General features: G+C 40.6%; 6 protein-coding genes across 7 annotated transcripts; 1 reads left to right on the top strand and 5 right to left on the bottom strand.

Moving 5' to 3' along the window:
• Positions 1 to 12,350: 12,350 nt before the first annotated feature.
• On the bottom strand, positions 12,351 to 23,846 carry rbm6 (RNA binding motif protein 6). Of its 2 annotated transcripts, none has more exons than XM_071517948.1 (23): positions 23,776 to 23,846; positions 23,027 to 23,095; positions 21,229 to 22,765; positions 21,014 to 21,103; positions 20,819 to 20,888; positions 19,790 to 19,863; positions 17,632 to 17,706; positions 17,199 to 17,490; positions 16,888 to 17,045; positions 16,678 to 16,778; positions 16,525 to 16,594; positions 16,343 to 16,421; positions 16,166 to 16,224; positions 15,958 to 16,078; positions 15,634 to 15,731; positions 14,796 to 15,173; positions 14,538 to 14,687; positions 14,329 to 14,394; positions 13,856 to 14,080; positions 13,682 to 13,756; positions 13,496 to 13,590; positions 13,324 to 13,369; positions 12,351 to 13,222 (listed from the first exon to the last, which is right to left on the bottom strand). In XM_071517948.1, the coding sequence occupies exons 2-23, from the start codon at positions 23,071 to 23,073 to the stop codon at positions 13,130 to 13,132; spliced, it is 3,999 nt and encodes a 1,332-aa protein (XP_071374049.1). In that variant the 5' UTR covers positions 23,074 to 23,095; positions 23,776 to 23,846; the 3' UTR covers positions 12,351 to 13,129. The 2 variants fall into 2 exon arrangements, with proteins under 2 accessions (XP_071374049.1, XP_071374052.1); XM_071517951.1 differs by having other exon boundaries at positions 16,525 to 16,588.
• Positions 23,847 to 26,020: 2,174 nt separating this feature from the next.
• On the bottom strand, positions 26,021 to 30,289 carry camkva (CaM kinase-like vesicle-associated a). Its single transcript, XM_071517956.1, has 10 exons — positions 30,195 to 30,289; positions 29,964 to 30,095; positions 28,903 to 28,977; positions 28,591 to 28,729; positions 28,316 to 28,436; positions 28,101 to 28,176; positions 27,812 to 27,948; positions 27,596 to 27,674; positions 27,374 to 27,461; positions 26,021 to 26,335 (listed from the first exon to the last, which is right to left on the bottom strand). Exons 1-10 carry the CDS (start codon positions 30,287 to 30,289, stop codon positions 26,021 to 26,023), a joined length of 1,257 nt encoding a protein of 418 aa, XP_071374057.1.
• A 35,583-nt stretch (positions 30,290 to 65,872) lies between these two features.
• On the bottom strand, positions 65,873 to 80,218 carry mst1ra (macrophage stimulating 1 receptor a). Its single transcript, XM_071517931.1, has 21 exons — positions 80,164 to 80,218; positions 77,946 to 79,222; positions 75,546 to 75,722; positions 74,950 to 75,069; positions 74,639 to 74,809; positions 74,346 to 74,512; positions 73,442 to 73,577; positions 73,151 to 73,287; positions 72,823 to 73,002; positions 72,568 to 72,667; positions 72,040 to 72,267; positions 71,713 to 71,859; positions 71,390 to 71,552; positions 71,173 to 71,262; positions 70,021 to 70,227; positions 69,749 to 69,829; positions 69,470 to 69,651; positions 69,234 to 69,343; positions 68,764 to 68,929; positions 68,542 to 68,678; positions 65,873 to 68,254 (listed from the first exon to the last, which is right to left on the bottom strand). Exons 2-21 carry the CDS (start codon positions 79,137 to 79,139, stop codon positions 68,020 to 68,022), a joined length of 4,128 nt encoding a protein of 1,375 aa, XP_071374032.1. The 5' UTR covers positions 79,140 to 79,222; positions 80,164 to 80,218; the 3' UTR covers positions 65,873 to 68,019.
• Positions 80,219 to 83,727: 3,509 nt separating this feature from the next.
• On the top strand, positions 83,728 to 120,222 carry uba7 (ubiquitin-like modifier activating enzyme 7). The gene is made up of 24 exons (XM_071517930.1): positions 83,728 to 83,926; positions 84,011 to 84,179; positions 85,557 to 85,691; positions 85,910 to 86,016; positions 86,114 to 86,204; positions 86,408 to 86,534; positions 86,779 to 86,876; positions 86,977 to 87,126; positions 87,450 to 87,614; positions 87,797 to 87,913; positions 88,027 to 88,107; positions 88,654 to 88,809; positions 89,640 to 89,805; positions 90,389 to 90,585; positions 90,877 to 90,941; positions 92,712 to 92,922; positions 95,227 to 95,301; positions 97,017 to 97,218; positions 97,320 to 97,411; positions 99,355 to 99,447; positions 100,015 to 100,206; positions 116,802 to 116,903; positions 117,559 to 117,650; positions 118,865 to 120,222. The coding sequence occupies exons 1-24, from the start codon at positions 83,880 to 83,882 to the stop codon at positions 118,995 to 118,997; spliced, it is 3,063 nt and encodes a 1,020-aa protein (XP_071374031.1). The 5' UTR covers positions 83,728 to 83,879; the 3' UTR covers positions 118,998 to 120,222.
• Positions 120,223 to 120,409: 187 nt separating this feature from the next.
• LOC139642900 (PAK4-inhibitor inka2-like) lies at positions 120,410 to 123,777 on the bottom strand. Its single transcript, XM_071517954.1, has 3 exons — positions 123,654 to 123,777; positions 123,470 to 123,523; positions 120,410 to 121,808 (listed from the first exon to the last, which is right to left on the bottom strand). The coding sequence occupies exons 2-3, from the start codon at positions 123,470 to 123,472 to the stop codon at positions 120,879 to 120,881; spliced, it is 933 nt and encodes a 310-aa protein (XP_071374055.1). The 5' UTR covers positions 123,473 to 123,523; positions 123,654 to 123,777; the 3' UTR covers positions 120,410 to 120,878.
• A 1,279-nt stretch (positions 123,778 to 125,056) lies between these two features.
• On the bottom strand, positions 125,057 to 140,671 carry LOC139642906 (guanine nucleotide-binding protein G(i) subunit alpha-2). The gene is made up of 8 exons (XM_071517959.1): positions 140,622 to 140,671; positions 138,722 to 138,863; positions 133,320 to 133,480; positions 130,727 to 130,855; positions 128,730 to 128,859; positions 128,058 to 128,211; positions 127,410 to 127,602; positions 125,057 to 126,737 (listed from the first exon to the last, which is right to left on the bottom strand). Exons 1-7 carry the CDS (start codon positions 140,624 to 140,626, stop codon positions 127,412 to 127,414), a joined length of 912 nt encoding a protein of 303 aa, XP_071374060.1. The 5' UTR covers positions 140,627 to 140,671; the 3' UTR covers positions 125,057 to 126,737; positions 127,410 to 127,411.
• Between the last annotated feature and the right edge of the window lie 3,508 nt (positions 140,672 to 144,179).

The following is a 144,179-nucleotide window of genomic DNA, read 5'->3' as shown; positions in this document are numbered from 1 at the left end:
CCTATGATCATAGATTAGAACCAGTTTAATATATTGGAGAGGAGGCAGAGCCTATGCTGCCGCAACGAAGAACCTCAGTCATCAGGCACACACTAACATGCAATTACTAAGTTTGGATAAAACCTATGATTTATCTACACATGGATAGGCCTCTCTTGCCCATAATTGCTTTTAACTCTTGGAGCTATAATGGTCTCTTAACATTTAGAGAAAAGTACATAGTGGACAATTTTTAACAGTTACATCAGTCCCATCAGTATTACAGTCCCTTGTTACATAATAACATAATTGTTTCTTTAAAAGGAAGGTTTAGGTTTCTTACACTTACTGATGATGTTTCGGCTTTATCCACAGAGGTAACTGTGATACCTGTGGTTTGGAGAAACAAATCACATAGTTTTTTGTGGCCAGCTAAACAATACTATTTTGTTGAGATTGGGTATGACAAAGTATAACTTCTGTAATCAACTTGTGGTAACTCTCTTTATTCATTGTTACCGCATTGCCCTAACCACACTTTCCTGTAAGTCTTACCAGGAGAATTCACGAAACCTAAAATGAAACTGCTTATTGCAGTAGTTTCATTCATGCAGTATATCCTATGAAGAGGATTATTTGTATCTCCTTTAAATACAGAGAAAATAGTGCTTTATAACAAAAGTGCATCACAACAAAAAGTGTATTTACACTGCACATATAGTCCTAAAAGGCCATTTGTACAGCACTTAAGAGTACAACAGGAAAAGATTAATGAAAAAGAAATGGGGACACAGGGACACAGGGACAAATAAAATAAATAAACATAAATCATAAATAACAAAAAGCATACACCTCCCAGAACAATGAAGAACACATTAACATGATGACACTCCTTTCATTCCCCATGCTGGTCTACTATTTCTTGATGTTCACATTTTTTCTTGGGAACAGAATCTTACCAAAGAGTGGAGAAGAAGTCCTAGTCCTCAGCACAGTGACAATACAGCTGTGTGAGTGTGTGAGTGTGTGTGTGTGTATGTGTGTGTGTGTGTGTGTGTGTGTGCTACCTAATGCGCGCACACACACACACACACACATTCATCTTCCTCCATAGATACACATCTATAGGTTGGCCTGTCCACACCACAGCAAACCTACAGACCCACGGCTAGATTCAAGACTCAGGTGGAGTGCCTATTATGCCTCTATAGATTATTCAGACCCTCAACCTATAAGACTCAATGCTATATGCCATGCATCATAGCCTGGAACAACAAAGAATACAGTCTTGGAAGAGTAAAGAATCAATACAGTACATTTACTACTTTTTACCACTGCATAGATTCAGTGAGCATGCAGCTGTATGTGACTGACTTATAATACATACATTTAACAATTCCTCGGTACGTTTTGAACTGATCACTGTGGGTCATAGCAGCTGGCCTACTTTTTAATAATGTTCACGTTCTTGTTTAGCAAGAGAATCTAATCAACATGTTCTGGGGATAAGTGCACTCCTCTCTGCCGTGATTATATCTCCAGCGGCGGAGAATACCCACTCTGAGGAGACACTGGTACCCAATATGCAGAAGCACCTCTTTGCTAGATGTGATTAGACTGGTTACTCCTCCTGATGCTCCTTCCACCAGTTCAGTGGATTTGCTTAAAGTGGCAAGGGGGCTGCCTTGTTTTTTGTTTTTTTTTCATTTTAATTTTTTCAATAAGTGCTTACTTTATTTAACAAAAGTATTTTAATGGAAAAATAATACAATTTTTTCAATAGCATCCAGATCATGTGACCGCATCACTGTTCTATCTGCTCATTTTAATGTTACTCAAATCTATGTGTTTTCTATGTTTTTTTTTTGTTTTTCTTTGGTTTTTTTTATGTTAATTTTTTTGTTGAAACTCTGTGTTGCTGCTATTCTTGGCCAGGTCTCCCTTGTAAAAGAGATCCTTGATCTCAATGGGACAAACCTGGTTAAATAAAGGCTAAATAGAAAAAAAAAAAGTCCAACTACGTGTTCCCCTGCTTGTTTTTAAAGCTGAAATGCTCTCAAACGTCTGACTTGAAGCATGAAGGTGCTGGACTGATTTTCAGCTTTGATTTTTTTTTTTTTTTTTTTTTTTTGCATAGCCCTATTCAGTACCACTTCTGTCTGATGACATCAGAAACTCAGAATGGTTTTGATCCTGGAACCAAACCGTTTTAAATTAATGGGTAAATGCATGGCTTTCAGGTCGTCTATTACTAAAAGCACAATTTAAACAGTGCTTTCAGCAGGGCACAGAAAAAATGAAAGAAAGAACTATGTGAATTAATTCTCTCCTGAACCTAAGAAATTCTCAGGAAACCAAAGACATCAGTTACACCGCAAATACCACTGATCTTTTAACGTTAAACAGGCTCCCATTAAGACATACACATTACAGCTCTTTTCTCTTGGCTCACGCCTACACAGCATTCAGGGGCTGACTGCCCCAGATTGTCATCAGTAGTCTCTCCAGGGAGGTAAGACTGTCTTAGGCTGAGGCTTTCTCAGGTATCACTGTATGTGTGAGGTATCAGGGTCTACTGTGGTAACATTAGACAAAAAGGAATTGAGGCACAGGTAGATCATGTCATTTTGAACACATCTCCTTTAGAGCTATTTTTGCTCTGAAGAGAGGCATTTTCAATCTATTCTAAAAATATACAGTATATAAATATAAAGACCTCCTTCATATGGAGACATTTGAGCTGACATAAGTTGGAGCTCTATTGCCTTGTATAAGGTATAATGTGCCAATTGATGTATATTCCTTTTACTTCCTTTCCATCCTGTAGTATTTCTAAAAGAGACAAAGTGATTTACTGCCTCCCCTTGTCACCCGTGGGGCCTCAAGCACTTCAGCTGAAGACAAATGACATTAACAAGACACAAAGACATACTGTCTCTTCCCAGTGTACAGACCTGACTTTGCTATAGCAAAGGTGTTTCTTTGACTGACATTTCTCTGCCCATCCAAGACTGTTGTACCATTTTGCAGATGTCAAGTTCAAATTGCCAGCAATGGCTTCTCATTACTAATAGAGCAGCAAATGGCCCTGAAAATATATATTTTTTTCCTTGCACAGACATTCACATTAAACCTGCACTGGTTTTCCAAACCATTAGATAGATTATCACAGATGGGGAAAAAAACAAAAAAACAACAACTTGCCAATCTTTTATCATGGTGACAATCAAGGAGAGTGGATGGGGATTTCTGAGCTAGACAATAACATTTGCATGTTTCTTAAATGCAGCATCCATTCTCATTTGTGTAAAAGAGTGCAGGCAACATTACAGATTACTATAATCCCTCAGCGCTGACAATCGTGATATGGCTGTTAATGTCGTCACTGTACTGCTTTGTGCCTCTAGGACAATGAATAATTTGTACAGCCATTTCCACCCCAGAAATTGGCTACAATGCAGGTGATTGTATTACAATAATGGCACAGTGTGTAAAAAAAAAACTCTGAATGTTGTAAACCCAAGGAGGGGAATTAAAATATCCTCAAACCAGCTTAGAGTGGATCAAACTCTAATGTAGGGTGAATGAGAAAAAGCAAAAGCAGCAACATTACATCTTCATCTGTTTCCAACACTGTGCTGATAGGTTTATCAGCTGAAGAAAACTAATGTAAACCACTGCTGATGAAACCAGCCATGTGTCCTCTGGTTCCAGAAGCACAGTGGGAAGTCTATGTAGAGGAGTGCTGTTGGATTGGAGTAAAAAGCTGCTGTTGCAAGTACCTTTCAGCACCCTGCGATTCACTACACACTTACAGGACCCCGCTACACAGGTATTGTAAGGGGGGTGAAAAGCATACGATACGTTTTTGTCAGTAGGGCTCTGTAATGGGGAGCTGTTTACCAGCGGTTACTATTCATACTGTAACAATGTAACTCCAGGGTTTGCGATCCATGATATCCTGAGAAATACAGGTACTGCAGCAGTGAATGAACATTCCTCACTTGTAAATTGCCATAAGTATATTTGGGAGGCTGTATTTGTGAATCTCAGATACAGGGAACGAGAGTTGTATGTAGACAGAGCACCTGCGAAGGGGTGGGGGTGGGGGGCTCTGCTCCCAAGGTGCAGGTGTTCCCACCGTAGCACCAAAGAGAGCAATCTGCAGTCTAGTCTACACACCTGCCAGACGTAGATCACCCTGCCTGCCCTGAACACAGACTCCTCTTTTCCCTGTCTACCTCCACAGCGGGCCAAGAGCACTCCAACATAACTCTACCTAATGACAAAACATTACAACATATTAGAAAAAGTCAAGTCAGGTTCAACTAAGGCTGGCAACAATCATACAAAACTAGATTAATGTTCCCTCCTTAGCCTCACAGCATATAGCAAGGTACTTCACCCAATAAACTGAAATAGTCACTTCTCAGACAGCAGAAAAATAGAGGAAGTATGTTTTTATTATAGGGAGTTTTCTGTAACATCAATAACATAGCTAAAAACACATTCTTATTACACTTGTGGTTATGCATAGTATAATAAAGACAACATGCCTATGCAGGAGTGGAGTTGATGGGGCATAGAAAATGACATAGATGTTGAAGGTTTAAATGGCTGAATGGCATGCTGGATGTCAGATAGAGAGCAGCAAATAAGGAATCAAAATGGACTGTCAGAAGAAAGATTGTGATGCACAATATAGTAGTAATGGGGGATTGCCAGGATGATTATTTCCACTTCATGTGAGGAGCAATAATAAACTGAGGCAAGGAATTGTGCTAAAGTGATGTTCATCCATATGACCGCTATGCTAAAGTTATCAAATCTATTCCCACACGTTATCATTATTACTGCTATCCATTGGCAAGCAAATGTTATCAACATTACTGCCAGGCATTGCCAAGCAAAATGAAAAGATGAACATGCTAGAATAATAATACCATTTACCCCAGATCCAGTCCATAATAGGCATGCTACCAGAACATATTACTGTACTACTCGTGCAAAATAACATCAATTAGATCAAAGCCATAACTGCTGTGGCCTTTTTACAGGTATCATAAAGGTTTATTTTATTTTATTTTACCTTTATTTTACCAGGAAGTCCCATTGAGATCAAAAATCTCTGTCTCAAGAGAGACATCTCTTTTACAAGAGAGAACCAAGAACAAAAGGATGAGGGCGGGTAGTATTCTGACACACATAGTTGCCTGAATATGTTGCCAAAATTATGAGTTGAGTTCAATTAATCTGGGATGTTCTAAAGTGTGTGCTGGAACACCATTTCCACTAGCTTCTATTTTTTGCAACCTGGTAACTGGTACCTTGTAGGAGGGAAATCCTTATAAATGTGATGCTGTAAAAATTTGATTGTGTGAATTTGCAGGGCTGTAGCATACTGCTAGCTAGACATTGCTTGCTAGGTGTTTTAAAAACTCCAATGACTTGCAACTAAATTTATTATGTGCATATTTGTATTTACCTTTTTAACTCAGGGAAAGGTTGCTGAACGCTCTTTTTCAGCTTCATGTTCTTAGTTAGGCTACACACATTCCCACCTAGGAGCTGCAGTAGGTACAACCAACAGCTTTATGACTTGCAGTGACATCAGTGTTTTGTTGATGCTACTATAACGACTCTCAAATTGACCTCCAAAGTAGTGTTCAATTATAACTACAGACTATACTATATAAATGACCATGAACAAGCAAACGTCTCACCTGATTTCAGAGGAAAAGATTTATTTAAAAAGATATTGAAGTCCTTGGAGGATGTGACCCTTACTCTCTGCCAGCAATGTAGCAGGTCACATTCAAGTCTGCCAATAAACCCCCCGATCTGTTGTTTCATCACAACTTGCCTCAGTATAGTTTTTATGTTAGATGTTATAGGGCATTTTTAATAAGTGTAGGACTTATGTTCCCACAGACAAATATTGACTCGGTACGTTTTTCTGTCTTCCCTCAGCACTATTTTCCCTCAAGCCTATGGTCCCTCAGCCCTATGCTCACGCAACCCTATATTACATTAAAAATTAAAAGGGCCATTAATAATATACCAAGATGAAAAGCTAAATATCTGCGTATTTGCACTTTATGACCATGAGAAATCCCATTGGCTAGGCATAATAAGCAAGAACCTGATTCTGAGGAGAAGTTGCAACTTAAGTGTGGCAGAATATGACTGGCAGGTAAATAAGGCAGCACTCGCATTATAAGACAGGTTTATCATGCAGAAAGTATACAGTGTGTACCAAGCAGCTGATGCCAGCAGTCCCAGCATACCTGAATGAAATGAAAAGCTACTGGTACAATCCTTACAAACATAGGGTGTCCATCAAGAGCTTCTCTGGAGTGGATGTCTATGGCATTGATGAACTTGGGCTCTCCAATGTACAAATCCTCAGCTCAAGCAGTGATGGCACCTAAAGGAGAATACTAGTGTCATTTAGAGTATGTCTACCTCTAGTTTACATTCCCCCAATCATTTTACAATGCATGCTGTATGTAATACATTTTTTTAACATTAGGCTACTTCTCATTGTTTTTAAAATACAAACTTAGTGTCAAGCCAAACTTGAAATTAACTGCTTGAGGATACATGTATCATACATTTATGAGTGAAGTCCTGCATACTGGGTTCATCATACAGTGGGTATCATTACCGCAACTCTGGAATCAAGAGATACAGAGAATGACAAACAATAAGGAAAGAGGGAGGTGCTTCAATGACATCTCCAGTTGACAGGAAATTCTCGAATCCTTTGAGCCATCACACATCTCAATGTAGTTTCACCAATCGACAGACCAACCTATAGCTGCTGGATGCAGCTAAAACAAGACTAAGAGTCTAACAGCCCCACCACGACATTGAATTTTGTGGAAGGTACATAGTTTGACATGGTAGTAATCTAGCAAGTGTGTAGAGGAAAAACACAGATGTAAGACAAGGAAAAAGCTGGAATGAAACTCAGAGATGACTGAATGGATAATTACTTTTTATTGCTTGTGTGGCAGGGGGATTATGCCGCCGCCTACGGGTAAAAGTAATGCTCCCTTACTATGCAGGATTGAGTTTGTGAAAGGATCTTGGTCCCCACCCCCAAAACAATTAGCCTCAATACCCGCGTCTGTGTGTTTGTAGGCTACCTATCTTGCTGAATAAGCAGGTCAATATGAAAACTGAGATGTGGCAAGGTGGACTTCAGGATATATCTCACAATCTAACCATATGTGTACATGCTTGGGATACTGGGTCAGACCTAGCATTAACCCTCCATAAGCAGATCTAGCAGGATAGGTGAGACACCCTTACTCCAAGTTCTAAACTCAACTAATGAATGATTTGTAATTATTGAAAAATGTGTCATTATGAAAATGCTTTTTCTCAAATGAATGCTCGCCTATTCGTTCTTAGGTTATGCTATGAATCAACAGCAATTCTCAAATTGTCATCACATAAACAATAATGACTGTTCAAGGAAACTCAAGTATCTTGCAACTAGTCAATAAAAAAAAACTATAAGCTATATACCAGGTTCCACCAAAATAAATATCGTACAATAGTGTAAAGTGTTCAGTTTGAAACTGTGACTAACTATAGGCCCTTTTCACAATAATGGCTGCTGTACATCCACAGGGTATAGATTGGTTCTCACCATTGCCAGCAATGTTAAAAAGCAAACTTTCTGTCGCCCATAACTCTGTCTGTGATCACTTATTTTGTGTTTCAACATAATGTATAACATAATACAGGTGTTGTCACTGACATTCTGTTTCTGTTTCAGACGACTGCGCAACTACAAAAAAAGTTATTTGATCGAGGGTCACTTCTAACAGTACAGAAATTACCATTAGCCTTGGTTAGCCAGTTAGCATTTTGTGACCCTCGATCACAGTTACTTGTGCAAGCACTGTGACATGGTTAAATTACCTAATTCCATAAGGTTACTTAAATAACGGTAGGTAATAACGTTACCTACCGTTAAAGTTTGTAGGGCAGCAGAAGACGTACCGTGCCGTTTAAGTTTCCTAGCCACGTTCTGTTAACAATAACCGAACAGCCACTCCCTTTGACCCAGTCAGGTAGTGCCAATGCGTTAGCCCGCCTCAGCAGAAAAGAGTTCTGCCTAGGTCAGGTAGCGGCTGTCCAAGGTTTTGTACCTTCTGTCTAAACTTTGTCAAAACAATCTCCAGTTCCAGCCATGTAAATAAAAGAAATGGCATTGCAAAGAAGATGATAATGATTCACAGAGCATTCAAAACAACTGGCAGGCTTCATGACAGCTGACATAAAGATGATGCAGAGCAGAACTTTCAACTTTCTGCCAACAAGGGTAGAGCATCATACAATTTATCATTTTATGTCATGAAAGAGTAAATAGTTCAGATATGCTTCATAAATCTGACATCTCTCTGACAGTTAAACAGGACAATTGTGATTGATACAGACTGGGTAAAAAATACGTTTTTCCTCAGATATAAAATAATTAGGAGAGAGAGAGAAAGAGAGAGAAAGAGAGAGACACACACACAGAGAGAGAGAAAGAGAGAGAGAGAGAGAGAGAGAGACACACACACACACACAGAGAGAGAGAGAGAGAGAGAGAGAGAGAGAGAGAGAGAATAAAAGGAAATGTCCAAACCTGCTGTTTTCTGTATTAATTTAGGGCTATCACTTCTGTCATTTCTCATGTCTGTGCTGGGCCAGAGAACCATGACATCACTTCCAAATGTTTCCAATGTCTATAATGTTCTCAATGACAGGTCCGACAGTGGAATTGGTTCTGCTACCAGCAATGGTCCAAATTTTCAGAATATAAGCTGTGCTCTGAAGTATATTCCATGCCTGACAACCATAAGGACATTTTCAAGATGATGTTATAGATTAGCAATCAATAGCAGACATCATTTTTCAACTTACACTTGAAAGGATAAGCCAGATGGTGAAATTGCTCAGACAAGCATGATTTTCCTATTAGCCTGTTGATGGCATAGTCCCTTTGTTTGCATGGGGTGACCACAAACACATGCTACTCCTTAAGGGAGTCATTCTACATGAAGCATGCATTTGATCATTTGTCATATTGGACAAAAAAGAGATTTGAGATAGCCACATAGTCATCTTACATGTAAGCATATTGTAAAGTAATCCGTGTCATCTTTAATACTGGATGGGTAGAATTTCACAGCATCAGAAATCGGCCAATTCAGTGGCTTATTTAAAACAATGACACAGTGTCTGGCACTGCCCCTCGGTATGTGTTGTGTTTAGGGTCAGTGTGGATATAGATGTTAAAATTTCCAAAGCTTATATAAATTCTAATGAGATTCTCAATTTGTTTTCAGCATGTAGAGTGTCTTTGTCCATCTGCGACAGCTGGGTGTCAGACTTCCATTAACTGCGATCAAATGAGCCTTCTCTTTCCTTTTCTCTCTTCTTTAGACTGACAGCACATCTAAACATCTGAGGGTCCTGCTGACTGTGTTCTTCTGAGTCCCGTCCCCAGACTGCTGCTCCAGCTCCACCCGCCTGCTGCTGAGAGCTGTCCGGCTGGGATAATTGGCCCCCTGTCCACCCTTCCTGCCATCCCTGGTGCCTGAAAGCTCCCCTTTGCACGTGCTGGGGATACAAACATGGTGGCTCTCCATCCTTTAGCCCCTCATCCTCATGGAGTCACTCTGCAAATTAATTTTCATTCCATGGACTGTTAGGACTGGGTAATGATGACATCTGTCACTGGGAACTGGGGGTGGGTTTAGTGGGTTTAGTCTTGTGACAGAATGAAGAGAAACGAGGAATGGAAATTAGACCAGAATAGCCTGAGATCCCTCTTCAAAATGCCCCCCTTTCACTACTGCAACAAATAAATAATGGAATTCCCTGATAATCTCTTACCCAGTGACTTTAATTGAGACGTCTGCATAAATTACAATGATAATACCTAGTCATATTGTTGACACTATGTTACACATTGTTTTAAATGATCTGGATGGCACAAGACTTTGATCAGTACTGTAACCTCATTATCAGCATAGACATTTAAATGTCTCACTGTAGAATCAAAACTTGTGCTTATTCCACACAAGATTGCAGTCTTAAATTCACATTTTACTCCTGTCATATCTATGATTGCACTATTCATTTTGTTATTGAAAGTCCAAGTCATACAAAGCAAAGTCAATGAAATATGTGAAACATAATACCATGTTGATCTCTGTGATAAATACTCTATCTAAATGCAAATACACAGATACTAAAGGCCTATATGTGTTGCACTGAAAATGTATTCATTTGATTGGTGCCATAGGCTACAGTGAATTACTTGAAATGAAAATCTGAAAAATCAAACACGCTAACCTTTTGTAGTTTAAATCCCTGGATTGCAAACATGGAAGTCATTTGAACAGCTTCTGACATCAAGCTTTCTGACATCAATGAAGCGATCAAACCTTTGATTTCAGGTAACTAAAAAGGAGTCCAGTACGGATATATGCATATAAATCCCTTTAGTGACCACCAAAATGCCTTCATAGACAAAATATGTACATTTAAGAACAAAAGTTTGCCTTTTTCTTTTTCATGGAAATAAGAGTAGTCCCTATTTTAATTGTATTATAGCTAGATCTGCTCAATTGTATTCTAAAGTTGTGTGAATAGAGAAGCCATATTACAACATGTAATCAATTCCTTTTTATATTAGGCTACACTGTTAAAATAAAATGTGGCTCATTGGATATAAACTATGTACTTGTTCAAACCATGTAACTGATAAAAGCATTTAAGGAACAAAAATATCACATAATGTTCATTGAAGATTTTCCACAGCTTTTCCCACATGTTGAAAATATGAATCAACATACCACAATAAACGAAAAAAGTGAACTGCTTTCAGTTTCAAAACTCTGTTGAAATGGACTTGGCATGAACTTAGCTTTAAATATCTCAGTAGTGGCATACAAAAAAGAAAAAAAAAAGAAAAGCTAAAGTAAAACTCAACAGAACCTCAAGCTGAAACTCATGCAAACTCTGTTATGCTGTTCCCTCCTGTTCATAAGTATGGGTGTAGAAAATGTGATTTACAAGCAGCATTTAGTGGTCAAATGCAGAGGGGGGATTCTTTGGATCCTGACAACCCTGACTGCAGCAGGTTACCAGTGATTGTGTCTTCTTGTGTTTTGATCCAACAAATTAGGTTTCACAAGTTCAGCCCCAATGCCTTTCTCCCTTTCCAGAAGTGTGGTTACTCCAGAAGTGTGTGCTCCCTAACATTATCAAACACTACAATAAGTTTGCTTCATTATACACAATAGATCCCATCAACTCAGACTAAAGCTTGGACTTTTTAATATGAATGTAGTAGAATCTATAACTGAGCAACTTTAAAGCTATTGGCAATTTGTAGTGTCAGGGTTTCCCTTTTGAACCCAAGAGTATAACTGTGGTTTCCGCTTATTGTGCTTTCATGTGTTTTGATGCCAAGCCACACAGCAAGGTCTCTACTGAATTGTGAGGCTTTGTTACCCCATTGCCCCGTCTCCTCAGACAGGGAGACTCCACATACTGTCAGTACCTCAGGGGAGGTAATTTGCTCACCTTTGCAATTTTACCCACTCCTTTTTTGAAAGACTTGAGAAAGAAGGAGCAGGTCGTGTGGGAGGCATGAAGGCTGAATGCAGGCCAACTTGCTAATTAGTTGAAAAATCTATAGCATCAGTTAATTTCCTCTTGTCCTTTGCAAAGACAAACAAACATTTCCTTATGCATCATACTTTTAGATTAATCGCCAAAACACTGCATTGTACAAAGCCTGTGATTGCTTTTGCACGGAGGTGCAAAGTGTTGACTCCTTGCCTGTGTCATTTGGATAAGTGACACTCAAGTGTTTGTCATTGATTGCAGTTCCTTAGGCTCCCCAGTGTTCTTGTTACTGTGCTCAGAGGTGCTAGTATGCCGGAAAACATAAACCCATGCAATCCTCTACTTCCATTGAAGCAAAGCCATGGGGAGGAGAGGGCAGGAGGGTAAAGGCTGGTTCCTTCACCTCAGGAAAGGTCGGAGAGCAGCCCTTACGTTCTATAACTCCTGCAGTGCATAACTGGGGGGTTGAACAGAATAAGTTAACATCATACATCACAGTAAGCCCAAGTCTGCATCTACTGAGCTGCTGAATTCAATGGAGCTTATCACTGTGGCAAACCCAGAGAACGTGCGAACCAAGTTGGAAAGACCAGCTTCTATTACTGACAATTTTCTTTGAAGACAGAACAACTTGGGACACAATCCTAATTGTAGACAAACAATTTTCATAAACGTGGTGAGTCCGATTAATGAATACTGATGATTTGATTGAACGGTCTAGCTTGTTTATTTCTAATGCCAGTATTTATTCAATTTAATAATTTTTTGTCATGAGACAGACAACAGTTCACATTAAGAATATAAAAGTAAAAACACTCAAAGGATCTTGCTGCCATCTAGTGAAGATGAGATGCATGCACGGTGGCATTAACTGTACAGTGGGACCAGTGCAGAGCTGTAAATGGGGTACTTCCAAAATACAGTGAATACAATTCTGTAAAACAATCACTTTCGAGGGGTAAACAAAGATAGAACAAACAGGGAAGTCCATAATTTTCCATTTTTGTTTTCTCTTTACTTAAAAATGTGTACATATAATACCAATTCCAAGGCAAATCCATGTAAAAACTGCTCGGTTTTAAAACAATATTAAACTGTGTAGCCAGGTTGTGACAATACCACTTAAAAAAAAAACATAAGAGGACTGGACACCTATTAGAATTCTACACACCAGCCACACATAAAATATGGACCAAAAAAAAAAAAAAGGAAAATCAACAGAATAGCATGGATAACCTTCTACAGAACATCCGCCGTTGAGGAAACGTCAAATAATGCTCCAACTGACTCGTCAACTCCACTGTTTGAGTAATATCGCTTTTTGGGCCACAGCATATTTCACTTGACTTCAGTACATAAAGTCATTGCTTTAGAGTGTAGTAAGGGCCAAGGCAGAGAAGCAGTAAACAGTCAAAGTGATTTCTCATGCCAAGGCGGGCAAGCAATTCATATTAACACTTCACATGTCCAAACAAGGACGCTGCAGGGATTTGTTCAGATGGTTGGGTCACTCTAGCTCCTTGAACCGTGCAAACATGGCCTTGCGAACTGCTTGTTTGTAAGTGGCATGGTCCCAAACAACAGGCTCTTTCTTTTTCCTCTGTGAAAGGGAGAGAAGAATGCAATGAAGGGCTTAATCAACTAACACCAAACACCAAACACCAAATTGAATATATCAGCAAAATGAAGTTTCACACCTACCGCCACAGGTTCAGCACCTAAACCAGGCCTCTCACTGACTTTTTCCCTAAACATGGAGAACAAGCCTGTTATGCAGAATCCAAAGTCAAATATCCTTAACTAAACCAGACAAATGCTGCTATATTTCTGACTTTCACCTTTTCAAGAACACAATCAATCATGGCACACCTACCTTGAGCCTCCAGCCCATGTATTAAGCTGCTGCTGTTGGTGATGGTGCTTTCTTCTCTTCTGTTCTGGGGACCTGGGTGACTCTCTGGCATTCAGCTATGGATGGATGACAGGTTTCACCTTTAGCAGTTAATCGATAACATGACCCTCCCCAGCATCAGATTTTTTACCATTCATTTTCACTTACTTCTTTCTCCTGGTTCTCCAAAGCCTCTAGCTCCTTCTTGGACTTCTTGATCTTGAGGTGGATCTCCATATTTTGCTGTTGGACAGAGCAATGAGACAAGAATATGTTAAGTTGTTAGAGGCTCTATAGGGTCATTTCAACCACAGCTCATGTATAGGGGTTAAATGGTAGTACTTTGTGCAGGTCCGAAAGCTGCTGGTGGCGGATCAGAGCATCCTTGTTGGGGAACTGTCTCCTACACAGCAGGCAGGCCATCTTCTTCCAGTCTGTCAGCTTGTCGTCCTTGTCATCTGATTGGCTCTTAGAGCTTTTCGGTGTTTCCTGCTTCTCCTCTTCCACCTCCTCGTCACTTCCAGCACCATAGTCTGACGCTAGCAGACCCAGGGAGCCCATTGGACGCTGGGGAGGCAAAGCAAAGAAGACAAATATTTTCAAAGGTGAGTAAGTGGCAATCTGAATTTCTCAAACAGATATTTTCCCTTTTTTTATCGAATATTGTTCACCTTGTTTCAGTATTTTATCATTTTTGAGATGGTACATTGATGAAAGCCAACAATGTTAGTTAAGTATGATCAAAGATTAAATCCCATGCAGTTGCAGTATGTAGTATGCATAGTGGACTAAAACACTTAGTACAGGATTCTTACCTTTCCCTTTTCCTCTTTCTTAGGGGGAGCAAGGGGCTTCTTAAAAAGATCATCTCCAACAGATCCCTGAGCAAAGCGTAGGACCAAAAAGTTAGTAGAAAAAAAACAAACACTTTCAACCAAGTGATCAAGTTCATTGTAAAATCCATGTATAGAGTAAACAAAGAGCAGATTTTAGAATGTATGGGTATTGGAAGAGGATCCCTAACCTTCCGCTCAAAGATAGCAAAACCTGCGTCAGCCGCCTTGGAAGTCTTCCTGTCCTCTAGCCCTCCAGTCTTCAGCAGTGGTGATGGGGAACGGACACTATCCTTTTGACGATTCTGGATCTTTGCCCAGCGCTCCATATCTTTCATGATCTGAGACAGCAACAAACTTATTAACCATTTACCCTTTAGTTACACACACACACATATATATATCTATTTCACGTACTGTGTACGTTTACTATCATACTGGAGAGCTACCTTGACAGCAGCAAGACTTCTTGGCTTCTCCTCTTTATTATCCTTGTCCTTTTTAGCAGAGTCATCCTCCTCTCTCTTCTCAGGGGTTGATGCAGAATTTGGGACAGACTCTGGGGTGGGGTTGGGGGCAGAGCCAAGAGCTGGTGGTGGGGTTTGATGAGGGGCAAGGGTAGGCACTACAGTGTGGGCAGGTTTGGGCTCTGATGGCTTCTTCATTTCCAGGGGAGCATCTGCTGCTGGGTTGGAAAGAATGGCCTGGACTTCAGCCGTCATGGTCACAGGCTGGGTCTCTGCAGAGCTCGCCCCTGGCACTGGGATGTAGGTCTTCGTCATGGCATCCCAGTACAAGTACTCCTGGGTTTGGGCATTGTAGAAGTACTGTACACAAAAAAGGAAAAGACAACTTAATGACAACACAAGCCAATTACTTGAGACACCAATGACAGGGTTTTCATGAATAGAACATTTTATGTTGTCTACCAACTTCCTTAGACAGTGGGGAATATCATCACATTTTATCACTTTGCGTGTATCAGTCTTCACTAAATTTACCAGACATTCATGTCATTTTATTTTTAAAATTATTTTCAGCTAGCCCAATAACTTCAATAAGAAGATGGAAAAAAATGTATCTTAGATGATACAAATCATTTTATGTAGACATGTATTCACTGTATTTATCCATCTCTAAAAGGTTAGTGACTGCAGTATGACTATAGCTGCTGGATACACTTGTGTGCCGCAACACTGCCATGTTTTTTTCCGTCTTTTTTGCCAACTTAGCCGTTTTATGGACCAGGAAAAGTGGCTGGATCAACGCGTTTCCCTGTATGCTCACCCTCGAGCTGGGGTCGTAATACAGAGTAGTCTCAGGGTCGTAGTAGAAGCCTGACGTGGCATCGAACAGATAACTGGACATGTCTGGAGTCTCAGAGCCTGGAGAAAAACAAATAAATAAATGTGACAAACATGTAAATACATATTAAGCAAAAGAGCAGCTGCATTTCAAATAGCACTGATCATTCAAAGTAGAAACTAGAAACATGATAGTTGCAATAGTTTGCTACGTATTGTCATCATGATCACCAATTATTATTAGTCTAAATGACTTGAGAAACAAAATTATTTTACTGCACTTGATTTGCCTTGATTTGTCTCTTACCATAGATGTAGTTCTCTGATCCGTCTGCTGTGGCTGTCATCCCAGCTGATTCTGCAGACACATGAGGTCCACCAGCCTGGTACGAGGGATCAACGCTTGGGGTCTCACCATAGCCAACTCCCTATGAGGTGTTAGATGGACGTATAAAGTTAACTGCCCAGTTACAAGAGCAATTATCTCCATTGTTTCTTTGTTCTTCACAACCTACCTGGCTATAGCTGGAGTCTGATGACAGAGAGGGGTTAATGCTGCCAGCCATCAAGTCACCTGGCGAAACAAAAAGTGAGACTACTTATTAAAACAGTTCTCTGTTCAAATCTAGTGATAATCAATGGTGCATAGGGACTGGGACATCAGCGTGTGTGTGTGTGTGAGGAAGTCTAACCTTGCATGCCAGCTGAGGTGCTACCGGGTGGCTGCAGAGATTGTGAGTACTGTAGAGATTGCGGATACTGCTGCTGCTGCTGAAATTCCAAGACAAAATCAATCATTTTTCAGAGCGCTAGGACCAACCCTTTCTTTTCAATCATTCTTTGACAAAGCAAGACAATAATGATCACAACCTACCCCCATCATATTGGCCTCAGGTGGATACCCCAGGAGAGAACTGCTTGGTTTATCAAATTCTCTTCTGAAACTGGGACAGACAGGAATTCATCAGTGATGAATAAGTTAGGATTTATCCACTACACGTGAGAAAAATGTGGCACGGTCACTCACCTTTGGTTCTTCAGTGGTTTTGCGACCTCAGCATAAACTCTGACACCGTCGATAGAAAGGGGCCTGGGTTTAGTGAGGAGCTCAACCAAACGTGTCACTTGCTACAAAAGAAGACATAATGGTTAGTGCTGGATATCCACAGGAAAACACCTCTGTTATAACATGGAAGTATAGCTGCAGCAGAACAGGTGGATTAATGTTATCTGATACCTCATGGGAGTCCATGTCCACGAAGCAGAAGCACTTAGCTCCAGGCGTCTTGCCCTTGACTAGACGGACATTCCTCTCATCCAGATATGCAAAGGGATCCAAGGCTTTTAGGATGGTCTCTACTGTGGTAGTGGGCTTCACATTCTTTATTATCATGGCTGTACAGTAACAAAAGTGGAAAATTCACTTATCTCTTGACTCAATTATGCATTACAAAGGCATATAATCGAACAAATATGTCCATGGATTGCTAGGATTTGTGGCTATAAGCAGCGACTTAAGAAAAGTACAAGCAGCTTAGGACAACTCACTCTTGCTGTCTTTAAAGACGGGGTCAGTTTGGTGTGAACCGTGATGCGGAGGGTTGCGATTGGCCCAAGACTCTGCCTGCTGCTCTGTTTCTTGCTGTTGGAGCTGCTGGTCCACCTGCTGCTGCCAGGCCTCTGGGGTCAGGTCAGAGCTCCGCTGCCACTGGCCCTGGGACAAGGGCTCCATAGGGGCTTTGGCCTTGGACCCATTCAGGCTGCTCTTCAACTTCTCCAGGGGTTCATCTGGACTGGGCAACAGGGGCTCCTGGAGTTGGGGTACTTTGTGATCTGATTCCTAATTCACAGAGAGGGGACGGATGACATGGTAATTATAGCATGCTTTTAAAAGCTAATGAACTGTACTAGGGTGAACAATAAGGTGATTGGCTATAGTATGGAAAAAGGATAAGTAATCATTCCCTCTGACAACACTCACGTGAGCAGTTCTTTCACTCTTGTCTGGTTGGATGTATTTCATGGAAGCTGTTTTAGTGCCAACCTTGAGGGATCCCTGAAAGGAAAAGAGCAAAGTTCAGTCAACATAGTGCTACACAATCGACTGACATCTAATACTACCAATGACACCCAACATGCACTGTGGAAGGTTTAGCCCTCCTCCTCACTGCTGAGGGTAAAATGGGCAGACACTTTGTGTACGAAGCCCAGATCCAGGATCATGATTCACACAGGCTATCTGGCTCCATGCTATGGTAAATTGTTTGAAAGGAAATCTGACTCATGTATGAGGAAGACAAATGTCCATGGAATAATATCCAAAAGAAAATGACAGAACTTTGTCAACGGTGTCAAATAAGAACCAGGACTCTCAGTAAATAAGGCCTACAAACCAAACTATGCCATGGCAAATGCCTCATGTTCCCAAACTAGACTACATCTGTACAAAGAGATTTGAGGTGTTTCAAAAGCAAACTCAAAGCACATGTAAATGTGCTTGCCAAATTAGGTGTCTAATGTGTTTAATATCCATAGATTTCATCTAGGTGGTCCTCGTCAAAGATTAATATAAATCCACACCGGTTGCTTGCACAGTGCATCTCATTTGCACAATTAAGAATTAACCATCAAAAAGGCATAGATCCAACCATGCATATGAAATTGCATTTAGAAAAAAAAGCTCAAACCACCATTTAACTCTCATCATAGCTTGGCACTTAAATGGCTGTTCACATATTTATATCACCATCTTCCATGTGTCTACAGCTATCTGTGGAGCTATGACAAGTAGCAGGATAAAGGCCATCAGCGGAACCAGCTGATAAGAGTTGTGTGCAACCAACCAGTCTACTAATGGAAATAACAGTGCCATGTATTTGCATATTTCGACAATAATTGAGCTGATCCCAAATACCAACAGGTGATGTGCTTCTCCTATTTTTAAAGATATATGATCAAAGTGGAATCCTCCTGGGCAGTGTTGAAGATCATGTTCAATATGTCAAGATGGGTACTCCGTAAGACAACATGTTATTCAAAGCTCTCCAATGAAAGTTGAAGATAACATGATGGGAAACAATCCATGACGATGAGTACAGGAGAATACCATCAAGAGGGTATGTACTGTTCAAGGAAAAGGTCACAGACCATTGAAAAGAGCCTGAATGGGCAATGAAATTTTGCCACAGAAGGACTGATGCAGAAACCTGAAGACCACAACCCTCAAAAGGAATGTAGGCCATACTGTTGCATGGTGAAGAAATTCATACCAGACCTGTATTAAACACAATACTTCACTTGGAAGAAATGCTTGTTCTAGTGCTAGTTCTATTCTCAAAATGGTCATTTTCACTTGCAAAGTAAGCAATCGAAACATGTACAGTATGGGAAATGTTTGCTGAGAAAGTCTAAACTGCAGGTTTGTCAGTAAGAAGGCATCAGTAAGAAAAGTACTAAAATCTGCAAGACAACAGAACTTCTTCATAGCCTGCAGTCTAGCAAAGAAAACGGGATATCAAACTTTCCTGGACACAAAGACTTAAAAATGCTGTAAGGGGTAACAATTCCTCTGTTACGAAGACCAAGTCCCAACACATGAGAATTGTGGGTAAGTAACTTCTTTGTCAACATAATCATTAAATCATTACAAAATGACAAAAATTCAGAACTATCTGATGATCCACATAAGAGGTAGTATTTTTCAGCCATCTGTACTTTCTGGTTAAATCCATTCCAGGGTTAGGCAGTTTTGGGCTATAAATTAGAAATGTTATTTACAGTCAAGGGCTAGAAAACAAAGGAGTGGATACCTATGTCTTCCTGTGCACATACACGACAGCAGATGTAAAGTAAATCAGGTTTCTTTGAATCTTCTCTTTGAGTGCTAACCAAGTAACCTGTAGTAGTAACGTAGTACCCTAGCTTTCTGGATAAGTAACTGTGAATTTCTTTTTGTAGAATGAGGTTGCCAAATATTGGCATCAAAAATGCCAGCAAGTGCTATCTCCATCTCCTTAACCAATAATTACAACACCTTCCCAGGACCCATCTCTCCCTCCCCCATCCTACTAAATGCCCTCTCAACCCCTCGTAATCCTGATGGGAGAGACGGCCTTCGTAGAGTGACGAGGATGGGCCACCTTGTTGGACTCCATGAAGTGGACTGCATCCTCGAGGTTTAAAAACTCCACATAGGCCGTATCGTAGCTGTAACCTGGGGACAGCATTTGAAATACAGATGGGTTTTTGTTAGTCAATGCCAGTAAGGATAGTCACCCAGTAAAAACATAAAAGACAGTAGTTCGTGAATACATCGAGAACAGTGAGCATTTTTTTTGGTAGCGAATTTTACACCTTCATTGACACACATACCTTTTCAGGACAACATACATCATAATGTTCATACTTTTTTCTCTTCAGTCGTCTGACCATTGACTGCATATCTGACTTATCAATGACAGGCTTTGTTAAAGTCAAGCCTTTATAGACAGATATTCCAGACCCAGTTAAGGACTGCATGTTGTAGCACAATGGAGACAGAATAATGCAATATAACAGCTGCAATCTTGGCATCTCCTGGAGTGGTGCATTTCTTTGTGTGATGTAAGTCTTTATGCGCTTGTAAAATGAATAAATTATTTGCTTTTTTGGCCTCTGAAACATTTGACATAATCTCAACAAAAGGGCTTGGCGTCTTGCATAACCGTGTCTACTATCAACCCATTAAGGAAAAACTTGCACTCTAAAGCAGATGTTTAGATCAGCAGTATCAACAACCTGAAGTGTAAGAAAAGCACTAACAAAGCGGTCTCCGTTTCAGGCTTGTTGTTGATGAAGTTCTTTTGTCAAAATACTTGCATAAAATGCCTCTGAAGGACGCTTTCAGTGACATCAAATATCACTCTCCAAGGCTGCTATGTTAAGGAAATCCTCTGTGATTGTTGACAATGACCCTACATCCTCAGACATGTAAAATGTGAATGGCATAACACAGAAAACCCCTTCCTGTTTTACTGAGCGATTTCATCCAGACCAAGAACAACAAAAGCCACCAAGAAGCATTACAAAGAAAGAGTGCGAAGGTTCGAATGTCGTAATAGCGAATACGTCGTGGGACATGGTAGCGATCGATTGCCCCAAACACTTCCACAAAGCAACTTATTTCTCACCTGGCACAACACTTTTTATTTTCATCCCCTGCATTGACACGCCATCACGAACTGCAAAGGCCCCAAGAATCTGAAATAGAATGTATCAAAATTAGTGAGTCTGAGTCTCCAAGCAAAGTCCTACAAATTCAAGAAGCTTTTAACAGTCTATTAACCATAATAAAACAGGGTTTTGTTTTTCAGTTTGATTCTTACCTGCTCCATGGTGGCAGTCTTTGGAATACCAATTATGGATATTGTATTGGAAACTTTGTCCTCCACTGATGCACTCCTGTAATCTTGATCCTTTCACAGAAATTTTGATTAAAATTAGTTATAAAACATCAGGATAATAAAATATACCCTGGGGTTACAAGATGCCTTAATAATTATTATACAAATACCAGTGGAAAAATAAAAATGATGCCTACCTGAGAACCAGAGTCACTAAATTTTGAAGGTGGGATTGGTTTAGCTTCTTTCAGAACTTTCTCTGGTGCTTGAAAATCCTCACGCTTGTAATCAAAAGCCCTCCCGGACCCTGTTCGATAATCAATGTCCCTGTAGTCTTGATCTCTCCCCTGCACTGCGCTGCTACTTTGGAAGTCACGTTCCATCGCCATCTTACTCCTCACAGGTCCCTGATTATGTGGCATATCCTTCGGCCCTTTAAAACAATCATTTGGCTCCTTAATTTCTTGAGAGGGCTGATTCTTCTCTGGATGGTAAGCAGGCCTTTCATCAAGATTTGATGCATTCTGACTCTGTTTGGGATCCCTTACTCCAAGCCAATGTTTACTCTCATTCTCTCTACCAAGTGGGCCTGCATGAGGACTCATTTCTGGGAGTGGATGGTCTTGTGGAGCTTTGCGGCCAATTGGTGGTGGATGCATAGCAGCAAAGTGACCACCACGAGGGAAGCCAACCTCTTTCCCTGAGAATTCAGCAGGTGGTCTATCCCTCTCTTTAAACGGTGATGGATCTCCAGCATGTCCTTCTCTGCCAAAACCTAAAGGGAAACTCTTATCTGTTACACCTCCCACACCTTTAGTCACACTTGAAAAAGGGTTCTTGTCCTTGTGACGGTTCTTCCACTCCTCTGCAAGAGTCATCTCTTCACCACTTCTATAATCCATCAGGGGGCTATCTCTTGATTCTGAAAATTCTCTGTCTCTGTGTGCGTCTTCTGCACCCATAAAGCCTGGTCTTTGGGGGCCATCTGAGGGCATGTCTGACCTTCCCCTGTCCATTGGAGCAACGTCACTTCCAAACCTTAATGGAGATCGCTCCCTACCTCTAAATTCATCTGAGGGTCCAGGACGATTTCTGAAATCCATATCAGAATCAAATCCGCCTCTTGCATTAAACGGTGCGCCCCCTCTTCTGTCAAAATCCATCATCCTCCTGTCACGTGGAGGTATGTCCATATTATAGCCATCAATGTCATCCATGTCCATTGGGGGCCTATCACGCACGTCCCTAAATCCATCATTTCTCTCTACCGGGTCCACAGGAAATCCTCTTCTCCCATCCATGTTGGGATTGTTGAACCCTGGCATATCATAGCGCAACGCCTCTCTGTCTCTCATATCCATAAATCTGTTGTTTGGCTCCCTTGGTGGCATACCTCTCCCTCCTACGTCTAACGAGTTCCTGCCTGGTCCCATGAAACCAGATGAATTCATCAGCTTGTCTCTGATTGCAATTTCATATTGCCTTCTAAGACTAAAGTCTGGCTCTTCTCCAGGTCTGAAGAAATCTCTGTTTGGCTCTCTACCTCGCATATCACGTGGCTCCATATCACGCCCCCTCATGGACGGACCATCCATCCTCCTCATGTCCATAGGTGGTAGATCTAGAGGTCTAGGGCCCATATGACCCATGGGACCCATGTTCATCCCATCTCTACCTCTAAAATCAGGCATGGACCCATCTCTGCCCCCAAACATTTCTCCACGATGATCACCGCTGGAACACACATCAATACTTTTAAGTTAGACTACAGATAGCTGAAAGAGCAAATTACCAACCAAACAATGGACCTTAGGGGGGGGGGGGGGAACAACACAGAGGGGAAAAATAATCAAGCTTCTCACTTAAATTGCCTAACCAATCACCATATATTTAGGAAGACACTTAACAACACTTGAACAAAAGATTGTTTACTTCAACAATGTGCTCAATATTTGTCATACAGCTCTGCCTATAATTAAAATTCTGCCTGCTTACCGAAAGGGTGGTCCTCCCCGTGGCCCTTGCCCTGGTCCATCCCACATGTTTCTCTAGGCAGTGTCTTATCTGGTGGCAAAGTCGATGTCAGAAGATTGTCAGTTTTGTAACATTAGCTATATGTAGACGTCAAACCACACACAACTGCACCACTTTCTGTTAAACACTAGCAGGCAGCTCCACAATCATACAACTGATAACGAATAGACCTTGGCCGCACAACCAATGACGTAATGATCCAAATATTTGAGAGCGCGTGTGGCCACATAACTGATCGTACACACATTCAAACGCGCGTGTGTGTGTGCTGTTTTGATTGATGCGACGCTACTTCAAAGTCCCTCAAACCAGCGGCAAGTAACATTATAGCTAGATGGCGTGATTGCTAATGTTAGCCCATAGACCAATGGCCTGCTACTTATAGGCCTTTCAAGTCTATAATACAATAAACAAATGGTGTTAAAATCACCGACTGCCTATTAACGAGGTAATTCAAGGGAACGGTTGCGTTATTATGGCAATGGTCGCGTGATTTCTGTACTAATTACAGCCCATTATAGCTAACTTAGCCCATCGACAGCGCTTAGCTGTAGAGACCGTACATAGGTTCTGAGAGCTAACGTTAACGTTAGCAAAGCCGATTTCTTTAGCTTGCAACTGGGCTGCAAAGAGCAACACCAATCGTAATACAGAGGACTTCGACTACAAATGCCATTATTTCCGCGTAGATATTAATTTGGGGGACCCACCTTGATTATTCTTCAAGCTCAGTATCAATGTTGCAGGAGGTTATTGCCCAGGTTATCAATGGCTAAAGCGGACTGTAGAAAAAAAATGGAGACGAATATGCGTAGTTTTCCGGGGAGTGACGACTGATCTGCGGAGCTTAAAGGGGCGTGACTGGGATTTGTAGTTCAACGCTACAGACAGCGCTCAAATAGGCCTATAATACGCAGACCCGAGGCTAGTTTGGGCAAACCCCCTCAGATGTATTCTTTCATTGTCATTTATCAAATATGAGATGCCCAAAGTTTTGTTAATGTTTCCACATCTGGGATCAAAAGATGAGCAAGACTTGAGAGAATCATACAGTCTTTTCTCTTCTTATTGTGTCATCACATTGACTACATTTATGGCTGAGAAGATTAAATTATACCAATCCCTTGCTATCTTATTGAATACAAATCATGTCAGTGAAGATTTCATCATTACTACACCTTGCCTATTAGGCCTAGAGTATAGCATGTTTAGTAAAGTGGAACATTTTGCATAGCCTACCTATAAGCCCCTGGTCACTTTCTCACTACTCATTCTCTCTGTGAGCAGTTAATGCAGAGAGATTTGGTCTTATGTACTGAAGCACTGATGCTGCATGTTGATTTTGTTGATTTAGGCAGTCAAATGAATCACTCTAAAATACATGTATCTATTTTTGAAAAGACTAAGTCTACTGTGTAGACAAAGACTAGGACAAGAGAAATACAACAAGGGTGGTTTATTTTGGAAATATTTGCTTTGTTAAATTAGTATATGTCAGAAAAGCAAATAGGCCTATGTAATTCTCTAATGCCATCATGCCATTCCCGAACTGAGCAGTATTACTTCGGGGCAGGGTCTGAACAAATGTTAAAATCCTTAATGAGTGACAACTCAATAAATAAGTAAATAATAAATAAAAAATCACAGTTTCAGCAATATTAATATTGCTCAATTTATTAATTCACAAGCATTTTTTAGCAACCCCTTAGCTCAGCTAAAAGCTGCCAAATACACAGGTAAATGACAAAAAATGATCCACATGTATACAATGCAAATATACATAGAGGTATATGGACTCAACTCTAAACTTTAAATTAACTAATTACAAGTGACAACACAACAACAACAGCTAAAACAACACTCTCCACAGAATGTTCAAAACATTTTGTTCTCTGTTTTAATAGTGTGAAAGTGTGAAAGAGGACAGAATACACGTAAACATCAGTAGAGTAACATTTCTAAATAATACAGCAGCTTGTGAGACTCTAACTGGAGGAGCTAAGGAAAAACAGATAAAAAAAACATTTCAAAGAAATAGGAAATCAACAAGCAATTCTAATCAAGTCATGTTTCTCTTGAAACACTTCAGTACATTCACTGCAAAAAATATTAAGGCACTTCAACTTAAAAACATAAGTTTCCTTGCTGCCTTAAAAGTGTAAGTTGACTGAAATTGTACTGAATTGTTGGTCAAAGATCATTAGTTGTTGTAATATAGTAAATCTAAATTCAAAGGGAACTTAAGACTCAGTCTAATGTCTAATCGTGTTGACACGTGTTTATTAGTTGAATCCACTAATTGATGAACTGCAATCCAGTGTTATGTAACTGACCTATCATTCTTCTAAAATGCATACATAACAAGTCTCCATTCTGTAACTTTATTCAAACTAGAAGAAGGAAAGGTTTCTAGCAAGTTAACTCAAATACAATGCAATGCATGCTGGGAAGTATGCTAATAAGCTAACAGTGTTTCTTAATAAACTTTAATATGATCAGTTTAGTGAATGCTTGGTAAGATGTTCTCTCAACTCATAATTTTAAGTCATGAACTCATGATTATAAGTTCTGAAGCAGATAACTAGCAATAGTTGAAATTGACAAACACATCAATATACATTGAGTTAATAATTAAAGATGAGTTGATTTCACTAAATTGCACTATGAGTTTTTACAATGCTGAGGGAAAAGGAGCAGACAGCGGAGCTACCTTTCTACGAGCTTTAAAGGGAAGCATACACAAGATAAGGAGGAGTGAGAGTACACTATTCAATAGACCAATCATATGATCACAGAAGGCAAAAATGACATACATAGTGCTGTGAGACAGTGCTGCACTAGAGATGCAAATTGGGGGATAGTTGAACAGCCTAAACACTGTATCATCATGCCAAATTCAGAGGCTGTACTGCATGTGTGTATGTTGGTTGACAAGGGTCCTCTGTCTGCTTCTGTTTAAGATTTCTGGTCTCCCTTTCTTTGTGGCAACATTTGGACAGGATCCCCGTTGCACCGCGCCTGTAGCTCAACTTGCTGTCTGGCTGCGCTGGGCAGGGAGGGTGCAGGGATCGTGGCAGTCTGTGTGTCAGGAACCTGTTTACTGACAGCAGCCTTTGTGCTGGCAGGGACACTGTCACGGCCTTCAGCTGGAGGAGCAGGAGCGCTGCTGACGGAGTCAGCTGAGGCCCCCGCAGCAAGACCGGACGCCCCCGAATCACTCTGCTCGGGCGCTCGAAGTCTCTTCATCATGGTGGTCACCCTTACAGCTTTCTATGTGAAATAAAAAGCTAAGGTTAGTTAAGATGAATCAAGAAAAGAATGGGATGAAACCTTATTGATCCCTGTGGGGAAATTAGGTCATTGCAGCAACAAAAGTAATAGGATTCAGTGGGGGGAAAAGAGAAATAGCATATAAGCACAACAACAGAATATAAAATAAGCAATAAAATAGTCAAAAAATAAAAATAATAATAATAAAGCAATAAAATAGAATGTTAACAATTATGGGATTATATAAACATGATGGTGACAATTTAAACACATGTAGACTGCTGGCAGGAAGTATAGGGAAAGAGTATGGATTACTAACATGTATGGTTTAAATTACAGTTATTTACAGTTGTCACAGATGTCACTAGCTAGTATGGATTACTGAATAAGAAATATGCACTTTATATATACATTTAAGTATGTATAAACATAATAAAAACATCAGTGTTTATACAGTATGAAATTGTTTAACCATTATGAAAATATCATTAATATATGCAGAATATAACAATGAAAGAGATATGTAAAAACTGAGGAAGCAAGTATGTGAATTTACAGCAACATATATGATGCACTGCATTCTCATTAACAAGTCTACTGAGGGCCATGTATGCGTACTGTACAGAAAATGTTGTGGCATAGACTAGCGTTATTAAACACTATCAAATATTCACTTTACAGATGCTGATAGAATATGTACAGAATGTGCCATTTGGATGTGCATATTACTTGCTGTCTTTCTGTACAAAAGCTCCAGGATGGAGGTACCATATGTACAGAAAAACGACCTGCATAATTTATCTGCTCACAGTGTTACTATTCCCATGTATAGAGAATTCACAGATATGCAGAAACATGTCCAGAAGAAAAACATTGCAGCAAATGACTGGATATGTATAGATTAGTCCAGAGGAATGCAGAGAGCAATCCAGGATAGTTCACACTGGGGCCGTGATCGTGAGCTGTAACATAATCATTGCCTGACACATTGTATAAATAGTGACATATGAACAAAACTGTATTTATGGTAAGGAATACCTTCCACTTGGCTTTGGCAAAGTTCTTTTCTATTTGTGCACACACTCCATCCTTGATATTCTTGTCTGAGGCAGCATTTCCAGAGATCCTGAGACAAGGAACAAGAGAACTATTGTCACTCACATATTATTAGAATTGCAGAACCCAAAACACAAAGTTCTCAAGTTGTTAATCACAATTTAGTGGATGGTACCAGTCACATGAACCATTTTTTTTTTTTACCATTCGTGACCTATAGCCTCCTGTGCAGTTAGTCGCTGATCTTGGTCCACTTCCATCAAAGATGCCACTAGGTTTTTGGCTGTAGAAAACAAGAATCTGTTATGAGTCTAAAATAAACACAGTTAACACATTGCATAAACTCCCAATATTCAGACCTTTGAATTCATATATCTGGCACAGTTAATATGTTTATGAATGAGTTTGATTATCTCTTACCAGAGTCTGAAATGTCATCCCAGTATGGTGAATCAAATTCATAGTCGCCTGACAAAATCTTCAGGAAAAGGTTCTTATCATGACTATCATAGTCATCTTCATCAGCTTCATCATAGAACGGAGGGTTTCCAGACAAACTATTGAGTTGGGAAAATGAGACCAATAATACAAGACCAAAATTTGTTTAAAGCTTATCACTTAAATAAACTTCTAAAAATATATAAAATACAGTTTTATGGCCATAACTGTCAGTATAGCTGTTGTGAACATAATACTAGAGAGCACATACAGTATATACATGATGACTCCTATGGCCCAACAGTCCACAGGTCTTCCATATCTCTGCCTCCCAACCACCTCAGGAGCTGAGAAACATTACAATATCAGAGCATAGCAGTATAGATGACTATTAAGCATTCTCATGGTATACTGTAGCTTTAGAGTAAATGGTCCAGATTTGTTTATACTGTATATTGATCTGAAATCAGAACTTATGCCACTTACCAAGATACTCTGGGGTCCCACATGGATCCTTAATGAGTCCATTTTCCAGTTTGGCCAAATGGAAGTCACTAATAACAATTTTGGAGTGCTTCAAACGATTGAAGTACACCAAGTTCTCCAGCTACATGAGAAAACAAATAAATGCTTATTGAACTGGAAAGCACACAACTGGAAGTATCTCATGTTTATAAAGTGCAATTGTGCACAGTGGTCTTGATTTAGCATGTGGTGAAATGCTACTCTTTCTCACTAGGTGTCAGCAGTGCACAGTATACCTTGAGGTTTCTGTGGACAATTTTCAGAGAGTGCAGGTAAGCTACCGCTTCCAACACCTGCCTCATCACATTGCTGGTGTCCCTCTCCGAGTAGTAGCCTTGATCTAAGATCCAGTCAAAGACCTCTCTGCCTGTAGCACTGAAGAGAGTGTACGTCCAAATTAAATACTTGTCATAGGAATGTCAGAGGTTAAAATTGTTCCCCAGATGAATAAAAGAGAGTGCTCAGTGGGGTTGAGCGAGCACAGTGCACACCAAACTGTGCCCCAGAAAAATCCCTCATCCCTCTCAAGTGCCTCCAATAATACTCACAGCTCCAGAAAGAGGAAGTACTCTTTCTTAGTTTCAAAGACGTCAACCAGCTGGAGGATGTTGTGATGTTTTACCCTTTGAAAAGAGGAGACAAGGGGGGAGGGAGTGAAAGGAAGGATGGGGATAGAGGGGTGGAAGTGGGGTTAAAGTGAACAAAGTCAATAAGCAGCGACGTGATAAGAAAGGCAGCTGTACAATTTTCATGCCAAGCATTCCAGACAGTTAAGGTAAAATTTATAACTGATTAAGAAACAGGGAATTGTTTCACATCCTTTGAAAAACTGCCACTATTACCACAATTCAAGCCATTTGAGGGAGAAGTCATTATAGGACAGAATCAAAGCAGCAACTGATTAGAATTGGCCCCAGGCTCACTTGAGTGGTTACACATCAGCATGATAATAACATTTTATTTCAGGCTTTTAAAGAGCAATTATGCCTAATGATTGGCATAGTTCTTTGCAAATTAATTCACGATTCAATTCATTTCGTCCCTTGAGTATGTTGAGTATATTACAATAATCTTCTTTCAATTACTGATGGATCTGTTGTAAAACGTTCTTGATGCCAGTGTGACCAAACTGCAGCAGAGATTAATTCCCAAGACATGATTATAACTAAAGCTTCAATCAATTTTCACAACCCTGAAAGTTTTAATGATCACAGTTTATGAAGGACAAATGCGTGGATCAAGTTATTTCGCAAAAAAGGAAGAATAGCCACCAGCACTTGGAAAATGAATGAACTGTGCCTCAATTCACCAAGTCACAAAGAACACGTTTAAGCTATAAAGCCTTCATGAGAATACAATGCGTGTTTATTGTGATCACTGAACTAAGACACAACTTGTTCATTTTTCAAGAGAGCCGGGCACTCATCCAGGTTGTGAAGTTTTTGAGCTTTTACACCACACTTTGTCTTTTCTTTGGCTCGAGTTGAGCACCTCCAGCCTGTTTTTATCAAGTAATGTGAAGAATTTTGCCGATCATTGTGATTACATTGTCTCAGCGCCAGAAATGTGCCTCAGACACATAAGCTCTATAATGAGGAACTTCGCTCACATCTTCAAGATCAGGATCTCATTCTTGGCAGCTTTCCTCACTTTCCTTCCGTCCTTTTTGTGAAACTTTTTACAGGTGTACATTTTCAGGGTGTTCCTATCCTTTGATCGGAATATCTCACAAAACTCCTCTCTGGGGAAAAGACAAAAAGAGGAAATGTGCATCATATTTTGAGTCAACCAACCAAGAGTGTCTAGACTCTTATCGGCGTCACGATATAAAGATACTCACGATTTAACAACCTGTCCAAGGTCATATTTGTCAGTCACCTCGGAGGGATTGTTGTAATCCTTCTTCTCCCCGAGTGTCAGACAACCAAATGGCATGGCAGCTCCTGCCCTAGCCTGGGAAGTCACGCCACAACACAACCTGTCAACAATATGCTGTATTTTAGATTTGCATGCAGTATAGTAGAGCATATTTTTGATATAGGCTACATTCATCTCTACAGAACAAAGTATTTTTGTTTTTTTTGTTTTGTATACTTTATTATCCCCGCGGGGAAATTTGTCCTCTGCCTTTGACCCATCCTATACACACACTAGGAGCAGTGGGCAGCCGCAGTACAGCGCCCGGGGACCAACTCCAGTTCTTTTGCCAGTGCGTTGGTCAGGGGCACTGACAGGAGTATTAACCCTAACATACATGTCTTTGATGTAGATCTCAAGACAGGTGCTATACAACTGGAGCTATAGTTTTAATGGCCTCACTGTTGATTAAAACTTTTAAAATGGCTGTATATGTTTTGTTGAATTGTATCCTTTGGAGCGAGTTATGCAATAGCAGCATTGCAGTACAAATTTCAGTCAGAGAGACTGAACTGTTTCATTAATGACAATAATAGTAAGTAAGTAAATAAAACTTTATTTATGTAGCACTTTTTTAAACATAGTTACAAAGGGCTTTACAGAGACAGAAAAAAAACAGTAAACATACATACATACAGATGGTAAATACATAACAGACATTAATATCTACATGCACACATGCAGAGTACACATAAAATAACAGCACAGATTAACTATTATAAGAAGGGCAGCCTATAATAATAGGAAAAAATCATGTTGCTCAATCATGGCACACATGTATAGAGAACAGGATGAACATTCGATTATTTATTTCTATCAGAAACCTTTTGGTCGTGCAACTGTATATAGTGTAATTGAGCTTGCAGGAGCATTTTTTTTCAAATTGGGTAACGCAACATAAAATCATATTTCCCATCAAATTTTCCTCTGCACTAAGCTCTGAAAGACTCTGCCAGGCTTGTTTCTTTCCACTCCACAGTGAGTCAGCGCTGAGCTGCAGCAGCATTGTTCGTCTGTCTGCTTTCTAAAGTAGGCCTATCTGTTAAAGAAGATTCTGAAAGAGTCGATCCTGCGCTGTAGCTGTAACCTTGGTGGGCTTTTTTTTCTGTTTTAAAAGACTCTTATAAGTTGGTGAAGCTATAAACTTATCCCCTCTTGAGGAGATAAGTGTTGAAGAGTGTTTAGATAACTTCTGCTAGCAATTCAAGGAAAGATCAAATTTTTAACTATCCGATCATTTCAAATAGAGTGAATATGGAACATTGAACAAAATATAGTTACAAGCAATACTGATGTGCAGTCACATCTTGGCAGCCTGATAGCAAGAAGTTTACAATAATAAAGTCTATATGGGAGAAAATCATTGAGGATGGCTTCATCTGTGGGAAAGCAGTTGTTCAGAATGAAGCAGAATGAATGAATGAATGAATGAAAATGAATATGCATAAAGTATGTCTGTGGATCTGATTGGTGTCATACAGTCCTTCACAAAGTACCCTATAGTGCATGATCACATAACAGACGCTGTATGTAATACAGTCACAAATAAAATAGAGTTTAAAGTCTTGTATTCTTATAGTCTTGTATTTCTTTGCAGCCTTTTTATTGGCTCAAGTTACTACAGATTCAAATACCTAGGTCAAACTCAAACCCAGTGGTCAACCTCCAGATAGCTGACACAGCTTTGTCTGATAGCACAACATTGTAACTAAATAATTGCAGGAAACTTTAACTACATAAAAATGAATTACATTCATTACATATAACTTTAAATAACATTTCTAACTAAGACAACGACGAACCTGAACAAAGAAGTTCACCCATATGGCTTTAACACATTTCAATACAAATTACTCAACATGCCACAAAAAATACCCAGCCACATAGCTCTGCACTTATTACCAAGACCACCAAACTATCATGAATACAGACTGATCTAACTCTGCCTGATTGGTTTGCTACAGTATGTTTTTCTGAAGTAGCTAGACCAAAGACAAGCATTTTGGAGTAAGTCTTCCATTTGTTATTGTTGAACTTCCCTTCCATTCAGCAACTTTCTGATGCAATTTCAGTAAATGTGATATTTTTGATGCTGGCAAGCTAACTACAGTGCTTGCTAGCTGGTCCTGTTGTGGCAATGAACTTGAATATACAATATATAAGTCACTGAAATATACACAACTTTCCCCATTGAATGAGGCTACCTTAAAGCAGTACAGCTGAACAGCAGAATACTATACAGGCCCACCACTGACAGCTAAATATTGTTGGTGACATAGAATGCTTGTATGGTAAACAGGCTCAGTGTTTGGCAAATCTTACAATAGAAATGCCAGCCAGAGCAGAAGAGTGGGAGTAGAGTGAATCTGGCTGAGGTGCTGTCTGGAGCCTCAGTCAAGTCCCTATCAGAGGCATAGATTTCTCCAGGCTAAAGCATTCTGTAATATCTGTAGGAAGCCTAGTTTACACAGAGAGTAATCTTTTAAATATAAAACATTGGAAGTGAAATGATCTGAATAAAGGTTATGTTGAGAGGGTGGCAGAGCAAGGCATTGTATTATTATTATTATTATTATATTATTATTATATTGATAGATTAGGCACTATTACAGATACACTCAACTACTGTGGTGGTGTATTTTTCAGTGTAAACAGGATTTTCATCTCAATCTAAAATTGCCTGAACAGGAATGTAAGGTCTTATTACAGTAGGCCATCTTACTAATGGAGGATTATACGTGTCAAAATAAGCAAATGTGCCTTTATGAAATAAAAAACTATGAATAAATATAGAAATAAATATAGAAATATACAGTATATAAATGCGTAGCCTACATTGCATCAGTTACATAATACTCCACTTATTATGAAATATTATTTCCTGATTATTGTTTTCAAAATAACCTCATTATATGAGAATTTATTCATATTTATTTATTATTTTAGGCACATTTATTTTATTTTGGCACATTATTATCATACCGTAGACTTGTTCACATCAATATTGAGGCATTCTAGGAAATCTTGTGCCATCCGCCCATCCTAATGGTTCAGACATCCTCCTGAGAGTGTGCGTGAGTGTGTGTGTGTGTGTGTGTGTGTGTGTGTGTGTGTGTGATGTGTCTCCATCTCTGCATGTGTGTTAACTGTGGCACAGTGTGATTACAGAGAAATGCTTTGAGCACCTTCTGCTTAATTTAGAGGGATATTTGGCAAACACTAAAGCAGAGCCATAAGGCAATGTCAAAGAGCTAATTATTATTCCTAATGATAAAATGGAGGACCGCAGCAAATTAAGCTGAAAACACAACTTCACACATTATCATTATCACATTAACTTCTGGGAGGGATCTAAGAAAACTGTAAATACAGTGCTGTCTAGTCAGCAATAAGTGAAATTGGTCGTACCCAACAACTATCAGGGTTCTATGGTAAAGGACTATTCTTTACTATAGTAAAGAACCAGGACTGAAAGATAATGAACGCAGAAGATCTCATGTTGTGAATCAATCTATGAGCATCGGTGGAGTTGAAGAGAGTACAGATACATAGAGTGTACCACTGTCCACAGGGGGACTCATTACTTCACGATCCAGTCTCCAGAGATCTCTAGTGTGGAGCTGATATAAGCAATCTTACCTTATGCAAATCGCTTGGCTACTGTAACTAAAATGGGTCCTTCTGTCTGTTTCCTCTGATGTCCCTCATTTTCAGTCCCTTTACTGATAGTATTACTGTCTTAATGGAGCTTATCTGTCTTTGAGCCGTCATATGCTGTAGGAAGAAAAAAAATAATCCATGAACTCTATGATCCCTTCACATACAGTCTGGTAGGATATTTAAGTAGCTGTGCTCCAATACTGCCAGTCTCTTTCTTCAGTTTATGGAATTCTACTCTCCTACAGTTTACAGAATACAGAAAGGGTTAAATAACCTTTTCTAAATAGGTTAACATCTCACATGATATCTGACAATTATATGCCCTTGCCAGTGAATACTAGCTGTTAGATTATTTTCGCACAAGAGTAAATTTCTCGGTGGCGCTGTTTCATCCTCATTAGACATTAGCTCCAATTTGTTCAGAGAAGAAATAATCTGGCAACAGTGCTAACCTTCCCCCTCCAAATACAAATATGCGTTGTCATAGCTTCCACTTTATTGTTTTTATTGAAGAAAACAGCAACACTGTGTTCACCCTCTAGCTGATCACACTTTAGCTTGGTGCTTAAAACCAAAAGGTTATAAAATCTTAATACATAAAGTAGTCCATGCTCAAAAAACTTGGAAAAGAAAACATTGATCCACCCTCAGCCTTCACACTGAGCAAATGTATGCTTTTTAATCTGTATTGAAATTAAAAAAATGGTTCTTAACAGCTTACTTTGTGAATGCCATTAGTTCCAGAAATGTTTTTTCTGGTGTGAGTGTAGAAGTGTTAACTTCCTTTTGTGACAATCCCTGAGCAGACGGGCTCCGGCTCTGGGTTACCTTTGCATCTCTAATCCTCTGTCAGCTAGGAGTTTGTGGAAAATTGAACTTTTATTCCATATTCAAGAGGGTTTTATAGTTCAGATAATAAATAAGAGCTGAGCCAATAATTTGCTGGCATTTTCATCAGCTGCTTGTTTATTTATGAACAAATTCATTTGCATTGTTCCATTTTACACATAAAAGCCTTACTATACTCTATGTCAACTCAAACACAAAAGGCTGCAATGCTGTTAAGTGGCCGGCATTTCAATAAGTCAGTGATGCTTGATGTCCAAAACAAGCAGTCCTATCAAACAATGTCTGGTGCGTCAGTCTTACATTGTTAGGCACAACTGAGGGCAAACTCATCATACCCCACCTGCTGGCATGCATGGTTTGATCTCACTCTGTGCATCCTCAATGAGAAGGCCTATAGCAGAGCACAGGCAGAAGCGCAGTGCTGCACATGCTGAGATGCCGCATGTTATTGCTCCATAATGAGAACACCTAATTACCTCTAAACACCTCTTCCTCCACCTCTTCTATATTGGTGTTGTCACAGTAAATAATAACTTGGAAACTAAGAGAGTTGGCCTGGTAATGGAGACACATGAATAGCCGCCAGCTGAGAGTGGAGAGGTTTGAACTTGAGCTATGGAATATGTGAGAATATCAGTGAGGTTCACTTTTCCACTTTTGTAATAGCCAAAGGGATTATATCTTTTCCCCTTCTCACCCATTATTTTAATTGTTTTAATTTCCTCAGTTCCAGAGGATGAATATCTAATGTATAATTCAGTGCTGCATTTTCTCCAGATGCATGCACAAGTAATAGGACATGTTTCCCTAGGGTGAATGACGAAGGAAGAAGACTGTTGTACAGTATTACAAGTGCGCTAGTGCTTTTTAGGTTCTCAGGAGGTATGGATTATTGGAGTGGCATAGAGCAACAGGGAACACACACACACACACACACACACACACACACACACTCACACTCACACATCCAATCTTAACGCCATTTAATGTCTCACTGGGGCTAATCCTGTGTGTAAATCCTCACAGACTCCGCCAGCACTGACCAACACACAGAGCCCCGCTCTCAGAGGCGCTGTGTCCCAGGCACCTAATAAATGATGTATTCCAATTCACCGTTTGGCAAATCCAGAGAGGGAGTGAGAGGGAGAAGGTAGGTGCAACATAATCTAACATGACCCCTCTCCGTCCTGGAGGTTCAGCATCAGTCCATAGTGAGACAGGGATTTGGGAGATATGTGAAGACCGGAAAGCAGCCCTCTCTCATCCTGCTGAGTCCTTGACTCATGCATGGATCCTGCAAGAATGAGACTCCCCTGTCTCTCACATAGATTCATACAAAACCCCAATATAGTATACTGTATAATGTATTATACAGTCTTTCCACTTTTCTACTTGCATGAGCTTACATGCGTTGGGTATCCAAAAGCCGAATAATTCTATGGATGATGATACACATCTCAGTCATCCTGTGCCATGATACTGATTCAGACAAATACACACAGATAACGTATATAAGCATTTGTTTACATGTACTGGCGCATGCACACGCACTTACAAACCTGCCTCATTTCCTTTTTGTGACACCTCTACACTTCCATTATGGTTTATGTTTTACACAAGTCTTATCCAATCAAGAGAGTGGATTAGGAGTCATTTTTCAAATGGTCTTATATGCCTTTCACATATTATTGAGAAAACTATGATAGTCTGTGATACAGATAATAATGATAATCCACATAAAACATAAGGCTAAATACAAATTAGATCACTAGCCCTTAAAAGTCGAGTTATGAATGTGAAATACAGAATATCATCTCAAGAATATCGAAACAAAAAATGAAAGTAAAGGGTACAAAGTATTTAAATCTTTATGAAATTACACTAGAGTAAACAGACTCTCCCAACAATGACTATGGTCAAAACTAGTCTGAAAATAATATGGTCTTGATATCAAAATTTAATTTTGTATTGTTACTTACTACGTCATTATGTCTCATCTAGAATGGGCCTGTTTGGCAAAGTCACATTGATTTTTGACAAAAGAATTTGAATTTAAAAAGGCCTTGGTAGTCTCTGTCTCTACTGGCTGTGACATCGTCTCTCAAAATATCCACAGTGAACCAACAATAGCCACCTCACCAAGACACACATTGTCCTGTATGCAAAGTAGAATAGAGACGCTCATGTGAGACCTTTTGTTTCTTAAGATATAGCAAAGCTAATACAATCATTAGAGCTCACAGGGTCAGTGGGATTTAGGGTCAGTGGACCCTAAATCTCTAAACATATGGGCCAATGCTTCCAACACAGTTATAAGTAAGTTTCAAAAGCAAGAGAGAATTTTGTGCTAACTTTTTTTTTTCCTTTCAAAGCAATCTTCAAGATAAAAGGCTGTTCTCCTTCACCAGAGGAAGAAAAGGATGGAAGGCACTTGACTATTGCTGAATCAGAGATCTTTTCACTTTGCCTTTGATAGATTTGAATGAAGTGCTCTTCATTAATAGGAATGTAAATGCTTTTTCAAAGTCAGACTTTATCACAGAGTTTGGCTGTAGCACTCAGGAACCTTGTGGACACCCCCTGGGAATAATGATCAGGGCAGAGTTGTTGCATTAGCTGCACAGATTTCAAAACTGTGTCCAATTAATTTTCCAGTAGAAGATAAATAAGTAAATATAGAAGCATTCTCTAGTTAGATTATATTGTCGTCAAGCAATATATATTATAATTTACTGTAAGTCTTTACTAGATTGCCAACATCTGAGTCACAGTGTAGCAATAAGTGAGTGAGTCAGTATGCAGGATTTCTCCTACATGTCAGGAATATAAAGTATTTTACGAATTATTTTACAGAATTATCATAGCAGTGTACCTACTGCAGGCCTGAATGGAAAATGGGAAAAAATGCATCTGTAGCTCCTCCTGGAGGTGTTCAGGTAGCTTTTGGCCTGTGGCGTTTCCAGTCTTACAGTAATAATCTGCAGCATTTAAATGTCAATTTTGCTACTTTCTATCTCCGATTGATATAACACATTAGTAATTAAACCTCTACCCAATTCATGAAAGCTTTTACATTTGCCGTTCTGAACATCTGGTGTCAGGTAGGTTGGTAACACTTTACAATATGGTCATTCAGTTAGGGGTTAGTTAATGCTTAATAGGAATTAACTAACAGTTAACTAATGTGTCTGGTAATCATTTACTAATGGTGTTCATGTTAACTAAGGTATTAATTTATACATTATTTAATAAAAAGGATAAAAAGCTATCTTTACAAATTACACTGATTGGACGGCAAAATTTCTAATTATGAAAGACCATAATTGCTACACAGCCGCACCGATGTTGATCAAACTTTTCAGGGCAAATCAACATTCTGTTCATTGAAACTATTTCTAATAGATGGAATAATAAATTAGATCTCTGGAGCATGTTTTGCATGCATGTGTAGGATACATATAACAACACTGGTACTTCCCTTCACTTGTCGCTAGTGTACTAGGTTTTATGACCCGAACAAACGTACCAGTGGTTTGGTGCCTTTCTTTTTGGATGAAACTAGTGTGTTGTTAGGTTGCTATTTTGGAACCCAGGTCTGTCGGTGCAAGTCATGTCAGAGTGTGGCAGCAGGCCAGAGCCATGGATTTGGCCATAGTGTAGCCTCTTCAAAGGGAAAGGCTTGGTGACAGGGGGCAGATGGTCTTATAATGAAGCCAAACAAGGAAAAAGCCTGCATTGATGGTCTAATTGTTGCTTTTGCTAATTCCAAACACATAAGACACATTTACACTTTTGTTGGAAATAAATAATTTGGAAGTAATATCAGAGGTTGACAGAGGCTAAGAGTTAGTTATTTTCGAACAGGATGCCAGAGAAGACCAGAGAATTTCATACGATGAGTGTGAATCAGTCGTCTAGTGTGCTTAGTTAGGCTAAACTGTGCTTTGAGTCCATTCTCCCCCTCTTCTTCAGGCATCACTGGTTAATCTGACCAGTTTGTTCTCATGTTGTTTTGTTGCCTTGGTTACCAAGTGCAACGGTATGCACCATGGTACGGTCTGTACAGAGTGGCTCTTTTCCATTATTGCCCAATTCCATCGCCACTCCACGTCAATGAAGGCTATAACTACTGAACAAAAATATAAACACTTTTGTTTTTGCTCCCATTTTTCATGAGTTGAAATAAAAGATCTAAGACTTTTTCTATGCACACAAAAGGCTTATTTCTCTCAAATTTTGTTCACAAATTTGTTTAAATCCGTGTTAGTGAGCACTTCTCCTTTGCCAAGATAATCCATCCACCTAACAGGTGTGGCATATCAAGATGCTGATTAAACAGCATGATTATTGCACAGATGTGCCTTGGGCTGGTCACAATAAAAGGCCACTCAAAAATGTGAAGTTTTATCACACAACACAATGCCACAGGCGTCGCAAGTTTTGAGGGAGCGTGCAGTTGGCATGCGGACTGCAGGAATGTCCACCAGAGCTGTTGCCCATGAATTGAATGTTCATTTCACTACCATAAGCCGTCTCCAATGTCGTTTCCGAGAATTTGGCAGTACATCCAACCGGCCTCACAACCGCAGACCACGTGTAACCACGCCAGCCCAGGACCTCCACATCCGGCTTCTTCACCTGCGAGATCGTCTGAGACCAGCCACCCGGACAGCTGATGCAACAGTTGGTTTGCCAAAGAATTTCTGCACAAACAGTCAGAAACCGTCTCAGGGAAGCTCATCTGCGTGCTCGTCGTCCTCACCAGGGTCTTGACCTGACTGCAGTTCGTCGTCGTAACCGACTTGAGTGGGCAAACGCTCACCTTCGAAGGCGTCTGGCACTTTGGAGAAGTGTTCTCTTCACAGATGAATCCCGGTTTTCACTGTACCGGGCAGATGGCAGACAGCGTATATGGCGTCGTGTGGGCGAGCGGTTTGCTGATGTCAACGTTGTGAACAGTGCCCCATGGTGGCGGTGGGGTTATGGTATGGGCAGGCATAAGCTACCTACAACGAACACAGGTGCATTTTATTGATGGCAATTTGAATGCACAGAGATACCGTGACGAGATCCTGAGGCCCATTGTCGTTCCATTCATCCACCGCCATCACCTCATGTTGCAGCATGATAATGCACGGCCCCATGTTGCAAGGATCTGTACACAATTCCTGGAAGCTGAAAACATCCCAGTTCTTGCATGGCCTGCATAGTCACCAGACATGTCACCCATTGAGCATGTTTGGGATGCTCTGGATCGGCGTGTACGACAGGACAATTCCTGCCGATATCCAGTAACTTCGCACAGCCATTGAAGAGGAGTGGACCGACATTCCACAGGCCGAAATCAACAACCTGATCAACTCTATGTGAAGGAGATGTGTCGCACTGCATGAGGCAAATGGTGGTCACACCAGATACTGACTAGTTTTCAAAAAATGCATATCTGTAGCCCTAGTCATGTGAGATCCATAGTTCAGTGCCTAACAAATGTCTTTTTTCAAGATAAAACTGCACATTTTAGAGTGGCCTTTTATTGTGATCAGCCCAAGGCACACCTGTGCAATAATCATGCTGTTTAATCAGCATCTTAATATGCCACACCTGTCAGGTGGATGGAATATCTTGGCAAAGGAGAAAACAAAAACAAAAGTGTTGCGTTTATATTTTTGTTCAGTATATATAGTTACTAACCAATCTTTACTTTAACAAAATCAAAACCTCCAGCAGATCATCCAAACTGGTAATTATTTCAATATTTCTGTTTACCTAGTCTATCTAAATACTGTGCATGATGCTGTAACCCTCAAAGTGATAATTCATGAGATTCTTGTTTTTCTTGATTTTAGCAACAACTACAGTGATAAGCGGTCGTTTTGGTGTTTTTTTTCACTCCATTTCCCAACAATCACTTTGCAACAGTGTTGCCAGTACTGACAGCAGCTCCCACATTCCCAAACAAACAAGCATGGGCTGTTCTACTGAGACTGGTGAAGCAACTACAAATAATGGAACAACAGAATTTCAGCCGGCGCCTAAGAGCGACCAAGTGTTGTGCAGTACATGAACAAACAAATCTTTTTGAACAAATCTTTCTAAGGAACTGAGTGTACTGAATCACCACTCAAAAAGATTTGTTAACGTTACCTTATGCTTGCCTCAACTTACGACGCCATAGGCTGGCTATATGAAGCAGCCTATCACAATTGAGTTATCAGGACGAGGGGCAGGATTTTCAAAGGAACTGACCGAACTGACTATGAACTGCTCACTATCTTGTACTGATGAACTGATTCCATTACAGCAGTCTGCAACTCTGCACAGGGGGCTCTCGCTACAGGTGACTGGAAGCACCGGCAGTCAGCTGCCAACACACAGCTGCAGTAGAGAGATATTAACTAGCCATCTATCCACCGATACACTTTCCTGTTTAAAGCTGATGCGCTTGCTGAGCTGACCGAATCAGCGAAACAAACGATCGACCCTGAACGGAAGTGGAACTGAACGAATCACACAGTCAGTGATTAAAATCTTTGTACTGAACTGAACAAAACAATTTGAATCAGCAAAGTTCCATTGTTCTTATTAGCTGTGATGTTTGACAACCAAAACATTGCCAATTGTCTTTCAAAAATTGTCTAACTTGCAACCGTTGTAGGCACTGGCTCACCTTCAAAAAATAAAGACATTCAATGTAGACAGTAGCTATAAACAACAGCAAGACCTGGGCTACCAGTCCAAAAGAAAAAGAGCCTTCCTCTGAGTGATTAATCTGTTTCTTCTTCTTTGGATTTTCTATTGATGAAGTTTGAATTTCTGCAGGTCTTTTCTTTGTCTGTTGGCTGTCGCTGCTCATGGTAATTACTGAATCCTTCTATTTATTCCAAACAAACTGCTGTTGCAATTTACGCAAAGCTATTGTTGCTACTTTCATCTGTTACCCCCACCCACCCATGCACACGCACTCACACACACACACACACACACACACACACACACACACATCATGGTGATAGGTATGATGCCATAGACTTTGGAGTTTGAGAGTTGAGAGTTTGAGGATTTTGCCCAAAAAGGAAGCTATAGTTTCTTCTTCTTACTAGCGTGAATAACACCTGTAGCATTTTTTTAGTTTGGGGTTTGAGTTTAATGGAACCAAAGATCAAACTCACTGCTCTCTGGTACAAAAGTACTATCCTTCAAAGTATGCAAATCTCATAGGGCAGTATAAAACCTGAACAGGATCATGTTACATAAGCATGTCATGCAGTACATGAATAATACAAAATAGAAATGGACCAAAATCTTTGTCAATCAATCATTCAATCAATTAATCAATCAAATTAGATTCAATTCAAACCTAGCACTACGTTTGTCCCTAGCAATGTTTTAAAATATGGTTTCCACATATTAATTGGCAAACCCATTTAAATTTAAATGAAGGGCAGTCTCTCCTGTAAAGCATTATTGAGCATTAATTAGTGTCATTAAATAGTGAGACTGTAACTAGCCTAAAATGAGCCATTTCCTATAAAGGGAGTGATAGTCTTAACAAAAAGCCCCGGACAATAGCTTTTAAGTATCAATTCTGGTAAATTAATTATCTATGGCCTCAGTTAACATTTTTCTATGTGCACATAATGAAAGTTCAATTACCAACGAAACACAACATGACAAAGGCACCACAGTAACCATTCAATTCAATGCCTGTTACATGTTTTGGGAGGACAAAAAGGCCACAGCTCTATTCAAATGAGCCTTTTTAAACGATCTATTCATTGATGAAAACTTCACTGCTCGTCAGAACCAGGGATCAAGGCTGTGAGAAGTGATGCAAAAATTAGCCAACTTTACGAGATAACAATTCTGTGTGTCAGTATTTCTGAAAAGTGCAAGCACTGATGGTTAACTGAATAGTTATCACAATTATTTAGCTATTAATAGTTATCACTGAATAGTTATCACAATTCATTTAACATTTTTTTACATCACAGAAATCCTGCACAGGTTATTAAGAGTAATTACATTTTTAAAATGCTCACTAAAGTGCTTATTGAATAGGCCTTGATTCATGCCATACACCTCTATTATGTCTAATATATATGTAAAGCTCCTACAAAAGTGTTACCATTTTTTCTGCCTATAGTATGCTACAACACTAGTTCCTTTATCAATGCACCTCTGGTGCATCGTCATCACCTCTAAAAGAAGCATCTGTCTGCTTCTAACTGCTGCATCAAATTCACTAGCTGTATAGCCGGGCTTCCCAAACCCTTTCAGGTCAAGCACCCTGCAGATCTGCACTAGACCACAATTTGGGAAAGATTTGTAAAAGGAACCCCATCTGATAAGATTGTTGTTGTTAGCAATTAATGGTGTAGTTTAGTCCATAACTGTCAATAGGTGGGGAGGTAACAGTAATAATCATCCTTATACATGAGTGGACTCCCCACAAGAACCTCTGGGGGTCCCTGCACCCCACTTTGGGAACCACTCCTGTGTTGCTCTCTTCCATGGGTTATCTGATGTGGAGTAAACCCTTGCGCTGGAGCACTTGCCAACAATGTGAGGTGTATGAAGTGAAGGGGACGCACCGTGAAAAGAAAAAAAAAAAAAAAACTGTAAGTGGAGTACCCGAGAAAGTGGCTACTGCAATCACCAGCGTGTTGGGTGTGAAATGATGACATTTGTGTTTATTAATATGACAAGGTGGCAGGGACACAGTGAGACTGTGAGACTGTGAAAATGTGAACTCAAGAAGGGCTGCAGTCTGTGCGCAACAAGGGCATATCATCATATCTAGTTATGAAGAGGGTTTTGATCAGTATTCATGTAAAAGGAAATTATGGCGATTAAGAATATACCATAGAATATTGTGGATGAACTTGTTGAGCTGTATACAGTCTGTAGATTGTGTAAACTTGCCCAGGATAATCTAGCAAAATGGTTTTCACTTGCTCATAGCCTAATAGCCTGTAATAATCGGCAATCTTGTAGCCGAATGCATGAAAAATTATTGCTCATGCAGCTTGGCAGTTTAAATATAGGCTACAGCAGTATTTGCGCAAGACAGGTTAGACTCACAGGTTAGACTGATGTTGCAGATGAAGATCGCATGAAAACTAACAATCCTGCAGGTTGATTTAATCACGTGAACACATCTGACATTAAGACACAAAATGTTTTACTGCTACAAAAGTTTTTGAAACAAATTCTATGTCCTATTTTTAGGTAAAAGACGGTGAAAGACGAGACTAAACTGGATGAATGAAGACGAGAGAAGATCACTCACGGAGCGTTTTTGACAGTCGTGGGTTGCAACCTCCTGAGGGTGTGCCAAAGATTACGCAAATTGCGCTCACTTACCTTCAATAAAGTGCACGCTGGGAATAATCAATATCCAATCCTCTATCTAATATTTCAATATTTTCCTTTCACGGCTTTCACTTTTCCTTGGGTGATTTAAGTGATTTCATTCCCCGCGTGCTACCGGAGAGATAGATCCTCGCGCATTTCCACCAACTCTGCTTCTCCATGGGAGTATTACGTGGATGCGTGATGGTAATAGCGGGCTATGATGCAGGAAGGCGGGGAGCTGTGTCTGTGTGTGTGTGTGTGTGTGTGTTCGTGTGTGTGCGCGCGTGCGCGTGTGCGCGTGCGCGTGTGTAATTGATCATGTGTGTTTACAAGTGTCATTTTTATGACTATCTTCACACTTGGTCTCAATAGTGTATTAATCTACGGATAACTTGCACAGGAGGGATTGAACACTTGCTCCCGAATCTTTCCTCCAGAAGTTGGTATCCTCGCCACCTCAACAGCTTCTTCCCAACCCCAAAACTCAGTCCCAGTTCACCCATACAATCTCCATTTACATAGTAGTAGTACAGACTGTAATCGCACCACTGTGTTTAGCCCATCCTACCCAGTGTTGTTTGCAACCACTTCTTAAAGCCTGTATAAGGTTTTGTACTCTATGCCACTTTATCCTCAGGAATTATGGCCATCTCATTCTTCTCACTGTTCAAATACTGGATTCTCACCAGCCGCCTCTACAGCTGCTATCATGCTGTATGTGATGCTTCCTGTATCCACATAGTGAGAGAATTGCATAATGGTGATATGTGTGGTCTACTGTCTCTTCCATGTCTTGAACTGTTCCTTTGCACTGAATGTGACATCCTGTGTGTCTGTATGTACTTACTATGTTAGATGTCCCTGCACCAATGTCACCAAGTCAAATTTCTGTACATTTAGTTGGTGAATATGGTAATTCTGACTCTGTTTTTAGTATATATATTATATATATATATAAATCTTCCAGAATATGTTAAACCTCACTTATTGATCATCATCACTCATTAAACCTCACTCATTGATCATCATCGCCTATAACTTCTGCACTGGTTGCAGATTATTTTTTATAACTTCTGCACTGATTGCATATTATTTCAATTGCTTTGACTCAATTTTCACACTGGTTTTAAAGTAAGCTCAAAATTGCATATAGTAGGCCATGCAAACTAAATGATAACTGCATCAAATGAGGTAGTAGCTATATCATGCAAATGGTTCATCATAGCATCAGAACATTGGATGTGTTCCTTGCTGAATTTTAGTCTTTGCAGGTGCATTTAAAAATAAAATGGTCATTATCAAAACATGCCGTCATAAAAAATGGAATTCTAATCAGAATAACAGAATATGCAATGGCCATTGCATATTCTTACTCATAGGGAGAGAGAGAGAGAGAGAAAGAGAGAGAGAGAAAGAGAGAGAGAGAGAGAGTGTCTTGGATTAAAATCCTCTATATCGCCAAAATGCAAAATGAATGCAGTGGTGTCCATTTGCAAGAAAGACACAAAAGGAAGACTGTGGGTCCAAAACACAAAACCTACTCAAAATGAGATCAAACACATTCAGTGTTTTTGCGCTCCATACTCCAAACCATTAGATATTTCAGTTACTATACTTAAATTTGGCGTAATCACTGAAGATGAACGAATACAGCAATCTTGTAACATACAAGATTCACTCAAAATACGTACATACAATTAATGAAAATTATACAGTGACCACTTCAATAGCAGTACAATCCTGTGAGGTGTACACAGAACAGAAACTCAACACATCACAAGGAACAAATCAGGAACAAACTGCTAGTTAACGAATAGTTAACAGGGAGTTCCTGAATGACTCTGAATCAAGTACTATATAGTACATAATGACTAGTTACTTAAGAACAGACTATTAGTTACTGAACCAGTATCTAATCAGTGCTGTACCAGTATCTAATCAATGCTGAGGTCTCAGCAGGGGGTCTAGCACAGGCCAAAGGCGGTTGAGAATCAACCTGTTTTGGCAGGAACTGAGCTGAGGCTGATCCCTCTGTAGTTGTCTGTGCTTGTTAGGTCACCAGACTTTGGGATCGGGATGATATTGAGTAGGTTCCATTGGTCCGGTAGTTCTCCGGCATCATAGGCTTGGTTGATGAAGTCCAGTGTCCAGTGTTGAAAAGCGCTGTCTTCTCAGCGTACGCCTGTCTGCTGATGGAACTGCAGTCGGCTACAAAGGTGTTGTAAGCTGTGACCATCTCTTCTCGTGCCTTGACCACACGAGGATCAGAGGTCCTCACTCTCTTCTTCGCCTTGGGGATCTTCTCGAGACAGACCTCAGCCGCCTCCTCGTTTGCCCTGACGAAGCGTTGGTACCGGTCAGTTGCTGTCTCCCCCTCCTCTCTGCCAAGCAGCTGAAACCTGTTACGGATCTCCACTGCATACCGCTCTTGTAGTTCCAGGTTGCCCTCAAGCTGTTTCCAGTTGTACTTCACCCTCTTGATGGTCTCCTTCCTCTTGGCTCTCAGACTAAGTCTGACTCTTGTTGCAACAACACGATGGTCTGAACCAATCGTAGCGAAAGTACGGTAGGCTTGTGAGTTGACAATGCTGTTCCTCCACTTCTTGCGAGTTAAAATGAAATTAATCTGATGCTTGGTGTTGTGGGGTGAGAGCCATGTCCAGATCTTGCCTCTCCTCTTCTCAAACAGCATGTTGGAGGCGAGCAAGGAGTAGTCTTCCATCAGCTCCAATAGGCGGGTCCCGTTGTCATTGGTTTCATCACCATAAGTGAAACGAGCGTCGCTTGGCCCCAGGCGAGCGTTGAAGTCGCTGAGGATCATGAGGAAGTTGTGTTTGGGAACCGTCTCCACTGTCTCTCTGAGCTTGTCGTAGAAGGCCTTTTTCTTGCTGTCCTCGCTCACGTTGGTGGGAGCGTAGGACACGATAACTGTCAGATGGTTTCTACAATAACCTAACTAACAAATAACTACTAGAGTTGTTCATGGGTGTGGGCTCATCTCATCGTAGCTCTGCATCCAGCCGGTCTTCTTACTCCATGTCCTTTCCCTCATGGTTCTCAACAATCTGCTCCACAATGATCCTCATCCTCACTCAGCTGCTCTTGTCGGTCTCCATCCACCTCTGCTATACAAAGACATGTATAGACACAGTACATACAGTGTAAATTGATGTCACAGTATTCACTTTGAAACATTTACTGAATTACTTTAGCTTAGGCCCTAGACTGGATAGAATATTCCTTTAGCAAACACTGTCGTCATACTCTGTATGTAGTCATCCCTAAAATGGATTAATAAATGCCTCAGACGTCAGTCAGAGTAGTGAATGCATCAGATCCATGAATACATGAGTTGGGCTTTTAATAGTTGACTAAAACAGTCGTGAAATATTTCCGACTCACATTACCAACTTGTTTCACATCAGAGATGCACACATTTGCATGATTGGACCTGAAATGGGATATTAAATGAAATATGTCTGTTGAAATTCTAGCCACTTTTAAGCATTTTAGCCGATTATCACAACACCACATGGCCAATCAGCTCTATATCTGTTCAGTGGCCATTAGAGCTGCCCTTCTGCCACTGGACCAAGTTTTGGGAAAATGGGCAGGGCGGATATGTCTAAACTGGAAATTAGTTCTCCAGTGTCCCCATATTGTTTGATTGGGCCAATAATGCAGGGTTTGCCTGTTCTTATGTCTACTGATGTTATATCTACTGACACACAAAGTGTGATGGTGTTACGTGAATCCATTAGGAAGTTACATGCCTTTTTATGAGTAGCCACGCCTACTGCCACGCCCCCCTGTGGCCAATCAGTGTGAAAAGTTAATCAGTTCTTATTTGCCCCATGACCAATCTTTCCACAAAGTTTCATGCAAATGCTTTCATAACGTTTGGAGTTATCCTACTAACAGACAGACAGACGGAACAGGACGAAAACATAACCCCCGTCCAACTCTTTTGACGGAGGTAAAAACTGTAATCAATATCAATGTTCTGGAGCTGTTCTTACAAGATAAGTCAAAGCCCTGATTCCTGCTCTTATGTGACTGTTAGTGGAGTCTTTGGGACATTATGTCCATGTGAATTGTACAGTTGCCTATAACTGAACCGTCTTGCATCAGAGACGTGTTGCTGCCCAGCATATAGCAACACAGAGTGATACAGTGAATTGACCCATACTGTCATTCTTTTCATAAACATGCAAAATGTTTGTACATTTTGGTTCATTCGCTGTCTATAATGAGGGATTGCTTTTGGCTGGGACAGCAGATGGCATCAGCCACAACTGGCAACCAGCCCAAGACGTTGCTCTGTCTCCACATGTAACAAACGTTCAACCTTTTGAAACGTGCAGGTGCCAGCCAGTGCCTGACGCCTGCAGGCATGGCTTGTCCAGCGGAGGTGTGAGGTGTTGTTTTGGTTGTAATCTCCTGCACCTGCAAACGGCCTGCCTTGAAAAACAGCCTAGCTGACTATCGCTGCATAGGTAAATAAGAACATAATATGCAATGTGTGGTAAACAGATCCCGCAAATGGACAAAAAGAGGAGGTGGATTTTCTGGACAGTTGCTTTCATATTGCTTGCACTTGCTAATGGTAATATTGTGATTAATTAGATTATTGGAAACTTTCCTTAGGATCTTGGCCAGGGCCGGACCTAGCACATTTGGTGCCCTAGGCAAGCTTCCCCAAAATATGATATGGCATCTCTGGAGCTTTTGGCAGCATCACAAAGTACCAGATTGAGTGTATGTGCCCCACAAGGCACAAACAAGGCTTTGGGTTCAATTGTAGTAGCCTGGCCTGTACTCCCTTGTTCTTCCCTCTCATATTTGTGCCATTGTCGTAAGACTGTCCTCTGCAGTCATCAAAGGCAATCTGCAAATCCTCCAGCCTCTTCAAAATCAGGGTGGACAAACTTTCACCAGTGGACTCCTCTGCCACTAGGAATCCCATGAAGTGCTCTTTAACCCGGGGGTCTTCTTCTTCCAATGACACAATTCTGATCACTACTGACAGCTGTTCAGTGTGGCTGACATCCGGGGTGCAATCTAACATGAGGGAAAAGTACTTGCATTTCTTTATTTCTTGCACAATTGTTGATAGAATCTTTCCACTGATGCGTTCAATCAACTCATCCTGAATGGTTTTGCCCAAGTAGTTGAAATGTGATGTTTGAGTTTCAATCTTGTGGATGTGGTCTTTCATCACTGGGTCAAACTGTGCCAAAAGCTCAACCTCTTTCAAAAAGTTTCCATTTGAAGGAGAGTGGAATCTTTCTGTTTTTCCTCTCACTGCCATATTTCGCACTGCCAGAGACTGTACAATAGCAACCAGTCGCGTCAGCACTGCTCTCCACTGACTGCTCTGCGTCAAGGAGGGCCTGCTCTTGTTTGTCTATGGTTGTACCTTGTTTTAATCGAATTGCCAGTTCTTTCCATGACGCCAAATTTTTCAGGTGTTCCGGACTATTTTCATGGCTGTTCAAAACAGCACTTGCATTTTTCCAATCAGACAGTCCTTCATTTACAACAAAAACAAAAAAGACTGTTTTTCTTTTTTGAATATGTCAGCCAGCTTCTTTTAATCCTTTCTCCATTTACTAAGGTCCTGCTGAAGTACTGGTGATAACTTCTCCCATCATCCCTCCTTGGGAATATGGTTTCAGGTGTTACCTGATATGGTCCAGGTCCTCTCCTAACAAACTCTGTCCTCATTTTGTCTGTGAGATGTGAAGGTCAGTCAGCAGGATCGGTTGGTAGTGGATCATCTGTTTTTGCTGCATCAGGAGGGCACATGAAGCACACTTTCACCTCATATTCACAATAACTTCACACACACACACACACACACACACACACACACACACACACACACACACACACACACACACATATATATATTTATTAAATGTTTCCAAATGAGATATGTAATAACAACATGACTGCATAATGAATGGTTCATGTAGTTAATGTAAGCATAACCTAATATTGTTTTATAGAGAACAACCTTGAGCCAACTGAGATAAATAAAACATGAGGACAATTAGGCTTATAGCTAAAAATCTTGTTAAAATCTTTAACATATATTGACACATTGCACTCACCTGAGGAAGCCGGCACAGGCTCAGCTGGTTGTTCCTTGTCATTTGAGGCAGCAGGTGGTGGTCCCAGATATTTTTAAAAGTGAATCTAAAATGATAAATATGATATAACAATGTTAACAAAAATGTGTATTATCAATATTTGAATCATTTCCATTTGTTAAATGTAGCTAAGCTATTATTAAGTTATTGAGCATTTGCATTTTGGTGTTTGGACTAGAGGTGGGAACGTTTACACTTTTTTGTAAACGATAGGTATACATGTGCACGTATACTGTGCATATATAACCACTTATAAATCTGTGTTGTGTTGTGTTGAATGAGGAACTTGACACTTGTTTCTGCTTCTGTGATGACACTTTTACTGTCTGGATAAGAACGGGATAAACTGTAGTGGTCAGTCTTGTGAGTTGGTTGGACACATACAGCACGCTACAAAAGACTGACAAATAATTTCAGCACACTAGCTAGCTAGTTTGCTAGCCATACAAAAAGTTATTTTACGTGAGATGAGGAGTGAACAAACTTTCGAGACTTGGTGTGCGACAAGAATCAATACTTTGATTTAAACATGCTCACATTACTAACTTATCCATGTAATGAGTATAACAATATAAACACAATATATGTGCTGAGAGCCAAGTTCCACAACACATCTGTCATGACCGGCAACGTTCTGCAGCAACACTGGCACTTACCTGATGGGGGGGGGGGACGCCCATGAGCCAATAACAATGAATGTGGAATCACAACCAAGCTTTGTTACACATATTTGTGTGTGTCTGTCCACACAGTCACTCACACACATGCACCCATGTGTATGTGTGTTTGAATTGTGAAGTGTGTGTTCATGTGTGCTCATAAGTGAACATATGTGTTTGAAAATGTGGCAGTGTGTTAGTGTATAGTCAATTACACAGGCAGTAGTGTGACTCACTCTGCTCCATGGTCTCGGTCCCAGGAAACGCTTCGTTTTCTACTCCTTCACTCTGAACAACACAGACCACTTTGCTTTGCATTGTATTAAAAGCCAATATACTGCTACAACGGGACATGCTGCTAGTGTATGACAGTTTACTGACAATTTACTGACACTTAAGGATGGACACTGATAATGGGCAGTATATTGGGAATAATTTATTTCAAGACACAAATACCATGTATGTCTATACAGAGTTTTGGACACAGCTCTGAAGATGTTGTTCAGAAGAATTATGTTACAGTTTAAGAGAAATCAGCTGATGTGGGTTGCAGCATTCTCCAGATTAATTGCAGAATTACAGGAGTCAAAATATTCTTACACCATGTCATCAGAGTTGTCTGGTAACTGGTATTTCTCATAGGAGTGATAGAATTTTGGCTGGTGGCCCAATTGGCTCTAGTTTACTTAATGTAATTTTATATTGCTGTCATAATGTGATGGTAATTATAAGCAAAATTTCTCTTCGTGATTGTGGGTTTGTGCTTTTTCGCTGCATTAGATGTAACAACCAAACCACAGCCTCTGTCACAAAAGACGACTGCTACAATGTAAAGGCTCCATCAGCATAACTTTTTCATAAGCATATCTATTTTAAACCACAAGCCTGACTGAATCTGAAAGTATAGCCATCCTCTTACTGAATTTATTTGGGGAAAAATCCACTTATCCATTCTCTTTTGTAAAGTAAATAACTGAATAATGCTGAATGATGTGGTGTGGTCTGTGCGTCAGCAGAGCCAAGGGCTCCTCTGGGAACTTGTATTATTCCTTTGAATGGAACAAAGCAAGTCCATTCCAGATCAAGCTTCAAGGGGTCATATAATAGCATTATATAGTACAACTTTACTCATATTTGATGACTTTTGATGGCATTTGGCTACAATATTTGTCATACAGTGCCAACCATTGGCAAACCAGTGATTCAAATATTCCCAGTCCAATAAATAACTCTCCACATAGCACTGAGAGAAAGCCTTATTCAGCTCGTCCTTATAGAAACCTTATTTATGCAAATGAGAGCTGTTCAGAATGTTGAATCTCATGACCACAAGGGAAAAAAAATAAAATAAAATAAAATAAACAGCCTTTGTTGGTGAAGACTGTGAAGGTTATCCCAACATTAGAAGTAGGAATTGTTCATTTTGGATAATTAGACAATTTTATACAATCCACAAAACAGCATCACAGTTTAAAATGTCATGCTATGGTGAATCTTTCTTTGTCTGTATTTTGCCATAACAACACTTCTCGTGTTTAAACACTTTAAGGCATGAGTGCAACTTTTTAGAAAAAAAATGTGTGTGATGTGCCCGAGGTGACAGAGATTTCAAGTCATCATCAACTGTTGATAACTCCACTTCCGTTGTAAACAAAGTCAGCATGTTTCAAACTCTCAATAACAGTTCTGCTATGATGATTATATTGGAAAATGAAGACTATCATCAGCATTTGTGTTTAATTTTAGATGCATTTTTGTACTATATTGCAGTCAATGGTAGCCACAAAGTAAGCACAACGTGACATTAAAACACAAATAAATAGGCCAACTGAAACAGTGGACAACAAGCGTTTATGTCAGCTGAACACAGGAAATAATTTGAAGACACTCTCAGCTGAGAGGACCTTTAAACACTGTATTTACACAAAAATAGACTATCGTACAAAAAGGGGAAATTGTTCTGCTGTCAAATTCAGACAGTTTGCAGTGGATATATTTTATTATGATGCTCACTTCTGCTTTAAATAAATCTTTCTGACGTGTGTATTTGGTTATTTTTACTGGCTACTAGAGAAACTAACCATTTCATTGTGATAGAGACTCCTCTGAGTGCATGTGGTAGATTCATCATTCAAGGTCATGGCAGTTGACCAGCTTCAAGAGAAAATTGATCTGACCATTGGTAGCACTCTGCAATTATCTGCAGGTATACAGAGGATCAATAGGGATTTCAGCTGGCAGGCAGACTCTGTAGCATTGGCTTACGTAACAGGAGAGTCTCTTTCCTAAAATGAGTAATCCCACTAAAGGGTCATCGGGATGACAGGAGAGAGCGGCGGAGCATCTTAAACCTGCTCCCCACCTACCCACAAAGCCACCTACTCTCCCCACTCTGACTCCCAATATTGCATGCCTTTGCAGAACTCTTTGGTTACCATAGCAATATCCCAGGAGTTACTCTGTTGTATCACACACATGATTCCTGGAATCCCTTATATCATCCTCATTATCTTACAAGGGGAGCGTTATGATTCCTCAAGGAGGGGTGGAGGGTGTGGGGTTTGCGTGGGGTCTGACCTAGTTTTGTAGTCATCCAAAGGTGGCAGTGGGATAACCTTTGTCATGCCTGTTTTACAACGAAACATCCAAACAACAGAAAGGAAGAGGATACAGTGTGTACACCATGTACTATGGGAGCAAAGGCAAGGAATCTGTAATGGAGGAGGGGGCAGACATGTTACTGCAAGGCACGTGAGCAACTGAAAAACTTGAAAGCTTTGTTGTACCTGGAGGTGTTTCTCAGAAAGCTTAACCTGAATTTATAAAGAACAGAATTTTAATTGGGAAAACATACATTTTTGTAGTGGTAACTGGTGAAAATCCTTGACTTATCCAGCATAGTGTACCAATGTTGTCACTCTACAATATACTAAACTTTGTATCACTTATCAGGTGGTATTGGGGGATCTCTGACCTTTGACTCAAAGTACAAACCCTTACTGCTTTAGGGGCTTTTCCTTTGCCAGTTATTAGGCACAGTAATAATTCAGTCTGTTTATCTCATAATGCGACATATAGTAGATGAGAAATCAGTTGACATTGTCACTGTCAGCTTTATTCTGTTCTTCAATTCCACTGACAATCATTTTGAAAGTGCATTGGTTTTCACTTGAAGATTGACGCTTTCTTTACACTCTTATTGCAGTTGACTGATAAATGACCAAATGTTATAGCCAATAGTCTGTATGGCTGTTTGAGTGATGTGATGTATGCTTGGATCCCTATACCTCATCAAATATTACATCACTCAAGTGATGTTTTGCTGTATTTATCCCATTGGTTTCAATGGAGGTTTAAAAATATCTCATGAAGAAGACCTTTGCTGAGCTTATCCTGTTGGGAATAGAGCCTCCAATATCCCATGCTTTATATTCCTTTAATGTGATTTCTATCAGTTTTAATTATCCACAAGAACGCTGTCTGGGCCGTCACAGCAGCACACATGAAAGTGGAATCTGCGTCACACAGTCAGGCAGCCTGTGCCTCGCTGTGCTTCTCTGAAACTACTCAAGGCTCTAAAACAGCTTTTCCTTATGTTACCATGGCTGCATCCAGTTAATCCAGCATGTTTGAGTCACTTGAGTCCATTCATGGTACCCTTCCTCCCCTACTTCACTGTTTCAACATGCCTGTTTCAGAAGTCCCATACAGTGTCTTGATGGAATTATTTAAAATAGACATTGCTACAGTACAGCGGGGTATAATTATATCAAATCAGAGAATATTTCTTTGTTGTCTGTTATGCACAGGGATTTATATTGTGAGAATAAAGCAAAGTGAGAAACAATGATACAAAAATAATCAACACTGATGTAGCTAACAACTAAGATACTGTAATCTGTGCACTGCTGTAGAAAATCTCTTTCAAATTCCACTTTCTCTTGCTGTTTTTTCCACTCGTAGCAGGCTTGTAAAGTCCCAAAAATTATGTTTCTCAATGCTAAGAACAAATCATGGACAGTGAAATTTTGCCCAGCTGAGCAGTGAGTGATTAGCAGATGAATAGTATAATTAGGCTTCTTGCCCAAAATGAGAATGGCTCTCATAAATCATTTTGTTACCAAAAGCATTTTTCTCCACCATGCTGTATTTATGCTTACAAAAGATGTGTCAACTTAGTTGTCATAGAAACCAAAACCAATAGCCATGGTGTCTGTGATGGAAACCTTTGAAGGGTTGAAGGCATGCTTCTCACAAGCATCATTGGAGACCTTGACAGCTATTACAGCAATTTCTGAGGAGATTTAAAGGCTTCTCAAATGCCTATCCCAAACCACATAAAATAGGCAACAGTGTTATTTGATTTTCAAATTTAAAATGTCAATATTACATATTAGTTATATCTGGGAAACAATAACAATAAAGTACAAATTACAAGTGATAAAAATTTGAAACAAGAAAATAAAATAGAAAAAATGCAAAACACTGGTGCCAGAGATAAAACAGGTAAAATGATAAAAAAAATAAAGTTACAATTAAAAGGCCTGTTCTTAAAAGTGTTCTCCCTGATCTCCTCAGGGAGAGCGTCCCAGTCACCTTTCAACTTTAACTTTGGAGCAGCCAGCAGCGTCCTCCCTGAGGATCTGAGGCTGTACTTAGGCTCTTTACATAGGCAGACAGATTACCATGATAACCCTGAAGCACCTTGATGGAATTAGTTGGACCAAATAACATCCAGGACTTCATATCTGAGAGGTAGGCCTTAAGGCGGGTTAAGCTGCCGCAGACGCATGCTCGCACCACCATAGACACCTGGAGTAGCAACAGCAAAACTTTGACGCAGAACCATAAATCAGCCTTAAGGTGCCACTACACTTTCCTCGTCTAAAACCTACCCGCCCATGGCTGATTGATAGGGGGGGGGCACACCTTCTCATTTACATATTGTTCACAATTAGAAAATTGAAAATGGTAAGTGGAAAAAGACAAATGGAAATTAAAAAGATAAATGTCTATAAAGGTAAATAGTCATTAAACTTTTGAATTTAACACTTAAAATTAACCATTTCTTTTTAGCTTTTCTATTTGAATTTTTCCATTTCTGCTTTAATTTTAAGGTTTAGATTTAAACTTGTCATTTTGTAATTGCTGTTTCATCTCTAGTTTGTCTTTTGAATTGTAATTCTGCTATTTACACATTGTGGCATTATTATTCCAAGCAGAACAGTAACTAGTAAAGCATTTAGCTATTAACAATTTAATTTTGACTTTTTTCAGCCTCCATACATGGCACAGTGTCACAGATGATAGTCTAACACTTCAAGTAGAATATTTGGTACTCTCTGAGGTAAACTCACAGGTTACCATAGCTACCACTACACAGCAAGACCAGATTGCCTATAGTTTTGACCACCGTCATAAATGGTGGCATATCAATGGTTTCTTTGTCAATGCAAATCAACCATAACAATCTAATCCAAAGTGCATGTCATTGAAGATAAATCAGCTAAATGGTAAAATATCATTAATACTCTCCTGAAACTGACTCTGTAAATCTTTGCACATAAAGTGTAACATGCAAAATTAAACAAGTACTGACTCACTGTAGCTATATTTGGTGATCCTCTTGGCTCCAGGCCCCAGCAGTGAATGCACGCTATGATCAGATCTGCATATCTCTGTTTACATTATAGAAAACCTAAGTCTGTTGACCTTGCTATTGTTGATGGTTGTTTTTTCCTCTGTCCCAGAACTTGGCAACTGTGCCCATGGAGCTCATCTTCCATCAATGAAACAGTCAGATACAACTGTAGTGCAGTGTTAGCAGCCCACAACAAATAAACACTTCATATGTTTTAAAGGTTTCATATCCCTTTAATTACTGTAGCCTCTCTGCTCCTGTGGTAGGGCAATTTATGTCTGAGTTCTTTTGTGAAATCGGATGAGGGAATATAGATCGGCCCAGTTTGTTTGTTCGTGTTGGAAGCCACTGATTGGATTTTGAATAAATTTCCAAAATTATACAATTGGCCTAAGCAACAAGTGAAAGTGTGTTTACTTGTTGCTGATTGGCCCAAGATGTGCCTGCCTGACATGTTTACTTGTTTAGAGTTTGTGAGCACTGCCTTTGGGTCTGCACTGGCAGTTATCGCTTTCAACAGTGGAACTGTTTTTTGTTTTTTTTTACAGAACAAGAGTAGTGTAATTATGGTTTGTCCACCATTGTTCATCCACATTGTTAACTTGAAAAAGGTTCCCTTTTATCAGATTGTTGCAAAAACATTGAAACATTTTTTATAAACTATTATAAACTACTACATGTCCATTCACATGGTTTTAGATATGCAACACATACACAAATCAATTAGATTTTTTGAATTTCCACGGCAGAGAGTGCATGGTGAAAAATAAATGTAACTTCTGTACACCTATAAATGTCGGTTTTCATTGATAACCCTGTTTGAAATGACGCAGTTGTCCTTTGATACAATACATTGAAAACAAATACACCTACGTACTGTGGTGCTTGATTCTATTTTTGACTCGTCTGACTCATTCTCTTCAATTGATAAATATATTGGTCACTATTCATCGCTTTGTATAACACAAAATCTTGTCCAATGAATGGAGAAAGACATTCCAAAAGTGGAAAGGATTTAGATGTACCTCATACTGCCTTTTTTTTTTATACGTGTTACATTTTATTTCTCTGCTATTCAGACCTATATAGTATAACAAGCTGGAGCAATATCATTTGATATGATATTAATTATTTAAGACTTTTCAGCTTAACACAGTCTCTGGACAGATATCTCTGAACTCAGCACTTGTGGAAAAACAATTGTTGCAAAGGAATGGGGGGCTGCTGGTTCCCATGAGATATATGTGGGTTACTACTTTGTCTCCGCAGGGGAGGATGAGTGTCAAAGAGACAATTCAGTGAGTTAGTGGGAAAAAATAATGTCATGAATATGCACCCTCACAGTAAAGTATTCACTTTGAGGACACTGCAGGGATATCTATAAATCCTTAAATTAACCATGGGAATGAATATGACCTTGTGTCAGTGAATGCTTCTGTTTTTCTCTGTACATTTTGATTTATTCCTCTGACACATACACATACATGAAAAATATGAATAGCCCAAATTATAAAACATGCATTTACAGCAGTTTGCTAATTTTCAACCGTATCTTTCTGCCTTCCTACACACCATTGGTGTCAAATGATGGTTACCATAGCAACAGGCTTACAAGCCACAACAGGGCTTTTGGAAGACAAACACAAGTGCCTATGAGGTGCTTGAACAGACTGGGGCTCATCATAATAGAATTATTCTCTCTTATCTAACATTCTCTGTCTGCAAACCCTCCCAGCCCCAGATGGACACTCACTGAAGCTAACGTGATTTCATTTTTGTTTTTCATATACAAGTGGCAACAGAATAGTGCAGCATATGCCACTGTTGACACAGACTGCCTTACTTAATGACTTTTGGTCACTGAATAACAAACAGTAATAGTACAATGTTATGTGGCATTATAAGGGATCCAAAGACAGTTGTTGTGAATTAAAGCAATGATGCAAAGTCTTACTACCTCTCCAATGTTTCCTAACCTAATTTTTTCACAGGACACAGCATTCTTAAAACCCTTCCTAGTTAAACTGTTATGAGGAAAGTAATCATTGCCTCTTTGACTAATTTTCTCTTTCAGATCTAGAAATCGTTTTTATCCAGTGTGCATGAAGCTACATGATATGGTGTTGACAGGCGATGACATGATGTTTTGGCAACCCTTCCCAGTAGGCTATAGGCCAGCCACTAAAACCCATCAAGCCGCTTCCAAAGCCTGGTCCAAGGTGTGAAACTAAAAAAACTGACACAGTCTCTGCAAGTGTTGAAGTGTGAATTTTTCAATTTTAAGGAGCCAAAACCATTATCAAAGCACCACAAATTTGTACTGAGTAGGAGACTGGAAGGCGGTGCGGAGATTGAGCGCTGGCTAGCAGGCGGAGAAATCCAGGAGCTGTCCAGCTGGTCAAAGGCCGTCGTTACACCTGTCTTTTCAATGCAACCTGATCTGAGATCCGATCTGACAGTTCTGATTGCAGAAGTCGCATTAAAAAGACAGGTGTAACCATGGCCTGAGATCCCCTAACACCTGGCATTAGCATGCATACTGGGTGATCAGATTGTAATCATTCACTCATTCATTCATTCATATTTTGTCCACATAAATTTTCAGGATCACGGGAGATTGTAATCAGATGAAGCAAAAACACATGAAATCCAGGTGTGCATGCACTGAAAACAAATCAAGATCTGATCACCCAAACCACCACCGGAGGTGGTCTGGGATGCATTTGGCCTAGGGGGGCTGAATGATGGGGAGCTTTCGGTCCAGAACAGAGTATGGACTGGTTTGCTGAGATGCTATGGCAGTCGGACATCTCTTTTAATAGGATGTCAGATTATCTTTGTAATCCAATTCTAATTGATCATCTTGATTCAGTTCATCTTGCTAGACCTACATTTATATAATGAAAAGTGGATGATTGGCTTCCTGAATCCTTAATGAAGGCTGAAGCTCTTCTTACATGGACACCGCATGTGGCTGCATATGACTTGAATTCATTGAAAATCTGATAATAAAATGGAATGGGGGAAACTGTTGAGTTTTGGGCTCTGAGTCTTGGCATAGTCAGACACCAAAGGATGTGATGCACTGTCCTGAATGACTAAACTTGGAAATCCTCGATAGAATTGGAGACAAAAATAGTTGGAGTGGAGAAGGTGAAGGGGAGGAGGCTTGTGACGGCAAACAAAACTAGAGACACGCTGGAATGTGGGTGCTTAGTTGTTGATTTGTCAAATGGAAATCAGGTGTGCAGGTGAGCACCCTAAACGAGCCACAGCATATTTTAATGAGCAGCTAATGATTGCGTGCATTCCAGTGGTGAACTTCAGTTAATCAGTCACGTCTATTTGTTTAAAGGTAGGCTGACCAATTCTCCTGCAGACAGTGAACACTATTCTTCATAAATGCCACCCTATTTAAGATATCCAAATCAGAACTTTGCTGGGACTTGGTGGCAAGGAAAAGCAGAAGTCATTATGACTCACCTGGATTTTAACCTGTCACCCCATATTACCATGAGCTGATGGAGCAGGCTTCCATAAACAGCAAGACTGAATGAATGGAGAGAAAGCTTTGCCAGTACAGCAGCATGTCATTATGTCAATACTTCATAAATATAGTGACAAAGTGAATGTATGATTTCAGTTAAATGCAATACACTATATAAGGCAGCATTTAACTTAATTTTGTCTTATTCTTTGCAGCAACACATGAAAACATTGCAAGCCATTGTAAACCTGATGAAGCATGCTAATTCTCTTTGCTCTGAAGCGGTCATAAGGCCTGAAATCAGAAAATACTGTTGCAAAGGTCTAATAACTAACACACACACACACACACACACACACACACACACACACACACACACACACACACACACACACATACACTTGTATGAGTCGATTAACTTAAGATGCATTCTGAATAACGGCAAGACAAACATTCATTATCACCTCCATTCCTATTTCATTTTCATTTCTTTGTTTCCATTTCACTTCATTGCTTATTGATGCTTTGATCAGAGGATGTTTTGTAAGGCTTACATTATTCATCTTCCAAACAAACTTTGAAAATAAACATATTTCATGTACACCAACATGAAAATGTGTTGACATATGTCACAAGTAGCACTGTGATGTTTTATCAAAAGCAATAGTTCATAAACCCTCCATGATATCCTGTTTGCATTAATCTTTAGACAGTCTGTTTGTATTAATGTTTAATCATGGTCAGAAAGAGTTTGATTTAATTATTCAGTAAACTGTGGGTACAATTGGAATTTATAATGGATGTTACAAATGTGTCTAGAACACAAGGGAGAACAATCAAAGACTTGATCTCAATATGCCTGCATTGTTGGATAGAGAACATTCAGAAATCATAATATTGCTGAAGTTCTAAAAGAGCACTGGGAATTTTAATCTAATGTCTAGATAGATAGATAGATAGATAGATAGATAGATAGATAGATAGATAGATGCATGCTTTATTAATCAATTAATTATTGGACACAACCAATAGATGATGGGCAATGTGAACAAAATCTTCAGTCATTACAGGATTACACTGATGACAGCCACTGTATGTGTGGAAATCACATATAAAACGTCTTTTGTCAATGGGACAGTACAATTGCAACATACAAGTACAATGTTGTACCTTGTTTCTTAGGATTGGATGGTTTTTTGTATGATATTTAGGGGTTCAAACTGGTAGGGCTGAAACCCTGGTGGTGGCACTTCTCCTTCTCCTTCTCTCAAATGATCTGTACTTCAGACACCGTAAGTCCTAGAGCAAAAAAATGTGGTGGATAGGTTTGGTTTCAAATGTTCCCCCACTACTCAGATAACAAAAATTAGACAGATTGGCAAGGTGCTATGCCGCTCTAACAAGCAACTTTACATTTTGGCCAATAACTCCTGTACTGTAAGGTCTAGAGTACATTTTTTGTCCTCTTTGATTCCTTGGCTCAAGTTTTTCTGCCATTTCGAGTTTTATGCAAAACCTATTTTTTCGTTATTTCTCCCTCAAAGGCCACGGTGCACAAATGAAGTTGACTGCGAAGGCATGTGCAAAGGCACCTGTTTGCAAGGGGCCCCCAAAGTGCGTCAGACCAATTTGGTCATGCAAATTTTTCAAATGTCGGCACCATTTCACCTGCCGTTGTAGGATTGCCACTGAAATCTTCTATCTTTGTAATGTAGAACTATTCCAAAATGATGAATTAAGCTTACATTGTCATTGTCATATAATTTACCCCTTGAGCTTGAACCCCACTAATGGCTTCTTGTGGCTATATTTCATTTTGGCTTTTTTTCCAATATTGTTTTGGCTGTAATGCATGAGAGAACTCAATTAGCCTGATAACTGACCAAACATTATTAGCTACACAGTGCTAATAATGCTAGCAATTGCCTTGTGACATTCTATTGCGACTATAAAATGAATAAAAAATCAGAACATTATAGTCACACGTGCAAATTTGACATAATTTATCATGCCATCATTGAATTGATTAGAAATTCAAAAATTGTCGAGACGATTTTAACAAACTTGTCTTTGTTGTATCATGGTTATGAGTTGTCATGTCTGACTGAAATTTTATGTGCTGCTGCCATCTTGGCCAAGTCTCCCTTGAAAAAGAGATTTTTAATCTCAGTGGGATTTACCTGGTAAAATATAGGTAAAATTCATAAATTAAAACATGTTTCCAACCTTCTTAGTGGAACACACTGCCTCCAGTGAAATACACAGGTTGTATGTAAGATTCCACTCAAATAAATGGTATTGTTAATAATAACTGATACACTGTCATCCATAGGAGAAACCCAGGATACCTGGAATACATTCATATTTTCCAGAGTACTGAGGCATACACCTTTTCTGTTTTATTGTTTCAGTAGTTTTATTGATCTGTGGGAGAGGAACAGGCCAAACAAGCAGTGCATAAGCACTTTTTTGTTTGTATTACATGTGTAGTGGCAACGCATCATACATACAGTATGACTTAATGAAAAATGTATAAACTAGGGTGTTGAGTGAATCATATTCATTATTGATGTGAAAGTAAATCTAGAAGTCAGTAGATGGAAAAGTGTTTATATGGTGAGAGATCCCTGTGAAAGATCAGGAAAAGCAACGTTTCACAACATAACAATGATGACAGAGAAGTGCAAGAAAGTCATATTATTATTTAGTATAATCTTTAATTCAAGATATCTGCTTCACATATTTGATTGCATTTGTGTGGTAATCTTAATGCCAAACACATATGGTGTTTTGTATAACATGGATGTTTGCAGCAAGTGTGAGAGTGTGTGTCTCCTTTAGCCATTAAGCACTCTGGCACATTGAATGATAACAAGGTGGATGATGAAAAGCACTCTTAACAAGTACAGTTAGCTATGCCTTGCATGGCCTTGTGTCTCTAAAGCGCTTTCATTGCTCTGCAAATTTGTGCTTGCCTTTCAGTATACTCCCATCTGTAGACACATTCACTCAGAGAGCAGAGAAGGGAACAAGCACAACACTTTTCTCCATCTGTGACCTCGCAGCTCTCCATCCTCCCTCTGAAAGCAACGCAACAATGGAGATGAGCTAGGGAGAGGGAGGAAGATTGCCTCTCTATTCAGGTATCTACTGATGATGCACAAGCTCAAGGATAGCAGATTCAATTCAGAGAACAAAAGTATGAGAAAGGCAACAAAACCCACTTGCAAGATATTCTGCGGAGGAAGTTAGGCATTTATTAGGGAAAGGCTTCATCACTTAAGGGAAATAATAATAATAAAAGCTAGATAGTTAATTTACAAAAATATATACCATGCTCTAAAGACATTTTCAGCTACAGACACAAATGATGTTTATAGATGGTAAATATATAAATATAAATGTAAATATATACACCTGTAAATATATACACCTCCTGACCAAAAAAAAAGAGCTAAGTCGTAATACAGTACTTCAGAAAAGTAGAATAACACTACTTCTACTATTCAGACTTGCGCTGCTGTCCAAAACACAAAAGAGAAACCAGACTATCTGTACTGTGTGACCAACTGCATTCTCGTTGTTCAGAACCAATCAAATATGCATTCTCCTGTTGCACTCACTTATATCATATTTTCTTTGCATGTCTCCCTCAGTAGACTTGCTCTCACGAACAGCTCAACAAGCTCAGACCTTGAGCGATGTTGAATCAGTGCTGAAAAACTTTAAAGACTGCACAAAAGCTTGAATACAAACACAGCACAGTTCAAAACAGCTGCAAGGTAAGGCTCAACAATGGCCCAACTGGCAAGTTTGAATTCTTTTGTTTTACTCCTAAGGCCTTTTTATACCTCCAAGTGGTGCAGTGCAGAACATCTGAATGCTGAGACATTCCTCTGAGTCCATGTATTACTATGCAGATATATAACGCCTCAGAGCTCAAGAGGGAGTATGTTAAGGTAAATAACTTCACAGCTATGAACTGATTGTAAGCTTAGATGAGTGCTGCAGACCATCACAGCCATCATGTTACTAACTATAATATAGATATCAGTGTTTTTATTGAGTGTACTGTACATTAATTATTAGCCAGCTACTGTATCATCAGTATTAACAGTTTAGTTAATTAGAATTAAACATAACAGTGTCTTCATTTTACCATTGCTTTGATTTAATAACTTCAGACAATTCCTCAAAGGGCAACAACAAGCATTGTTGAAACAAATTAAATATAGATATTTAATCTAAGGATCGTGATTGAATACTCTAAGGCTAAAGTTGTGTGTGTGTGTGCATGCATGCGTGTGTGGGTGCGTGTGTGTGTATGTGTGTAAAGCCCCCAACATCCACCCTGCTGAAGTATTCTTCAGCAAAACACTGACCTTGTTGAGGGAGGGCAGGATGTTACTCATTCTCCTCCCCTACCATCATTTTCTAAGCCCGTCTGGGACTTTAAACCTGCGACCTTCCAGTCATAAGCCACTTCCATATACAGTATGTCTGCATTGTCTTAAGAGTAGGGTATAGACAGAGGTTTAGATCAAAATATATTAGGTCAATGAGATATGCCAAACAGCAGAGAGATAGGTATCCAAATGGCTGAGACATGGATGGTAGAAATTTCAGGCTTCAAATATTATCACCAGAAAAAGGCAGCTGAAATTCATTTCAGGGTTTATAAACACGTAAAGCCTCTAATAGGAGTACTGATCAAGGATCGCTGGTCAGGTCATGTTACAACATCTATCGGTCTCAAATCAGAACTCCTACTCTAATATACTTTTGCAAATAAGGTCCCTGACCACTGCATACTAGTTATTGATTTTTGTTGGATAAATTTCCTGAGAAGAATAACATGAACCGGTGAGTCACTGAAGGATCTTTGTGAGGCTGTCCTGGCTGCCTCGCCTTATGCCTGTACTATAAAGCTGAGTTTTTCAAATAGACCAGTGGGTGCTTCTGTCAGTGGAAGGGCAGTCGATGTTGTGTGTCAGGTCTAGCAGGAGCTCTGAAATATGGTACATCAATAATTTTGGAAGAGATGTTGAGCTTGGAGAACATAGGGGAGAAACAGAAGGACACAGAGAGAAAGTCAGGGCGGCATTGTCAGATAGAGGGCCAGGCTTCAGCGAAAAATGTCACTTTTCTGGTTTATTATTTATTTTAGTCTGCAAAGATAGGCATAGAAATAAAATAACGTTATTTTAACCTCCCAGTAGCTTCAGGTCTGTGGTAGGATAGATGTGTACCCAGTGTAAGGGCTGTTTTGCCTGTAAATTGTATCCAATACTCAAACTCCTCTACTTCCCTTCCAAAATGAATATTGCTTCAACATCATCCACGTACAGTGATAAGAGATGGTTTTTTTTGTTCACCTACAGGTCGAATAGCACTCAGGCATCAAAGTGCACACATCATTTTCACATTTTTAGCATTTTATGTGTCTGACTAAGCTAAAACGCCCAGAAAATATGCACCGAGCAGATTATGCTCCACCTTACTGCCTCATCCGGTGTGCCTTACTGTAGCGTCAGCATCCTTATGAATTTTATTCTAGCAGTCTATATGACGATCCCCCTATCATTAGGAGCTGCAGCAGTGGGCAAATTATAGGCCCACTCTGCAAGATGACAGTATGAATGGTTAGAGGACAAATCTGTTTGGAAACAGAAATTCAACTTAGTTTGAACTTTATCTCGCCCCCAAATTGCCTCGGGCAAACAGATGACAGACAACAGACAGCATGAAAATGATTCTGCTTTATATGAACTTGACTATACTGACATAACTTCTGAATCGCTAAACATGTTGCAATATACAAAGATGCCTTCATGGCTGAAGTTATTACTTAGCAGGTCTTGAATTAATCTCCAGGCTCCCCTTTCTTTACATGTGTCATCACTTGTTGCAGAAGTGGAGAACTCAGTCAGGCCTTTGTGGCACTAAACAGAGAGGCCACAAGTGCTTGGGTGGCGCAGACTGGGGCACATGCTGCGTCCTTGCACCACTGTGGTTTCAAGTGCGGTTCACAATATGTATTCCATGCCTACCCTTTTCTCTTATGCAATGGCTCTTCACAGCAAAAAAACCCCAAAAACATCAGCTTGGTGTTTAGTCAATAGCTTTAAACATCACCACCCCCTTACCCATAACTGAAGGCAAGGAATAATAAAAATCCTCTTTTTTAGGTCCATAAATTATTCATAGAGAGTATTCTGAATGCTGGATACACAGATTGGGCAGCGGCGTGTAGTTTTCATTCTAGTCGAGCTGACAGAACTCAGACCCCTGTGTAGACTGTGAAAAACAGTGTGTGTTTTTCCTCTCATCCACCTGGGAGAGGGCTTGGGGAAACTCACAGCTTCTGCCTCAAACTCACGTCAGTGCACACCCAGCATCTCTTTCCTTTAGTGGCTTTGACGAGGGTTCTCATACAGATCTACCTTCTCTTGCTGTAGTGATCTGCATTTCTCCCAGTACACCAGGAAAACAGTTAAGAGAGACATTTGAGGTGAGGAAGAATCTTGTTTGATCATCTGCAGCAGGCATTCTCCTAGTATTCAAAATGAATACAACAAAAACGTTTGAAAAAGGAGACTGGGGAGACATTTCATTTGTTGATACGCTTTAGAGACAAGTGTGTGCAATCACCCCATTTGTCTATACAAACCAAACATTCTTTATAAAAATGCAAGTAAATAATAACACCAGTTGAATCTTGAGTGGAGGGAAAACAAATACCGCCATAACAAAGATCATCAAGTATAACAGAACCTTGCTAATCTGACTCCCCTGGGAATGAAGCTCAGTGGAATTGGTAAACTGTTTGGTAAACTGTTTGTTGGCTAAATTACATTGAAATGTCACTCCAAAAGTTGAATAATCAATGCATGAATTCTAAAATGCCCTGCATCATCTAATTGCGCAGTGGAGATCATTTTAATTGCGTGCAACAAACAAGGAAATTCAAACAATTGTGCCCTGTTAATAGAAAATGATTTTTACTTGCCCACAGATTTAGCTCATTATACTTATTCAGTAGAACTGCAAGATCAAAATCCTGAGGTTCAGATGAATAGGGTTCTGCTGTTTGCGTAAAACCTTTGTGTTTGGCTGTCTGCTGTAGGGCAGAGGATTGCTGCAGTAGCAACTGAAGCTTGCTTTTGAACAATGTCGTGGGTGCCCTCTAGTGATAATGACCCCTACTAGTAAAAAACACAGATTGTGTTTCCAAGCCTCAGTTAAAATCTATACAACACAGCAAGCTCACATTGTCTTCAATTAACATTCTCATTCAGTAGGTGCAGAGCTATTGATGAGCAAGATTAAGCTCATCTGAATCCATAATGCTGAGTTCACATACATGTCCCAGTTTATTTAATCTACATAGCATAGAAAAAATCTGATTGAGAAAAAGAGGAAAAACGTTGACCCCTGAGCATAAGTCAGCATTCACATGACCCTAAGTCTAAGGCACTGACAGTCTAATGCATTTGGACATATCTTTGTATACCAACACATGGATGAAATATATATATATTTTTTTAAACATCCTTGAAATCAACCTCAATTCCTATTCTACAAATTAAGTAAATAAGCATGTCCGACATTCAGTGGTTCTTATTTACAATTGTGCTGTAGACATAATGAAGAAAACAATCACAGTTACTTTACCTCCATAGTAGCACAAATAAAATATAGTAACAAGATGGGGGACTTCCATGGTGATTCTGCCTCAACTCTCATTCCAGTGTATGGCATGTATAGTGTCTTCTAAGTCAATTGCCAATCCTCACAAATCCACACACTCAAGTTTCTAGACATGATCTACATTCTGTGTGAGGCACAAGTGGACCCAGGGCAAGCGATCCTTCTTCTTATGCTCTCCTACTTTGTTCCTGATCCTGGGCTCCTGTTTTGGAGCCTTTAGAGCTCTGGCACCCTCAGCTGTCAACGTGACTGAAGTCTGAGTCACAGTCTGAGACCTCAGCCTCGTCTGCAGATCCAGTCAGGGAAGGGTAAGGCCTTGGCTCGTCTAAGTTGACATAGGTGACCTTCAGACTGATGTAGTGCTCCCCTGCCAGACAGGACAGGATCTGCTGTACTTCCTGGACCAGGGTATGGAAGGCAGGTCTGCACTCAGGCTCTGGGTCCCAGCACCCCAGCATGATAGAATACCTAGGGAAGGAATGTGAGTGAGTGAATGAATGAGCGAGTGAGAGAGGGAAGGAATGTATGTATAAGGGAGTGAGTGAATGAATGAGCGAGTGAGAGAGTGTGTGAGTAAGTAAGTGAGCAAGAGAGTGAATTACTGAATGATGGCCATTATGATCTTAAGAATATAGTAAACTGATACTAGCAGGCTGACAATAATGCAAAGAATTAAGTCTACTGATGCAACTATAGAATATCAGGGTGTTGAGGCAATTTTGTTGTTAGTTATAGGGGGCAGGCATGATTCTTACAGGGCATCTGGGCAAAACTGTGGCTGCGGAAGTCGACGTCCCTTCAACAAGAAATGGGCCATGTCATAGGGGTCCACATCAGGATATGGGCTAGCACCTCTGGTCAACAGCTCCCACATCAAGACGCCATATGACCACTGTGACACAGATAAGCAATGCCTTGTAAATACAATAACTTGATAAACGAAAACGATTTTAGTGAACTGGATTAAGTAGACATACCACATCAGACTTGGTGGTGAACTTCTGTGTTTGCAGGCTCTCAATGGCCATCCATTTGACTGGTAGCTTTGCCTTCTTGTGGTCTTGAATGCTGTAGTATTCCTTGTCAAAGACGTCCCTTGCCATGCCAAAGTCTGCCACCTTTACTACAAAGGTTTCATCCAGCCTGAAAAGAGAAAGCATCTTAGGGAAAGCGCATTGTCTAGCCAGATAACTTAGAAACTCTGGGCTCAAGGTGTACTCAGGGGGTTCCAGCTGAACTTTAATGTGTGTCAATCTGGAGGCTGATATGCACAGGTGGGATGCAGGCACAGTGAAATGGATAGAAATTCAACAAAAGTCAGAAAATGGATTAATATGCATGTGTAAATGAAGTACAATAAATAGGAATAGAAAGGAGTTCATTGTAAAGAAAAAGCTTTTTCACTGAAATGTTGTGGGCCCATAATCAATGCATGATTCACACTCACATGCAGTTACGTGCAGCCAGATCTCTGTGGACAAATTTCTTTTGGGCTAAATACTCCATCCCCATGGCAACCTGTAGCCCAAAGCCGATCAGGTCTTTCACTGTGGGGTTCTGCGGAAGACAGAGATGGTAAAATAGAACTGATAATTCCAAAACAAAAAGCACTAGCCAGGTTAACAGGCCAAATGTTCACAGTCAGGTCCATATTGTTGCACAAGGTATAATGGTATAATTCACCCTTTTCTCAGAGCGGATGAAATGACGCACGTCTCCATGCTTCATATACGGCAGAACCACCAGAGGGAGCCCTTCCTTAGGCAGCATGATGCCCAGCAGAGACAGTACATTGGTGTGGTTGAAACCTTTCATGATAATGCCCTCTCTTAGGAACTGGTCCACCTCCGCCACATCTGTGATCCCTGGAAACACAACACATAATATACAGACTAGTCAAACAGCAGAGAGCTATTGCCACTGTTATGATGGTTCCCGTTAACAAAATAGGTATTCACATACTGTTCAATGATTTAACAGCACAGTGGATCTCTTGATTATTGTGGTCCATCAGGTATCCATGATACACTGTCCCAAAGTGACCTGTATAAGAACAAAAGCTGGTTGTTATGGATATTGTGTATAATCAACACAATTGAACACTTAGCAAAGAAAGAAAGAAAGAAAGAAAGAACAAATAAATTAAATGGAATGGATAATTTGACATTAATTTGTGGAAATTTGTCCCCTTATTCTGACAGTAACTTTATGAAGTACTTTATACCTTACCATACCTTTGCCAATAATCTGGCTATGCTGAATTCTGAGCATCTCAGCAGGGATCAGCAGCTCTTTGACCTCTTCGAGGAGATTAGAGTTTAGGCTGACCATTGAGATGCTGTCCTGAGGCATTAAAGGAGTGGACGAAGGGTCATAGCTGGCAGCATACAATAAACCATGGAAGGCCATTCCTCCTGAACCAGATGTTTGACTGGACAGGTCTAACGCACAAGGGAAAAACAGAAAGAAAAACACAAACTAAGTCAGATCCTTTTAAGTTGTTGTACTTAGTTCATAAGGCAAAACGTCCCGATGTTTTTCCTGGCACATTTTTTCAAAAGGAGTCTCAATCTTTCTACCAAGCTGCAATCTCAGTCATCAATCAATCCTTTGGATGGTTCTTCTCGCACACCTGTCTCTCTCCTCAACATGCAATACAACATATCAGGAAAACTGCAGGCAGGGTGTCCTCAGACAGTGGTCCCACATGTCATTCGTCCTTACCAAACAGGCTTGGTGAAAAATAGTTTTTCTTTAACGGTTGTTTAATATTATATATTCTGCACCAACAGACAAATCCAAACTAATTGTTTCCATGGATGCAAAGCATTTGATCACATGTGATTATCTACTCAAAATATTACAAACATTTTTAGATTATTTTATTACTTGGGTGGAAATCATTTCTAAGAATCCATTAATGATGAATGAGAATCTGTATGAATATTTTCCCCTGTATTGGGGTACAAGTCAAGGGACTTCTCTAAAAATGTGCCCCCATTTAGATAAAATGTGTGACCAATGTAAGATGGAACCAGCTGTGCCTATGCACGTGTTTTGGTCATGTCCAAAGATGACTATTTTGATCAGACATATTCAGAATTCTTACAAGGTCTTCAAATATGAATATTGATCTATGTACCCTCACTTTCACCACAGAGCTCCAGAGTAACTAAACCAAATCGTGCCATGATGTGTTACATTTCTGTGTCACCTTACCAGTTTCTGTACTATGTACTGTATTACTTTCAATATTGTTGCATGACCCAAAAATGAATAAATATATATGTATATATTTTAAAAGCAGTTGTGCTTCCTAGTGTTAGGGTTAGGTAGATGGATGGATGGACAGTTTGCATATGGATTTATGAATTTGGAAGTCTCACCCCGTCTGTAGTCACCTGTAGGCGACACTTCAGGATTGCTATCCATGCGGTTCCGAGTTGACATTCTTGATAAACGGGACTCTACTTTGGCTGAAAAGGGATATTAAAAAACATTGAACAATAAACTATCAAAACATACTGTAAGAATAGAAATTCTCGATTACAAATTATCTCATGCTAGTTCAGCAAAATCGAGAAAAAGATGAATTTCTCTCACCTTTCTTTTTCTTCCTCAAATGGGTCAACACAATGGATGCAAGTGCAGCCCCCAGTGCCAATGCTGCAATGATGCCCAGCACAATGCCCGCAATAACAGTGTCGTTGTTGTTTTCGACAAAGACTACTTTCCCCACATCATAAACATCCCCATTCACAGACACCTACAGCAGTGGGGAGGAACACACTTAGTCAGTGAGAGTGTACTGCCTAGAATCACCAGGTGATTACTCTTGTAAAATGTAATGCATTAATTACAATATGAATTTGTTTTAAGGTATATACTGAGGTTGAGGTTGATGTCTTAATTACAGAATGTCTCACCCTGACAGGTAATCCCTCACTGGGGACAACCAGGTTCTTAGGGATCCTGCAGGTCAGCTCATTTAACAGAACCTGGGCGTTGTAATCCACATCCCCAATGGTCATTATGATCTTCATACACGTGTGCACTCTATTCAGGTTCTGATGCTATTACATATTTGAAAGAGAAAGTTTAAAAGTTTAAAGCTTAAAGGTTAAAAATCCATTGATGAGTGCTAGCGTTTTTTTTTTGTTTTTTTAAAATTAATACAAATATGTATTGTCCAAAAGTAGCTACATAGATCTGTTGAACATTTTTTGTAGTAGTGTAGGAGTGTGTAAACATACATGTAGTGAAACCTCATTCTCTCCTGGTTTCAGTTCCAAAATGCCATCATTTTCAAAGGCAATGACTTTGGCATCTGGGTGGTAGTCAAATCGTCCCTTCCAGAGGTTAGGGGCTCCATCCATGCTGATGGAAATCTGTCCAATGTCAGTCTTTTCCTCTGTCATCTCTTCTGGAAAGACAGGGGCCAGACACTCCATATGGGTGGCAGTCACTGTGCCATTGCAGATCTAAAGTGAAATCAGCACATAAAATAGTGTTAATAGTCACAACAAATGGTTTGACTTGATAAGAAAGCAATACTCAGCCAAAGAACGAGTATTGATAGACAGATTACTCAAATTCACAAACTTATTTCATTTTACATACAGTATGTCATTTAATTTCATTATTTTACATGTTTGTTTCCTTTTCTGTCCCCGTACACAGGGAAAAGGTAATTGAACTGGTTTGAAATGAACTGAATTGAACTGAATGGACTTAAACTGAATTCAATAAAGTAGTTTAGTCAAACCAAAGAACAAACATACCCGTTGAAGAGGTTGCAGGGAGGGATTGTTGGACTTGTACTGGACCACAGTTTTGTGCACAGTGTCAAGATTCTGGCCTTGTATCATCAGCTTGGAGCCCCTTTATAACAGTATAAATGAGCACATTAACGTCTTGCAACTTTATCTGTTTGAGTGTCTTCTTGTGATATGCCAGCTCCCCTGGCATTTTCTTCAAGAGTGAAGTCACCTATTTTGCAGTAATCAGAATAGAGCAGACTAGGGTGTGTGTCCTACCTCCTGAAACTGCAAAGAGGAAGTACAGTGGTTATAACAGGGTTCTCCTTGTAGAAGAACATCTTGGTGGTGGACACTGGAAAGCTGTCGATTAAGACATTCACGGGTACCTTCCCAACAGCTGCTGCACCTTCTGTGAGGCAGACTATGGAAGACATATTCCCACTTCCTTCATAAACACTAAAAGGAAGAGATAACAGAGTGACCTCATGTAAATTATACCACACCATGACTTAAAGAGCGATATCTAGACATCCTTGAGACCATGACCAGAGACAAATTACTGTTGCTACCATCAAGAAAAATCAGTTTTTTCTATGGCAATCACCTTTGAATGAGGCAGTCTTTGCCAGCAATGAAGGCAGTTCTTCGCATCCCAGAATTAAGATGGTTCCCTGTCAGTGTTACCAATGTTCCTCCGAATCTAGGCCCATAGTCAGGCTTGATTTCTGTTATACTAGGCTCCTGTTTGGAATAAGGTACAATATGACATCAGTGTACAATGTAACATTGCATTATATTAGACAACGTATCAGTTCCATGAATAAAGAACATGTACATCCTGTGTTAAAACATCATTTCAAAACCAGTTCAGTTGTAGAAAAGGTGTCATCCTCACCACAAAGGAGAAGCCATGAATCTGAGCTTGGCCTTCAATTGAGTAGCGGCCCTCCACTTTCCCCTCATGCACCTCCAGAGTGATGGTGAGCCCCTGGTTTGGTGCTCTTTCCTGGCGGTGAATCTTGCATACTAACCTGTGTTTAGCAGCACAGGGGTGGAGCACATTTGACTTAAAGATATCTGGTTTAAGAACGGTCTGCTGACTCACTACAAAACTCTGTTACTCCAATTTAATGTCAATAGTACGTATATGTGAACATGTCTTACAGGGACACTTTGACATTTTAAATTCTACTCTTTTCTTCTTCAAGTCCATTTACACTCCACAATGAAATCAGGATTGGTCTCCCATTGTCTGATTTAATTTTGACCAAACTTGGGAAATAATGCATATCGCCTGTTCTGGCATTTTCAAAATTACAGTGATTGGCCCAAGGGTGGCACTACATCATTTGTTCATTCGTCCATGTGTCATGTGTGATATCTCAGACACGAGTGATTGGATTTCGATGAAACTTTGGGAAATGATGCATCTGACCACTCCGCTTTGATATTCTCAAAATCACATGGATTGTGCCAAGGATGGTGCTCCAATTACAGGTCAAAACAAGATGACATTTGTCACTGAAGTTGGTGTGGTCGAAACTGAAGTTTGCCTTCTCTTCTTTACCAGCCAATTTACCAATAACAGTGTGGTGTAAAAGTTTCTACATTGGCACTTCAGTCAACTGAAAAACATATTAGCATTGTTAATGTTCTTAATTAAAGTTAATGGATGGAATTAGTTAACTTGTTAGGGCTAGCAGTACCCATTCCTTTCAATGAAAAATGCTAAGAAGGTGAACTGTGTGCAGCAGTATGTGTGTATAACATTGTGTGCACAGTGTAGGTGTGTTGCTCACTCTTCGCTGTTGCTCTTTCTAGGCAGGACAGTGCAGGGTGTCCCAGAACCCACTCTGACCACATGGGTTTTGCCACTGATGATGGCTGGTCGCAGTGGAGACTGAAAGTTCCACCCACACAAATTCAGTTCTATCTCTCCATCAGCAGGTGTCGTCTTTGGGAAAAACTGCACAGAAAACAGTTACCATTCAGAATAATAATCCATGTACAGTCAGGTTTATACTGATATACTCATAGTGTTTTCACTTCCCTGTGTAGTTAACTAATCAATTACACCTAGTAGCAGGTCTACCTCTGTGATGACAGGTGAGCAAGCCTCTGTGCTCCACTGTGAGGTACATTCATGTTGCCTCGAGCAGACTCCTGAACACCAGCCACATTTCATGAAGCGTGGAGCCATCAAACACATGGAGCAGGTCATAAAGTGTGCACACCCTGGACCTACAGGAGACACACTGAACGCCTAGATCAGACAGAGAGTCAGAGATAAGTATGGGGGTAAGACAGACAGAAAAGGGAACCAAATGTAAGGTGGAGCTGGGTTGGAGAAAAAAGCTCAAAAGATAACTAGCTGCCATCTGTGGCTGTTATTGAAAAATGCACCTTATTTCCAACCACAAAGAGAAGTGAATCCTCTGAGTGCATGGCTGCTATCCTGGATACCTGGGTCTCTCCCAGAGAGTAGTTGGCAAAAATGATGGGGCTGAACAGTGTCAGAATGACCTAAACCAGTGGAACAGAGAAGCAAAAGTCACATGGATATTGAGTTTTTGGAGGCCTAATCTATGCCTATTATTGGCTGACAGACTGAAAGAGAACATGTCATCACTGTCGGGTGAAAACCTTGAAAATCCAACTTTCATGTTCCTCAGTGGGTTGAGAATATTCCATCACCTTCGGGTTTATGAAACCTTTTCAAACCAATTAGACAGATTCGAGAAGTCATGGTGGTCACAGTGTTTCTGAAAAGTGGACATTTTGGAGATACAAGGTTTTCACTGGACAACAGTGAAGTATAATACACACAGGTTAGACATTGGGAATAGCTTTTATTATTAACACAGCTATCAAGCAGAGACATGTCAATATTTGGTAGAATACATTAAACAGCAGGTGCACACCACACTGTACACCACATAATTAATCATGATTATTTAGTCACTATTTTCTTCTCTATTTATCCTTCGGCACTTTGCTACCTGCATGATCCTGCCGTCTGAAGTGCCCAAGTGTGCCACGGTGTCATTCCCAATAGTGGTGACCAGCACAGCAGTGAGCAAGACATCTCTCATCTGCCTGTTGAAGAGGTCTAGTCTGTAGTAGGGCTTTGACACCAGAGTGGGCTTGGCACTGCATGTGTCATTGTTCTCTGAGCTCTGTGCAGGCAAGAGAAACCACACAATACAACAGTGTTAGTATACAGTGAGGTAGGAATAAGATTTCCCCATTTCAGATTTAATTTTGAGCATTCTCTTCCCTGAATCTGTTTTCTGTCACTCTCTCTCCTTTAAACGCATATGCATACATTCATGCACACATGTGAGAGGAAAAGGGATACAGAGAGCAGCAGAGAGAATCGTCAATCCTTCATTTCAGGAGGAAGTGGCCTAGTCTTTGCCTCCAGCCATCATGCCTGTGTAGTAACATGCTGTGAGAGGAACAAGGTCATAAAACAGCAGTGAACTCCAGCTCCAGGACATCATATGGTCACTTGCGGCGGCTGGTTTCTCAGTAGAGATTGTTGCCGACTGAAACTGTTTTGGACTGACAGAGTGACAGAGTGGTGCACATAAAATCACAGTGAAGGATATACAATCACTGAGCGCTTTAATAGGAACACCTGTACTCCTGCTTATTCATGCAATTATCCAATCAGACAATCTTATGCATTGCAGTGCAATGCATAAGATCATGCAGATACAGGTCAGCAGCTTCAATTAATGTTCACATCAAACATCAGAATGGGGAAAAAATGTGATCTCAGTGACTTTGACCATGGCATGGTTGTTGGTGCCAGACGGGCTGCTTTGAGTATTTCTGAAACTGCTGATCTCCTGGGATTTTCACGCACAGCAGTCTCTAGAGTTTACACAGAATGGCGCCAAAAAACAAAAAACATCCAGTGTGCGGTGGTTCTGCGGACGGAAACGCCTTGTTGATGAAAGAGGTCAGAGGAGAATGGTGGTGGTGAGCAGAAAAGCATCTCAGAATGCACAACACGTCGAAACCTTGAGGCGGATGGCACTTTGGTAGCCAGTTGACATTGACCTGAAAGCTGATACCTACCCAGTATTATTAGTATAGTGTTCCTAATAAAGTGCTCGGTGAGTGTATGTCTATACTATATATGTGTGAGTCTCTATGGCCGATAAAATGGAATCATGTCATTCAAAAAACGAGAGGATATGTCAATAAAAAACTAAAGGTAAACATTCCAGTCCAATTAGTTAACCTGCCCAAACATGCCTCTGTTATTTTCGCACCATTTGAATGCCTTCAGTTCACATGTGTTTTGATCTTCACGGCACGTAACTTGATAATTTACGACTTATAACAATTGATATCTTCAGAATTGATAATTCAGTGATGTCACCCTATAGTTTATGCCCAATTCTAAAATGCAGGATTATTTGATACTGACTGAAATGCAGTTCAAAGGATGACTCCCTCCTGCCTGCCCCTCACTTGTTCTTTGCTGCGCCTGTTTCCAGGCACTCAAATAAAACGTGTAACAGCCAGGCACAGCTCGACACAGACCCTCCCCTCCGCATTCTGCCTTTTTATCAGCAGGATTTATAACTTCTGTGTTGGCACCCTTCCCTGTATACACATGGCTCTGTGAGCTCAAAGGAGGTAGAGAGTTTGAACTCAAGAGAAGGAAAAAGACCACACCTTGATACCGAGAATCACAGCCAAATGCTACATTCATTGAAGTTGTTGTCAGAATGTAGTCTGCATACTTATATATAATCTATCAAGTTGCCTTTATATTCTACTCCAGTAAAATATCAATTAAGGATCTGACCAGGACAAAATAAAAAATAAAATAAAACATAGCACATACACAGCAATATAATTGGAAGTATTAAACTCAATTTGGTGAGGTAATCAAAGAGTCTTATATGTTAAAATACATTTTCAATTAAACAACTTTCATGTAGAGGGCCTGCAATGTAAACAGTTACCGCCCTTACTCTAAGGAGGCATTCCTCCAAGGCCAAGGCTGAAACTTAACAGAGCAGAGAAACGGTGTGGCAATGTGCAGGTCACATCTGACTCATCTGCCCCTCCCTCCCTGGCCCTGTTCTCACACACACCTAAAGTCCTCATCACTATTGCCAAAGGTGTATAATACTTCTGTAGTCAGAGTATATTATCTGTATTGTTAGCCTATTTCTTATCATATGCCATCCCTTATCGTTGAAGACAACATACATTTGTTTGGTCAATTATAAAGTATATTGTTCTGATCATAGGTGACTTAATTATACTGTGTTTGTCTGAAAAGGTCTCTTCCTGTCTGGGTTTGGATTAGGAAAGACCTTTGTACTGTTCCTCCACTCTGATGACAGCCAAGCATTAAAAAAAGAGAAACTCACTTCGTGTGGGCAGCTCTCGCAAGGCTGGAAGTGACACAGTCCTCGGGACAGCTGCTCTGGGCCTGACTTGCAGCAGTCCTCAACGCCGGCATCAATAGCCTGGTTTACTTTTGTCAAGGAGAAGGCACACAGGGCCGAGTTTCTTTGAGGATGACCCTGCTCATCCACCTCTGCAAAGACCCCATACAGAATGTGATCCTCGTCCACCCTCAGCTCCCCCGCCAAGTCCCTCCCTACTCCACCAAAGTGGGCCGCCTGTAGCCCATTATACACAATGTCCCTGAAACCCTCTCTCCGTCTCCTCCTGCGTTTCGGCTCGTACCGGCACTCCAGGACCACCTCTCTGTACATCCACACCTCGGGGATTAACACCGGCAGTCGGCCCAGACGAGTCTGAAAAGCTGAATTGGCCTTAGAGGGGTCTTCCCGCTGCAGGGACAGAAAGTAGACAAACTCTTCGGTGGAGAAGCTGTAGATGTAATCAATACTATAAGATTCCTGTAGGCTGGGGAGAACTGTCAGACTCATGACCATATGAAATCCATCTTCAGTTGAAAGTGGCCTTAACACTGATATCGATCGCCTAGGGTACCTCTGTGTCACATTCTGATTTACAGAGGCCGCTGCAAAGAACAGTGATGTGGCACCTTGTTCAATGATGCTGACTTTGGTGCCCAGTGGACTGGCCAGACAGTCAGGACAGTCGGACGCAGAGTTTTCCTCCTTTCTGTATAAACACTGAGGCTCAGGAGGTGAATTGCCAATATCAAGGAAGTAACAGATCCCATGCTGAGTACTCCCACAAATGTACAGGTAGGGCAAGAGAAATCCAGCGGGATCCAAGAGCAGAACCTCATTGTCTGTATCCACTGGATCCTCAGGCTCTGCTTCTATGTCACACAGCTTACAGGTCTCACATTCAGGACTGCCGACGGGTCCAGTTTTCACCTCCCATATTTTTTGCATGGTTTTATTCACCGCCTCGATTACATTCTGAGATGCAACATACACCTCTTGCGTTTCCGTGTTCACCTCTATGTTCTGTATAGGTCTTTCTGTTTGGAAGTGGGGGAGGAAGTAATTTACGGTGAAATCCACCCGCCTGCGAGGAGTGGTGGGACATGTGTGCAGTCCTGAGGCAGTGTGTGTTTGTATCCATATGCATACTGTCATCAAGGTGGCCCACGTGACCATCTCCACGCCACACTCCGCCGTGATTATGCGCTACCTATAGGATACCTTTCTCAGCCAGAACATTGTGGAGACCAGCAGGAGCTCTGTGTGGGAAGACAGAGAAGGAATGTTGAGATTTAATGGACTGAGCAGTTACAAATGATTCTCATTTTCAACAAAGAGACTCAGTGCCTTTGAGGTCGACATGTGTACTGTAAACAGTTTAGCTTGTTAAACTGAGAAAAGAGAAAGAGAGCATGAGGGACTTCGGAAAGAGAAAAGAAAATAATTTTACATAGCCACTTTTTTATTTGCTTTCTGAGCCTTATGACAAAGTAGTTGCTGTTTTTTTTATCTAGCACACGCAATCTGATATAGAGCTGATATAAACTGTCAGGCTGTTAAATACGGAACCAGTGGAAAAATATCAAGATTGTAGAGTCATGATAAAATCTACTATGGGCAAGACATGACATGCTGCATCATGTGGCGCAACTAGGAAATGTACAGGGGCTCCAGAGCCACACACTGAATAATTACTACACTTAAGCCCCATTTTGTCAAAAAGTAAAAATACAGCAAATATCTAATTAATTTCTATCAAAATAACCAATTTTCTTTATCATGGTATGTGCAAATTATCCAGCATTCTGAAGTTTGTACCCTTGCAGTAAATTCCTGTGACCCAACCATTAAAAACACTGGTTAATACTTTTTCAGTTCAAAAAGTTACAAAATGAGAAGAGCATGTCTACGCTGCTCTATAAAATGAGAACATTCATGAAGTCAAGAGTGTGAAGGTAATTATTATTGGTGATGATTTTTTAGTAATATTAGTGGTAATAGTAATAGTACTAGTGGGCTAGTATTACTTTGCAGGGGTGTAGGTTGGTAGTAGTAATAGTGGTTGAGTTCGTGCTAAAAGTGCTAAAAGCTGATGAGCTGTCTGTCTCAGTCATTCATACACGTAGACTTTACAAGCTTCCCTTGTTTAATCAATAAGATATAATTTGTCTCCACCTAAAATTATGTCAAATGACCTTACCTTGTTTTGGGGGAAAAAACGAATATGCCGCTGTGGATTATCCAGTAGTGTCAAAAGTTGAAGTCTGTACAAATCAAATATTCACTGTGACTGTCCTGGAACAGCGCTCTCACCTGAAGGCACGGAGTGTCACTGGCACTGTCTGGTATTCCTCTAGACTGCGTCAAGCTAGCGACATTTCCCAGAATGAAACCGGAGCGAATTTCATTCCTTCAAAATAAAAGCGCACTGTGACGAGTCCTAGCAGTTCAGAAAAGTCTGTTGTCAGGGTCAGGGAATGGGATTCCAGCAGCTCTGATGGAAATTGAGCAGTATACAGGGATGTTTCTGTGTGTAGCCCCCCCCCCCCCCCTTTATATAACTTGGATCTATTGGATACTATACTTACTATGATGTTTATTAGGATTTATATCATAAAGATGCATGTCAGCCTGAGGTGGGTAAACTGTAGGCCTATTCCACAAATACAAAAACTAAATCTACACCCCATCTACATCTCTGTAGGCCTACAGAACAACATGGGCATACATTTATGCTGTGAATAGGATTTTTGGGAAAACACAAAAATTGTGTTTTCATTTAGACCTACTAGAGAAAATTAGAGTAGGCCTAACCTGCACACCAAAACAGTAAGGAGAATGTCCAAAGCCGAGGCTGACCGATGCATTTACTACTAATTCTTCTGTGAATATATTGTTTAATTTCAATTTGGTTGTTTATATAACTTAAGGGACGTTGCAACACATTCTTAGGTACAAGTTGTTTTTAAGTTATGAAAGTTATGACCGGAAATGGTCATATGGTTCATATTGTGGCTGACTTGACGCTGGTGATCCTCAGCGGCTGGTCCCCTCCTGTCATGCCGCGCCCGCAACAAGGAAGTGTGTATGTTACGAAATCTCACCACCTTAAATATATCCTCATGATTTCCTGCCCAAGAGTCGCACTTGATCACTACTCTTTTCCACCGGTTGTTATTCTCTGAAATGAAATGGAAAAAACGCCCTCAGGCTCAGCATGTTAAATAACCTTGTCTTGTCTGTAGGACTTTTGCCAAAAATGCATTGCTTTCAGATGAGGAAAGAAACTATCCTACTCCTCAAATATACCCCAGCCAGGAAGGTATGAGAGGAATGCAGCCACTCTCTAATCAGACTACCTCCTTTTAAAGTAATAAAGTGACCAAGGTGACCTTTAAGATATGGATATAAAACTGTAAAGCTATTCACACAAAGGAAAATGAATGAAATGAAATGACAAATTTACTATATATTGGCAACCAACTATATCAAACTAGGCTAGTTCACAATCATATGAAGCAATTATGTATTCAAATACAAATTATTATACTATCATTGACATAATGAGGCAATATCGGGCAAAAAAGTTAAACATCTACCACTGAATCCAAAGTCCAGCAATCAGGAGCTGTTTGAAAAGTTTGTGTTACCGTATCCTGCTAAAGGTAACGCACTTTAGAGTATCATTCTGCTCACTTCACCAGTTGGCCTAATGCTATAGGACATAGTTAGGTTCCATAGTATCCTGATGTTTTGGTGATTAATTGGTTTCTTATAAAAGCACAAGGCTGCATGACATAAACAAGCCTGTTTTTAGTAGAGTTCTGTTTCACAAGCTCTGACTCAGATATCTGTTCGAGGACATGGATATCCAAGAATGGGCTAGAGTAATCAAACAAATTCTGTCAAAACATCAGTGTTAAGGACACTACACTCTTCATGTTTACATCCACCCCTATCTAGTTCACTGGCTTGCTGGTACAGGTGGTCTAAGGCAGTCTCTCACTGTCCTTACAGCAAGGATTTACAACCATTTGACAGAAAAACAGTGCTCAGAGCAATGTTAGATTTATAATGAAATAGACACAAATGTGGAGACAACATCTACATGTTGAATACATATTGTTGGCCTACTATAAATATGTGGAGCATAATCTCTTCCCTGAGTTCAGAGACCAGAACTCTATCAGTTTTGTTCTAAAATGAGATATCCACTCATTGAAAACAGAATGATTGATGACATGAAAGTTAAACTCACCATTTAATATTGTTCTAGTTCCGCTATCTTGTTCAAGTTAAACTATCTAATGGATATAGCACTTTGAAATTAAACCCTTCTTGTAACCAACACATCACAATCACCAAGAGAGCAAGAAACAGCCAATTTCCCACCTCAAAGACAACATCAGTGTTTGCTGGTCTGTTACCATAGAGACAGAGTGTCTCAGCAGATGATTAATCGATCAATCATTTCGTCTATAAAATGTAAAAAAAAAAAAAAAGAAAAAAAAATGATGAAAAATGGCTATTACAAGTTACCAGAGCCCAAAGTGATTCTTAAAATCATTTACTTTGTCTGACCAGCGGCCAAAAAAACATTCATATTATAATGATATGAAATGGAGAAAAGCAAGCAAATCTTAGCATTTGTGAAGCTGTAATCAGCAAATGTTTGGTATTTTTAATGACTAAAATGATTAAACAATTACCAAATCATAATCTATTAATTTTCTGTTGACTAATCCACTAATTGATTAATCAAGTAATCGTTTCAGAACTAAGAAGAAGAATTAACAGTAACCACATTTATGTTTGAGAGCAATACAGTTCATCATTTGGATGTTGAATCTGTTTTCAGGCTCTTTTTAGATTCTGTAGTTTTATGTTCCTCAAACACAAACCACAATGAGCTTAGTGGTTTGCTGCCTCAAAACTTCCCCAGCTTACGAGGGGAATGATGTCATGATGACCCACTTCTCGTCACTTCCTGAGCATACAGCACTTTCTTTTGGATAAATATTCCTTTGATTACATTGTAATATTCATCAGACAAATTATGATGCATGAGTATTACATTGTAATATTCATCAGACAAATTATGATGCATGAGTATGTTTCATAATATGAATGTGGTTTTAGCAAGTTCACTGCACCTTTTACACACCGTGGCTTTTAAGAGGCACTCATTTTTTCTTTCTTTTATTGTGGTTCAAAGGGCCACTTTTGGTGTGTATCACATTATCTTTGGGTGTACCATCAGGGACATGCTAAATTATATTGATACCTAAAACATTAGGACAGTGGTTTCCAAAGTGGAGGCTGTGGACCTCTAGGGCTCCTTGAAGAGGCTCAGTGGAGTCTCCAAGTAAAATATGGAATAGCTAAATTTCATTTTATTTCTGAAATTTACCAAAATGAGAGAATGAATAATAATCTATTCTGATCAGAGGTTTCACTCTCCCCATTGTTCTCCCCGCCTACAGTAAAGCTCCTGGAATAAATAATGTCTAACATTAAAAATCTCCTTAGATAGGGGTCCCTGGAATAAAATCTTATCCAACAGGGGTCTGCAGCTAAATGTACAGTAGACCTTCATGGGGTTCCTTGACATGAAACACAAATGGGAAGCCTTGCATCATAGTACAATGAGCAGTCCTGCCTCGCCCTCTAGTGGCCAGTAGGAAAGCTTTCCTGGGACGGTTGCAAAGTATTTGGAAAGAAACGAAAGTGAAAATATTCTTTTACTATTAACGGGTCTGACAGGTTGTCACACAGGGCAGAGAACATTCTGTCAGCTGGCCATAATCATAAGTAGGGTGAGATAGGGTTTGACCACAGCTGGACCCTTCAGTTCACTCACACAGGACAGTGCAGTAGATATTATCAACAGGCATTTATTCACTGCAATTGCACAACATGTCAGAAATCGGTGAAATCGACGAGGGATTTTACTCTCGACAGCTGTAAGTACTATAATAATCATGCATATTACTGAGTGATTAATTTGACTGTAGCCACTGCCCATAGGCCTCCTGGTCCTTTTGCAGGTATGTTCTGGGTCATGAGGCGATGCGCCGGATGAGGACAGCCAGCGTCCTCATAGCGGGGATGCGCGGCCTTGGCGTGGAAATAGCCAAGAATGTGATCCTTTCTGGAGTGAAGTCTGTCACTGTCCAGGATGAGGGCCTCGCATTGTGGACTGACCTGTGTTCCCAGGTAGCCAACTTAACAGGTTAACAACTTAACATCGGATATAATAGCATTCTACTATTATATCTGATGTTAAGTTGTTAAAAAAAAATGCACTAATAGTGTATGTTTTATAGTAGTTTTCAGATTTTACTCATAGACGATATTTCAGTTTCAGTTTCAAGTTTATTTGACATTTACATAAAAATGCATTGGAATTCTTTATCTTAGAACGTTAGAATAACTTTCCATTGAGGTAATGAACCTTTAATTTGCAGTTAACAGGGTAATACCCCTGTTTTTTCTTTTAGTTAACAGAGTAATAACCCTGTTAACTAGCCTAATACATTTCACATTGATGTAATAAAAGTTACAAAGTAACTAATTCCTGTCAGCAACTAATAAAACCTTATTACATTGCTGAGAGGGCTGAAATTTTCAGTTTTCAAAAATGAAATAAATGAACTGATAATAGGCTACTTGTAGTGAAAGTACAGTAGATGAACTGTATTGCTCTCAAACCAAACGCACAACTGTCGACATTCATACATTTGCTTAACAATGATTTACATTTCAAAAAATTCAACCTTCCTGCCAAAGGAATAAAACCCAAGAGCCTAATGTAATCATGTTATGTTGTGCCTTCGTGTGCTACGGCTTTTGCAATGCGCACTGGTTTGGGGTATTATGCACTGGTTAGAGCCCCAAGTTACCCTGCACATGGGAAATACAGTGTGCGCTCATACACCAGGCAGTACGGTAGACGTCAAACAGGCATCAACCTCTCTAGATAATACTTTCATACTCTAGGCTGCTGCGAGGAACATTCACATACCAGGAAGTAGCTTGGTGATTTCTCAACTGTAGTGGCTAAGTAAAGGTGTGAATCAAATGCTTTGTTCAGCGATTCTCTTAGTTCCAGCAACACTGTGCTACAGCACTTTAGTATGAGTCAACATAGTTTCACTCACTCCAATCATACCCCCCACCCCCCCCCCCCACCTGCACTTGTTACATTAATGGGAAATGTATTGCATTAACAGGATTATTACACAGTTAGCTGTAAATTGTTAGTACGTTAATGGTTCATCATCATACTATAAAACATGGAATCTCTGTCTGTATGTGTGTCCTTCACATATCTCGAGAACCGTCCGATCTACTTCACACTTCGTGGGTGTATTGCTGGGGACCCAAAGATGTGCAGTGTCAGATTGGACATGCGACACGTTCAATGTTAATAAACTTTGAATAAACAAGCGAACAGCGCTCTGTGCAGCAGCGGGGCTCAAAGCAAGCGACTGATAGCCTACGCCTATTTTGAACGGGCACTGCACTAGTTACACTAATGGGAAGTTATTACATGAACATTTCTAACACACAACTCACGCTTTTCCCCTGCAGTTTTTCCTGAGTGAGTCCCATCTTGGGCAGAACCGAGCCACAAGCTCCCTGGCCCAGCTGTCTGCCTTAAATCCCCATGTCTGTGTGTCCGCACACACTGGACCAGTGGATGAAAACCTGCTGCTACAGTTCCAGGTAGAGACAATACGCTCCGACAGCTAATAGTGCATAAAAGCTTGCAGAAGATACCCACCAAGGCTGAGATTACAGAATCTATTTGGCCTTTATCCAAAGTGCCTTACAATACCAGAAATGGTCATGTATAATAGAGAAGTGCTTCAAGAATCAAGAACCAGACAGAAAGCAGGTGGCTTAGATTCATGTGATTGAGATGCTTGACTTTGCTGTGTCAGGTGGTGGTCCTCACAGACTCTTCACTGGATGATCAGAAGCATTTTGGAGATTACTGCCACTTGCATGGAATCAAGTTGATTGTGGCAGACACCAAAGGACTCTGTGGGTAAGGAGGCGAGGCACACTATCTGGAATTGATCAGATGTTCTTTTTTAACAATGGTACATTAAATAAAGAGGCAAAACATTGTGGCTCCTTTGCAGTCAGTTATTCTGTGACTTTGGGGAGGCGTTTGAGGTCTTGGACAGTAATGGGGAGACGCCTGTGTCAGCCATGATCGATCACATCACCAAGGTAAAGCCTTCTATTTGGTGTGTGTTATTTGCAAATTAGGAGTAGAGACCTTTCTGATTAAAATTGTTGCAGAAATAATAATTCCAAAACCAAATCATCTTTGTTCTAACAATCAAATTGTTAGATGTGTAGGGTATAAGGTCACTTGAACATTACCACTAGAACATCTCTATCACATCTAGTCTACATTTTCTTCATTTTAGGCGAATCCTGGAGTGGTGACTTGTGACCGGAAGCATGACTTTGAAAATGGCTGCAAAGTGTTCTTCTCTGAAGTCCATGGCATGACAGAGCTCAACAGCATTAATCCTGTGGAGATCGAAGTCATCAGTTAGTAATCAATTTTAAAACCGTTACCTTAAGGTGTTTTTTTTCTTCAGTAGATTGCACTCAGAAAGTGACAGGAAAGATGGAAAACAGATACAACTTAGTCATGAGTTAGACTCAAAGCCACAAAATAGAATTCAACTTTGTCTACTTGTCCAAGGAGCATCCCTAATTTAAGTGGAATAGTTATAATGAGGATGATTCCACTTCTCACTATTTGTGTCTAAATGTTTACTTCTATCACCAGGCCTTTATTCTTTCAGCATTGCTGATACCTCAGGCTTTTCTGAGTATAAACGGGGTGGCATAGCTACTGAGGTTAAACAGCCCTGCATGCTCAACTTTGTAAGTATCAACCTTTTTGTTGTTTTGAGATGAAAGATTTTACATGTTGAAAGATTGTACCCACTGGTAATTAATATAAATACGACATAATACATTATAGAAACCACTGGATGAGACTTTATTGGACCATCAGCTGCTGGCAATGACTGAATATGGAACAACAGCAAGGCATCAGACTCTGCACTTGGCTTTCCAAGCCCTCCACAGCTTTGTGAAGAAAGAACAACGACTTCCTAAGCCCAGGTCTCAGGTCAGTGGAGATACACAAGATGTAATGGTTGATATTCCATTAATATTACAAAAACAAATAGCATAAATTAAATTTGTCAGGTGTTGATGTTATTGTATGATCATTTAAGCAATTAATAACAGAATTGTGTTTATCTTGTTATGTCTCCCTTCAGATTCACTTTGCTGGTTATAGGTTAATTAATTTTCTTCCTGTGTTACTCGTGCCTGACAAAGATCTCTTTGAGATCGAAACGTTGCCTTGCCATTAAAATTATTGGGAGCTATCAATACAGTGTGCGGATTCTACCACTTTCTCTCTATCGGTGATTAATCCCCATACAGTCAGATGCAGATGTAGTGCTTGCGATGGTGAGAGAGCTGAATGCAGCTGCCCAGCTGGAACAGCTGGATGAGGCTGTGGTGCGAAGCCTATCCTACACAGCTCAGGGAGACTTGGCTCCTATCAATGCTTTCATTGGAGGACTGGCTGCACAGGAAGTTATTAAGGTGAGGTGAAATGTCAATGCCTGTAACATTAGTTTAATATTTCTTTTGATAAAGCATTTTAACACTGCTGTTATAACGTTGTATACTATTACTTATAACATACTGCCAGTGGTGTGTAGCTGACTGTACTTTGTTTTGTGTGCTTTTTCTTACCCTTTCTTATCCTTCTTATGTCCCTGAAGGCATGCAGTGGAAAATTTATGCCTCTTCAGCAATGGCTGTATTTTGATGCACTGGAGTGCCTCCCTGAAGATGTTGATGAAGAGGAGGACCAACTGACAGAGGAGTCCTTTTCACCAGTTAGTTGCTGCATTTGATTAGGAGATTACATAATTTAGACTGTAAAAATAGTCCATCAAACTAATATGTGCCATCTTTGGATGGAGTTTAACCAGTTTATTGTCTCTGGCAGAAAGGCACAAAATACGATGGACAGATTGCTGTGTTTGGGTCGACATTCCAGGAGAGGCTCGGGAGGCAGAAGTATTTCCTGGTGAGGGCAGGTCTGCTATTTGTCCAGCAGGGGGAATACTCTGCATGGAAAAGCAGGAGCTCCATCTGTGTTTTCCTTTGATCTCTGCTAGTGTTGATAATGGCACATGCAGGAAACAGTTGTGATTCAGGTGGCATTTCCTGTCAGCGTTGAGCTCTGGGTGTGCAGAGACCAGTCAGCCGTGCCAAGCCCTTTCCCTGTTTCCTCTGCTAGTGTTATTCTTGCTGTTGTTTGCTTGTTTTAGTTTCCCTCTCTCTCTCTCTCTCTCTCTCTCTCTCTCTCTCTCTCTCTCTCTCTCTCTCTCTCTGTCTCTCTCTCTCCCTCACTCTCTGCATCAGAGAGTGAAAGTTGTAATGTGCAAAGCTGGCTCATTATATTTCTGTAAGATACATAATAAACAACAAATTCAGTATCAATTTCAAATAACAGTGAAAACTTGCAATTCCCAGCTATTTTAAGAACCTAATTTAGTGGCCTTCACTTGCAATGCATGAACTGGTACTGTATGTTTTTATGTTAATGCATCCTTTCGTGTCATATTTCTAGGTTGGAGCGGGTGCTATTGGTAGTGAGCTTCTTAAAAACTTTGCCCTCATTGGTCTTGGTGCTGGAGAAGGAGGCCACATCACTGTGACAGACATGGACTCCATAGAAAGATCCAACTTGCACCGCCAGTTCCTGTTCAGGTCTCAAGACATTGGGGTATGCTCAGTGCTTTATTAGATCCACAGAGTATCACCCCCTCCAACATTCATCATATTAAGACTTTCTCATCCAATTATTATGTGAATATATCACCTGGGAATGTCTTAAGCCCTCTCATCCTTTAGGTAGCTAAGAATCGTACATGTGTTCCTAGTTCACTGGCTCTTGCTTGACCTGGTTAAGTGGAAGGGTCAAAGGGCATTGCTAATGGGACAGGTTGGGGGTCACATATTCTGCCTATCTCAGATTCCACATAGCGACCATGTTCCTATTATGTCTCATGCTCAGTAGACTATTTCCATCTTACATGAGTCTTTTGTTTCTCAGTTGTTTATGTTTGGATTATATCAGACAGTTGATACGCCATGTCTGAGTAAACAACTAAAAACCTTTGTGATTTAGCTCACTCTTAAGTCATCTAACTCATAACTGAGTGCAGATCTAACTAGCAGTCTGGGTATGTTGACAAAAATCTTCCGTACTGAAATTCAGAAGAAAAATTTGCTCACTGTACTGTTATATAATAGAAGAGCAGTGAGCCACTCTAAATATGGTGGCTCTGCAGTAAAAGTAAGGAACAATAAAGACAAAGTATAATTTCCCTTGAATGTATATTACTATTGTATCAAAATCTGAACAGCTGGAATGAAGAATACCCTTCCTGTTGCATAAATATTGGATTTTCCTTATCCCATTATCATTTATTTATTCTTGAACACAATCTTCTCTCCATCCCACATTACCACTACTCCATGTCTTTGATTTTGCCTACTTTGTATACATACTTCCCAGACACTTTTCCCATTTGTTCACTCATCCATCAACAGAAACAGAAATCTGAAGTTGCAGCAAAGGCAGTCCAAGCGATGAACCCACAGATGAACATCACAGCTCACCAGAACCGCCTGGACCCAGACAGTGAACAAGTGTATAGTTACGGCTTCTTCATGGGTCTCGATGGAGTGGTTGCAGCCTTAGATAATGTGGAAGCCAGTGAGTATCTCATACACACAACACCAGTGAAAACAATTGCTTTTAGCAATGACATTTTATTTGCACCACAACCACTCATCCATTGCCAGCAGCTCCTGATTGTATCATACTATCACCATTACCACTGTTGCTTTTGTTCTCATCACCACCAGTGATTATACCATAGCACTGACTGTGCCTATGTAAGTACAAATAAGTACGTAAAGTCACTTTTTCACCTTTCTTTGTGACAGGATCATGCGGTGCATTATATGATATCATGCATATATTAGTACAAATGTCAACAATATCAGTGAAAATGAAGTCCAGTCCATTAACAGCTAACTAGTGAGAAGCTCAGATGCAATTATGTAACAGATCTTTCATAGATAGTTAAATATATAAATATTCAGTAGGTTGGTGGAATGAAGAATGCATCAGGCAATACCACGATACCACAGTTTGCATAAGTTGTTTATATTCCTGATGAAGGGTGAATTCTATGATTGCAATTTGAATATCACTGTTTAATCATTATCAGCCAGCACCTCAGCATTTTTTCTCATGTTACTGTTAGCCAAATGAAAGATTCCTTGCTGCACAGGAGTCTATCTGGATGGTCGCTGCGTTCAGCACCAGAAGCCCTTGCTGGAGGGAGGGACCCTTGGAAGCAAGGGCCATACTCTGGTGGTGGTGCCTCACCTGACGGAGTCCTATGGACCGGACAAATCAGGCTCTAATAATGCCATCCCACTGTGCACGCTCAAGAACTTCCCTCACCGCATTGAGCATACTCTGCAGGTGAGGCTTTGGCGAGCAGTATAACTGTGTTCTCCAGTTTTCTGTTCACCTTGGCAGTAGAGGGACAGGGATGTAAATATAGATTTACTTTATTTTACTTCATCACCACATATCTTGTCACTAGGCAATACTTTACTTAATGTATGGCTGTGATGAAAATGTAATTAATGTTATAATATATAATAATCACTACCATTCGGTTGATCCTATTATCCATAGCACTTTGCAATAACATGTATACATATTTAATGGTGTTTGCTTAAGACTAACGTAGTCTTTCCATTCTTTTAGTGGGCCAGAGACCACTTTGAAGGACTGTTTAAACAAACCCCAGAAAATGTGAATCTCTACATGAGGTAATCTTACTTGATACCCTTCTCTTCATATCAATGATATTCTCATGTGATTTAGCCTTTTACTCCGTAAGCGTAGCCTCCAACAAATGTGAGAAACAACGTGCCAGTCTGCTGTTGTCACACGACGACCGCTCCTTGCTCCCTTTACAATGCTTCTCCCGTCTCTCACAAAGCATTCCACCAGCCCCGCAAAAGGTAATGAAGTGGTTAAAGCTCATTATTTCGTTTTTATAAACAGTCAAGCATGCAGTTGGCTCTTAGCAGTAAACTGACATAAAAACAGGTAAAGATAAAGTCAGACAGATAAACTTTCTTAGCTAATTAGAGGGACTTCTGGCTCAAAAAACAGGCAAATTAGGTATTCCATGTTAATGGGCTTCTTCAGTGACATAAATGCAGACTTAACTCAAAGATCTGGAATACTTTACTGGACATATTTAATGCTTATGTTAATATAGTATAATTTATACATTTATTTTTTTGGAACACCTGACACCTAAAAACACCTAGAAAACACCTAGAAAAACACCTAAAAAATTCAGGGAGATTCCAAAACATTGAGCTAACTACAAAGCAATGACCTCATTATAATGTAACAAGATGTCGGTGACAGATGCAAGTTTCCAGGCACAACCTTTGTCTGAGCTTTGAGTCTCGGAGCCCTCCTAATCCAGCCCTGTTTTGAGATCTCTCTTGGACTCTCTGTTTGTCTTGGTGAGATTTGATATAATCCCCCTAAATGGTAAAGTGCTTACTTGCTTTCTTGTGTCTTCAGAGAATAGCTACAACCCTAACTAGAGTAGAAATTATGCTTTCCCGTCCACACAACCACCCAACTATCTCTCACTTGTACAACATTACACTGATGTTTAGGAGTAAGAACATCTATTATGCATTTAGGGATGCTCTGTTAACCAGACCCCTATCTCCACACTTTCTCCAAAAGCCTCATGGAAGTCATGGAAAGCCTTTCTGGATGTGAGCTTTTATGTGGCAGATAGACAGGAAAGTCTGGTAACAAAAATCACAATATATAACAATAAGGTCCTTCATTATTCAAGAGTAAATGATTTCCTTTATTGTCAATGCCATCTCTGTCTAAAGTCAAATTCTGTGTCACAGTCAATTAGTTAGTTACAATTTGTTTTGTTATCCTTACACCCAGCCATATACAGAATTATGCCTGTAAATGTTCCTGTACTTTCTGTTTAGCCTCCAAACTCAAAACGTCCTTCCCCTTGCTATGAGCCCTCTGCCAAGTTTCAAAGGAAGCCTCCTGACCCACTCACCTTCTCGCCAGCAAGACTACACCCTGACTGACAAAGATCTGTTTTAGTCATTCTCCTCCATATCCGCCAGATAATATCTAAGAGCAACCAAATATTTAGCCCCTAAAGAATCTCTTCATTTTCTCTGTCCAAGTCATTTGCGAGCAGGGCTGCATTCGTTTCCACAGTTCAATTGTTAGACAATTGCCGCTGGAATTTAAAACAAGCCCTGCTCGAACAATAAAAGTCAATCCTTTCATTCTGGAGGTCAAAACTAGGAAGGAGGAGAGAATGTATGATGTTGTTATACCAGGAGACTTTCAGATGATGACTCATCCTGTCCACCCACCTTATATCATTCTTCTTTTGTTATTGTTTTGTTTTCATATTTTCATTTTTTTTGTCTCTCTGCCCAGTCAATAAGCATTATATACATGCCTATTAGGTCCTCTTTAACTAATGGGGAGTCATTAAATGGGATTTGCTGTGCTGTTTCCTGCAGGGACGCAGGGTTTGTAGAGCGGACGCTGGGCCATGGAGATGCCGAGGCCCTGGACGTCCTGGAGGGGGTGTGGAGCAGCCTGGAGGGCGCAGGAGCTGGAGGGAAACGTCCAGCATGCTGGGAGGACTGTGTGGCGTGGGCACGCTGCAAGTGGGAGAATCTCTATAACAATGATATCCAACAGCTTCTGCACTGTTTCCCTCCTGAACAGGTAACATCACACTGGTGTAAAAATCATCAATCACTCTCTCTGGAATCAAGTAACATAGACCTGTAGTTATATTTATGGACACACAGGGTCACTGTTGTGTATGTAACTTCTCTCTGTTCAGAGATGTGTTTTCTTATGTCTATAATATACCAGTCAAATAAACACTGTTTTATCACATTAGCAAGCACAGTTAAAAGACTCACTGTTGCATTTTTGTCACATTTCTAAGGCTTCATGCTCTAATGCAGCACATCAGTGAAGACCGTTTCCCCAGTCTCACACTGAACCACTATGAGCCTAGATTGAAATTTGAACCACTGAAAGCTATTGCTGATAAATATCTCTGAGGGTTTGTAATCTGGTGAAGCATGCAGACAGAGTGATGTCACATGTCGCTGTCACACCTGGGGGGACGAGGCAGAGATTAGTTTCAACCCAAACAGACCCTCACTAACCCCCAGTCCCAGCCCAGCAACTGGCCCTGTCTAGCATGATTATCCCTGTTAGGGTAATAGAAATTCCTCTGACTGAGTCTGATTTCATTCCATTCATGTCTGGTTAAAATTTTATAGTAGGGAGTGTGGCACTGTGTTAAATGCAGCAGGGGTTTTCCCTTTAAGTCTGTGAGGAGAAAGATGACTTTTGGTCAACCCACAAAATGTCACAATAATTTTGTTTAACCTAACAATCAAAACAGAAAACAAAACCAAAACACTCCATGGCAGTTGCTGTTATGGTTTTTGGTTCCTTCTTTTTTTCTTTCTCCTTAGTTCTCTTTCACCTAGTTATCTTTGTGAGAGAGTTTAAGGTTTCAGAGTGCTCTCTCTTGGAGAGTCACTTTCGACCGCAGACTTTCTGAGGAAGTATGATAAGGCTGCTAAAGGCCAGTTAACGCAAATTGACAGTTAACAGACAAATACCTGACCATGTTACAGACAGACCGCCACACGTATCATACACATCATACACTTGCATGTATGTTTAGCTTTTAAACATAGAACATGTCAGTGACATAGTTAGACAAGGATATTGAGAAACAACATGAAATCTTGTAAGATAGAGAATGTGTTGGTAAACTGGCCATTGATTATTTTATTTTTTGGCGTTTTTTGCTTTATTGAATTGTTTAACAGTGGAGAGAGACAGGAAAGAGGGGTGAGAAAAAAAGAGATGACAAAGGTCCTAGGCCAGATTTGAACCCAGGACATCATTTGTATACGGTGACTCAGTTGGCCATAGCCAGCTGAGTCACCATGACTCAGACCAGTGTAGGCAGACATGGATGCAGCTAAAGTTGAGGGATTAAAGGCCTCATATTGTAGATGCTAGAAATAATCTTTGTATACAGTATCTGTTTTTTCCCTGCCCGGTCATGAAATGACAGAGAATTAACATTTTTGAAATAACAGAGGTAAGCGCAGGTACTCTATCCTGGATGGTATTTTTGGGGATTGTAGTACATTTTCTTATCAAAAAGATATAGCACTGCTGTGTTGTACAGCTCATTTAGTTAAATTCAGTCAAACATTGTATGAACTCATAAAGTCAATCTATGACTCACTGACACAAAATTAGAGTCTTGGTTCTCTAGTTCTAGCTTTGGGAGAGTCGTCCATGTTCACAATACTGATTAGACTGCTCTAGGCCATAAGAATAGCATGCATATTCTTAAATTGACTGGTATTCCACTTTAAGGCTGAAGTGTTAAGATATTTTATTCATGGCTTTCTTGACATGACCCTGTGTTCCACCCCTGAGCCAACAGAAGCCTGATTTTGAAAGAGAGTGCTGTAGATGGCCTTTGGCTGCTGTAGAAAGCCTCCCTGTAGTGAAGACTGATCTTGAGACAGACAGACACTGCCAGTGAGGAGACTCCCTCTCTTTCCCAGCATATGGACCATTTGGCAACATCAAAGCTCTCAGCCCCTTTGTTCCTTTATCAGACATACAAATTGTGTAGTCAACACACACCTGATAACAATATTAGGCCTGCTGTCCCATGGGAATGTTGGAGGCCTCCTGGTATGTTAGATGGCTGTTAAGGGGTATGTCAGTGGATTCACTGACCTGGCGTACTAACTGTATGTGAAATATGATGTAAGATCACTGTGTGCTGCCACTACAATCACATTCAGTGTTTATGTTTATAATATAAGAATGGTCACATGTTTTTTTGTGACGGAAAAAGTATTTTGTCTAGGACAGATTAGATGGGGAAGTTCCATATGAGTTTGAATCACGCTTAGTGCACTTTTCCAGTTATTGATCATTGTGATGAAGGGGTTTTCCTCTGCTTCTCCTCAGGTGACCAGCTCTGGTCTGCCATTCTGGTCTGGAACCAAGAGATGCCCTCACCCACTGACCTTTGACCCTAACAACGTGAGTTTTACACAACTAGTCTCTGTTCCAATCCAGTTCTCTGTCTGTCCTGTGCAGTGGTAATCCTGGCAAGGACACTAAAACAGTTAAGAGGAATGATTGAAAATGCCAAAGTTTTTGGTGTTGACTGCCCACATTCTGTCATTATCTAGTCTGATAGTGGCTCCTCCTCACTGTGGCCATATACTGGATTCTTATCTGAGCTGTGAATGCCACTTACATTATGGACAAAGAGAGGCAGATATTTATCTGCCCCCATCACCACCTCCCTGCACACATTCACATCCCCCATCCCCAACCACTTTTATACATATTCTCACATGGAGTAACAATAGAGCCATTACAATGACAATAACTGGAACCAAGAGGTTATAATGGTGCACTGATAGTAGTGTGAAATTGACAATTCCCAATGGCCCATCACCTCTCAAAAGTTTTGAAGGAATCTCTGCTCTCCTTTCTCCCTCAATCTTACCTCATATTTTCTATCTTCTCTGCACTCCAAATTACTCTCTTCACCATTCTTAATTCCTCTCTCATTTTCTCTTTTCTTTGCTCTTGAATTATCTTCTTCTTTCCCCTCTCTATTTGTGTAAAATGTTGTCAACTTGCCTCTCTTTGTCTAAGCTTCCACCTCTTACAGACAATGCTAAAATTACAAATGCCAGGAATTTAGCTATCTGTAGGCTCAATGCACCTCAGTAGTTTACTTCTAGCGCATAGTTATTCATTTTTTCATACCAACCACAAATCAGTTCAGCAACTTTTCTGAAACTGTCATGGTGCTCTTATACATTCAATTAGAGAGAGCAACTTTTGAGTTCTGCTTGATGAATCAAAACAGATTTAAGTCACTTTAAAGTAACAGACTGCTCATAAAACCTGAGGTTATTGTTCCATGTTGAATATCCTGTACTAAAAAAAAAATACTTGCACAGTTGGGTTGCATAAATGGTTTTTAGACAACTCTCAGGCTAAAGCGCCAACTGAACATCACATGAAAATAATAATCCTTCAACTCTGAAATATGGTAGTATATCAGAAAATATTTTAATCACACATGTCTAGCATTTGCCCTACAGGTTGCCATGTACCCTCATGGAAAAAAAGTTAGTAGTTTGACTACATTTATTCAAACACTTAACAGTTTATATGTTGTTTGCAGTTAGACGTTCAGTTATCAAACTAAAAGATCCAGTCCACTATGGCACCTCAATCGAGAAATATTGGTAAAAGTAATTGAAAAATATTTGTTAACAAATTTAATATGTAATTGATTTGTTTTGGAAATGGAAGACCGGAGGTGGAAAAAGTCCAGATATAAAAACAATGCACAGATAACAATAACCCAGCAAAAGTTTAGAAAGCAACACACTGCTAGTCAAAATTATCTTTTTGGGTAGTAGATAAAACCTGTCTTTCACACAGCACAACTGTGCTGTTTAGATGCTATATGGACCCACTGCTGGATCAATATTTACCAAACATTTTTTTTAGTCTGTGTGCTCAATGTTGTGTTAACCTTTCTACAGCCTCTGTCTTCTGTATGCATGTGCCAAGAAATACCAACTTACCAATACCAATACTCCAGCTTGTGGTTTGATGACAGTGGATTTAGTGTTTTTGTTTGTTTTATTGTGTTGAGTATACAGTAGTTATCTATTTACGTCCAACCTTGATAGATGAATGGTCATTATTCATTGATTGTGTTGTAGACTACCCATCTGGACTATGTGGTGGCAGCAGCAAATCTGTTTGGGCAAATCTATGGGTTCAGTGGGACAAGAGACTGTGCTTCTATCAGACAAGCATTAGAGAAGGTCCATGTACCTTCTTTCATCCCCAAGTCCTCTGTGAAGATCTATGTCACTGACAAGGAGATGGAGGATGACAAAGAAAAGGGAAATGACGATGCCAGTGAGTTATTTTAATCGACTGTTACCTCTTCGTTATTCTCTCACTTTCTTCTAGCATGTCTTTTGCCATTTATTTTGACTATCTCTCTGTCCCTGCACCAGGCAAAGCCCGACTGGAGGAGTTGAAAGAAAAGTTGGCCTCACTCTCCCTGAATAACTTAGCCATGCAGTTGCACCCCATCGACTTTGAGAAGGTAAGGTAGGAGCGCAGTGACACCTCTACTACACACACTGCAAATGCTATAAGCCACAGACAGAGTGGCGGCTGGGCCTTAGCAGGGAACCATGCTCAAATCTGTGGGTGCCTCAGAATGTTTTTTCTCATCCTCAGTGACCCAAATCTGTGCTAGTCCCCAACAGACTCATGAAACAATGCTTGCTTGTATTCTGTCATCTCTGTTACAATGTCTTGGGCCTGGAAGGTATATTTTAGAAGTGCTCATCCTGTCTGAAAAAGTAGTGAAAAGAACAGTTCTGAATAGTGAGCAGTGTGGCTAGGCCTAAAGACTACCATGATTGCTTATCTTGATTTACACAATTTTGACACTGGGAAAATAGTAGTGGCGAGCCCCCCGGCCCTCATGGCCCGCAACAGTGATGTTTTGCACTCCCTGATTAAGTCTCAAGACCCTCTAAAAACATCAAATCTCAAACGAAACGTCTGAATTTTAGAAGAGTTAATTGTCAGTCTGCTTTATTCAGTTTTAGTCCCTTTGTCCATTGTTTGATTCACAGTACAAATGGTGAAGAAAATGGCTTTTCAGAGTGTTTCCAAGCACTGGTTTATTTCTGGTGAGGCCTTCCATTTGGGAGCTTTACTAGCACACAGTTGGTGAAATGCAATTTTACTCTACAACAAGGGTCACTCTGATTGCTGCTGTGTGTTTTGCACACTGTCCCTAACCATGTCAACCACATCTTTGAAGTGGCACACTCGGAGCCCTGAAGGCAGACGCTCCTCCATAACACCTCCATTGTGCATCCAGTCACTGTCACACACTCTGGCCTCCCACTCTTTCACACCCCCTCTCAACAATTGATCACTCTCTGTCTGGACATTAAATCAGGTTTAGAGCTTTGTTGACATCTTGACATTGTGTGTGCCACTAAGGGGGGTAGGCAAGTGATGGGTACATCCGTCCATCCATTTTGTAGCCGATTATCTGGTTCAGGGTTGCATCGGCAACAGGGCATGCAGAGCAGCCCAGACATTATTTTCCCCAGCATCTTCCTCGAGCTCCTCGTGAGGGTCAAAGGTTGATTGACTTTGTAATTGTTGTGGAAGTGGCTTCCAGAAGCTGTAGTAGGAGGTGGTTGGTGCTTTTCATGGCAGCAACCCAAGAACCCATTGGTGGACAGAAAAAGACTGAAGAAGGAGGCCCTCTGGGCCTGGTTGGTACTGGCAGGCCAGAAAAGCTGCAGTTACAGTAGATATACAAGCAAAGGAAAATTATTTTCGGGCAGCCTCAAGGAGGTTCTGGAAAACCATTCGGTGACTGAGGAAGGGATGTAATGAAGGTGTATGAGGTAAGTCAGGTGCATATCAGATATCATCTTGGATAAGAATGAGACCCTCAAACTACCAAGCTCCCCCTTGTCTTCATTCTTATTCCTACGTGCCCAGGTCATGCTGCGGATAGATGGAATGTGTGTAGGTGGATTCCACAGGCATCAGGTTGCCAGCATGGAGCTACCTCACAACCCCTGAAGCCAGCCCTGAGTGACAGTCGCCTTGCTAGCCTTTGTAGAGCCGCAGTAGCAGAGGCATGACCTCACTGGCCATGTCGATCACAACAGAAATCTGATTTTCACTGCATTCTAATGGGGTGAACAAGTCATGTATTAGAGTGATTGAAGTGACACAACAACAAAGGCTTCAAAACAAATGCAGGCAAGCTGAGCATCACATCATTGGGCATGTCTCTCGTATGGCTGTACACATGGGTCTTGCCTCTCAGTAATTTGTTCAATAATGCTGTTGATCATGAATGTGTAACCTCTTTGTTTATGTGGCTTACTAACCTTGTAATTGCGTATTCATTTAGTTTTCATTTGTGATAAGGTGTTACTAGCCTTTGAGCCTTTGTAGTATGTCATCAGAATAACTAATGTATGTTTATCATCCCACCTGGTACAGGATGACGACAGTAACTTCCACATGGACTACATTGTTGCTGCTTCTAACCTGAGGGCGAAGAACTACGACATCCCTGCAGCTGATCGGCACCAGGTCAAGATTCTCATCATGTGCATCATCTAAACAATTATTTGGAAACGGAAAAACAAACAGAGGGGAAAAAAACAGAGGTGGGGGGTGGGTGAATTAACAAGAGGGAAAGCAAGAAAATAGCTCAGACCCTCCTCCTCCCTTGGGGTAGTATTTTTAGTTGGTGCTGCACACACCTGCCCTTCAGCCACACAAACAGCCTCCTCACCTTTTGTTCCCGAGGCAGAACTAATCACGGCACTTTACCTGTCGCCTGGGAGGTGACACCTGAGCCAGGCCTTGTACCAGGCCCTGCTGCAGACAGGCTCAGCCAAGACAGATGGAGGGTGGGGGGATGGGTGTTGGAAGGGGAGACAAAGGGGGTTCCACTTGTGTACTCATACTGAGATTTTGTACATGTTGCATCTTGTTTGTGGATGACGTTACCCTTACTTCCCATTTAACCCATATTCTCATACAGATCTTTCACAGACATACAGTACTCAAAAGCACAAACAATATATCTGCCATACAACCCTAGGTAACTTGCACTCCTTTTTTAAAGTTGGCTTTCCCCTGTATCCTTTACAGAGTAAGCGCATCGCCGGGAGGATCATCCCAGCCATAGCTACCACAACAGCCGCAGTGGCAGGCATGATGTGCCTGGAGCTGTATAAGTTAGTGCAGGGTCACAAGAAGATCAGCTCTTACCGCTCAGCGTACATCAACCTGGCTGTCCAGCTCTTTGTCCTGTCCCAGCCGTGCAGGCCCCAGCACTTTACTGTGAGTAACAGCTCTGTGCACCCACAGCCATTTTTAATTACACTCAATGATTGTGTCAAGTTTAGAGGGAAGTTCTATCTAGCAGTCAGTCACACAAGGCACTTTATACAGCCTGACAGACTCTTACTGTATATACATCCGTAACTTAAGCATGTCTACTTTGGGGATAAATCTATTCAGTCTTCTGTAGAATTACATCCTTCCTCTCTGGGGAGCATTAAATCATGAATGAGTGCCCTCAGAGTAAGAGACCACAGCTAAATTGTCAATCCCTTGCATATAAGCCAAGTCTTTAGTCAACTCAGTATAATCCACAGGGTTTTGCAGCCCAGGTAAGGCAGTGTGTAAATGTACACGTCCACAAACAGACCATGTCTGCAGCTGTGTTTGCACAAATCAAGTGAATTCAATGCACAAAGGCAAATATAATTCAAAGCAAAAAGAAAGAGGCTTGTTCTCTAAAGACAGAGCCCCTTTAGGCCCAAATCCACCCTAGCTTTTGAAGTAATACCAGGTTAATGGTCCACTAACTTCATGTTATACTGGCAAAGCTTTAAAACATAAATGTGAAATGGCTACCAGCCAGGTTTGAAAGCCAAACAATTCATGGGGTCATGTTTTGGGTGAAAGCTTGAGAGCATACCCAGTGCAGTAATGTTGCTACCTCCTTACAGGCCTGACTGCTTGTCCCTTGATAGTTCACCTCTGGAAGGGGTCAGACTTTAGAGCTGCCTTTGCCAGCTCTCTCACTCGGGGCACCGAACCCCTGACAGACAAGGGTCATAGGGGGTCAGGTAGTGGGGTAACTATGTCCCCCGGGACGTGAGGGTGCAGCGACCGGGGTTCTGAGACAGTATAGGTCTGGTTTCAGCTCTGGTTACAAGCAAAAATGCTGCAGCTGCATAAGAGGGTACTGTGATGACAGAGGCAGCTGTGACTTTGTGCTGAATGCTGAGGCTCCATGCCGCCTCTCAAAACGGCAGAAGTGCACTCCTCACTCACACAGACCCTGGGATTCTCATAGTCTTTGTAAACCTTTAACAACTATGGGATAACTATGAGAATCATCACAGGAATATGGCAGATCACTTTGTCAATCAAAGTGTTTGCACATACTTCTTCTTTTCATTTATTTCTGTCTTCTCAAAAGTTTCCTGGCCTAAACACTTACAACTTTGTCCAAGCAGCATGGAAAGTTTGATATACTCAGTGCCTGCAAACAGTCATACTGACAGAGCACCTGACATCATCACAGCCTGAGGATATATAATGTGAATGTTGAATCTTTTGGCTAGAGGGAAGGGGAGACATTAGATTTTCCAAACCCAAACTGTTTCAGTAGGGCTTTACTTTGTGCAGCTTCAGCATTAAGCTCAACTCTATTGAGCAGAGGAGCCAGAGCAAAGACAGGAGGCCACCAGATGGAAAAGGCTTGGCTAAGGTTCTGGGTGGGCGATTTGGGGGTGAGGGGAAAAATCTTGGAGGGTTCAATATGGGTAGGCACTGATGACAGGAACACACACATGTAGTTACAAACAAAGAGAGAGAGAGAGAGAGAGAGAGACAGAGAGAGAGACAGAGAGAGAGAGAGAACACAAAGAAAAGATGGTTGGGTGCCAAACATATCCAGACATCTGAGTGGGAGATCCTCTAATGTCTCTGCCAAAGAAAATATTACTGTCAACAATCTTCACGATTAAATTACATTTATCTGTGATCCTTCTAGAAAAGTCAGTCCTTGAACACAAATGAGACATAGTCTGTTTCTCAAACATATTCCCCTTCCCCCATCTAGTCCGTTATACAAATGGTCAAGTATGAGTCTCATTCTAGAAACACATTGCGGAGAGAAAGGAAAACAGAGGGAGGGATCAAATGGCATCAATTATTTCAGTACATATGGTCACTCACAAACTGTATGTTATATAGTACAGTGAATTTCTTGAATATCCAAGTTGAAATTCTATATCCGGTATCTAAAATATAACCAGATGGACCCTGCTAGTCCTTTGATTCCACAAGCGCAACATATGCATGTGTGAAAAGTTTGAGACTGAAAAAGCAATCACGATCCGATCAAGGGTGAAAAGTCAGAGTTTGCTACAACTTCCTGGAGGACGTTGCTGCTGGTATTGATGTTTTGAAGCATGAATGTCTCCCATGCTCCAAAGGTCCCCTGTGTTAGAATGGTCTAGACACTATCATATCAGGGCAGATAGAGGGAAAACATAATGTTAGAGAACTATTGGAGAGGTCCTATTTGTGATCCTTGAGGCATTCCTTGATTCCTGTGCTTACAGTACGCCTACCACTTTTTCTACTCCACTGGAATTTATACTTTAACATTAGAAGTGCAAAGATAAGTAATTTAAATAGGTAACAAAAATGAGTCAAAAATGATAAAGTAACATTCTATCATAGCAACTGTGTAAGGCCATGATTATTTTTAGTACATGCCTATGAATATGCTCTAATATGCTTATCTGTGCTTGCCAGACTAAATATCCTTGAAGATTAGTGGAGGTTTTATTAGGCTGCTTTTGAAGCGACTGCAGACGTGCAGCTGTTAAATATCACTGTGATCTGACATGCAGTATCAAGGGCTCAGCTTACTTCTGCAGTTAGACCGCTCCCCTCATGAGATCAGTCTCAGTTCATTAATATCAAATAACCAGACTCACGTCTCACTAGTAATACTGGTGGGCCACCCACTGTTAGTCCGAAGTGTAATGTATTTTAACCACATCACACCATTGCCAGGTGGTTAGCATTCATTGTACATCATCATGCCCTGGAAAAGGGCCGGGTGTGTATGAAAGGGCCCTGATGTAACCTTCACTGTCCCAACGCAGAAGATGAAACAAATACAAATGAGATGATCCTCATGATTAAAAACAAGCCCTGGTGTTTTAGGAAAGGTGTTTCAGATGTTGCTGTGTACCTCTCTGCTATCTTCATACATGGCTGTTTTACTCGCACGCTACATAATTAAAACAATAATTTTCCCACTATCGTAACCCTTTTCCAGAATTTGTCGCTTTAAAACAGCTGTTTCCCAAAATAGGAAGTTCCCCTGGCTTTCCCCTGCTGTTGTTATCCTCTCTATGGAGGCAGAAATATGTAAACAAATGGAAGTTGTCCTTGTCTGGTCAACATTGCAATTCTTAGTATCGCTTTCCTCCCTGTGTTTATGTTTTTCAGTTGGGGGCCAAGGCACAGGTCATAAAAGAAGGAACAACTTTGGCAGGCAGTCAGAGATGACTCTATAATACTGATGAAAGTCTCTGAAATGGCTTCTAGAAACGCTAGTACAAAAATGAAAAGTATGTAGTTATTATCATTGATTCAGGTGTTTATGTCTTAGAGCTGCAGTTGGAGTAACAGTAAGAGTATGGTCTAGTGACTTTCAGTACCTCACTATTGTCATTGTGGCATCTTATATTCAAGCGTTGAGAATGATCACTGAAACTTATCTAATTCATTAAACTTTTCAACTTATTGAAGTAAGTGCAAAATCCAGCATGACAGACATGCTCAAGATAACATCTACACACCTACATTTGACATGGTCCTGCAATGAAAAACAGAGCTTGTATGCAAGTTTCCATTGAATTAAATAGGATCTTGCAAACAATTTTGGAGTTTGGAGGAATAAAACATCAGTCTAGCCTATTACAGTATTGCGGTTGAAATCAGCAGGTTATGATTTGTCAGACTCAAAGATTCCATAATGAATTGTCATTCCATTCCATTAATGACATGCAGTTTGTCCAATTGTTAGGGTTAGGGTGCCCACTTTTAGAATAGGTTACATGTGAGTTTCTTAGCAAGACAGTCCAAATTAGTAAATAATTTTTTTTCAGGAAAACAAATATTTTCATTTTGAGCATAGATTATTTTATATCCTCACTTTACAAATAAGGGCCACATCTGAACCACAGATGTAAGTAGGCCTGAGGTCCGCTTCACATCATAGATGCAGTATTGTCTTCTTACTGCAATACAACCACACAAGATCTTAAAGGATATTTAGAGGGCAAAAAAGACAATAATGAGTGTTGTGCTAGTGCAACTCTAACTGAGCTACAGCCACAGTAAAACCACAGACCCCCCTCCCCATCCCCTTCAGCAGCTTGGCCAATACTCTGCCAGTGTACGCTGTCTAGAGGTGGTCTTTATTACTCTGCAGGCTGCCATGGACATACTCTCCCTTCCATGTCTCCTTGCTCATCACCCTTACACACCCTGGTCTTAACTCATTGCCCCTTCACGCTCCCTTGCTGCCCCTCTTCCCACCTTGCCCTTTCAGTCTCTCGTTTTCTCCCTAATTGAATTAGCAGTGTTGGAGGCAGGCTCCTGATCCCAAGGAAGCTACTCCAAGGTCAGCGCTCACACTGTTGCTTTGTTAGTTGCCTGCAGAAATGACAGTTATTTCCTGCCTTCACAGGAAGCAATGTATTGAAACCAGATTTCCCAGAGAGCACTATGTGATCTTGCAGTATTTTGTAATCCCTTATGGTCTGGAGAGCACCAGGAACAGACAAGGATTTTGTGTTCATCTGTCCTGGTCTCTGTTTCCCCTTTAGGGAAAAATTGAATCCCTTATTGCCTGAATGTGTATTGAAAAATCAATAAACAAAAATCTTTGCACCTTTGTTGAGTAGTCATTCTATGCAAGATACAAGACTTACATGTAGAGGACCATCTGTGGCTACCTGATTCGTGATTTGAGCACTTTTGTAATTGCAGGGCACACATCTGTCACACAAATAACAGGGACTAGGCTGAAAAGAGAAAGAGAAGAACAAAGGGGGGAGATTTACTTCACATGTGGTAAAAGTTGTGCGTCGGCCTCCTTGGGCTGTGCCAGTAAGAAACAGGGTGAACATGATCCAAGGCCCTCAGTACTCCTCGGGAAGCCCAGAATGGAGCTGCATTGTGGAGATTGTAACTCAAGACCCAGACATGAATAGTGCTCACGGGATAATGAGTAATCTGTGATCAACACAGACGGCTTGTGCCTTCTGTTGTTTTTCACTTTTTGTTGGTGGTGGCATTGTATGGTTGGCCTTACGTTGTTAAGTCATTCGTTGGTCCGGGGTGCATTGTTCCATTATTGCTGTTCTTTAGTTCCCTTTGGTGAGGACTCAGATCATTCTCTTCCCATTTGTTGTCCTTTATCAGACAATATTACCTCTGCACACGTCACAGGTTGTTTATTTACTTGGATAAGATCAGATGATTTAACAAACATGGTGATGTTAAACACAAACAGACTATAGCAAATAGGAGATAACTGTTGAACAGCTTCAAAATAGCTGTATTCCATATGTTTAATAACTTCACAACTCCAATTAGTTTATTCAGTAACATATGTGCTTCGGCTCATACACCCAGCATGCATGCTGCCCATTCAGCCAAATTATAAAGCCAGAGGGGGTTTTCGGTTGGCAGCGCCTTTAAATCATCCTCAGTCCATACATCTCCTCACTGGGCACACACAGTAAACATATGGGTCAGGGGTTTGAAATCAAAAGAGAATGAGAGGCTGGCCTAGTAGTTAGAGAGACTGTCTTTCACCCAGAGGGAACAGGGTTCAAGCCCCTGTGTTGGCAAGCATCCGCCCTGCTGGAGTGTCCTTGAGCAAGACACCACATCCTCCTCTAGCTCCAGGGCTTCTGCTCTGTAGCTGAGCCTGACCTCTGACCTCCCTGGATGGGGGCATGTGAAAATGAAGTTTCCTCACAGGGATCAATAAAGTATCACAATTTCTGAAAGAGCAACAATTACAAACTATTCGGTCCAAGGCAAGCCCAGTACCGAACTAATTAGTTGACAAAGAACTACTTTGTCAACTAATTTGTTTTTGTTCACTAATTGCATAGCTAATTTAATCAAGAAATCTGCAAAACTGCTTTTTCAACATTGCTGTTCTCCTCCTCAGCCCCTTCTTCCACTTGGTTTTCAGCCCACCATAAGCGCCACAGACACCACAGAATGAACTATTTTTACAACGTGCATTAATGAATGTGGGAAACAGCTTTTAATCACGTAACAAGAGTTTTCCCATGATTTTACTGTGGTTTTTCATCCAGGAGGAAATAATAAAGTTGGCTTTGTGTGATACTTCCTAATTCAATAAATGCTAGTCTGTTATAGTCTGTTTTTATACTAGTCTGTTTAAATAGCATTAGAGCAGAGCTTTTACTATTAATCTTATATTGGTTTTGACATTGGTTTCGGTCAGCTGTGTGCTCTGATAACAAGCTGGTTGTGTTGAGTGTTGTGTGTGTACTTCATCTTGTGTGTACCTCATCTGGTAGATTCAGTGGAATGTTACATAAACCTGAAAACAGATGAAAACAATTATGTCATTAAGTTGATTTTCATGCAGTCCCATCCTTGAAAACCGGTGCAGCCTCTCAAAACCACAGCCGCTTCAGAAATATAGCTGATCTGTTCTTTCCAGTTTGAATCAGTGGAAAAGCATCCACTTCATATTGCGGAACACTGTCTTACGTTTAACATCTGTTTTCTGTGAGAGATTTTTTATTGTAAGAAAAAATAGTACTTATTTTTCTGGATTCAGGAGAAATTTGCTGTGTATTTTTTCTTAGACACAGACAGACACACATAGTTGCATAACTGTGGCACCCACTGTGTGACATAGCGCCTGAATCCACATTCATTCCTTGTGGGTGATAATAACATACAACAGCAGTCATGTGTTTTTTTAATGATAAATCAGTGAGCTAAAGGCACAAACATGAAACAGCAGTGATCCGCCTTGCATAATGCCTGACCTCTGTTTCCCTGTTATCGATCAACTCATCCACCCAGCCTGAAGCATCAATGTATGGCTTCCCATCTTTCCGTCTGTCTGTTTCTCTCATCCACTGTTTTTCCCACATTGTCCCCCTTCCTCTCTTATGACTTTCGGCCTGTTGGACTCCGGATGGAAGTGCCATGTGGAAGTTATTAGAGATCGCTGTCCTCCTGCCTCATGCTCTCATTAAAGTGCCAGTGCAGGCAGGAGACAGGCAGCAGGTTTCTTATTAGTAACATTAATTTCTAGCTTATCCATTGCTGCTTCTGGTTTCTCTGCTGCTCCAGATGTTATGAGCTTACTAAATTACTCATTTACTCTTTAAAGGCATTCTCTCTCTCTGTCTTTCTCTCTCTCTGTCTTTCTTTCTTTCTCTCTGTATTCACACACATCCACACATAAAGACACAAACACACACTCTGAAACTGTTACCTCATACATATACACAAAGGGTCCCAGCTTGGCTCACTGTATGTAATAATGTCACAGGTGGTCCGTGACGCCTACAGATAAGACTGACTCATCACAGTATCAGGCATCCTCTGCCTTTAACAAGCCTGGCAGACAAGCCATGAGGACAGAAGGTGCAGTAGAAAATACAGACTGCAAATGGGATTGCTATGCTGCATATGTGAAATGTGTCTGATTGGGTACTGATTAACCACAAATGCATGTGTTGGTTCTGTAATGGAAATAGAAATAAAATAATGTTTTGTTGCTCTTAAATGCCACATGAATGCGCTCAAAAAGGAAGTGGAAAAGCTTGTGTAGGTCCGCTAGCTGTGGTTGCTGGGGGTATTAATGGCTCCTAATGAGTATTTCTTGTGTATTTTATGTGGCGTCTTAGAAAACTGTTTAACCAGCAAAGTAGTGATGTTGCCTCAATTTCCAGAAAATGAGGCATGGACTTGTATCTCAATGATTGATTTATGATGTAAAAACAAAAATGTCAAGGGAGACATGAGAAGCATGTTATAACGTCCATCTAGAGGCATTCTGTTTTATCCTGATCAACTTGAGAACATGCCTTAGTCTGACCAAGTGTGTTTGTTTCTTGTTTTGACCATGAACAGACATTTTGGGGTCATTAAGCTCAATCACAGCCACTAAAATATTTTTGGGGGGAGGGCAGGGTGCCCTGAGTTTCCTGTATTTATGTAGGAATGTGGTCAAAAATGTTTAATGAAGACACTTCCAAATCAAAATGAGATTTTATTGCGTGGTTAGATTTAAAGTGAATGCATTGTCTAAAAAATTCAATTAACTTGATTTCGCTCACATTTACAGCTCCAGATGATGCACCATAAATGGACTTGGTCTCAATTGGCACTCGTCCCTAAACAACTCCTTAAAGCAACTTTGCAGCATTTGAATCTGGAGAGCTGCTACTGTCAGCCAATCATGATCTGAAATTATCACTACACAAAAATACAGTGATGAGCTTCTAGGTGGGAATTATGTCAGTGGGAAAACAAAGTGGCAGAGGAGACAACACAATACACTTTGGAAATTGTTTAAAACTGAGCAAAACAGTTACAAGACATTATATAATGCAGGAAATCATTTTGTTGCTTTGAGACTTAAACGGATACAAAGACGCACAGTAAACACTCACAGAATTCTTGCACAGGTGTGTGTGTCTAGAAAAGAACATGACGTTTCCCTTTGTATATAATTTATTTCTCCTCAGTGTCGTTACAATGTGCGTTTCATGATACCATTTCTGTTGTTTTTGGGCGACCTGACCCCGACACAGACTTCAGCAATCCCCCAGGTTCCTTGTTAATAGAGCAGGGAGGCAGGCACCACCTCTCAGGTCAGGAGTTTTCCCAAAGTCGCCTTCCTGTGTTGTGTCACCCGGGTCTCAGTGGATTCCCTCATTTCCTGCTTGGTCTGGTTTGGTATGGTGTGGCTTGACCTGCCACAGGGAAGGAATTTAAGTAGTAAGACTTAAGATAAGTTGGTTTCAGCTCACTGTAAAACAGCCTCGTGGTCATATTGTTTCTCTTTTTTTCCCCCCTAAAATTCCAACATTTTGTTTTGCATCATCTGCCTCTTTTTACTCCCTTTTTCTTTTCACCATTTTCCTCTCCCTTTCCTTCATGTCTTGTGAACGGTCTTGATGCCTCGAACCCCAAACCCTGACTGGTGGTTACATGGCTATTTCACTTGCCACTCTGAAGTGGCAACCAGAGCAATCAGACATGGGTGATTAACGTTTCCTCTCCTTACCTCATGGACTCCTGGGTATTTATACCAACACACTGCTCACTGTTGCTCCAACCCAGTCATTTCCTCCCTATTAAAGTAATTGCAATGTTTCAATACAGTTCATTGCTATTGCTATTTCTAAAGCAAGGAATATTTCCTCAGGTGCATATGGGTAGATGCAGTTCAAAATCCAACCCCCCTCCTTGTGCCAACATTTTTAGCTGTCTCATGTTTTTCAGTCTCAGGAATCAATGTACCGACCAATCAGATGGCATACTGTATTATTTGTGTGTGCGCCCAACATCAGATATGCTTGCAGTGCACAACTATTTACAAGAGTTGAACATCATATTGAACTGCAGATATCAATAACAGTCTGGCTCCGGTGCCAATACATGGATGGGTTACATCATTCCGTCATGCATTACATGATGCATCCAAAGAGTGTGACCTTTGGTTGTTACAGGAGCTGATCAATACAAACTGGGTTGTAGCAACAAAGGCTACTGTGTACAGTTTAAGCTGCTGTTCAGTTGATACCATTGAATGAGCCATTTGCAGAGATTATCTCTTTATTGTGACTGCATTATCATATTGCATTTACAAATAAAATTTAGTGACACTAAAGACACTTTTATCCAAAGAGCCTTCCACTACCACATGAACACATTTTTAGTATGGGTGGCACCAGTGGGAATCGAACCACAAACTCTTGCAGCATCTGGGTCATGCTCATGCCTCATGCTATACAGGATCTCACTTTCTGGGTTATATCAGTGTATCATTCTATCCTAAAATATGGACTAGCCTCTCAACCATTTTGCATAAATAAAGTGTAACTGCATACATTATAAATGTGGGTGATGAATATAGAGATAACACTGCACCACTGATTATCATAATTAAAGGCCTTTCGTTGTGATCATCAGGGTAAGTCACTTTGAAGCATTTTGATGATAATTCATTGCTTTATAACAGTGAGTCTGTCTCAGCCATTTGTGTCTCTGAGTGTCTCTACAGGCTCCAACCTGTCAGTGGCCCATTTGTAAGGGGAGGGTTTTATTGACTTAGTCCTTCTGCCCCAGGTCATTTCAGTCAGGTGGAGTGCTGTTATCTTCTCATTTGAAAGACAATCACTTTGAGATTCTGTTTGCTGTTTTACACGTCAATGGAGGCCTTTCAAAAGGAACAGGCTGCTTTTAGTCTGTGTGTCAAACTCGGCACTCTCTTGAGAAGTGCCTGCATACGGCTCAGCTGCCACTCCCTCTGTGGTTCCTCCTCTACCCAGAGCTGGTATAATTTAACAATTTATTGTGGATAAGGTAAAATCCTGAGCATCTTTACTACCTTTTAATATCTCTCTTGCATTGGCAGTATGTAAGACTAGTATCCCGTCTAGTCCCTTGGGTGCCAGGCCGGCTCATTGATAATTGCAGTAGACAGGGTTGAGCAGTTGGAGGTGGAGGGTTTTAGGCCCAGCCATCTGTCTCTTCTCAGCAATCCAAAGAATGATGATCAATAGTGATCAGGTAGATGACTTTCCCAATACAGACAAAGGGCGTATTTTACATGACAGTACTGTTGTCCCTGTGTAAAAAGGCCATACAGTCAACAACATTAACAAAAATACACCAGAAGATGTAGGTTTACTGCTTTTTGGGTAATGGGTTAAAGGGCAAATTCACTTCACATATGATATTACTATGATCTTGGGTGGTTTAGTGTAGATTTAAGAACATGAACAAGTTTGTCTCAAATCTAGAAACAAGCGAGCCAAGACGACTGATTTCAGTGAGGCTGAATATCAAAAAAGACCACTGACAGTGAATGGTGGACAGAATTTTTATACAGAGAGACAGCACCCATGGACATTTCATGGGGATATGGGAATATTAAATTATTACTGTAAGCACTGAAATTGCTTAACTGAATGTAAAAGTTCTTCAATTCATTTTCTAACAAGCAGTTCCAGTTTTGGACATGTTACAATGTCCAGAAGCAACCTGGTGACCTCGCTGACTTTTTACAGCCACGGCCTGTCAGTGATGTCGAGCGGTTATTGGCTGCATCACTGACATATCACCACTGGCTCTGTGCTGTAGGAGTGACGTCAGTGGAGACTTTTTAATACTGCAATGATATAGTCAATAGGGAAAAGAGGAAATTGATCGTCCACTTATGTTTGCCAGTCAATGCAGTGGTCAGTGGAAAGACGAAAGGTATTTCCTGAATTTTGTGAGAATACTGTGAGAATACTGTGAGAATATTGTTTATCTAAATGTTATCTAAGACTTTATGTAATGTAAATTCTGTTGGAAACACCTGTCCCTTGTAAGTATGGTTTAGTAAAACCATCTGAATCACACAATAGATATACACATCTTATTCATTACAGAATGAAGATAAAGGACTAATACTGATTTTTTACATATCATTAGTGTAGCATTATATAAGGAAGATTGTTAGACTTAGACTACCTTCCACCCAGTAAAAAAAAAAAATCACAAACTAAGTGCTTTATTTCTATATTGTATCACAATATTGCATTCCACCAATACACTTAAAATAACTAGCCATGGTGCTTTGCCTGCATAATAATAACTTTGCAGCTCTGCATGCATTTCAGTACACTGTATGTACAGTAATCAGCAAAATCACTGCCATAGGTTAATAGTTAATAAATGCCACTTGACTTTTAAGCACAGGACTAAACTAAGAAATGAGACCTCAGCGAAAAGTTACCAGATGGATTGTCTGCATAAAGAAAGAGAAGTTGAAGCTGAGGAATTAAGATCAAAATATGATCTAAAAGACCACACAGATCCCGCTACATCTGCCTCTCTTTGAGGCCCTCCTAAGGAAAACGGTTGCCTTTGAAGAAACAGCCCTCTAGCCACTGTGGGTTATAAAAATGTTTCCACTGTTGGGATTCTGGCCAGATTATGTAGCTGAGGCAGGAGTGTGAAATCGCCATTTCTTGTAGCGTGCTGCAGGGAGGAGGACTTATCAGGGTTTGCCCTCTGATCCCAGCTTCCTGTCTCCCAGAATGCTCCATTGTGTTAAAGGGCAAGATCGCACCCTTGCATTATGATTACACTCCAGCTACAGTGGTCTGGGCAAAATGGCCAGCATGACTGTGCTCCCTGACAGAGAATGAGACTGGGATTTGTTCTACCTCCTTATCAGCCAGGGAGCCAGGTTCACTGGACTCAATGGCTGAACTCAGGCTTCCCGTATGTTCCCATGCCCTCTCAACGTCCCGTGTGGCCTATGTTGAGTTAACATTTATATCTGCGGTCAGAGGCATCTATTTTTGGGTTCCATTAATCAGTAGGCCTTGTCATCATAAGAGTGTGTTGTTGTTTATCAGGTCCTGTGATGATGAAGAGTTGTTAACAGTCCTGGTAATGCCTCCTAATTCTCTTGAATACAGAAAAATACTAATAATGATACATTTTAGTTGTAAAGCACTTTTAATAACATTATAAATCTCTTAACAATAAATATCCTTTGGGGGATTGATTAGCTAGGTGACAATTATCCAGAATAAAAATAAATAAATAAATACAACTCCATTATTTGTGTGTATGTGTGGATGTATGTGTATCTTTAGACAATAATAGCTGATTTTATGATGGGTTAGTTATTTTTTCCTGGAAGCAACTACTGCCTAAGCTCTGCCTTTTTCAGGAAGAGCAGGAGAGTCTCAGCACCCGGCTTCCTGTCAGCAGAGAGGAAGCAGCCTGAAGTGCATATTGGCAGCACGTCAGCTGTGGGGAACTGCAGCTCTGAGAGAATGTTCCATGCACACAAGGCCAGTTCTCATTAGTGGAAACAATGAAAGAAGACGTGGATGTGTTGACCTATTTGAAACTATAATGAAGAATATGGTCTCTTGTTCAAATATGTACAAAACAAAGTTTGTAAAATGACATATATCCAAGAAGTGGCTTGCACCGTTAGCAATCCCTCTGAGTAAAGAAATAGAACTATTTATTATTTGTTTCTAGCTGTAACTTTACAGCTACTTGCTACGGATCGTTTTCCATTAGGATTGCAAACATTCAGAAGAACCAGTTCTTAATTATCTGAAGTGTCAATGAATAACACTGAGAGTCTAATAGCCCGGCGACATTGAATTTTGTGGAAGCGTCCCTGCCGGGAATCGAACTCCGGTCTCCCGATTCTGCGATCTAACTCCCTGCGGCATACTTTCACCCATGTGACCAAAAGTGGTGAACAGAGTGGCCGACCAATTGACCGACATTGCGATCCTTAGAGCGCCTGCTGTCACGGGGCTAAAAATATGACAGGTGCAGTGGTGAAGAGAACAGCAGACCAAATGTATAAATGTCATGGTATTTCTTTATTGTTTTGGCAAGCCCAATTGGATTATGTTTTAGGAGAAGTTCAGAGCCCCATTTATAATGCCTACTATCATGGACAGCAGATGAGAGTTTTGGCTGTCCTCCAGCAACAGAGTAGACAGAATATAAACTTGTATGTCTGCCACTGCGACTTTATCCCTCTCAGGCCCATGAAGTGGCAGTTTGTCTGATCCTCATCCTTTTAAGTCAAACACAGCTCAGTTCAGCAGGATCCTTTGGTTCTCAGCAACCCCGGTCTTGATTCCCAGTGCTGCTTTATGTCCAAACAGGGCTCTGGATCTCTAGACACCCCAGTGAGACAGTATAGTATTTGACAGCAGCACACTCTTGTCCAACATTAAGTAACTAAATAAATAAGGCTTCCTCAAGCCAGAATGACAGGAGAGACTATCTTGTGTTTCTCTAGTCTAGTTTTAGGCAGCTTCTCATCCATATATTACAGGATTTTACCAGTAACTAGTCTTTTTTGATGCTCAGTGCCAACCTCAGGATATCCTTACCCAATATTAATCACTGGGTAAGGATGTCATACATTACTAGCCAACTCTTCCTACTTAGTGCTCTTTGGGTGGTAAAGCAGTGTCCACCTGCAGCACAATGGTCTTACAAATGCAGGGTTTATTAAAATATTGGTCCCAGAGTGGATAAAGCATAAAAATACTGATTCAATACTGGTAATTGCTCAGATGTAGCGCTGAGATAAAAAAAACGAAAAGGAAAAAAAAAAACCCCGCAAATTAATATTTGTGCTTTTCAGAGATAATGGTTTAGCTGGGAGATTTTTGTTTTCTATTATGGAAATTCCTTAACAAAAAGATAGTTGGGGATGTGGGAAACTTCAAAAGCTTTGTAATTGTTTCCAGCAGCCAGCTTGGTTTCCAGCAGTCTTATTTTTCTGCCCTGCCAGAGCGGTGAACGGATGACGTCGCTCTGGTCTGCATACAGACTGATGGGGTAGTTGATTGGCTTTAGGTTCCTGCTGGAGTTGTGCGACAGATATGAGAGGGAGAGGAAGGGAGGGGAGTAGAGTAAAAATAGCCTGCCTGCCTGGTTTACATTGTGTCAAATCTACATCTACACACAAAAGCCCTAATGAAAAACACTGGCATGGGACCATGGGACCATTCTCTGGAAAAGCTCAAGAAGGCAGTCTATTTTATAGTCTTTTTACTGATGTTTCTATTGCTTCACATAATGCTCTTTTGTGCCATAAGTACTTCAAGCTCGAGTCTCTGTTCTGGTTTGCCAATGAAAGTATGAGCCTGCACTGATAATTCGCTCTGTACAAACTTAAATGAAGCTGGAGTAAGACGTGCATCTTGCAGACAAGACGTGCATTGTCTCGGAAGCGGGACATGGGACCCAGACACCCAGCAAGGCTTGAGGAGAAGCATGCGAGTGTGTCTCCATAACCCCAAGCCCTATAAGTGGTGGGAGTAGTGTGGGCTAGTCGGACTGTTCCCCTTGGCTGCTGGAGCAGAGATAATTGGACCCAGGTTTAGCAGGAGTTTTGGTATTCACATCTCAGGCCAAGTTTTGATCTGTCACAACCTCCCTCACTCTAGACAGTGCCTGTGCAAGCAAGGCCGTCTAACTAGGTGACATATTTTGACATATCATCTGCATGTAAGGGATCCTGGCCCATTTCTGGTCAGGTGATGTATTCCCCCCTAGACCTGCACGGTGGATTATGATGTTATGGTAAACACATGGTGTCATGTGATGCTCTGAAACTGCAATATCTGGCCAACGACAGCAGAAACAGGCAGTGTTTATGTTTGCAGAGGTTTAAATGGATCAGTGTGGGTTTTAGGACTCTGCATTCTGTCTTTGTGTTTCAAGATCAGTGGTAGATCCTATAGGAACAGTGATTTAGAGGAAGCTGATACTCTGTGGGGTCACCAGTCCCCAAATCTGATCTCATGAGATCCGAGGGGTCTAAGGCAGCATTGCTGTAGGGTGACAGTGGGCCCAGTGCAGGCAGGAGAAAGAGATGGATTAACTGTTTGTAGAGTTACTATTGTTTTCACAATGATTGTCCAAGTTTGTTAAGCTCCTTTTAGATTCACAAGGCCCTCTCATCACTATGTTCTTGCCATCCGGTCTTGATGGGTAAAAGACACTCAAGCTATTGATGGAAAAACATAAGTCATTGATATCAGCAGAGCCCCCTTTTTGATTGTGTTCCTATTGCAGTCTGGCTGATTGAATGTGCATTAACTATTCATGGAAAACAACACACAAACTGCTGCTTTTGGTTTACTTTAGCATGTTGCAGTCTTGGTCGAAATCTTATCTCTGTTGAATATTCAGACCATTGACGCATACACAGCAGTAAAAGGGGATGTGGTGGTAGGGCTGGATTTGTAGACAGACTGGGCATGTTAAAGAACAGCCATACATGTGTTTCCACTCTCATCCCCTGGTCTGAGTCAACTGTTCAAGTCTAACGGTCGGATTTACAGTGTGACTGTATAAAATGGAGGATTCAAACTGCTACAGGAAACGCTGAAGGAAAAATCGCCCCTACAGCTCTCACTAAAAGCTTATAACTGCAGCCATTTGATGTGCAATCTGGCAAGGTGTCTGGAAAAATTCCTATGTTGTTATTTCACAGCCTAGAGCAGCACATTTATATTCGCAGAGTTGCAGGTTTTATTAGCTACATTCTTCAACTTTACTCAGGTTGTACTTGTATCACCTGCCCCAACAGCACGCTGACACTACATTGACTTGGCCAGCTAAATTACTTCTGCAGGATGATTGCGTGATAGCTGTCAAAAGTAACAATATTTTTGGAGAGGAATTCAAACACAGTATGGAAGCAAACTTGAGCAAAGCAAGAGACTCATCCATATATTAGATGCTCCCAGGGGAAGCAGCTTCTTGCCCTTGCAGCCTGTGTTTGGGCCTGTACTCCAGCTTTCTAGAGGGCTGCTGATTGGCCTCAGCTGCTCTCTAACACGATGGTGAAAAACACTGTCTCTCTGTCTGTGAGTCTCCATGACTGCTGTTATGGACCCAGTGATCAAATGAACATTTGCTGCCCATCTCTCATAGCAATCTCTCAACACTGTGTGTGTGTGTGTGTGTGTGTGTGTGCGTGTGTGTCTGTGTGTCTGTGTGCGTGCGTGCGGATGTGGCGGTGTATGCATTGTGTCTATCGGCAGGTTGCAGGAAAGGAGTACACCCCGTGGGATGACTTCCTGGTTGAAGGCAGACGTGGCGGTCAGCAGGAAATGACCCTGGGAGATCTGCTCCAGTATATTAAGGTGCAGCTTCACTCCCCACTCAGCACGAACACACACACATGCACGCACCCATACACACATACACACATACAGACTACTCTCAGCTCTATGGACATGATTGAAGCCAGCACTACTGAGTGCTAATTTTTTGGCATTGTTTGCTGTGCATGATTTTTTTTTTTTTTTTTTTCAAACCTGTCCTGCTTCCTCCTGTGCACACAATGCCCATGATTTACAATGACTGGCCAGTTCACACTTACCATTCACACCTATAGGGCACTACACACTCACACACACCACATACAGTATCCTCTCTAGGACATTGTCTTTATATTTATAGTCCATACAACGCAGGTCAGTTGCAACAGAAATGTCTCAACACATCACTCATAGTCTGTTTTATGCATGGACCTCATCGCATTTGCTCCAGGTTTCTTTTAACCTTTGACTGGCCAGGATCTACCGGTTTGTTTGTAGAGACACTGCAGAGCTTCCTGAGCTGCTGAGGTTGTTTGAGGCCACAGGTCGTCTCCACACATGAGCTGCCTTAACTGCTGTCTCTGTAGAAATAACCTCTGCATAATGTGTACAGACAATACTCCATCCTCATCTCATTTTATGCCTTTGTTATTTTGTGTTATATTGCAAATTTAATGCAATTCTTCTCTTTGTGCAGGACAAATATAGCTTGGAGGTCACCTGTCTCTTTCACGGGACTGCTCTCTTATATGATGCTGGCTATGATCATAAGGAGAGGCTTAAGCAGAGGTATGCCTGGTCAAAGAAAGATATAATTCTCTTGCTTTTTTACAGTGTCTGTGTTTGAGAAAACTATTCTGGTGCGAAAATAACTGGGCAAAAAAGGTTAACGTGAGGGCACATTGACACACACGCACGCACACATGCACAAATAAATAATCGTGTTATAAACACACAATAAGCAGCCTCCCTTTGTTTATTTAGAGGCTAATGGCAGGATGAGGTGTTTCCTCTGAGTCTGTGAGGAGAGAGCTTGTTGACACATCCACATGCTTCACTGAACACTGGTGATTGAGACTCAGGCTACTCCTCCTCAAGTTTCCTTCTGTTTGTTGAGGACAAGAGCAGAAAGAGTTAAAGTAGTTTTTCGCTCAGCGTCTCAGAGGCCATGCTGTTTGGGCTTGCCCCCTGTTTAATACTGCAGCACATTAAAGCAACATTTCATAACCCCAAGGGTGTTTGAAATGAATCACTGAGCTCGTGCTATGAATTATCCCCATCAGTCAAAGTCAGTCAGAGCATAAATATGGATCCTCAGGGGATGTTTTGGTTTCATGAGGAAGGGCAGAATTGTAAGAATCAGACTAATCTCAACTAGGTTACCCACTAGATTTAAATATGTTGTTTTCTCTCCTGAATCTATGATTATTATTCATTCTTTTCTTTATTCTCACTGTGAGGCTTTTCACCCCTTATCTCCTTCATGTTCATCTTTAGACTGTTTGTGAGTATGTCTTTCTTGACTGTTTTTTTGATGCTCAAGTCTATGAGGAGCTGGTGTTGATGTTCTGGTTAGATGAAGCTATAGGGGGAGAGGATAGCAGGCAGAGGGCTGGCCAAGTGGACAGCAGGCCCCACATGACAAATGCCCTCTGCAGTAGTCACATCCTGAGCAGTTGTGCCTTGCCCCAAGCTTCCTGTGTTGGGCCTGTGCAGAGGAACTGGTGGTAAAAACTTTCCGAGAAGAGCAGACATGGACATTTCAGTGCGTTGTACTGTGGCATAACGTCAAACCAGGCCGCCATCTTTATGCTTCTAGTTGATGAAAGGATATTTGGTGCCATTAGCATAAATAATAAGCTTATATGTTATACTTTTTACTGAGTAAAGTCGATATTGATGCTTTTTCCCATACTTTCCCCCCTTGTTATGTAATAATTGAACATGTGTGCCAAGACAGACAAAGAATGTATTGTTTTTTGGTTTTTTGGTTTTTTTTTCAGTGTGTCTGATGTGGTGAGGTTGGTGACCAAGGCAGAGATTCCTCAACACAAGCAGATGCTGGAAATCTTCCCCTCGTTTGCTGAAGATGAGGACTGTGAGAAAGTCCCACCGATCAGGTACCTGCTCTGGTGATGTCATCAGCAGCAGGTTTCACATGCAACTGCTTCAACCTGACAAAGCCAACCCAACACTCTCGGAACGTCAGATCAATTAAAAAAACAACCCAATTTTGATGTTTTCATTCATGTTTACCAAGCTTGATATTTACATTATCTTCTCCAGCACCAATCTACTGTAGCTATTCCTTTTCTTTCATTCCACAAATATTTTTTAAATCATTGTACTGGCATAATGAAATAGGTTTTAACATTTACCACGCTAATAATTTAAAATGAAGAATTCCATGGCATGATATGTTGTTTAATCATCCACTATCCACTGCTGTGCTGCCAAATGCCTTGTAAGGACCTGTGATCTGCAACCTGTGAGCACCATCCTGGTTCACACAGTCTAGTCTGTTATTCACACCGTACCATACCATTCTAGACTAATATGGTGATGTGAATCCTATCCTTGGCAAACCATAATCACTTCAGTATTTTTTTTTTCGTATCAGTTTTGCCAGATATGGCAAATGCTGAAGTTGTGTTTGCAAACTTTCCTTTTGATTTGCATATAAGTCGTCTCTGCTTTTGGGAGGTCAGGCTAAGAGGTTGTGGAGATGTGTGCCAAGGCATATGGATTAGACGAGCTGGCGCTGCCGGGGCAGTGCTGGACTGGCTTCATGGTCTAATTCAGGTCAGGCTGAGCATGATGATGAGGGGGTGCAGGGAGAACAGGCAGTTGGCACAGTGGGTACAGTGTTTTGATGATTTGGGGTGCTCTTGCCATCTGGACGCAGCTGTCTTGTCCAAATCCCGCTCCAAACACGCACACACACACGTCCCCCATCCCTCCCTGAAGGATCAATCCAGGCATGAGCTCATCGGGCTGAAGAAGCAGAGTAATCAACATGGCCTCAGTCTGTCCTCAGATGGCTTTCATATCTGTTCTGCCTCGTTTCTGAGGGACCATAACTTCACTACGAGTTTCATTTTGGACCCTCACATTGACATGCTGTCATCTCTTAAATATCCCAGTCCTCCCCCATTTGACTCTTCATGCAGAATCCTCAGTTAACATCTGAGCAAGGGTTGTGAAATGATCACTGCTATTACTTGTAGATTTCTTTTATAATTACTTTGTGATTGGGCATGTGATTGAATGATGTAATTTGTGATTGAATTCTGTTTGGACAACAATGCAATAAATGTGTTTCTTTCAATGAGGAACCACGTTAAATCTGTGTGTGTACTGATTTTAGACTTCACTTCCCTCTGGCTATAAGAACAGAAGCTGCAAATGGCACAAACTTTGAAATAGTTCCATTTACGTACATGCTTGACAATGATGACTATACCCAACCCCCCGTTTATATCTATTAGCATACAATAGTAAAAATCATTCATTCCATTTCCAATTTTAATGTTACACAGCTTAGCGGTATTGGACTGAGATGTTGATGACCATTATTCTTGTATATAATATCCATCAATAACATCTGCACTTTAACAGCTTATAAAAACAGTACTTGTAATGAAGTGTTTTGTCATGTGATCTCACTTGCTAATCACTGTCACTCTCAACAGATGACTGATTGAACTCAAAAGATGACACAAAATATTACATTGGTAACTTTGGTAGACATTCCTGTCCCTGCAGCACCACATATCATGAAGGACTTGATTATGAAGCTTGAAATATGAATATACACACAAACAAAATGACAGACAGCCGCTTGAATAATTCGATTTTTATGGCTTTTATCGCAGTCCAAATTTTGGCATTTCATTAAACACAGAAACTTTTATTGTAACAGCATTAACATTGTGGACACATAAGCCAATTATGTAATTAGAATAGTCGCATATAAATTTGTGGAAAAAAAAGGTCAGTCCGTAGTTATAGCATCACTCAGATGTATCCAATGATGTCATTGCATATGATGGGTTGTCGGCTGCCCGTCTTCATGAGAGCAGTGAACTGGTAGAAGTCAGTGTCCATTTCATTTAGGCCTGTGTGGGATTGATGAAAGAAAGGCTTCAGAGCCTGGAAACCCACAGGACAGGACATGCGTTTGGGAGCCTCTGCAGCCCTGCTGACCCTGATGGAGTCTGCTGGCCTTGGCCTCACCTCCACACTTTTCGACATCCCTGCCAGTTTCCTGCGCATGTTGACCAAAAGGTCCTTGGCAAGGCGCCGGCCCGCACTGGGCTTCAGTTCTGCTGGCTCAGGACACTCGGGAAGGTCCATCCAGTTCTTTATAAGGTCAGCAAAGCTGTTGTCCCCCAGAACCAGAGGCTGTCTGTTCCTGCTGCGGCTCAGCAGTGATGTTGTCCAGTCCTCTGGGTCACTGGCCTCAAATGAGGTCCAGCGCTCCAGACAAGCGTCCGAGGTGGATTTGGGCCGGATGCGGCCAGAAGGTCCCCTGTTAGTGCGGAGGCAGGCGGAAGAAGAGACTCGCACATTTCTGGTTCTCCTGAGCACCACACCTTCGTCCTGCCAAGAAGCCTCAGAGTAGCCAGAGTCAAAGTCCAGGCTCTTTTCACTGCTGGGGGAGCACTGTGCCAACCGCTCATGCCCTTGCTCCTCTTCCTCCTCCTCCAGGGGGCTGGCCAGGCAGCAGGCAGAGTCATAGGTGCTGGCCTCACTGGCCTCAGAAATGCGTAGACGTGTGAGCCGCTCTTGCTGCATCTTCTGTTGGCAGAGTCGTGTCCTGGCGAAGGAGCGAGCGCACGGTTCACTCAGTGGCCTCGGTCTGCTCATCTGCTTCAGGTCCTGTAGGGATCTCATCATGTAGTGCATATGGTCTCGAAGGCAGTCATTAGAATCCCCCAGACACAGCTACACAATGAGAAAGAGACACAAAGAGTTAGAGATACTAGTGCAGTGCCCGTTCGCTTTGAACCCCACTGCTGCACAGAGCGCTGTTCGCCCCGCCCCACTGTTCACTTGTTAATTCAAAGTTTATTAATATTGAACGTGTTGCGTGTCCAATCCGACACTGCACGTCCTTTGGTCCCCAGCAATACGCCGGTGTGAAATAGATCGGACGAACAGTTCTCGAGATATGCGAAGGACACACATACAGACAGAGATTCCTTGCTTTATAGTATGATAGCCAGGTTTTCTGCAAGGTCTATTTTAAAATTGCATTTCTGTCAAAACAACTTTCAGTAAAAAACATATGGTTGACTACTGAAAATAGCAGCAGTTAGGCCCTCTTCCAACACATCCCATCAAGCCCTGTCTGGTTCTGTCTGAGGCTTGAACAGTTCCCTATGTTATTTCCAGAACTGGGCCAATAAGATTTTTACCAGCTGAGATCACTCTGCTGTTCGGCCATATAACAAGTCAGGCATTCCTGACAAACCTCAGAGCAGCTTTATGGAGAGGATTCCTTGCAGTATGCTCTATGAAAAGCTCAGAGCTCTGAGAACAGGATGCAGATTTAATACAGGGAAACTCTCCTCGCTTCCTAAAACTAGAGAGGATGTTTGAACAAAGTAGAGCTGAATCTTAGAGGAGTGCAGAAGCACATATCCTCTCTGGACTCCTGTAAACCACAGGATGTTGTGGAATTGGCCCACATTATGAATCCGGAAATGACAACACCATTTTGAAATTATACAACGGAAGATCATGTGTTACTAATTGTGAATCATACCATCATCCAAGCTTGAGATGCAATCCACTTTCTGTAAGCTCCATCTTTTTGTACCATTTTTCATCAACGCCACTCAATCTTTGTGAAAATGAAACAATACTAAACCCTTTCCTGTAACAAGTTCCTACTCTTAAAAAATAAACAACTTGCCCGCAATAAAAAAAAAACAGCTCAACATATATTTTACTTTCACCTCTAACACTTTTTCAGTTTCTCCAAATTATTATAGCATGTTAGTTAAGCTCATGCAATGCGTGTCTCTGCCCGCCTTCAGGTTGGAGTAGTAAGGACACCAGTCACAATGCGGTGATGTTATCACAGCTGTGGGTGCTGAACCATTTGGCCCCTAAGGGAGACTTATCTGAGGGACTCCACAGTCATATGCACCATTCACAATGTCTTGATCTTCTTGGTCTGCTGCACACAACACCAGGGAGATGTGATTCACCCAGTTGTATACATGCATTTGGCCTGCACAGGTCAGTTTAACAAACTGTGTCTTGAGGGATTAAAGCACTTCCAACAACTTTTACAAAAACTATCAACGACCAGGATGCCAATAACAGTCAAGAAAGATAGAAAGTCAATAAGAACAGAACCACAACTAAGATTACAACAATTGCTCACTGCTTTTTTCTGGCTTAAAAAAAAACAGCAATAAACGTGCATAATGTGCCTTTCGGTTCAAAACTTTACCATGTGCGTAAAACCACTCTACAAAATATTTCTGTTGAGGGTCCTAAGCAATGATTTGCACACTCAATTAGCTGGCCACTGCGCCTTGAACAATACATTTACAAAGATTTTCGATTATATGGAAGTACAAAAAAAGACTTACCATTGCTCTTGAGTGTCTGTGTCTTTGGTGAATTTGAAGATTCGGTTTTATTACCTGCAAATAAAAAAAGAAAGAAATTGGCATCAGGTAAGTGATGGGCTTTATTCGTCCGTTATTACACTTCCTAATATGTAGGATAATAGTAGTAGCTAATAATAATTGCTATAATAATAATGATATTCACCTTTGCATTTGTTTTGACATTAATCCCGAGCAGAACGCTAATTCCAAAGATTCACAACTTTTCAGAGTCGATGTGTCTGCTCAGTCTGCTCTCCTCCCTCTCGGAGCAGGAGCCCATCTGGCCGAGCTGCGGTCTGACAGCCGCTTTGACGAAGCTCAGCTTTTCTCCGCAGCAAATCAGCGCCGCGCATCACTAAATCAACCAATAGAAAGCCGCCTGAAACAAGATACCTCCTAGTTTAATTACAGCGGTTTCTACTGTAACATTGTTGCATTGTACTATTGCGACGCCACATCTGGAGTTTGATGAAGCACTGGCCGTGAGAGGGAATGGACAGTTTTACAACTTTAACAATAGTCTAAACAGACATGATTGATGAAGTTGTACCAGACATGTTTTCCAAACATGTTTTTCTATGGTCAAGTCATAATGAACATTTATTATCCAGACAATATATTGCAGATCACAGACTACATAATAAATAATTGCGTTACTCGGAAGACCAAAACTTCTTCATGGTTTAATTTGTCTGGATAAATCAATCATAATGCATGGTTTAAAATGCGACTGCTTTTATTGTTAACTAAGTCTTGTAACAAAGTGTGGACTGCTTTGTAAGAGATGCCTTGCACTGTATTTACAGCAGTCATACTGGTGTTTACATGTCGCCACCTTGTGGAGCCCTTCAGTCTGAGAGCCAGGACCTCCCATGTCACCACAATTCATTCTTCAGCCCCTAATTCACGTCTTTTCACACTTCTTGAGCTATCTGAGCATGGTCTGCTGATCCTTAATGTATTGTTGTCCCAATGCATACAGTCCATTCACAGACATTCTTTTCTTAATGAGCGTTTTGCAATGCAAATATGGTATTGGACTCTTGTAAAGTTGTCATTTCATTTGCAGATGAGCAAACCATTCAAGAGACTCACTTGTGTCTGTGGGTCTGATGTTTCACCTGAATTCCACCACTCCACCTCTTTGGGTGCCAATAGCATCCTGCATTTTAAACCATTCAAGTATATATGCCTGTCACCCATATAGCTTACTTAAAGTTGGAAAAATTTGAACCCCCTCCATTTTTTGTGTGTAAGCTGCAGTGAGGAATGAACGACAGCTCTCTATTGGTGCATAGTGAGGTTTCTAGTGCAACGCAAGTGCTGCATCCTTCCCTCTCAAACCATTTCTGATAACTGTGCACTAGTCCACCACTCTCAAAAGATTTAAAAAATAAAGAGCTGAAGTATGTGTGTGTACTGGAAGAAATGCTATTCTTTTACATTTATTTAGAGGATAAGTGCACACTTGTAGGAACAGAATGGAGAGGGTTTTGTTCAAAGTGCGAGTAACAGCATCATCTTTTGACAAACCACACTGCAGAATAAAAGATCAAGTGACCAAAACTTTATTTACATTTAACAAGTGAATGACTTTAATGCATCTTAATATTTATGAACGACTATCATCTATCTGCCTCATTGTTGTGGTGAGTCTTAAATCACGGGTCGTGTGAACTGAATTGGAGTAGAAATAGCCCTAATTCACACTATGAAGATAACATGTCTAAAGAACAAGTGTAAACAGATATCAAGGCACAAACATACATAAAAAGACTTGGAATGAAACAACAGAATAGAACAATTCATGTTACGAACAGACATAATCACTTAAAAATCTTGCAGATATCTTTAAAGTGACACATAACATTTTTTGTTTGTTTTGTTTCTTAAGGAATGTTATTCAGTTTGTGAGGAATACAGGCTAATCTATGGACAGTCATGCAGAACAATGCAGTATAGTACAGCTGTGGATATTGGTTCTGTGTAAACATCGTACAAAAAACAATTTTCCCTTAATCCATTGTCATTCTCCATGCTTGTTTGTTTCTTCTAAAAATAAGCTCTGTGCAATCAAAAGTTTCATAAAATGCCAACATTAGTTAACATAAAGGTAATGCATTTTTATAAAAAGTTATTTTTTTCTGTTCTCTAACCTCAATTTCAAAACCAAAGGGAGAAAAAAAAACCTGAAATTAAAAAAACAAAAAAACAAAATTCAAACCAAATTTGAGAGCTCTGAATACAAAAATGAGACTCTCATCAAATTAAATATCTACCATCTAGAGCAGCGGTTCTCAAACTATGGTATGGGGGAATCCAGGGGTCCTTGGCATACTAAGGATGAACAGCAATTTCATTTTGCTGTATTTTCATTTACCAATTGGCATGAAGAAAGAATGGGTAGGGAAGTTTTACTTTTTCATCAATTATTTCCCACTTCTAGCCAGTCGGCTAATTTCCCACTTCTAGCCAGTCGGCTAAGCCTTTTTTTTTTTACAAATCTAATTTTAAAACAACAATTCTCAGACGAGTGTCACAAATTATTTAGGGATACCAGCAGCACAAGATTCAAGATTTTGCAGTACAAGTGGGTTATGCGAACACATATAACTCCTTCTTTATTATACTGCTTTCAGTGCAACAATTCAGATGACTGTGTAAGATGCAGCTCAGTGAGGTACATTGATTCACTGTCTTTGGGACTGTCCAGGGATCCAGAAATTCTGGCAAAACAAATCTACAATTGTTACGCTTAACCTTCTCAAGGCCAAACAGGCGATTGCCATACAATGGAAATATACAGAACTACCAACAGTTACTCAATGGTTGAACAACCTTTCCTGTTGCTTGGCCATGGGAAAACTGACATTTGCTAAAAGGAAAAATGGAGATTCTTTTTTAAAAAATATGGGGACAGTTTGTTCAATTTCTGGAGAATAATCTATTGATAAGGAGTCTGTTTGCCTTATAGTGCGATACAAATTATTTAAGGGTTCTTGTCCTAACAACTAACTACTTGGAGGCCCTCAGTTTGACAAAGTTTGAGAACCCCTGATCTAGAGCATTAAGAAATACATAAAAAGAACACATTAAACGGAGAACATGATGGTTGGGGATCAGTGATTGTTCTGCCAGGCTTCCCCTCTAGGAATTCAGTCTGTTATGGTTTTCATTATGAAAAGCAGTAATCATCACATGGCTGTTGCAGTCTCTCATGCAGTCTCTATGTGCATTGGACATTGTCCTGCATGAGAAGGAAAGACGGGTCTTAGATAACAAACAGAGCAAATACAAATGTATTGACGATAGAGAGTAGGGCTATTGTTCGACGTTTCCAATGTAACAGGGAATAACTTCATGTTTCCTACTTTATCATGCTCAAACTGATCCTCAACCATTATATCACTTAGAAGTTTACATCATACTTGCTAAACACAAAATTGAATGTTAAATGTTGTTAAATGGCATGGAAACAATTAAATAAAGTGAACTCATTTCAAATATTTTTATTGAATTGTGATGCATCACGTGTTTTTAAGTATGGAAGAAAATAAAGTAAATGGAAAAAAATAAAGAAATAAAAAAGGAGAAAAAGAAAAAGGGGAATTTCCATACCAATCACCCTAAAACCCTCACTCTCACCCTTTAATAACGTACCCAATTCTTTCTAGGTGTAATATGTTGGTTAGTTCATTGAACCACATTTTAACAGAGGGTACTTCTTTCTTTTTTCAACAATTAACCTGTGAGCAATAAAGCTTTGTTGAAGCACACTCAGCCATCCCATCCCCTCTGATGTACCCAACACAACGAGGATTGGATCTGGCTCAACTGTATCTTTCACTCTAGCGGAAAAACAGCTCAATAAAGTTTCTGATTAAGCTTCACACAAGATTTCCACCCACCTCTAGCCTACCTTTAGAAAAGACCACAGTCTTTCAGGTTGTTCTTAATGATGACATCAGTGACAGCGTCAAAGACAAACTGCACGTTTTTAGTGTCAGTGGCACAGGTGAAGTGGGTGTAGATCTCCTTGGTGTCCTTCTTCTTGTTCAGGTCCTCGAACTTGGTCTGAATGTAACTGGCTGCCTCATCGTACTTGTTCGCTCCTAGGCAGCAAAAGTTTGGAGAGATGAGAAAGTAGTCTGGATGGGAGCCACAACATAAAAGCATCAGATGTACAATTTATGTCCACTTCTTATACAGCATGGGACTGAGTGGGATATACCATCTTTTAGGGATGGGTCAATATATCAAAAAAAAAAAAATTATTCTGCTTAAGTAATGACAAATAAGGCAGCTTGCCCATCACAATTTCACAAGTTCTCAAAATTATATTATTTGCACTTTGTAATGTTTTTAAGTCGCTGCAAGCTAGAATGTGGCTCGAAAATAAACATAATTCGGTCATACCTTGTTATCATTGAACTTTTATTTATTACATCGTATCGTGGTTGTATCAAATCATATTGTGAGATAAGCATATCATCCCATCCCTAACAGGTATTATCAAAAATTTTAGGACAGATGAGTTTTTCCTATGTTGTTAGTCAACCTGTACTACCTGAGTACTCTGGGAAGCAGATGGACAGGGGGCTGCGAGTAATCTTCTCCTCAAACAGATCCTTCTTGTTGAGGAATAGGATGATGGAGGTCTCGGTGAACCACTTGTTGTTGCAGATGGAGTCAAACAGCTTCATGCTCTCATGCATCCGGTTCTAGAGAGAGGAAAACTTGGTTATGGCTTAGGTCTCCACTGAAGGAGAACAATACAAAAGAACGGCCACCAGGGGACAATGTTGTTTAATATTTGAAATTTGAAGGATAATAGTGCAGAGGAGGGTCTTTACAGCATCTTTAAACCACATCTCTCCTGGGTCCCGCCTGCTCCCGCTAAATTCACACAACAGTTCAAGAAATTGGGGTCAAATGGTTCAAGTCACTTGAAAAATTTGCTTTCAGGACATTTCCCTTTAATTGCATAATTATACTCCATTGATTCCACTGTACTGTATATGAACCATTTATGCCTAATGAGCCAATTGTACCACCTGGAATGCACTATTATTACAGCCATAATAAGAGTTTGTGCAATGTTTAATGCGTTTTAACAACTTACAATCTAGACCACCTCATGCTTAAAATATGCAGGAGCAGATTTATGAAAGCAGTTCAGTTATATTTTCCACGCAGTAGCATGTTGACAATGATATACGAGATGGTGGTTCTTCCTCACCATCTCCTCATCCTCAGCCAGCACCAGGTCATATGCACTCAGCGCAACACAAAAGATAATGGCTGTGACTCCTTCAAAACAGTGGATCCACTTCTTCCTCTCCGAGCGCTGGCCACCCACATCAAACATTCTGCAGGGGAGAGGAAGCAAAGGAGAGAGATGGTGTGTGTGTGTGTGTGTGTGTGTGCGTGTGTGTGTGAGTGTGTGTGTGTGTGTGTGTGTGTGTGTGCGCGTGTGGGGGTCACAATGAAAGAACAATATGGTAAAGTTGATAGAGGAGAACAAAGAATTGAAGAAGAAAGATGGTGGAGAAGGAGGGAAGGAGAAAGTGAGGGTGACATTCCATCCGTAGATGTACATTAAGTTTTCATGAGGTTGCTTTGAGAACAAAAGCGGTGAGGAGGAGGTGGAGAGTCATCCATTAGAGGCACCAGGATCTGATAAAAGACTGCAGGGTCAATGCGGGCTAGAGGAGGCAGGCAGGTTACTGCTGGCCTCTATCTTCAGAGCAAAACACTGGCTAATGGGGAATTTGAGGACCTGATTGAAGCTGTCACAGGTGAGCAATACCTACAGACAGGTGAAGTGATAAAGTTAGAGGTAGCACACAGTACCCCACACTCATGCTTTGAAGACACAGAGGACTAATGTGATGTTTCAGCTAACCCACAGTGTGTGTTTTAGTTGTTGCTTACCAGCTGAGCAGGTGCTAAAGAAGTACCATCTTAATCTAAATGAAGCTTTTGTCAAAAGACGCGATTTTTCTGTATGTAGGTATTGGGTTTTTTTTCCATAGTTGTTATGGCAAGCAGGATAGAATTATAAAAACGTGACTTTCTTCTTATTGATTGTCTCCATGTATTATTCAGGCCAAATATTGAGGCTGTGACAGAAGGTAAATATCAGAGAGTTTATCTGGAAACAGGTCACAGCAGAGCCATGTGACTGCCTTCAGACAGACAGAAGGACAGCTTTATTTGTCAGCCAGATCTGTTCAGCTGGTTAAACCCTGCAGACCCCCTCACCAAAGCTCAGAGCATTTTATACACTTGCTCTTCCCAGTTAACAGGAGACTTATCAGGTATATCGTGACAGTGATAATCAATCCAAATAGAATACAACTCTAATGCACCACTCTACTGCTTCAGTCCTAAATTCTGTTATCAAAGGTATAAACACTTAAGAGTTCAGGGTTCATGTCAAAGTCAATTGCAGATAGCAGTAAAAAAATAAACCTAGCAGAGTAAAAACACACATCCCAATCTTAAACAGCTGTCTGACAGAATACTAACATGGAACAAAACTACTCCACAGGTGTGTAGATCTATTATAAAATATGAAAATCTATCCCATGACTAAGACAGGAGTTATATATAACTTGATGGCATGGCTTGGATAGTGGGAGTGAGTAGTCATACACCATTTTCAACTCTTGGAATAATTGTCATAATCAAGCAACAGTTTGCTGATACAATTTGGCTTCTAAACTGCTGAGTGGGCCATTTCATTTTCAGCAGTGTCAGCTGTAACTTCATCTTTTCCTCTAACATCCAATTTAGGTTTCTATATAGGTGCTCTCCCAAAACATCACCGGGAAAAGTTACATTATATTCTGAGTGTTGGTAAAAACAACTAGACAGGTGATGCTTCTTGTGTTTTTGTGTGTCTTGCGCTTGTTATTTGACATAGTTGTTATGGCAAGCAGTCTCTCAGCATATACACTGCCAGTTGGCATCAGAGGTCAGTAAACACTTGGGGTCACATTACCATTATCACATGACCGAATGGTCGAATACACTAACAGTTCATACACATTGACCTGCCCCCTGAATGTGGGTGAATCACTCAGACGTGCCATGAACTCTCACATCGGAAGCAAAATGGCTGATGCACTTTGTTTCAGTGAAAGAGAGACAGAGGGTCTTTGTTGTGTGTGGATTTTCCAAAAATGATACTTCGATAAAATCAGACTTATGGTTGATGCTATGTGCTCTTACTTGAAGTGCAGTTCCTTGAAAGTGAAGTGAGTCTCCACGATGCCAGTAGTCTTGACTCGAGTCCGCAGCACGTCTTGCTGGCTGGGGATGTAGTCTGCCTTGGCTATCCTTTCCAGGTCATTCAGGTAGCTGCAAGAGCAAAAAAAACAGGAAAACACATAAGTTGTACATGCACACATACACACTGGCCTGACTCACCATGCAACACAATAAGTGTCTCTTTTGCTTGACTGTAGCAATTTTGGGAAGTATCTTCATGTCTGACTTACTGCATGAAGTGAGTCACATACTACTTTTCTGAGTTGCTGCACTCAATAATAGACTGCCAATCTCCACTTGGTGGCTTTTCATCAGACACAATGACTATACTGAGTAAGGTCTTGTAATAATTAAGTTATGGCAAAACCTGGTACAGCAGTTTTGACTGCAGCATAATATTGTGATGCAGTCAAAACTGCTGTACCGGGTTTTGCTATAACTGAGTAAGGTATTGTAATAATTAAGTTATGGTAAAATCAGGTACAGCAGTATAATATTGTGCACGTTTCTTTACTATAAATGTCTGATAGTTAGACCACTGAGGCATTGTCCCCAGACCCATTTGTACTATGCACTACCCTCAGTGAGGAGATTTCTATGGCAACATGCATATTCCTTACTGTTTTGCTCCACTTCAGTGGATTTTATGTATGGTACTGGAGTAGGGAAAACAAATGGATAATTTGAACATCCTACTGTGATCTATTTTGGTACAAAATCCCAGGGCAGTGAACAGGCTTAAAGTGAGATCAAGCTTTCAACATCATTTGCATCCCAGAAAGTAAGATAGCAAACCTTAGGTTACATGGTGCCTGTAAGAGCGATGTTGAAAGTACATGCAAAATTTTTCGGATCTGTGAAAGAAAAATTAGACAGGGCCTCTGCAACACAGACATGACAGTTTTGTCAATGATGAAAGTATTCACACAGAGGAAGAAGAAAGTGGGTGGTATTCCTTCTCTCCCTCTATTGATTTCAGCTGCATTTCTTTCACTTTCCCTCCCTTTCTCCTCTCCTCGTTTCCAACTTCCCTTCTCACTTCTCCAACCCTTCCTGCCTTTCCCTATTCCCTTAAGACAGGCTGTTGGTCAGTAGGGGAGAGTGGAGGTGTCTGCTCCATGCTTGATACATCCTGCTCCACTTACACAAGCATTACATCATCCTCCAAGGCCAGCTGGGAGATTTAGTGGCCCAGCCAGCCTACGCTTCACAAACACAGAACAGACACACAGAGAGAGATGTGTACAGCATTTCAATTACAGAGATCTAGTCATTCATGCATGTCACATCAGTACAATGATAATAATTAATGAACAGACAAAACCTGTCAGATTTAGTGAGTTGTTCAAAAAGATAGTGCCAGAAGGAAATCAAATATTTGCATCCATTAAAAACATATCTCTTTTTGGCTCTTTACAGTCTTAATAGATACCAGTTTAAGTATCATATGATAGGAGCCATTTCAGATGCATGGGCCAGATTTGGACATTTCCACTTAGACAAATGGTATCATAGGTAGACTGAGCAACCGTGAATATATGGCATGTTGCAACAGTTGTGACTCAGCTAGGATAGCTATTCTATAGCACTGCCACGTAAAACAGTGGGTATCAATATTTTCAGCTTGTTCCACAATCGTCTCTATGAATAGTTCATTCAGGAGTCACCCTGGGGTTTTATTACCACAAATATCAATTCTCATAGTTTATTTAGAAGCATGTGTTCATTGTCCTTGAGAGAAAGCTATTTCTGAGTCTAATGTTTTCATCCCCAAAGACAGAGACTATTCTATGCTCTGCCTATGGGGTTAGAATATCAGAGAATCAAACCCAGAGAGGGAGAAATAATCACTCAGTGGATGTTATTGGACTATCTTTCCAGAGTAGACTCTATAGCTCCCTAGAAGTGAAGGTTTTCCACTGCAGCAGCATGTGAAAAAGGCATGTAGCTGAAAGGGCTGCACCATTAGATCAGTCACAACACAATCCAACAAGTACAGCCTGCCTAGTGGCAACATTGTCAGGGATATTAAACAGCACTCATTAAAGCTGATATGACACCGACAGGCAACTAATTGGCGCAACCACCAACCAGAAGTAAACAAATACGAAACTCCTTCTCACAATCTCAGTTGATACATTTTCTCAGTGTTGTTTTATGATACATTTTCTCAGTGCTGTTTTAAATTCTTATTAAAACAATATTTTCAAGAAAGTGTGTGAATTGCTGAACTGTAAGGGACTGCCATCTTATTTTCTAATTTGAATGACAAATAGATGTGCAGGATGGGGAGAAGAGTAGATTTTACGGGTGGCTAAGTGGTTTCTCACTTGGCTACATTTACATTTATAGTGGTGAAACAGAGTGGGGTGTGTGCAGGAGCAGATTGCATATTGATTGATGTGCAGGTAGAGGTGGAAGTGAAGGGAGCGCCGTGACAGTCAGAGAGACCTGTACATTTCTACAGTGTATGAAAGAACTGAAGGAAAAAAAAACACTATTCAATTCTTATGAAGCATCACAATACAGAATATACACACGCATTCACACTCACTATGCTGCTGAGTCGTTGAGCTGGTACTCTCGCGACCGTGCAAAGCAGCTCTGTATGCCGCTGTCAGCCCACAATCGCCTGATCACATTGGCCAGGTCGTCAGGCAGAATGCCCTGCTCCTCAGCAGCTGCAGACAGGGCAAAGAGCTGACGGGCGTCATCCTGCAGGGGGCGATAAGGACACAGGACAGGGTTGTGGATAGAAAGTCACAATAAGGGGATTACTGTCAAAACTAATTTTAAAAATAAGTCTAACTTTTTGAAAGCCATTTCCCCTGGACATGGCATCAATGGGTTGAAGAAAGTAGCCAGCACACCGACAAAAAACAACAGAAGAGGCTCCTCAGATGCGAAAAAAGGTCAAATATTTATTTACATAGTGCCCAACAACAAAGTGGCACAAGTACAGTGAACGTTTCGGTCTTAAGACCAAAAGACAGACAGGTCAGAATGTAAATGGATTTTCTACAGGAAAACTCTATATCCGGATGGTCTGAATCAAGAATGATCTCTTGCCTGTTTCTTGTAATGTTTTTGTAACCTTTTTGTAACTCTCATGTCCCTTCTTGCAGAGCCCTGTCTGGATATGCCACAATGTATTTCCATAGTCTCATGCCAAATCACACCTGAAAATTGTCTGTACCCATGCAATTGTATGGACTTCCTATGGCCTCAGCTGCCTTGTTGATGAACTGATTGTTGGCACTCCCTGTTTGTCACTAGTTTCTCTGATTGGCTCACACTGATTTTGGAGGAGTCTATAAATAGGTCAGTGAGTCTTGTATGGTGCTGAGGATCTTCATTCACCTGTTGTTTGTTCACTGCACTTTTGACACTTTTTTGTTGGGCATTATGTAAATAAATACTTTCCCTTTTTTTCGCATCTGAGGCGCCTCTTCTGTATTTTTTGTCAGTGTGCGGGCTACTTTCTTCAATACATTGATCATTTGCTTGTCCTGCGCACCTGACATATATTTTCGGTAAACCTTTTTGTTAAGAGTGCAAACACTGGGTCCACTGTAAAGTTCTGTGTGTGTATTAGAAATAATAATGCAGTTTTGGTGGTTGACTGCTGTTGAACTCCAAAAAGCACTCAAAAAGTGAAAACATTCTACCAAAGTGAAATATGGCATATAAAGAGAATGCTTCACTCTCAGGGAAAGAGAAAAGCCATTTCCTAACACAAAACAAACGGAATATACAGAAGAAGTGCATAATGTTTGTGATCAACAGTAGAGCTAACAGTAGAGCTCTCAGCCAAGGATGTACTGCTTGATCTATAATGAGTGGATGTGACACAGCAAATAGAAACCACCTGCAAGAATGCTCCATAGGCAGTCAAAGATCTTTTTAGCCATTAGTAGATCTGCTTATTTTGATACATTAAGCTAAATAAATAATAGTTAGTCATAGGGGCTGTGGCTGTGAACTATTGCCAAGGATGCAAAGGTTAAGACAACAGTAATATAATGTTATGATATCACTGACACCTATAATAAGCCGAAGCCAGCCAATCTCGGCTGTGCAAATGTCAGATATGTGAGGCATATTAGTGTTACTCAGGGCCAAGGTGTCTGCCTGTTCAACAAGCAGTTATAAATAATGTGTGGTTTTAGTAATAAATTAACGGCAGTGACAGTGGATTTCCTGGTGACTGCACCCTAGCTCTTCAATTCTCTTTGTTTTCACTAGCATGAATGTTAAAAATTAACAATATTCCCAGGCTTCAATTACAGTGAGTGATGATAAAATGCATTATAATAAAAAGTAATAATTAATCGCTGCCCTGTATTAGTGTGCATTTGTATTAGCGAGTGTACGTGTGTGTGTAAATGTGTGTGTGTGTGTGTGTGTGTGTGTGTGTGTGTGTGTGTCTGTGTGTGAATGCGCACGTGTGCACACGTGTGTCAGTATTTCTTGGTAGTGGAGTAACAGTAACACTATCTAAAGTGTATGCAGCTAGCGATTGTGTATAAGGAAAATCAAAATGATGGGTAGATTCAGTAATGTATAACCAATTAAAAAGAGAAAAACAAATAGATAAATGAGTTAAAACAAAAGTAAGAAATCAGTATAAAGGACACTCAGATCAGATGTAGTCACTCAGTATCTCCTCTCATTTTGTGACATACTGTATATCTGGCTACAAGAGGGGCTGTTCTCCATCCTTAAAGTGAAGAAATTCTGGCATTAATTTCTAAATTTTATCATGGAAAGACTCTATTACTGTGTATTTTTCACATTTGAGGAGCAAGTGCATCTCTATCTCAACGTCAGACAGTGACCATATACACTCCTCTATGGGTAGCCATGTCTTTTTTATATCTTTTTCTATCATTTTTCTATTGCCAATTGGTGGTCACTGAGCCACTTAGTGAGGATCAGTCCATCAGATAACAATTCATTTCTAGTTTCTAGTCTAATTTGATTTTAATCTTTAATCTAATTTCTAGTTTCTAGTCCAATTTGATTTATTCCAGTGGTACTTTGTTTAGAAGCAGTAGAGGTGAGATTTTGACTGGTGGGCTACACACAACTTAGGGGACTGTTCTCCGAGTTCAGCTGTTGGGTTACAAATTATTTATATTGGAATGAGTCTTTGGGGCATCCAGAACCTGAATGCTTTCTTTCCATTTATCCGTCTTTCTTTTTTCTCTCCGGTTTTCTTGCTCCCTCTACCTAACTAAAGTAAACAGCAAATATCAGATAGGGTAGATGGTTGTGTATGTGTGAGTGTGCAAGTTACATGCATGTACTTAATGAGCCACTCTCTCTGTGTGTGCATTTATACTGTGCGAAAATATGGGCAGGCCAGTACACTAATTGGCATGTGTGGGAGGCTGTGAGAGTATGTACACAGCCATTTGACAGATCTGTTATAGAGAGACTGGAAAGACTGTGTCTATCCATCCTGTTCTAATGACCACAGCAGAGTCCTCAGTCCTTCTATTACAGCCTCGGTTACAGTACACACACTCCAGCTACTCACTAAAATCACATTGACAAGTTCTCAGACTCCACCGCAGGACTGAGTTCACAAACTCTTGGACTTCACTGACAGCTTGTTCAGAGGCTGATAAATGTTCAGCAGACTGGATCTCTGTCTAATGCACTGAGTGTTGGTAGTGTTGATGGTGTGTGTGTGTGTGTGTGTGTGTATGTGTGTCTGTATGTATCTCTGAGAGTGTTTGATGAACGTGCATGTGCCTATGAGCGTGTGTGTGTGTGTGTGTGTGTGTGTGTGTGTGTTCCAGATTCCAGATGAGATGTAGAATGAAGCTGGGAATGTATGGCAGACCTAAGTCTCTAGACAAATAGGAGGAGCAAATACTGAAATTATAGAAGACATAAAAATGATAAACGACAATGGTTTAAGAAAACGTAAAACAAGAAAAGTCTAGGCCACCTTTGCAGGTGACAGCTCAAAGGGCCTCGAAACAAGGAATTAACTTGCGGTGCTCCTGACGCTGCAGAGAGCATCTGGCAGAGTAAACGTGCTGTTAAAATGTGTCCTGCCAGCAGTTTTAAATAAATCTGATCCCAAAACAGCACACAGTGGCCTGTCCTTTTCTTCCACACTTCGTTGTTGTTGCTGCTGGCCCTTATGGCTGTAAGTACACTTACATCCTCTTCTCTTTCTATTTCTACGACTGCATTGCAACTTTGAGGGAAGTGTAGATCAACGATTGAGGGAGTGAAGTCTATGAAACAATGATTGTTTTCCTGCAGGTTAGATAGGCTTGGAGAGAATTATGTCCCTGTGGAGTTTACAGCACCAGCAGCATTTTACCCTTAATAGAAGGCTGCTGTGGACAGGTGAATGTTGGAAATCACTGGATTCCATATTTAACTGGGTTAAAAGATGGGCATAGCTTGCAGTTCCCTGATTGACCAAGAATGGAGAGAGGGCATGAAGGCAGAGATCAGAGATCACATCACAGCCTTGAGATAATCTTTTTCCACTGGTTTAGTGCATCAGTAAAATGTTTTTTTAAGGATAATAGTAGTCCACCTAGCTTAGTTTTTTTTCTATCTTGAGTGTAGGAAAGCTGAAAGGGACACAGAGTAGTGGAGACAAAGGAAGGAAAGTTATGGTGGGATTCAATCCTGGGTGAGCCTGGGTCTTAATGACTGCAGCATGTCTGTGCACAGCTGTAAGATGCTGCTGATAACACAGGCTTTGTTTTGTTGTGGCCAGAGTGAGAGCGTGATCTGTCCACAGATGGCAGATAAACAGAACCTTGATTTATCTGCAATCTCAGACGCTGATGACGAAGCTTTCAGTCTGGTCGACTCTCTCCCTCTCACACTCACACTTAATAGCTGTTTTACTCAGAGCCTGCCGGCCAGTGACCCTTCAGTGGTTCCATCAATCTCAGTGCTTCACTGAGGGAAGCACTGAGTTTGAGTGTGTGTGTGTGTGTGTGTGTGTGTGTGTGTGTGTGTGTGTGTGTGTGTTGGGGCTGTGGGTGTGGGTATGTGTGTTGGGGCTGTGGGTGTGGGTGTGGGTGGGAGGGGGCATGGAGGGTTTGTGGTTTGTGTGCTTGTGGTGTGTGCATGTGCATGTGTGTTTGTAATTTACAGTCACACTCAAAGTATGCACCCTCTTTTAGTTTTTGTTGTGCAATAAAAACAAAATAAAATTTATTTGGATTTTTTTGCCTGAGAACCATGCAAAGTACAAAGAACCATGCTACAATTTAAAATGACATTTTAAAAGCCTTCACATGCCATTTGAGCTAATTTCTTCATATAATTGCTCAACATTTAACATCATATATTACTCAGACTTTCTCTTTAAGTTGCACAAAAAAGTGACTATTTGTTAAAGTCAATGTTAAAGTCAACTGTCCATGTCTTAATTGACTGTGGTAGTAAGTGTTATGTTTGTTCTTTCAATAACGACAAATTGTGCACAGGTTTATAACCTTTAATAAGAAGACCACACTAGCTAACTACTTCTCAGCAACAAGTAGCATGCTGTCTGCATCTACTGCAATGCATGCTGGGAACCAAGAGTCTTTTGTTATTAGTACATAACAACGTAGCAAGCTTTGCTTTACTGTTTGATTAGTTTAACTCTCATGTATTTATGAAAGTTCCATGGATACTTGAGGCACCCTGCATTTCCGCCAGTCAAATTTATCATTTAACAACAAAATAGCTCCTTTTTACTTTTATAGTTGTTGAGCATTGGCTCAATCCGGAACATATCCAAAGGGCATGGCAAACAGCGTCTCAGTTTGTAAATTGCTTCCACTCACTTTTAGGGTGAAGTTTAGTAGTTGCAAATTAATACAAGTCAAGGGAAACTCTTCAAAGTTATAGTGGTGTGTGTGTGTGTGTGTGTGTGTGTGTGTGTGTGTGTGTGTGTGTGTGTGTGTGTGTGTGTGTGTGTCTTACCGTTCTGCTAGCGTTGCTGTAGTCTATCTTGAGATTGGCCATAGCTTTAACAATGGCCATAATGGACTGGATGGTATTACTGTAAACCACGGCTCGGTACTGCTTACACTCATCTTCTGAGTAGCCATCTTCATGGATGATCCTGAGAACGACAAGAAAAAATGCAACATTTCTTAAATAAGAGTGTGTATTAGAGTATGTAATAAAATGGCAATTATTATGGTGAGAAATGTTTGCTGCTAACTACTTGTGGAAAATTAAAGCATTCAATCAAATGCAGTTTCAAAGCAATCAGGAATGACTGAATAATAAACGATAAGGTTATTTTAGCAGCATCCTTCAATAAATCAAACATCAAGGTGAATAAAATTATAGCAAATGAAACTGCTTTAAATGAATTAATACATCAACAGGAATGATTTAAGTGGTGTGATTAAGAAACAGAAACCCTTCAAGAAGGATATTTGGGTTGGCTGTTGGGAAGGCTAAAAATGTTAAAATTCAAAATGTACTGCTTTTTTGTGTGCGGCTAGCTACTTTATCTGCAAAGACACATGTGTAAGTCTGTATCATGCTTATCGTGTCAGCATGCAGGATGCCATGCAGAAGTGGGTCTGCCATACAGTGGAAATGCCTTAACTCTTCAGCAGCCAGTAGATCCTAAGAAATCCCTGCTGCTTGCCTCATGTACCGTTAATATTCTAAGCCTGAGATTGTAATGCACAGAGAAGCAAACTGTATTTAATGCGTGTTTGTGCACAAATCTGTGTTTATGTGTGTGTGTGTGTGTGTGTATTGTCTTGTGATGCTAGCATCCCGACTTCATCAAGATGCAGAAGGCAGTATGGAGCGAGCACACGAAGACCCCACATGCTTTTAACAGTATGTTGATGCAAATGATTATGAACAGAAATAATATTTTAGCAAACATATAGTTTCCTGATTTCATAAGGAAATCAATGATTGTTTTCCTAACTCCCGGTTGCCATTTCATGTTTACACAGGATATCTGCATCTGTAAAGTTAGGCAAACGTTGTGCGTGTTTTTGTCTTGCGGCATTGATTTTTCACTACGCCTGTGTTAATAACCTGGCTTTAAAAAGCGCCAGACTGTTCTTGCTCTAAGCTCATAAAAAATGGATTCAATGCCTGGCTAGCCCAGAGGAATGTGAATAATTAAGCCATTTAGGGCCCTGCAACTGTGTGTGTATGTGTGTGTGTGTGTGTGTGTGTGTGTGTGGGTGTGTGTGTGTGTGTGTGTGTGCGCACCGATTGGTGCACAGGCATTACAACATCCTCTCTGTTCACAAACTCTTAACACTATTCTTGTGCTATAAGCAGCCAAAGACAATAACAAGCAGGAAAGGCCAGGCTTCCCCCTTGAAACCGCACACAAGGAAAAGGAAGACAGGATTATCTTATCTAATCATGACATGGTTAATGCAAACTCTACTGAGCTATAACATCGTGCTGCAATTTGATAAGCCTCATGGTCAGTGCCTGATTGTCTGAGCCATACGTGGGAGATAAGATCAGTGAAGTATGGGAAGTTTGACTGGAAACATAGAATCAAACGTCTCCATTAGCTGTGTTTAACCCGGTGGTGGCGTATGGTTCTGTTTGTAGCTCTACTGTTTAGCCGGCTAGCACATAAACGAGCACATCTTCCACACCTGAAACGACATTTCCTTTCAGCCCGGGACTAAGAGAACAGCAAAACATAGAAAGACACTTGGCAGCTTCATTATTCTTCTACCCATAGTTTATTGTGTGAAACAGTGAAAAAACTTTTGTATAGTTAAAGTTCTTCTTAGAATCCATGGCCGTGCCACAGCTAAACCAGAGGGGTCAAGGCATAAGAAAGAAATGAACTAAGAGAAAGATTGTTTCTGTGACTTACTTCATCTGCTTTACAATGGTGCTCTTCCCTGACTCCCCGGCACCTGTTGGAAAGATAAACGATCAGTTATATAGAAGGTGAAACTTGACAGTCACTATCGACATTGTCTTTCTTTGCATGTACGTGTACTGAGCGGAATAAAGTTGAACTTTGGCTACAGTTGTTTCTCCTTTTTAGAAACACGAGTGACCCGGTGATGACCTCACAATAACATCACATTTTGTCCTCTGGGTTGTCTGGTTTATTTTTGTTTCCATTTGTGTGGACATGATGTACAGAGATGCATGAAGAATTCCCCTCTTCATTCCAAAGTTTATTTTTCATTCTGATGAAGAAGAAGTGTCCAGGGGCAGCGAGATGCATTGAGATTCATGGCCAAGTTAATTCATACTGCACTAACAGCAGGACATCTCATCCCAATCCATACTATGTATATAATGACAAAAAAATATATACTATACAAGGAAGACACACAGATAAAAACTAAACTCAAGAAAGCAGCAAGTTCTATGGATTAGGAATCATCTGTGTGCATTTGTGTGTCGTGTTTTATATGCGGTAGTATGTGGTAGTATGCAGCACTATGTGGTAGTATGCAGTATTATGTGGTAGTAAGCGGTAGTATGTGGTAGTATGAGGTAGTATGCAGTAGTATGCAGTCTTATGCGGTGTTTACTTGGAAGCTACTGTTGAAATGAATGAGACCAGGTCCTTTTTTGGCGTTACCCCTTGTGCTGTCAGGACCATGCCACCATGCGACTGTCCCTGAACACACCACCACCTGACCCGGCCCTGCCAGCCAGCATTAGGCCTGATGGAGCGAGTGGGACCAGCAGCACTCCCCCTCATCCTGTCAACACTCATCATATTCACACACTCATCCCACACTTTTCTGAGAGGGATGAAGGCGGCGCAAGGAGAGGGGTGTAAAAAGCAGTGTTTGGGTGTGTGTGTGCATGTGTGGGAGGGAGTGTGTGTGTGTGTTGGGGGGGGGGGGGGCGTATTGCGGCTGCATCAGAAATCTTTCATGTCATGTTGTCAGACAGATACAGACACCTAGATTCTCCAGGTAATTTTTTTTTGTTTTTCTCCAGGTAATGTTTTTTTTTTTTCTCCAGGTAATGTTTTTTTTCTCTCCATGACAGTCAGAGAGTATGAGACAACCCAGCAGCGCACACAAAAGAAAACACAAATACATATTCAGTACAAATAACACGATAATGTAGGATTGATTTTCCTTACTGTTAATAGATACCGGTTCTTTTTTTCCCCTTCTTTTCCCTTTGGTCCTATTTTGCTCCCAATATACGTCTGTATGATGCTTGAACCAGATTTTTTTTTTCTTCCTCAGAGGTAATCCTGATGAGATTAATTTAGTGTTATGTAACTAGGCTGCTTCACCTATTCAATCTCTGTCCTGTCTCTAGGAACAGAACATTTTATCATAAGGTTTGAAAAGTATGTTTTTCCTCTTCTACTACATTGGGACATCAAAGCAGTGCTTAATTTGTGGTAGTCCAAAACTGCGAGGTGCCGGATCCTGCTGGAACAGGATCCGGCACCTCGCAGTTTTGGACTACCTGCATTCCGGTACCTATTTGCGTGGACCCGGCACCTAGTGGCATGAAAGTTTTTTGTTTTTTTGTCTGCCGTGTAATACTCACAATAGTTGACTCTTCTTTCCTTTCCCCTCCCTTCCAAAAACCTAACTGTCCCATTTCCATATGACGACAGGTGATTACCCTATTAGAAAGTAGCAACAAGCGCATAGTAATCACGTCACACATGAGTGAGCTGCTCTGCAGAGTGTGTTATGGTAAACTTCAGACAGCGTCATGGCTAAAAGTTGAATTTGCTGTCCATATGTCCGCTGTGTGGACTATTTTGGAAAATTAGACAAGGTGAGCATGATTTTTTTTTGTTTGTAAACATGTTAGCATATTCTGTAATCTATTAGGTCTCTGCTGGGACAATCAAAATTGCATAGATGACATAGATGAAACATAATTTTTTTTGGAGTGCGGACTTGTAAGTCCCACAGTTAAATATGCGGGCAATTTCACGTTACGTTGAGTGTCCAGAAATAATTGGTAATAACATGAGAATTGGCTGACGTGAAGGGCTGTAAGCCACATCACTGTGGGCATTTCAAAACCAGCACGGTCCAGCTGAGCGTCGCATTTAGGTCTACTTCTAGCTGCACCATGACACGTTTTATTGCATTATTCTCTGACATTGTTTCCTACATTCAAAATGTATATCCTATGAAAGTATTTGTATTGAATATTGATAACTACTCAAACCAGAATTTCTGTGGTAAATGGCTGAAGCCATTGCAGTTTCCTTTATGTATGATTAGGATGTCTCATAGTAGCCTATGTGGGCATTTTTATGTTGTGCACAGTGCAGTTATATCTTTAGTCTACTACTTAAAGGGCAGGTTTGTAAAAATTAGCATTATGTAGCCTATGCAATAATCAAATATTGTTATAGGTCCCCAGTAGTCGGAGCTCTAAGGTCATATAGTCATTTAGTAATGTTTAGACTGTTAGGTCTACAGTAAGCTATATGGCTGTACTGAGCACCACCGTGCCTCCAATGCGCTTGATGTCTTGATCTGTTCCGGAACCTTTTCCCTCCAGACCGACTCGCAGGAACACCGACCACTTGGTGTTCCGGGACCTCATCACTTACAAATTAAGCACTGCATCAAAGGTTGCCTTCAGTGAGACAAACATAAATGAACAATAATACAAATATAGCATCGGATTCATCGGGGCTTGTGTTCAAATGTCCTTTCAAATAATAAAAGGGAGATGAGGGCATCTGGAATATCAATCTCTCTGTGGACACACAATGCATGAAGGTCACCTTCCTGACTAAAACTCATCCATTAATATTTCAAGCCCACAGGGAGGTGAAAGAAAAAAAAAAGGACGTATTCTCTCTCTTTCTCTCTCAGCCTAAACTGGTTTTGGGAAATGGGCAGCAGTGTTGTTGTGGTGCTATAGGGTCTGACTTTTGAACTGCATTTTGATTATATCGGGTCATCTTATCACTGTGACCAGAGGGGAGTAAGCAGGGAAATATAAACATGATTCTATTTGTTCATCTCCAGATTGGACTGCACCATGACCAAAATAAATGATCAACACACTCTCTCTCTCTCCCCTCTCTCTCTCTCTCTATCTGTATGTGAGTGTGTGTGATTTAGTCAGCTAATGATCAGAAAGTATGATATTAGTTATGACATGAATTAAATAAGCTGACTAAAATGAGGAATAAGCTGGTATAGAAAATGGATGGATGGCTAAAATGATGGCAGTTGATCTGTCAAATGCATATCCACCCAAAGCCATGAATTCAAATCTTTCATGAACCAAGCCAAAAAAATAAAAAAATAAAAAATGCAGTCATACCTAACTTAAATAGACACTAAAAATAGACACACAGAGAAGTGATTATGAGAGAATCATGCATCTACTATGTGGCCCTCTGAACACAAAACATTTACCACCAGAAGAAAGAACTGTGTTTCATACTGCCTTGCTTACCTAA

This window comes from Centroberyx affinis, unplaced genomic scaffold, assembly GCF_046629955.1.
Source record: "Centroberyx affinis isolate AG114_WGS23_722 - 3 ecotype Tasmania unplaced genomic scaffold, CSIRO-AGI_Caff_v1 ptg000543l_1, whole genome shotgun sequence".
NCBI classification, from domain to species: domain Eukaryota; kingdom Metazoa; phylum Chordata; class Actinopteri; order Beryciformes; family Berycidae; genus Centroberyx; species Centroberyx affinis.
The sequence above is the reverse complement of the archived record's forward strand: the minus strand, read 5'-3'. Positions and strand labels throughout refer to the sequence as shown.

What these genes read in the sequence shown, in the direction of transcription:
- LOC139642906 (XM_071517959.1), bottom strand. An exon ending in TTCAAGGAACTGCACTTCAA is followed by an intron (nt 128,860 to 130,726) that starts GTAAGAGCACAT and finishes TCTCCCCTGCAG; the next exon opens with AATGTTTGATGTGGGTGGCC. An exon ending in TGGCTGAGGATGAGGAGATG is followed by an intron (nt 128,212 to 128,729) that starts GTGAGGAAGAAC and finishes TCCTCTCTCTAG; the next exon opens with AACCGGATGCATGAGAGCAT.
- uba7 (XM_071517930.1), top strand. Translation starts at nt 83,880, where the DNA reads ATGTCAGAAATCGGTGAAATCGACGAGGGATTTTACTCTCGACAGCT. An exon ending in TGATCGATCACATCACCAAG is followed by an intron (nt 86,205 to 86,407) that starts GTAAAGCCTTCT and finishes TCTTCATTTTAG; the next exon opens with GCGAATCCTGGAGTGGTGAC. An exon ending in TTCCTAAGCCCAGGTCTCAG is followed by an intron (nt 87,127 to 87,449) that starts GTCAGTGGAGAT and finishes ATCCCCATACAG; the next exon opens with TCAGATGCAGATGTAGTGCT.
- mst1ra (XM_071517931.1), bottom strand. Translation starts at nt 79,139, where the DNA reads ATGGTCACGTGGGCCACCTTGATGACAGTATGCATATGGATACAAACA. An exon ending in TTCATGGCTTCTCCTTTGTG is followed by an intron (nt 73,288 to 73,441) that starts GTGAGGATGACA and finishes TATTCCAAACAG; the next exon opens with GAGCCTAGTATAACAGAAAT. An exon ending in CTGGCTGCACGTAACTGCAT is followed by an intron (nt 68,930 to 69,233) that starts GTGAGTGTGAAT and finishes TTCTCTTTTCAG; the next exon opens with GCTGGATGAAACCTTTGTAG.
- rbm6 (XM_071517948.1), bottom strand. Translation starts at nt 23,073, where the DNA reads ATGTGGGATGGACCAGGGCAAGGGCCACGGGGAGGACCACCCTTTCG. An exon ending in AGACTGCCACCATGGAGCAG is followed by an intron (nt 20,889 to 21,013) that starts GTAAGAATCAAA and finishes ATTCTATTTCAG; the next exon opens with ATTCTTGGGGCCTTTGCAGT. An exon ending in CAGACTCCAGCTATAGCCAG is followed by an intron (nt 16,079 to 16,165) that starts GTAGGTTGTGAA and finishes AACACCTCATAG; the next exon opens with GGAGTTGGCTATGGTGAGAC.
- camkva (XM_071517956.1), bottom strand. Translation starts at nt 30,289, where the DNA reads ATGCCATTTGGTTGTCTGACACTCGGGGAGAAGAAGGATTACAACAAT. An exon ending in TACTTCCTCTTTCTGGAGCT is followed by an intron (nt 28,730 to 28,902) that starts GTGAGTATTATT and finishes CACTCTCTTCAG; the next exon opens with TGCTACAGGCAGAGAGGTCT. An exon ending in GAGGCTATAGGTCACGAATG is followed by an intron (nt 27,462 to 27,595) that starts GTAAAAAAAAAA and finishes TCCTTGTCTCAG; the next exon opens with GATCTCTGGAAATGCTGCCT.